Consider the following 127,469-nt stretch of genomic DNA (forward strand, 5'->3'; position numbering starts at 1 on the left):
GTCATTAGTCAGCCAACAAGCGTTTACTGAATGCCTGGACTGTGCTCAGTGCTGAGTTATGTGTCAAGGTCAGTGTCGTAGGATGCCAGCGTGGCGGATGCCAGTCTGGGAGCCAGGAGAGCTGCCAATTACTCGATTCTGGAAAAAACCAAAAACTTCCTCCTCTCAGGGCCTCAGTTTCCTTATGTGTAAAATTAGGAGGTTGTCATGGTTAACCTCAGATTTTGCTGTCTTCCAACTAGAACTGTGGCAGATTCCAAAGCAGGATAACAGTTCCCAGAACTCCTGGATCTCGAGAGGCTTCTAGATAGATGGGGAGATTGAGCACTGGCACCCGAAATCATGTTGTTTCTGAAAGAGCACAGCTTGGCCCACCTGGATGTCTAGGCACCTTCCTCTGAGTTGATGCAAAGGGGCCACTCATGTGGGTCCTCGCTCACCATGCTTCAGCCATACTGGTTTTCTGCCCTTCCGTGAGTGTACCAAGCTAGTCCTGACTCAGGGCCTTTGCACATGCTGGTCTTGCTGACTTGGGCTTCATACAGGAATGGTGGCTTGTCCTGCCCTTCTCCTCCTTCGGGTCTCCTCAGATATCTTCTCGGAGAGGGCCATCTTCTACTATTCTCTCTAAAGGTATTCCTATTACTCTCTTATTTCAGCATTCATTTCCTTCTTTGCACACTCCCAATTTGGAACCATTTTACTTTTTTGTTTGCTTCCCCGTCTGTTAGCTCCGTGTAAGCAGGGGTCCTTTTTATTTTATTCAGAACTGTATACCCAATTCCTAGTCCACAGAGTAGGTCTCAACAAATATTTGTCAAATCGATGACTTGCTGCTCCACAATTCCGAGGAACCAAAGGCATCTAAAGCTGTTTTCCGATAAAGTCCCTTCTTTGGGGTTCCCTGGGTCAGGCTGGGCTTAGGCTGCAGGAACTTCCTTCCCACTGCCTGCTTTCTTTGGATCTAGGCATTTCTTTGCCTTGAGGAAAAGGCTCTTAGGACATCATGGCGCGCACTCCTGTGCCGCAGTGACATCATTACCGCTGGTCACTGCGTCACAAGCCCGTTCCCAGGTTCCTTTCCCTTCCCTTAAGAAGCCCCCTACCTTTCCTCAGAAAACCCCCGCCCCTAACACGCCTCCCGCCAGGTGCCCAGACTGCTACGTCCCGCCCGCCCGCCCGGTGATGACGTCACGCCCCACGGGCTGGCGTCACGTGCCCCCCCGCTGGGGGCGGGCCTTCGGGGCGGTGCTTCCGGTCCGCGGAGCCTGGCGGCCAGAGCAGCGGCGGCGGCGGCGGCGTCTGCAGCCGAAACGCGGGGATGGCGGTTGCCGGGAGCGAAGCCCGGTTCGCCGGGTTGTCGCTGGTGCAGCTCAACGAGCTGCTGGAGGACGAGGGGCAGCTGACAGAGATGGTGCAGAAGATGGAGGAGGTGAGCCGAGCGGGGGCTCGAGGCGGCGGCGGCGGCGGCGGCGGCGGCGGGGCCTCGAGCGGGACGCGCGGAGCCGGGGGCTGGCGGCGGGCTGGAGGTGGCCCAAGGCGGAGGCGGTCGCGGTGCCTCAAGTTGGGTCGAGGGGACTGGGAGGAGAAATGGGGGGTGGTCTTGAGACGGGGTCGGGGGTGAGAGGACCGAGGCTGGGGCGGAGCTGGGAAAAGCGTCCTGGGACGGGGCTTGCGGGGGCTGATGAGGTCCTGAGGCGGGGAGTGAAGCAGGGATTAGAGAGCCTGGAATGAGCATTTGGAGACGTGGACGACTGTGGCCGAGTCCGGTGGGGCGAGGAGGGAATTGGGGGATCGAGACTGGGTTGGAGAGGGTAGAGGGGACGCTAGTTGAGGATTACGGGTACCTGAGACCGGACTGAGGGGGCCTGGGCGGGCGGGGGCGGGCTTGAGAGGTACAGGGGGACTGAGGCAGTTATTGGGGTCTGAGAATAGGTTTTGAGGTGCTGAGTGGGCTAGCTAGATAGAATCTTAGGAAAGGGTTGGGGGTTCCAAGATGAGTTTGGGGGCCGAGGGTCTGTACCTAAGTCTGAGAGGTAGTTCTGAGATGGGGTTTTAGGGTTGGGCCTCCAAGGTTGGGAGACACGAGGCCACGGACTTACCCAGTTAAGATTTGAGGTGTCCATGTATCTGAGGGATCCTGAGTGTCAGAGGGACCCTCCAGGGTCTGACTTCATGTGGAAGCGGCCTTAACAGCGTTATCCCAGGGGGCTCTTCTCCAGCGTTTTGGGGGGGGGGGTCTGAGGGTGGCAGCAGGCTGCCCTTTCTGGTTAAGAGTTGCCCCGTCCGTGGAAGAAGGGAATGTGGTAATTCTAGTAGGGTAGCTTTGCCCCACAGTGTCCTTCCTTGCTGGGGCCAAGGAGGATTCAATCAGAGCTGTTTTGGGGGAGGAGATAAACTGGAGGTCGGGGGCTGACAGCCAAGCCCCACCTCTTTGGTAGTGGAAGGGCTGCCCAGTCTCTGGAAGGCGTGCCACCGCTGTTTCTGGATATCTCACTGCATCCCTTGTGGTGTGGTTTGTTCTCAGGGGTAACTGACTTCACTCCTGCGTTTGCCATGTGTGTTTTCTTTTCTCCTTTTCTCCCAGCCCTTTTGAACTCTTTCCCTGAAAGTCCAGTCCTGTGAGTCTGGGTCTTCTCCAGGCAGGTGGACCCAGGCCGATCCAGCTCTCCCCAGCCCATCTACCACTCCTGCTCCTTTGTCTCTGAAGTCTGAGCCTTCCCACGCCTACAGGGCTGAGCTTCTCACCCAGAAGCCTGTGGGGGGGCTTTTGGCTTTCTTTCCGAAGAGGGAGTGATTGTTCAGCACTGAGCCAGCCCCCTTAAAAGGGGGCTTGTATGGAGGCTGCACATTCAAAATCACTGGAAAACCCTCAACAGGTCATTGTCCCGAGCTACAGAGAGGCCACTGTAGTAAGATGGTATCAGTCTTTCCATTAATCCACCCCTTGTATTCCCGGGCTTTGTAACAACTTGGCACCTACAACTTGCTCTGAGATGCAATTTACCCTATTTATGGTCTCCATGTGGCGCTTTCCTTTTTAGAGAAGAATAAGTGACAAAATCCATCTTTCTTGACTGAATGAGAGTTTCATGTCTCCAAAGAAAGAAAATCTTTGCTTAGTTTCTCTGCTTTTCAGTTGCCAGGGGACCTTTTTGTTGATTGTCAGCAGGCATCTTTCTAGTTTAATAATAAAATGATAGGTATGTTTCTCTACTGGGTAACACTGCCTACAAGTTATTTTATTATATGTGACTATCCAGTTTCAGAACAGAGAACTGTAGTTACATTAGTGGAACATTAATAGAACTAAACTGCTTTTTATTGGAGGGAAGATTGTGGAGTCAGGTCATTCTGCTGACTCCGGCCTCACCTGTTTCCGCTACATGAGAAACTGGAGGTTACTATTTAAAGGGAAAGGCAAATTAATCTAGCAGGATTTTTTTCTTTTTGGGGGGGGGCGGTTAAAGGTGACCTTCATACCAGAGTACCCTATAGAAATACTGAGGACCAACTCCTCTTGTTTAGACCACATGGTTAAGTTCAGTTACTCAGCAGAAGTTTGTTCTTCAGAGTGTACTGCTTTTAAAACAAGGAAACTGAACGTGAAGACGGAAGTACCTTAGCCAGGCAGCTCACCTAGCCACGGTCACCCTTTGCAAGTCCTGTTACCCTGATCGTGTGTGGTGCGTTTCTGAAGGAACTGGTGTAATGTGAACAACCAAAATTCTGACCATGGTAGTTTCACTCAGCTGCTAATCTTGTGTGTTGGCTTATTTGGGGATGGCTGTGAGACACAGAAGAAGATACTTTGTGAACTGTCCACTCTTGACCAAATGGCACATTTATGATCTGGTGTTAAAGAACATTTGGGCTCTGGAATCATACACTCCAGGCCAGACCTGGCCACTGCCCAGCTGTGTGACTGCAGGCAGGTCACCTCACCTCTGTGAGCCTCTGCTGGGGAAGGACATATGAACGTATTTATTTCTTAGAGTTGATGTGGGGATTATGTGAAAGAGTGCATGTTAAGTGCTTAACACGGCATATAGTTAGTGTTCAATAAAGAGTAATTGCAATTAGTAATTTGTAGTTATCTTTTTAGAACGATTACTGACAATCATGCATACAGCTCATCCTGACCAGTTAATAAGGTCTTATCTCAAGAATCTATAAAGTAAATTTTTATTTGGTATTAGCCTAAGAAACATTTACCTTTCTGTGGTCAAAATGATTATGTATCTCAGTCGGAGCAGAACGAGACAGTAAGTGGAACAGCACTTGCACAGCGTAGACTCTCTTAACCCTGAACCAAAGGCTTTTTTTTTTTTTTTTTGGCCGAAGGAAGTGTTTTAAATTGTAGAGTAAGGCTTCTACAAGCCTGAGGGGCTATTTTGTGGCGGCTGGGAAGTGTGGCTAGGTTTTGAAGGCATTCACTGTTAGGTTTAAATACAGCTGTGCATTACGCTTCACTTACATTGTTTTAATTGTGGCATCTGAGTTTAGTCCAGCTCGAGACTAAATTCAAATCTTGCTGGAGCTGCAGACATTCTCTTTTCCCTGCCCGTGGGTTTCTCTTTTCCTGTTCCTCCTGTCTGTATGCAGTTCTCTAAATGTAGTACAGCCCTAGTGATCGTAGGTTCTTTCCATTTGCTCTGGGCTGATGTTTGTTATGTACACGTTTTTATTTTTATTTAAAGTTATTTTTACATGGCGGTGGAATGTGCCTTTCCCTGTCTGTCCACATTAACCCCACTGGACTTGCAGGGCACTCCCTTAAAAGGAACTGTTGCTTAGGGGATTAGGCAGCTAAACCGGACCTCCTGGGTCATTCCTCCCGGTGTGCTTTCTGAGGAAATGCTGATTGGTTGGTGTTAACTAATGATTCACTAAGGATTCAAATTCAGGATCTTTGTTCCTAGGGCAAGTGAAACTGCCCACAGGCAAAAACTCTGAGGGTCTGAAAAATAGATTGTTTAGTGGAAAGTAAAGAGTCTGGTCTGGAAGAAGCTGTTTCCCTAAGGCGTGTTCTGGTGTGATTTGTGTGGGGCTGCAGAGCTACTGCATGAATCACAATGGCTCATTGAAATGTACCGACCAGGGACTGCTTCCTCAAACAAGCTCTCAACACTGGTGGGACTGGTTTTTAGAAGCTAAGATTTAAACCCCTTTTGAGTGTCTGCTACTGGAGGTTGTTTCTGTTCGTGTTGTACAATCATTATTGTATATATAAAGGCTTCAACTTTTATGTTTAAAACTTCTCTTCCATGGACCTATGACTTTACCTCTTGTGTAAAAAATTAGTATGCCCCAGAATATTTTCTGAAATCCGGTATTATCTGACTTTTTCTCTTTAAAGAATCTGAGAGTTTTGTGACTTATTTTAAACTCTGCTTCCACTGTAAAGTGAGGATGGTAATCATGCCTGCCTTCCAAGGTTCTTGTGAGGTGAAGTGGAATAGCAGGTGAAGTCAGTAGAGGCTAGCTCCCTTTCTTTAAAGGGATTTTCAGAATTGTTAGACAGTCTTAGGTGAAATCAATCCCTTATTTCACTTAGTTGTTGTCTCCTTCTTTTGTACTGATCAGAAGTGCAGTGGGGGTGGTATAGTACAGAACTGGCTTTTGATACCTGCAATGTGACCTTTGGCAAGTATTCAGTCTTTCCAATTGCAGTTTCCTCATTGAAAATAAAGGGGATAATAGCAGTAAGCTACTCCATTGGGTTGAGGGTTGTTGGGTGGACTAAGTGAGATAAGCCTTTAACGTGCTTATCATAGGAACTTCCCTGGTGGCGCAGCAGCAGCGGATAAGACTCCAGCTCCCAATGCCGGGGGCCTGGGTTCCATCCCTGGTCAGGGAACTAGATCCCACATATATGCCGCAACTAAGGAGCCCACGTGCCGCAACTGAGACCCAGTGCAACCAACCAGTGAAACAAATAAATAAATGAATCTTTAAAAAAAAAAAGTTTATCATGGTACCTGGCACAGAGTGAACACTCATTAAATTGTTATTATTCAGTAGTATTGACAAAACTAGAAGGCATAGTGTCCTTTCTGCCATTTCAAGAGATTCCATTTCGTTTAAATGCTGTGGAGCCCCTGCTGTGTGCGAGGCCTTATAAAGGATAGAACCATGAATAGCAGATAATCCCTGTATTATAATCTAGGAAAGAAACCAAGTACACAGACATCAATACAAGAGAGAATAAGAGGTAGGGAGCTTCAGTTTGGGGAGATGAAAAAGGTTATGGTGGCGATGATGGCACAGCAATGTGAGTGTATGTAACACCGCAGGAAGTGTGCACGTAAAAATGGCTAAAGGGGTCAATTTCATGTTTTGTATATTTTACCACAGTTTTTTTTTTTTTTTTTGCGGTACGCGGGCCTCTCACTGCTGTGGCCCCTCCCGTTGTGGAGCGCAGGCTCAGCGGCCATGGCTCGCGGGCCCAGCCGCTCCGTGGCATGTGGGATCTTCCCGGACCGGGGCACGAACCCGCGTCCCCTGCATCGGCAGGCGGACTCTCAAACACTGCGCCACCAGGGAAGCCCTACCACAGTTTTTTTGTTTTTTGTTTCTTTAGAGAGAGAGAGGATAAGAAAAAGGCCACATGTGAATTGTAAATGACATTGAGGCTCAGATGAGAGGCTTTCTGGCTAGATTAGGTTCCTACTGCAAGAGATGGACTTTGAGAGGCAGGTAAGATTTAAGAAAATAAATGCTCAAATACAGTAATTCCCATACGAGGGTGTAGAATGATACAAGAAACATCTGTGTACCCGCAGCGGCTTTGGAAGAAAACACGACCGAGCCAGAGAAGAGCCCTCTGTGCTCCATCCGGGACGTGATTCCCCACCCGCCAGGGAGCCACTGTCTTGAACTAGGTATTTATTTCTCTGAGTAGTATTTTGACAGAAGTGGGGGCCCACGAAGGAGTGACAGCCTGAGCACGGCACTGAGCAGGACAGCACGGGGCAGGTTCTGTGACTCGCTGAGTTACCAGATCAGATTTGCTGGTGCTAAGGGAAGTGATAGGAAGTAAAGCTGGCGAGGCGGAGAGCCAGGCCAGAGCTCCGCGGCGGTTCCTTTGGCAGCACGGACTTGCCGTGACTCTTTGGAGCAGAGTGGCAGTGCGGTCAGAAGAGCACCTTAGGGAGACAATTTTGGCAGCAGGGTGTGGGCTGGACTGGCATGGGGAGGTTCAGGAGACCAGGTCAGAGGTGGAAACGGAAGGACAGGGAAGAAGAGGTTAGGATTTGAGCTGGAGTCCTGGGAGGGGGGGGAGATGCAGACCAGCCGGTTGGACCCCTTCACACCATGGTGCCCTGGTGGAGCTGTCCCTCCCCCTCCCCTGCCCACCGAGGGACCCCGTCAGCTTTGCCTTCCAAATGCCCTCCCCGCCTCAGTCCCAGACACACGGTCACTTAGCCTCTTGGTATTGCCTCCTCAGTGGAATTTGAGACACATTTTGTAAGTCCCTTGCTTCCCTGTGTCCCCGACTGGCCTGGGGGGTCCATTTTATCCCGTTTATCTCTGTGTCCTTGGCACCTAGCACATGCCTGGCGCACAGGATGTGCCCAGTTAGTGCTGCTCAGTGGAGGGAGCTGGGCCTTGAGTGGACGTGAGAGGGTGGGCCAGAGGGAGGCTGGAGGAGGGAAGGGGGGGCCCTTGAGACCGCGGCAGCCTGGGTGTGGGGGACAAGCAGGGCAGTCATGTGACATCGTCCGGCAGGCAGCTGAGAGTGCAGTTCTGGAGCTCAGGGGCGTGGTTTGCTTAGAGATACAAATTTGGGGGCTGACTTGGTCCAAGCACTTGTTGAAGCCAAGGAGGATATAAAAGTTCAAAAGGCCATTAGGGGTCACTGGATTGGGAGAAGGAGAGAGGGGCCGTGGAAGGACACGGGTCCCGTGACTTGACTTTACAGACCAGGTGCCGTCCTGTCGCAGTGCCTGTGCCGTACAGATTCGTCAGGAGGAGCCCAGAAACAGGCCGCACCGGTTGAGCCTCAATGTCTTGTGCAGAATTGAGGTGCTCTTGAGCTAAGCCAGCCTCATTGCAGATTTGGCTTTCATCGCAGTATCTGTAGCGGAATGTTGCTGTGGGGATCATGCCAGGTAGCAGTGCAGGGGTGTCTCTAACGACCTGGGCGTCAGCCGCTGCTCACAGACCCGATCGCTGAGGCCCAGAACGTGCCGGGGCAGGAGTTCTAGCTGGTTTCTTTCCTTCCTCAGCTGTGTGGGGTTTTCACCTCCCATCATTATTCAGGAAAAGCATCTCACCCAGCGGTACAAAGACAGGAAAGTTCTTTGTAGAGTTACTTCATAGGGAAGAGTGCAAGTAGAGCAGTAGATGTAGCTTTGCTGTCAGTAGGTTACCTTGCAGTGTGTCAGGGGAAAGCTTTTCAGCGCGTTTCTCAGGGAATTGTGAGCAGCGTTGTTCATCGTTCGAAAGAGTGCATGTGAAGAACAGATGTTTGAATGGTTGTTGTATTACAAGCAGCGTCATAGATAATAAAAGACTTGATTTGAAAGAAACATCATCTCCACGGTTAGCTAATGGCACCTTGAGGTTATATTCATACCCATAGCCCAGGGCTGAGGTTGGCAGAGGCACAGTAAGTGCTAATTGGTGTTTGCCAATTAGCAATTCATTAATGTGAGCACAGCTGAGGTAGGGTAAGTTGATTCATTTACTCAACCTTTATGGAGCACCTTGCGTGTGGGGCGCGGGGCGTGGAACCGCTCAGCCACAGAGTTTTCATCTTTTAGGATCTCGCAGGTATGCAAAAGCCAGTTCCAATGTATGGGTGAGACAGTAGGGGTGAGGACACGCCCCAGTGGGAGGGAGACCTGGTGAACCGTTGCAGGGCGCAGGGAGATCCTTGGGAATGTTTCCTGGAGGAGGTGACTCATGAGCGATGATTGGAAGGGTGAAGTTAACCAGGTAATGAGAGAGAAGGGCTTCCAGGCGTGGGGCTGGGCTGCATGAACAGAGTGAGGCACAGGGGAAAGAAGCAGAGACTGTGTGGGAGGAAGACTGCAGGCCTTGCTGGAGGGGCCGGGGCAGGGCATGGGGGAACGAGGCGGGCAGAAACCAGACAGCCCCATGTTTCCTGAGAAAGCTTGGGCTTCACTCTCCAGTCCGAGGGAGCCACTGGAGGATTTTAAACCAGGGAGTGGAGTGGTCATACTTGGCGAGTTATGCAGATGATTCAGGCAGCCAGGAGAGGATGGATTTGAGGGGGTGAGACCAGAAAGCGGGGAGATCAGTTAGAAGGCTGAAAGAGGATTGAGAAGAAAGATTCTCAGGCAGCCAGACTCTTTGACTTGGAGGCTTACACCAGACTCATTGCACAGCCTGCTGAGTCTTGCTTTGCACACAATTCAGATAACAACACGCTTGGTCCTATGGCTAATCTGTCAGTGGCAGATTTTTTTAAAGGGTGTAGGGAAAAACTAATAGAGCCAATTACACCATCCAGAAATAAATGAAGCTGCACAAAAAATGTAAGATCAGCTGTTAAGCATAGGATTTGGGTTGTTAGAAGACTTCAGACGCGGATTAACCTAAGTATTGGTTTCCTCATCTTTAAAAGGGGAGAATTAAAATACCGTCCTTATGAGACTTTGGAGGATTAAATAAGATATGTTTGTAAACTGTGGAACACAGTGCGTGACCATGATAAATGCCAGTAAATGAAGCCGTGACGGCTGTGAATTGAAGTGGTTGAGGCTGTTTGGTTTAGGGTAGCGCATCCCTAATTCTGTGATTGTTAATGGCGATTACAGAAAGAGGGCTCTGTGGTCAAGAAATCTGGGGAATCTGCTGAAATAAGAGGGGTTTTGTTTTGCTTTGCTTTGTTTGGTTTGGTTCTTACAGCTAGTGTGTGTTGTAGTATTTCCCATACTTACTCCATCGCAGAACTCAGTCTGGTGGGGCTAGTTTCCCTGGGGCACACTTGGGCAAATGCTTATTTAAGGACGTAAATGTATCCATCTGCTTCCATGGCATAGACCCACTGTAGTTACTTGATACTGATGATTCTGTCTCATCAAAGGCTGTCCTTTGTGCTTTCATGTACTCTGTTTAAGAAGGCAAGGAAGGAGACTTCCCTGGTGATGCAGGGGTTAAGAATCCACCTGCCAATGCAGGGGATGCGGGTTTGAGCCCTGGTCTGGGAAGATCCCACATGCCACAGAGCAACTAAGCCCGTGCGCCACAACTACTGAAGCCTGTGCACCTAGAGCCTATGCTCCGCAACAAGAGAAGCCACAGCAATAAGAAGCCCAGGCACCGCAACTAGAGAAAGCCCGTGCGCAGCAACGAAGACTCAGTGCAGCCAAAAATAAATTAATTAATTTTTAAAAAATAAAGCAAGGAAGTATATTTAAGATTTCTTTAAAAAAATGATTTAAGATTTCTGATCCCAATTGATCAAACCTTTAAAAAATGACATTTTAAACATGTTTATTATAGAAAAATTTAAAAATACAGAGCTATAAAGAAGAAAAATATAATCACATGTAATACCACTGCTCAGATGAACACTGTTAAACATTTTATACATTTTCTTTATGTGTTTTCTACCACTAGGATCATTCTGCATGTAGAGTTTTTGACTTGTTTGTTATCTAAATTTATGCTCTGGGCATTTTCTTATTTTTTCTCAGAAGATCCTTACATGACATGATTTTTAGTGGCTTATGATATTTTATCATGTGGGTATGCCACAATTTATGTGACTAGTCCTTTATTACTGGATATTTAGGTACTGGGTTTTTTTCCTTTCATAAATTATATTGCGGTTAACATCTTTGAACATAAATCTGTTAAAATACCAACACTTAATTTTTTTTGAAAATGAGTCAGTCTTAAGTATCTAGGCAATTCTTTTAGTTAGAACATCTTATTCCCTACATCACTTATAATTGCAGTTTTTTTGTTGTGAAATTTAAGTAGAATAATTTAGAGTAACTTAATCTCCTTTGACTAATCCCTTTTTCTACCCACAGACTAAAAATAAAAATCTCGTTATTAGAATAGCATTTTCTCATACTGAATAGAAGATGAATAATTTCAGTCATGTGAGAGTAAACTTTTTTTTTTTTTTTTTTTTTTTTTGCGGTACGCGGGCCTCTCCCGTTGCGGAGCACAGGCTCAGCGGCCATGGCTCACGGAGCCAGCCGCTCCGCGGCATGTGGGATCTTCCCGGAGCGGGGCACGAACCCGTGTCCCCTGCATTGGCAGGCGGACTCCCAACCACTGCGCCACCAGGGAAGCCCGAGAGTAAACTTTTATCAAACTGAATTCTTGAGTCAGGTGTTGGAAAGTTCATGTCATGATGTATTTTAAATGTAAAAGCAAAATTGTCAAAAGATGTAGTCAATATACATCTGGGATCTACCTGGATAGGCATTTTCTTATCTGCACCTGTGTAAAGACTATCCCAGAAAATTCTCATACATGCTTTTCTTGTAGTTTGTGGTGAAGAGGGGAAAACACCAAAGCTCTTACTAAACAAGTGAATGCTTTGGTTGGTTGTCTTGGCAAGAAACTACTAATAAGAAAAGCAGGGCTTCCCTGGTGGCGCAGTGGTTGAGGGTCCGCCTGCCGATGCAGGGGACACGGGTTCGTGCCCCGGTCCGGGAGGATCCCACATGCCGCAGAGTGGCTGGGCCCGTGAGCCATGGCCCCTGAGCCTGCGCGTCCGGAGCCTGTGCTCTGCAACGGGAGAGGCCGCAACTGTGAGAGGCCCACGTACCGCAAAAAAAAAAAAAAAAGAAAAAGAAAAGCAAAGTTTAGAAATTCAGTCTTCTGTAGGCTGCTTTCTTTTGGGGGGGGGATCTGGATTTTTAAATTTCGGTGGAAGCTATTAATTGACCTCCCTCTACTTAACTAAAGTGTTGCAGTAATTGACATTCTCCATGCCCTTCATCAAATATAATGATTGATGCTCCCCCCATCATGATTAGTTCCCCAGGCATTTCTGCTCCCACACCACAGTTGCGTGATTACCGAGAGTCAAGTGTGTTTTCTCTCAGACCTGTTCATTCTGATATATATTTTTTTAATTTTTGAAATTTATTTATGGCTGCATTGGGTCTTTGTTGCTGCGTGCAAGCTTTCTCTAGTTGCAGCGAGTGGGGGCTACTCTTCGTCGTGGTGCGCAGGCTTCTGATTGCGATGGCTTTTCTTGTTGCGGAGCACAGGCTCTAGGCGTGCGGGCTTCAGTAGTTGTGGCGCACAGGCTCAGTAGTTGTGGCTCACGGGCTCTAGAGCGCAGGCTCAGTAGTTGTGGCGTACAGGCTCAGGTGCTCCGCGGCATGTGGGATCTCCCTGGACCGGGGCTCGAACCCATGTCCCCTGCATTGGCAGGCAGATTCTTAACCATTGTGCCACCAGGGAAGTCCCTCATTCTGATTTTGTTACAGTAATTACATGATTTCATTAAGTACTATGGCAACGGAGGAACTGTGCGAAAAAGAGAGAGTGAAAACTGTAAGCTGAGTGCTTTGGAAAGAGTTACTATAAGGTGATTCACTAGAAAAAAAAAAAAAAGCTTGCGAGTATTCCAGAAGGATTCTGCTCTCATCTTGCTTGTCCAGTGTCTTCAGGTTCCCCACATGAGAGGGTGTGGTCTAGGCAAAGAACTTCTGGAAATCGAGCTAGTGGACCCTTTCTCTAAGAAAGGACCTTTGCTTTAAATGAAAAAAACGGTTAGGTCTTTAAAATTCTGCGTGTTTAGTGAGTTACTGCTTTAACCAAACTGCTCAGTTAACCAGCAGCTGACTGGTTCTGAGTGTATGAAGTGAGGGCTTCTCTGTGTTTTCCTGGTTCCCCTGCTGTGAGATCCTGGTTCTGTAGGACTAGGCTGGGGCCAAGTGTGACAAGCCCCTTGCTTTTAGGAGATGAGCGACAGAGGCAGGTAACATTGTGTTCAGTTTGGGTCCCATCCTGCCTTCTGCTCATCCCTTTCTTCTCAGGAATTACAAGGCCAGTGATTCTAGGAAAGTAACATTTAATATCGACACCACTATCCACACACGTCCAGGAAGTGGGGGAGATCTTGGTTTATTTTCTACCCACCCCGCCCCGAATACTAGGAAATACGTCTTCTAGGAAAAAAAGAAAAAGAAAAAACAAAAAAAACAACGGAACACCCTGGTATGTTGTGCCTGCCAGAAGTAGAAAACAATCAAATCCTGTGTAGCTGAGACCACTTCTTCCCTGGGGCTAGTCCGTTTATTTTCAAGCCTAGCTTTTTGCATTTCCTGTGGTCAGTTGCACTTACAGTGAATAACATACTAATTTTTAAGATGCGAGTCAGCTCCATATGGAAGGGATTGGTTGAGTCTATGTCCATTGTCTGCTGCTTTCTGAGGACAGCAAGTTTCTCTCAACAAGGATTTTGATATCTGCAATCAGAAGTAGCAATCTTTATTAATCTAATATGTTCTGTTGAGTGGTTGTTTCAGTGGAACATTTGATAAGCAGCTGGCAAATTTACTTTCCCGAGTAGGCTGTAGCCTTAGAGATGGTTTCACACAGCCCACGAGATTGTTGTATTTTAGAACAGTTTCATAATGTTCTACAGTTCTTTCACTGGATTTTTTGTATTTTCATATCCTTAATTTTTTTAACATGTTAAACAACTCAGCAACTGTTAAGTTTTTTCATAGAAACTCAGGGAACATTTGGATTGAATCAAGCCACATTGGGTTGTGTTTACAGGTCACCTCTGGGATATTATAGGCTTGGATTACAGGCTCCACCTGAAAGCCTGCCTTCAAATGGAAGACTGGTGAAATGAGTGCATCACTGGGGAGGTCTTTCCACTGAATGGAAGATGAATTTGGGTTTTCTGATAACCTAACCTTTAGTATTAAAGCCCAAACTCAAATTGCATGTGACTTTGGTGAAATCTACCGTAAAATTAATTGGTGGACTAGATCAAGTGTAGCACAATAAAAGGAAACCAGGTTGACCTGGCTGAATGCATGCCAACCTTTTTATCACCTAATCCATAAGCCTGCTGTGTTTAAAGTCTGAATGCAACCTGAACTTTTCTAGTGGAAAGTAAAAGGCTAAGATTTCTTTCACTCTATATCTTTGTATTATATATAACTTTCTATTTAATTTTATTTGGAGAGGAAAATATCAAAATCAAAATGAATTTCCCACCAAAAGGAACCAGTGTTTCTTTGAGAAGGACCCACCTGGGTTAGGGGCAGCAACTGTACAGATTGGTCTGGGACATCTTGTTTTACCAGCGAGCAGGGCAGCTGTCAAACCTCTGGGGTGTGCCAGCCTAAGAGCCAGCTCGCAGTGTCTCCCACTGGCCACGGACAATTTGAGCATTAGAAAGATTAATGACTACAGCTGATTAAAAATCTGTTACTTAATAATGATACCTCCAGAAAAAGCTTATTGGTCGTTTTTGGAGGTTGCTTGAGCACTAACTCAGTCTTCTAAACGTTGGCTTTAAAAGTGGAGGGGCGGCGAAATCAAACATTCATCCTGCTTTTCCTATATAAATTATTTCCGATACTCAGACAGATGAGGCAGAATGCTCAGAGGAATTCAAGCTAATACATACGAAAGATGAAATTAAAGAATTTTTAGTAAGTGTAGTTACAGCATTGTAGTTAGAGTTATGAAGTTCTTGCCCACTAAAGATACAGGTTAAAGTTTTTACGGGTGAAATGATATTATGCCGAGATTTGCTTTAAAATACTTCCCCCCCAAAGGTGGGGAGTACAGAAGAAACAGGACTGGCAAATGGCGCTAATTGCTGAACCTGGGAGAAGAGCGCACAGGGATTCATTATTCTTACTTCTGCTTTTGCTTTGTGTTTGAAATATCCTAATAAAAGGGTAAATGAGAGGCATAAATAGAAACGAAATTTAGGTGATTACTGGAACTTGAAAATAGAGAAGTGGTGGTAGACTGGATTTTGTGTAGTAGGGTCGGTTCTGTGGCATAATTCATGGGGTAATCCTGTAGAAAACACACCTGGAGACAAAATACCCTAACTCCTAATGTCATACCTCTGGAGTTACTTCCTGGCACTTGTGACTTTGGTGATCTCTTAAACCTCGCTAAGATTGCATTTCCTTTTTCCTGAGTAAAATGGGGACAAATCTGTCTCATCCTCACTGAGAGGATTAAGGAGATATAATGCTAGAAGGGACGGTGGCACAGTGCCAAGCACACGGTGAGAACTCAAGAAATGTTCACAGATACTGTTGAACTGTGTCAGATGCTGGCGAGACTGAAGCTGTCATGTCACCACCAGTAACTTGTCTTACTTAAATCTTTAAGTTCGCATCTGTTTGATCTTTTTTCCCTTTTTTCTCCCCTGAACCTTTCTTTTTTAAACTTTTTATTTTATATTGGAGTATAGCCGATTAACAATGTTGATAGTTTCAGGTGTACAGCAGAGGGACTCAGCCGTGCATATACATGTGTCTGTTCTCCTCCCCTGAGCCTTTTCTTTGAAGAGCAAATGCAGTCAGGGCTACAGGCTGCAGTACAGGGTGAATGGCGCCCTCTGGAGTTAGGCCCTGTGAGCTGAACACCGCCTGTCTCCATGGCGGTCTTGACGCGGAGACTTATGCTCAGGAGGACAGACTGTGTTCTGGTTGTTGTCCCCCCAGAGCCTGGCACGTAATGGTGCTTCTTAAGTATTTCTTGAATGAATGAATGAAATGCGCAAGCCGCTGTGTTGGAGCATGTTGCGGTGGCTGTTATGGGCCATACATAGTCTAGGTACTGGAGTTCATGAGTGACTTAAAAAAAAAAAAAAAGATGTGTAAAGTATTGTGGCTTCCAGGCCATCACAATCATAAACATTACTCCCACATTCTCGAAGGCTTTCCAAGAGGGCTGAATTTCAGCTCAAGAGAAGGGATTGTGTGATGCTGACCCGCCTCTGATGAGTCTCCACATATGTGTTGCGTGTCTGATGTCTACGCAGTAATGGGTGGTTTTGCTTTAGAGCAATCACTGTCATAATCTTAATTTTTTCCTTTCATGCTTGATCTGTGATCACTCCTGTGGTGAAGTAGGGGTGCAGATAGTTTCACCTGGTTGGTTGTAATAACGAGCATTAATCTGTGATGTTACTGTTTAAAAATTTATTATAAACATTCAAAGAAGCTAATCTTCAGAACAGCTCAGCAAGGTTTTAACAACTGACAGGTCGTGCCCTGAGGCCCAGCAATCAAGAGTTCTCCGGACTGAGTTGAACACATATTTAGCAGTAGGCATGTGTTGGCCTGGGTACTGTGCTGGGTTCTGGGTATCGGGGTATCTGGGTATCGGGGAGTGAACAGGGCTCAGTTTTCCTCTTAAGGGGCCGGATGTTCTCATTGGAAGGGTGAGCATGAGCTCAGACGTTGTTGTATTTCATGGGGAAAGCCATTCCAGTTCTGCCAGTCAGGCCTTTGGCGAGACAGGGCACTCAGCTTGGGGAAGGTGGGTGTAGACTCCCCCAGGGCTGGTGCTGAATGGGCCACAGGTGTGCACTTCTCAGCCTCAGGCCTGAGGGATGGAGCTGGGTGTGGAGAACGAGAGAGGGGGCTGCTTTTGATTGGGGTGGGGGGTTTGGTCACCTACAGCGACCCCAGAGGGAGGGGACCCAGAGAGCCCCCTCCTCATTTCACTCTCGTCCCACCCTCAGTCCCCATCGCTGAATCCAGCTAGAACCAGAAGGCAAGGGGCCTAAGTGGTGGATGTGGTTCAGCCAGTTGGCCCCTGGGGCCCAGAGCAGGATGGAGAGTGGATCTCAAGGAGAGATGAAGATTCCAGCCCTGGATTAGTCCTCTGGATGCCATAACACATTACACAACTTGGTGGCTTAAAACAAGACAAATTTATTCTCTCACAATCCAGGAGACCAGAAGTCCTAAATCAGGGGTGTCCGTGCTCCCTCCAGAGACTCTAGGAGAGAATCCGTTCCTTGCCTCTTCCAGCTTCTGGTGTTGCTGGCCTCCTTGGCTTGTGGCCGTATCACTCCATTCCCTGCCTCTGTCTTCACATGGCTTTCTCCTCTCTATGCGTTCTCCTCTGTGTGTCTTGTATAAATCCACTTGCCATTGGATTTAGGATGACCCAGGTAATCTAGGATGATCGTTGTCTTCTTTAACTTAATTACATCTGCAAAGAGTCTTTCCCCAGATAAGGTCACATTCCCAGGTTCCAGGGGTTAGAATGTGGACGTTTCTTTTGGGGAGCCACCATTCAGCCCACTACAAGCATCCATCACTCGCAGGAGAGTTAAAACGCCATCGTGATACAGTGATAGCTGTTGGTGTGACTTTGTTTAATTTGTCTTCAGTCGAGGGGCGCTCCGCGAGAGCGGGGTCCGGCCTGCCTTGTTCACCCCTGTGTCCATCGCCGGCCCTGCCCAGGGTCAGCGCGTAACAGTGCCTCAGAAAATCCTTTTTTGGATGAATGAATAAACAGATGAACGGACAAGCACCGTGAACTACAATACAGAGTAAAAACCAGGGGTGTGCTCTGCGAGGCCACAAAAAAGAGCTCAGATGTCACTGTGTGCTGAAGGAAGGCCAGTTGAGTTATATCAGTTGGGTCTCTGGCACGACAGGGGGCGCTCAGCTTGGGGGAGTCGAGGGGCGTTTAGTAAAGGTGTTCTTTACAAGGAGAGGGTGGGTGTAGACCCCTCAGGGCTGGTGCAGTTCAGCTTCGAGCCGAACACGTACAGGGATGGATCGAGCGGTGTGTGAGTTGTGCCTCAGCACCCGGCGACCAGGGGGTGAGAGCACGCGTAGCTTTTCGTGCGGCTCTCGGAGTCGAGAAAGGCCCAGAGCCACAGCCAGCGCAGGGCTTTGCGGACGGGCGTTATAGGCTGGGGCAGCGAGCAAAGTTGTTGGTGAGGGATATTTTATCTACTGGACGGGATGTTTACTTCTTAAATAAAATGGGATCCTTGACTTTGTACAAATACTAGGCCTCTGAGCACGGCAGTAGGTGAGAGGGCAAACCTGTGTTTTTTTGTTTGTTTTGTTTTCTGTTTTTGGGCTGCACCTCGTGGCGTGCGGGGATCTAGTTCCCCGAGCTGGGATCGAACCTGTGCCCCCTGCAGTGGAAGTGCAGAGTCTTAACCACTGGACTGCCAGGGACGTCCCCCAAACCCGTGTTTTTCTTAGTTCCCCAGCCCAGATTCTCTGTCCTTACTGGGTTTTGAGCATTTAAAGGACTTTAGTACGATCAAGAATTTCCATCTATTTCATTGAAATTTGCTAACATAATTCAATAATGTCATTTACTTTGTTATGATAAGAATTCTATTATAGTGTAAAGGGGGAATAAGGGACTACTCAGTATTTTTCCATAAAAGATTTAGCTTGGGGCTTCCCTGGTGGCGCAGTGGTTGAGAGTCCGCCTGCCGATGCAGGGGACGCGGGTTCGTGCCCCGGTCCGGGAAGATCCCACATGCCACGGAGCGGCTGGGCCCGCGAGCCATGGCCGCTGAGCCTGCGCTCCACAACGGGAGGGGCCACAGCAGTGAGAGGCCCGCGTACCGCAAAAAAAAAAAAAAAAAAAAAAAAGATTTAGCTTGGAAACATAGGCAGATTTGCCCATTGTAGTGTTTATAGGAAGGCACAGTTATAATTATGGTTGAAGAGGCAGACAGGCCAGCTGAAATCAGAACTTCACATCGTGGAAGCCTCTGGTTTGGAAAACATCCACTGCAGACCCAGACCTTGACCCCCCGTCCTGGCCCCGAGTGCTTCTCAACTGTAACTACTGCATGTGTCATGCAGAGGGGAGTTTATGTCTGTTTTCCTCCTCACTAACTTTATTTTCTACCACACTCCCCCAACCCAAATAAATAATGACCTGTGCATTTGAGGTAGAATGTACATTCTGTGAGAACGTCATATAGTGATGTAAGCCTCCCAGGAGAGAACGATATCTCCACCTTGCCTGGACACGTATATGTAAAAGACCTTGGTTTTTTGTTTGTTTTAAACAAAGGCAGCTTATCTCCCTAGAGCCTCTGCCCTTCTGGTTCTACTAATACCTAACAGGTTTTTTAAAAAATTAAAACATAATTACTTTCTATAAATTTATACACGCTTATTATAAATGATTCAAACGCTATACTCAAGTAGAAAGAGGAAAGTAAAGAAAGTCACACCACTGAGAGGTCGCTGTTAGCTTTGGGTGACCATCCTTTTAGACAGCCGTGCTCACGGATGGACAGATGGGCAGAAATCCCTAAGCGGATCTTACTGTAAATGCTGCTGTCACACGTCTCAGTTGTCTTTGATTCTGAACAGAAAAGGAAACTGAAGTGAAACTGAGCACATTTATAAAAATGTTTCATTACCACAGAGAGTTTATTTCCTGAAAAGATTTCTCTGTGGTTAAGAAAAAGAATCATGAGAAACCATCAAGAGACTGGGACCCAGTTTTCAATTTCAGGGTGTATGGCTCGCACGAAGCCTCCTCTCGCACGGGTCCTCGGATCAGTAGGACAGGGGGTGGGGAGTCAGACCGCACATCCCCCAGGGTGGCTCCCACTTAAGCCTTGCTGAGTGTGGTGTGCATGGTCCCCCCGAGTCCTTGCAAACGATAGAAGAAGTCTGGCTGCTTCCTCCCAGTTTTCCTCAACTGGGACGATGAAAAGGAACGTTGGGGAGGAAGGTCTTTCTCTAATGCAGCATCAAAGGCGTGTTTGGGCGCCGATGCTTGTGCTGGAAGAGCTTTATCCGAGGCTTAAGAAAGAGGCTTTTCCCCCCTTCAGCCTACGCCCTGGCCACCGCTCCCGCCACCACTGTCTCCACTGTCCACCTGGAGAGGGTGCGGGTGTGCCCTGGGTGGCCACTGAGAATTTCCTGATAGTCTTGTAAAAACATCTGAGTACCCGGGGATAGAAAGAGTACAGCCAGCATAACGGTCGTCTCCATTGGTTGGAATTTTATTTTGCCTCTGCGTTCTGTGCATGACATGTAGGAGAAGTGATTCTGACCTGACTTGGACCCCAGGAGAATAAGCTTTATTCGTAGATATATTTTAGGGTGGAACTGTGAGGCAAGGATCACCTGGGGGCTTTGAAGACACTCTCAGGCCTGGGTCCCCTCCTAGAGAATTGGGCTCATCTGGGGCTGGTCTGGGCCTGGGGAACTTATCAGCGCCCCCTTGCTTTCAGGTAGTTCAGCTGATGCTGAGAACCCCCGCGGTAGGCTGGCACTTGGCGGTGCTAGGACGGTGCACTTCCCTCACGAGATGCCTTTCCAGTGGCCCCTCGGGAGCCCTGTGTTTGTGGTCTGCCTGCGCTGAAGACTTGGGGAAACTCCTGATCGGATGGCCCTTAGATCCAGGACGAGTGAGACCCTCCACCACAGTCTCCAAGGGTTCCTCTATTACGGGAGCCCGTCTGTTGCATAAAGGATTTGGGGCATTTGTTGCTTGACAAGCACAGCTCATGGTTTTTTTCTTTTTGACTCTGCATTTTGTTACCCACCTAGTTTGCCAGATCTAGTCTCAAGTGACTGGCTTTTTAGGGGATGAGAGGGTCTCTCTGATTGATTCAGCAGATCCTTGCTGAGTGGCTGCTGTGTGCTGGCTGTTTGGCACACCCCAGATGACAGGATACCCAAAGCGGGTGACAGGGAGCGGACGCACAAGCGTAGTGCTCCCCGGTTGCCGTTGGTGGCAGGAAGGAAACAGGTGCCGTGACAGAGGGCGGCTGCTGGCTTAGCGAGGACGGCCAGGGAGGCCTCTGCGGACAAGGCGCTCAGCTGGGGCCGGGCAGTGAGGCGGAGCCGGGGGCCCGCTCGGGGAGAGCTTGGCTGGTTCTCAGAACCGCCGGGACGGGGCGAGTGAGGGCCAGGGCACCCCAGGGCTCAGAGATCAGGGCCTGACGAGTTCGGTTCCATTTTCGCTGATTCTCAGTTTGAGAATAGGAGGGTGCCTGTTCCTCTCAATTCTCTGGGCCTCACTCAGGGCCTGACAAATAACAGTTGCTCGGTAAGTGTTTATTGAACACAGAACTGATTGAGTCAGGATGATGGCGTGCACGGGGCAGTGGGTCCTGACGGTGGCCTTGAATACCTGCCCCTCCCCGTCCATCAGATGAGACCAGTGGGAGCAAAAGATCTCATCAACAGTCGGTTCTATTTATTTATAATTAAAGTTTAAATTTTGAGATAATTGTAGATTCACATGCAGCTGTAAGAAATAACACAGAGATCCTGTGTAGCCTTCACCCGGGTTCCCCCACGGACAATCTTGCAGAATTCTAGTCCACTCCCAAGCCAGAATTTTGACACAGATATGGTCAGAGCAGGACACCGTGGCCACGAGGAGCCTTCCTGTCGCCTCTTACAGTCACTTCCCTCCCCCACCAACCAGAATCCGTCTCCATTTCTGTAGTTTTGTCCTTTCAAGAATGTTGTATACCCAGAATCTTGGAGTCTGTGACCCTCTGGGCGGGTTTGTTTCTTTCGCTTAGCCTTGTCCCCTGGATCTTCGTCCAAGTTGCACGTGTCTCAGCAGCCCATTCTTTCTTAGGTCTGCGCCCTGCCCATGGTGTGGGTGTAGTACTGCATTTAGCTGTTCACCTGCTGAAGGACACCTGGGTGGCTTCAAGTTTTTGATTACAGGGAAGGCCGTTCTGAACATTCATGTGCAGGTTTTTGTGTGAACATAAATTTTCATTTCTCTGGAATAAATGCCCAGGTGTACAATTTCTGGATGGTATGGTAGTTACCTGTTTTGTTTTAAAAGAAATTGCCGAGCTGTTTTCCAGGGTGGCTGTACAGTGGTTGGTTTGTATGTGCTTTTAAATGACTTAATCGAAGGGAAGACTCCTCTGCAGGCCCTCCGGGTGCGACGTGCCTGGAGGCCGAGCTGCTGTGGGCAGGGGCTGGGGTGGTGCTGGGAGCCCCCAGGACCCCTCCAGAGTCTGCAGGACCAGGAACCCAGTTAAACCAGATCTTTCCAGCCCTCATAGTCCTTGCTGGCAGAAAGCATCAGCAAGAGAGGGGAGAGTATTTCCACTGTACTAGTTTTATAGTATTGAGCTAGAGGCTTAATTTTCTTTTTTAACTTAAATTTTGTTTTACCCTGAGCCTCATCTTGAGGGCCCTGCCCTGTGGTCCGTGCGAGAGATGCAGGTTATGTGTCTGCTGAGGAGAGGAGCCCCCCACTCGGCGGTCAGGGCCTCCTGCTAGAGACCTGCATCCAAGGCTCTTTCTTTGTTCTCACACGTGTGAGTGTGTGTGTATGCGTGCGTGCGTGCGCGCGTGCTGGGAATTGTGCACTAGCGCCAGAGGGTATGGCTGGAGGGGGAGGGGTTGAAGCGGAGGCAGCAAGGCCAGGAATCTACAGCCAGACGAGCAAGAGGAAGGAAGTAGCAGCGAAAATAGCCTGGGTGGGGTGGGGTGTAGAAAATATCAAGGGGAGGGCAGGATGGCTGGTGTGGGGCTGACGGAGAGCTTCAGAGAGAAACGGGGGCAAATAAGACTTCAAGTCCAGAAAGCGAGGTGGCTGCAGGCCGTGGAGGAGCCCCTCAGCAGCAGGTGGAAAGGGGGCTGCACTAGAAGTAAGACGTTGGTATTTTTGCTTTTTTCTTCAGTGTACTTCTGGTTACGTTTCATTAGGACTTCCTCACCTCTTCTCAGACCTCGCATTAACCCTTCTCACCCCTGAGGTCCAGGCGGGCTTCTCCACCCACACGTGACCTGTCACCCCTGGAAGCGCAGGACCCCTGTTGGGCAGATAAATCCCCGCCCCCAGCTTTGGGTCAGCGGTGCTGATGGACCAGCGGTCAGGAGCTGGAGAGGCTCAAGCCTCTGCTCAGACGTGAAGAGCTGGTGTCGGGCACAGGGACAGAGTAGAACAGGGCCCCTGAGTGGATTCCTTCCCAGGGTCTCGGGCTTTCGCGTTTGATCTCAAAGCCTGATGACTAAGCCTGAATTGACACCATGCCAACTGGCCCTCCTCTGATAAAAAGTGATTCTTTCACGTCTCTGGAACAGCAGCAACTCGTTTTGGAAAACTCTAGCTCTAAACCTTCAGAGCCGTTCGCTCCTAAGAGCACAATGGCAGTGGTAAGGAATTCCGGTCACAGCGCAGCTCCTGGGGTAGAAGCTTCAGCAAGTCCTGGGACGAAGCCCGTCCTGCAGGCCTGAAGGAGAGGAAGTGGAAGTGGTCTCGCTCTTTAAGACCGGGAGCAGCGTCCAAACTAGAAATCGGGGCTGGCGTTGGGATGGGGGCAGCTGCCCAGCCAAACGGAAGCTGCTGCGGTGGCCCCGGGGGTGGGGCTCGGCGCTCACACGCCGGTTCTCATCACCCTGTATGGTCTTTGCAGACGCAGAATGTTCAGCTTAACAAAGAAATGACGCTGGCCAGCAACCGGAGCCTGGCAGAAGGAAACCTTCTCTACCAGCCCCAGCTGGACTCTCTGAAAGCACGTTTGACCCAAAAATACCAGGAACTCCAGGTGCTCTTTGAAGCCTATCAGATAAAAAAGACCAAATTAGGTAACTCTTTTAGGGTGATCTTTGAAGAATAAAGAGCTGAGGGGAGGGTGCATTTTCAAGCTGTGGCACGAACCAGGAAAGAAATGTTATTATGGAACAATTTCAGATTAGGACAGTCATTACTGCTGTGAAAAAATAGTTTATATATAGGATTGTGTCAGTAATTTAGAAGAAGAGACTTGACTACTTTTTAAACAAGACTCTACCTTTTCCAAACAGTATAGAAAAAAGGCAATTTTCTGAATTATGATATACAACTAATGTTTTACCCTTGAAGTTAGGCCCTCACAGTTAATGTTGAAAAATATTCGTCACTGGAATACTTTATTTTAATGTCACACTTTACTTTGCAGCCATTATGAAGTGACGCAGGCATTGACTATTGTTGAAGCCTGAGTGCATTGGGGGTAGCTTTCAAGGAAACTGAGATTAAGAGAAGGTTAAAAAGGGAGTTCCCTGGTGGTCCAGTGGTTAGGACTTAGTGCTGTCACTGCCGTGGCCCTGGGTTCAATCCCTGATCAGAGAACTAAGATCTCACAAGCTGAGGGGCACAGCCCCCCCCCAAAAAAAGGAGAGAGAAGGTTAAAAAATCACCCCCTTCAGTGAAGTGTACAGTGACGTCCGATACCATGATTCCTATATCTGTATAACTGCAGTAAAAATGCACTGTAGGGCTTCCCTGGTGGCGCAGTGGTTGAGAGTCCGCCTGCCGATGCAGGGGACGTGGGTTCGTGCCCCGGTCTGGGAAGATCCCACATGCCGCGGAGCGGCTGGGCCCGTGAGCCATGGCCGCTGAGCCTGCACATCTGGAGCCTGTGCTCCGCAACGGGAGAGGCCACAACAGTGAGAGGCCCGCGTACCGCAAAAAAAAAAAAAAAAATGTACTGTAGCACACCCGACCAGAATGAGTAAAGGTGAAAAGCCTGGCAAGACCAGTGCTGGTGGGGATGCGCGGTTCTTCCATTGCTGGGAGGAGTGAGAATTGGAGAAGCTGTTTGTTAGCACCTGCTACAGTGAAAAGGCGGCATGCTCTGTGATTCAGCAGTTCCACTGCTGGGTATCTCCCCAGCAGAAGCGAACGTTCACTCAGGTCTATCAAAAGATGCGCACAAGAATGTTCGTTATAGCTTGCCTTGTGAGAGCCATATTTGGAAACAGTCCGAGTGTCCATCTGCAGAATGATGGGTAAGTTGTGACACTTACACACCTTTCAGTGCCACGAAGCGCTGAAAGAAATGAACTGCCGATTCGTGCAGCAACACGGATGGTCTCAGAGACGTATTGAGCGAGAGGCCGGCACAGGGCACATAGTGTGTGATTCCACGTGTGTGAAGTTCAGAAGCAGGCAGAGCTCTTGGGTAGTGGAGGTCAGCACCTCTGGGAGTGGCCTGGGGAGCCTCTGCAAACATTCTGTATCCCAGTCTGGGTCATGGTGGTTGGGTTTGTATATGTAAAAATTCAGGTGGTGCACTTAAGATGTGTATACTTTATGTATTTATGTAAATTATCACTCAGAACTCCAAAGGAAATAAATTACGGGGTGAATTGCAGGGTTAGGTTGTAAGGTTAGGTCACACGTTCAGTAATCGCCCCTGTATCGTGAGGCGGGCGGGTGACGCTGGCTGCCTTTCCTGTCAGCTTCCTGGAAATTCAGCTCAGTAGGTGTGACTGTCCTGTCGCCTATCCAGCGAAAGTACGCTCTTCTTCGAAAGGGAGGTGGGGAGGAGACTGGGGGAGCGTGTCGTCCCGAGGGGCCGGGGGTCATGGTGGTTTCCGAGGGTGTGCCGCTGCCCCTCACCCTATCGTGCCTCCTGCTGCTTCCAGATAAACAGTCCAGCAGCGCTTCCTTGGAGACCCTGTTAGCACTTCTGCAGGCGGAAGGGGCCAAGATCGAGGAGGACACGGAGGTAAATCCAGCCAGCCCAGCGGGACGCCCCAGGGCAGTTACCTGGGCCTGGGCCCGGTTCCCCCAGGGCCAGGCGTGCCGGCTGCACGGAGTGGGCAGCCCAGCCGGTGGGCTGGGGAGAGCACCAGCCTGGGGGCCAGGGGGGCAGCGGGGGCGCTCTGGTCCTCAGGTGAGGGGTGCACGCTACACTGTGAATCGGTGCCCGTCCCGTGGGTGCCGCTGGCTGAGTTACCATCTGTCTGCGTCAGCTGGCCGGGCAGAGCCTGTGGGCATGGCCAGCTGAGCACCCGAGGCTTGAGCCTCGCCGAGCCATAAGGAAATGAGTCAGGGTCCAAAGTTGTGCAGTTGTAGCCTCGCCAGAGTAGGCCGAGTGCTCTGAGGAGCCCTCGGGCGGGGCGGCCCTCGTGTCCTGCCGACCATGTGGGGCTGGCAGGGCGCAACCAGCGGAGGGAAGGAAACGCTGGTCTCGGCCGGGGGCTTAGCCGCTCGGGCCCCTCACCTTAAGGCGGGCTCTCCCCAGGGCCCGCTGCCTGTCCGGCAGGTGGGACCAGCACCTCTCTTCCCGCTCACTCGGCCCGGGTGGGGCGCCAGGAGCGGCCGGGGACAGGGAAGGGATGGGTGTCCTCATGGCTGACCTGCCCCGTGAACCGGGTTTCTCCTCCTCCTCCAGAACATGGCAGAGAAGTTTCTCGACGGAGAGCTTCCCCTGGACTCCTTCATCGATGTCTATCAGAGCAAGCGGAAACTGGCCCACATGCGAAGGGTTAAAATCGAGAAGCTCCAGGAGATGGTGCTGAAGGGGCAGAGACTTCCGCAGGCCCCGCTGCCCCCCAGGGTGCCCGAGCCGGCGCCCGCTGCCCCCCTGCCCTACCCCTCCCCGGAGGCCAGCGGGCCCCCCTCTGCGGTGCCTCGGCGCATCCCTCCCCCACCGCCCCCGGTGCCTGCGGGACGCTTAGCCACGCCGTTCGCCGCCGCCTTGGGCTCAGGACAGGGCCCCCCGCACCCAGTGGCGCAGTGCCCACCGCTGCCCCCGCGCGGGGGCCTCCCTGCACAGCAGGGCTTCTCCCTGCAGCAGTTTGTGTTGCCACCGTACCCGCCGGCACTGCCCCAGAGACCCCCGCCCCGGCTGCCTCCGCACCAGCCAGGCTTCATCCTCCAGTGAGCGGCCCTCGTCCTCCCCGTGAGACTCCCTCGCTGGCGCCTGCTGGCCGGGTCCACGCACGCAGATGGAGGCCGTGAGCACCGGCTGCTCTGCCAGGGGCTCTGGTGCTCGGGCCAGGGCGTCCCTCTGGTTGTAGAGCCGTAGGTCAGTGGTAAGCACACGTAGAACCCTGGTTGTGGACACCTAGGCGGTTGTGCGCTGGGCCTCAGCCGGGCATCCCGTGGTCGCGCTGGTTTGTGTTCTCGGTATGATTCCTCAGTCTGGTGTTGAATTCGTGAGTTTGGGGAAAAGTCCCCCCCACCCCGCCTCCGTTCCCACATAGGATCGTGGTCCTCCCGTTGTAGCTTTATTTAATAAGCATGGTTCATCATTTCGCTCTATTTTCAAGACAGTTCTGTGTGTCCCAGCCCACCGCAGCCCCAGGTGGGGGTCGGTCGGGTGGGCCAGCCCGCAAGGTGCTTACTGAACCCGTGTGGGGCGGGCAGTCCTCACAGTCCCTCCCTCCCCCAAACCTGGATGCTTCAAAGCCACCCTCGGAGTTTGCACTCGGCCCACTGCCACGTCCAGAGGCCGGGCGAGCTGCGGCCAGGTGAGGAGGTGGCCGGGAGCTGGACTTTGCACAGCAAATGACGGCCCCAGCTCCTCCTCCTCCGCCTCGAGCCAGCCCAAGGCTCTCCATGAGGAAATACTCCTCCAATATTTTTACTATGTGTGTGATTTTCCTGTTTTATATTGGGAAAGAAAACTTTTTTGACACTCATAAGACCATTCAGGGAAACTTTATGAAAAATGCACATACTGTTCTGAGCAGGTTGAGAAGGCAGATGAAGTGAAGGCAGTTTCCTTTCTTGCAAGCAGTGCACGGTCGCCCCGGCGGGGGCCCGTGCTGTGCCTTAGCTTACCTGGTGCCAGGAGTGGCCGGCCAGGCGCTGGGGCGGCGCCACCAGCCGCTGCTGCCCCGGTGGCTCTGCGTTCCGGGAGGGGCTTGTCTGCGTTCCTTGTCGTGTTGCAGGTGGAAGAAAAGCCCACCCAGCCTGAACCAGAATACCCTTAGCCAATATTCTCTGCCTCTGGCTGGGCCTTGGGGCAGGGGTGTGACAGGGATGCCAGCAGCATCTCAGCTCAGTCTGGAGAATGCCTGCCCCTCAGTGTCAGGGAGGCACCAACAAGCTCCGATGCTCTGGCAACACCCCGGGCTCTGCCTGCCCCCTGGGTTCTCATCCGCACGTGCCATGTGTGCTGGATTCCCAGGGCCCCAGGCGGGGCTGGGGGTAGTGTTGCCGCCCACCTGTTGACCAAAAAAGGCCGGTGTGCTCAGTTGTGGAACTCCTGACTCTGGCCTGTGACTCCCCAGCTGGCTGCTGCCCAGGTGACAGAATCCAGGCAGAGCTCAAACGGGGTCTGTCCCGGCAGGCCCTGGGCGAGGCCACCAACCTTTGTCCTCAGTTACTGTACATTTCTGCTCCTGGACTTGAACTCCTGCTGTCTTGTAATTGTTTTTTTAAAGAGAACAGCTGTATAGGACGAATTACTGCCCTGCCAGTCAGGTGGGCCTGTTAATGTCTGTGTATCTCGAGAGTGGTGCCACCCAGCCCGTACCTCTGCCGCCTGCAAGGGGCACAGCCAAACGTGTGAGCTCGGTGTTGATGTGGGGGAGGGGCCACCAGGCTGGCCTTGCCGTCTCCAGGGCCACATCTGAACTGTGCTTGTAAAGCTGTTAAGACCCCTTTTAATAAATAGAGAATTGTTAATAACGGCCCTGTCCTTTATTTGCCTGGGGACCCTCATGACGTGTTTGGTTCTAGAGTATCAGCAATCAGTGTTCCAACAGTGAGGCTGACTGGTGTGGCTCTTGAAGTTACAAAAACTAAAGGCCACGGAGGTGGCTGAAGTGACTGCCTGGCCCAGGGTCCCTGTGGCCCTAACAGCAGGGTTGTTCTTGATCTGAGAATCTCACGTGCGCCAACAGAGGCAGAAGGAAGCGCGCTCCTCCTGTGTCGGGGTGTCTTTGGGGTCTTAGCCCCCCTGCCAGGGTGCCCCCTGGGCTCAGTCCCCCCTGCCGGCTTCTGTCCACGGGTCAGCTGCACAGCTGATGGAAACTCAGAACATTCTCTGCTGATTTCAAGTAAATGATACAATCCTGTGGCTGGCATTCTGCGCTGAGACTCGCCCACAGGTGTTTAAAGGGGACCCGTGGCTCAGTCATGCGCTGCTGGCGACTGGGAGGAGGGACCTCACTGCCTGCTGGCGCCTTTGTGCCCCTGGGAGGGACTCTCCTCAGGGTGTTTGTGGATCACGAGCACGAAGCAGCCCCGTGAAAGCTTCCCTATCGCTGTGTCCTCTAAACGGATGCCATCGCCTTCGTGTCACGGTGCCGGGAGGGTGCTAGGAGACACTGCTATGGCTTTCCTGTAAGAGGGAAGCGTTTCCTGAGAAATCACCTTGCTTTTGTTCATGAGAATGTGTCTGACAGTTTTGTCTTTTCCCAGTGGCTGCTGGGAAGCTTACAGCCAAATCTGCAGTCCACCACCCCCCCGGGGGCGCTGGGCTGGATGGAGCCACGTGTGATTCTCTCCTCCCTCGTCAGGTCCGCTTTGCTCACGGGACATCCAGGGAGGACCGGTGCCTGACCTCAGCCGGACTGGTAGGTGCTGCGCGCACCGCGGGGCTCCACTGCCGCGTGTGCCCACTGAGGACCTAGGTGCAGTCAGCTCACACCACCCTCCACTGGTTTGGGTTTGGTGAGAGAACCACCTGCTTTAGTCTGTTTGCCGAAGCTGTTTTCCTTTCAAACAAGGACCAGACATGGCTCCCTCTCACTGCCCTTCCAGTTCACGGGGGCTGGTTTTCAAAGCCCTTGCTCACCTGACCACACCCGCCCCCTCACAGCCCCACTTCATCCTCTGGGAAACCGAGGCAGGGGGAGTAGCATGCTTGCCACACGGCAGGAGCCACACGAGGTGCCCTTTTCCTCCCCTGACCTGCACCGTCCTTTGGATCCACAAAAGCTGGTGATCTTGGGGGAGGGGCGCGGTTGCTGAGGGCAGCCGGCCACAGGGTGCTTCCAGAGAACGTGGGTGTGCGGTCACAGCCAGCTGCGCTCTCAGGAACCCAGACACCTGGTAAGTTCTCCAGTGTCAAGGCTGGTTTGGCCACTGCAGTCAAGTCCAGCCAGGGGGTCAGGGTCACCACCAAGCTCGGACATGAAATTCAGGTGAAATTCTTCAGGTACGATTTGTAACTGAGGAATCGGCCTCGCCCCTCCCTTCCTGAAAGAGGCGGAGCTTCCAACAGCGCCGGGGGAGGGGATCAAGACCCGAGGGGGCCTCTGGCTGGGAACAGGAGCCTCTCAGAGAAAAGCCCCGGGACTCCCCAGACAAGCGCCCCAGAGTCACAAACCTCCCCGGGAAGCGAGCCGGACACTTCTTGGCAGAACCGGAAGCGGCAAGGTGGCTCCCATGTTCCACTGTTTCCTGCAGAAACTAAGGTGGGGGGGTCCCTCCCCTCCCCAGCGTACTGGCCCCGGAGAAATCAAGAACCAGGCGCAGCCCCTCACTGTGGGGCGACGGTGACAACAGTGAAAGTGCGGTTTATTGCCATCTGACGCTCCAACACGAGGAAACACTACACGCCAAGTGAATCGAGCTGCCTCCTGTGCTCCCCTCCAGACCGAGTTCCTTCCTTCCAGCGGGGCCTCCCTCTTCCCAGGAGGCGGCGGGGGGCTCGAGGAGAGCGCGGTCAGCCCTCCCTGAGGGCAGCCCCCTGCCCCAGGAGCACCAGGTGCCTTTGATCCTGATCTGAAGAGCGGGCAGGCGGCTCCTAGTTTCTGGGCTGTTTCTGGCTGAACGGGAGAGGCCTGCGGGAGGGCTGGCAACCTCCCAGGGATGGGGAGGCAAAGGGAGGAATGAGGTGGCTGGACGTGGGGAGGGGCAGCCAGACCCGGGGAAAGAAAAGCCGGAAGCAGGAGGGTCAGTGCAGGTTCCAGCAGGAACAGACTCCAGGAGGACGGCAGCACCTGGCCTGCCCCCCTTCCCAGGGGAGGCTCTCGTCGTCCTCAGCGCTCGCCATCACTGACGCCCTAGAGCGAGGCCCAGGGACAAGGGGCGATACCCCCAGCCCACCTAAGAGCACCCTGCTTTGCCTGAGGCTGCACCAGGTCCCAAGAAGGCCACGAACAGGTGATGTCTTCCCCATGTCCCCAACAGCCAGCACAGACTGTGTTCTAGTCCCCTCTAACCTCAGACCGCGAGTCCCAGGGGCAAGGGAGGCCCGGCCCAAACAAACACCCCCTCCAATGGCCCTGCTTCCTGGTGTGTTGCACACAAACTCACAAAAGATCTAACTCAGAATATTAGAAATGCTCCATGTATTTCCTGAAGAGCTATGGCTCAGGCCTGCTGGGTCCTGGCTGCTCTGAGAAGTTCCTGTTGCAGGTAACTAGGCTCTCCTCCGGGAAGAACTGCTCCGGTCAGCCCCGGTCAGCCCTGAGCCCTTGCGCTCAGCGAGGGCTGGGCCTTCTCAGAGGCTCCTCAGCCACGAGGCCCGGGTCTGGCCGTCAGCCTCCCCGCTGGACCCCTCGCGGGGGGGGCCTAGTAGTTGACGAGCGGAGCCGCGTAGCTGCCATCCTTTTTGTCAAGCTGCAGGAGTCAAAGGTGAGGCGCTCAGTGGCCACGGCCAAGAGTGCCTGACAGGCCCTGCGCCGGGCGCCAGGCACCCCGCCACTCCTCGGCCCCTGCGCCTTCCCTGGCACGGGCCCTTGGCACCTGCCACGCTCCCCGCGTTGCTGGGGCCGCCTGTCTGTGCCCACCGGTCAGTGGCTTCTGACCGTCCCCAAGGCCCGCTGCCCCACAGGCCAGTGAGCAGAGGCCGGGACAGCACTCCCGGGGCCCCTCCGCTGTCACCTCCCCACCCACACTGACTCCCCGCACCTGCTGGTCCTGCCTGGGGGCCACACTGGGCTTCTGGGCCAGGGGCGGCTTCTTGGAGGTCCCGCCGCGGGGGGCAGCGCTGGGCCGGCCGGGCTCCTCCTCACCGGGCGTCCCCATGGCCCCGGCCAGCACGTAGTGCTGCTTCCGCAACTCGCCCAGCCGCACGCGCTCCACCTCCAGAGTCTTCTCCAGCTCCAGGACCCGCACCTGCAGCCCGGCGTCCAGCCGCTCAGCAGGCCCACGGCCTCGCCCCAGGGGCCCTTCCGCCTTCCCGGAGCTCAGCCGCGGGAGAGGGACAGGGGTAGGAGGGGGGACGGCCGAGGGCGCCCACCTGGGTCTCCATCTCCTGCTTCTTCAGCTTGATGAGGGAGAGGCCGGAGAAGTCCATGGTGTCTGCAGCCAGAGGGGAGTGGGTAAGCGTCTGGGCACCCGCCCCCAGCCCGGCCGCTGCCCCGGGGCCCCAGCACTCGCCTCTGTCCTCGATCTGCTCCTGGCCCGACCTGGTGGAGGCCACCACGCTGGCGGCCATCTCGTTGACAGCGCGCGAGCACTCCTGCAGGCGGCTCAGGTGTGGGCTGTGCTTCTCGGCCTTCACCTGGTGGGGGGGGCAGGATGGCCTGCTGGCTGCACCACGCCCACACCCACGGTCTCCCCGCCACACGTGGGGCCGCCGCCACGGCCGGGAGCCCAGGAGCCCGAGGGGAGGCTCACCTTGGAGGCCGCCACCAGCTGGGCCGTGCTGGCCGCGATCTCGTGGGAGCAGACGATGAGCTCCTCGTACTTGCCCGTGTGAAGCACCACCCTGTCGGCTGCCTCCCTGGGGGCAGAGCCGGGCAGGGCCTGGGTCTCCGACCCCCTGGACGGTGGGCCGCCTCGACACCCCTCCCCAGACCCCGAGCACCACACACCCTGCTGCCCCCCGACCTGGGCCGACATACACCAGCTGCGTGGCTCCCCAGCCCACGGCCTTGGAGGCAGAGATGAGGCCTTCCGTCCACCTCGAATTCTTGGCGTAAAATTCCTGCTGCGTGGCTGCCCCCTAGTGGCGACAGGAGGGCGGGGTGGACCAGTCAAGGACGTCCCGGGTGGCAACAGATCCCCGCGGATGGGCCCTCCTCGCCTCACCCCGGCCACGAGGGTGCATCCCTGGGCCGTGGGGGATTGGGCTGGGATTCCCAGGTACGCTGCATGCACCGGGAGGGCCCGTCAGCACTCTGCACGCTCAGGTGTCTTGTGCCCGAGGGGAGTCCCGTGGTCGGCTTAAGCCACAGGGCAGGTGATCCGGGACGGAGAGGGCTCTGGGGTCAGCCCCCTTTCAGGAACCTGTCCCTCGATGGCCTAGCTGTGCAGCCTGCCCGCTAGGGAGGGGCCCCACCTGGCCCCGCCAGGGAGGCCCCGTGAGACCAGCGGCCCAGCTCACCCTGCCGCTCTCCACGATCTCCTTCTGCAGGCTCGTGGATGTTGTCACCAGGAGCCGGATGGCCTGCCAAGACCAAGATGTGTGTCATTCTCGGGGGCCCGGCCAGGCACAGGGCCCGCCCTGGGTCCCAGCCGGCCACTCACCTTCATCAGGTCTGTGCAGGAGTTGAGGATCCTGAGAGCAGAAGGGTGAGGAAAAGAGAAAAAGAGCTGCAGTGCGGCCCCCGAAGCCACAGGGGCGCCAGGGGGCTCTGCAGGTGGGCCCACAGGGTCGGGCGTGCTCTGAGGTTCCCAGGCCGCCTTTCTGGAGAGCTAAACAGTCAGGAGGGCAGAAGCCCCTCCCCCTCCCCCAATCTGGAAAAACTGGGGAACCCGCCCTGGGGTAACGGGCGGGCAGATAGTAGGTCTCACCTCTCATTCACCTCCAGCTTCACCCCAGAGCTGGCATGGCGGGCCTGGTTCATCACGTCCTACACCCGATGACAGAGCTTTGAGTGGGTCGGGAGGAGGGCAGCGTGCGAGGAAAGGGGACACCCGCACTGGACCAGCCCCGGGATCAGCCGCGGAGCCAGGGAGGGGAGGCCGCGGCCCAGGGCCCGAAAGCCAGGGCCCCCGCCCACCCTCCCACCTCTGACCTGCAGAGGCCGTCTGGCCGTCGCACAGAGGCTGAGTGCGGAGGCGGGTGCAGCCCGCACTCAGCGCAGCGCCCCCCGGGCTCCTGCACCCCGGTCCTCACCTCGATCCTCCGCACCGCATCTTCGATGGCCGCAGACGTGGCCGCCATCTCCTTGTCCACCATAGCCCCAAGCTCCTCCTGACGCACGTCCAGGCTCTTGGGCTTCAGCTCCTGGGGAATGAGGGAATCCAGGAGTCAGAGGGAGTGGATTCCACCTCCCGCCACCCCACAGAGCCTGGGAGCGAGACTGGGGCAGCCGGGCCCTAGAGGGTGGTGCTGTCCCCACCCCATGTCCCACAGCTACAGGTTCTGCACGTGAGTACCTGTTCAGCCCAAACTGGAAGGAGGTGCAGAGAAGCTGGGGACCCCAGCCCAGCCCCACCGCTGGGGTCCCCTCCAGACCCTGGCCCACGCTCAGCATCCCGGCTGCACACCTCACCTGGCCCAGCTGAAGGATGCCCTGCAGGGGCGTCTGCACCAGGCCGGGCTGGGCCTGCAGCAGAGCCCGCTGATCCTGCAGCTGCTTCACGAGCTCCAGAGCCCGGGCTCCACACTCCCTGCAGGTGTCGATCAGGCCTGGCGGGAGAGGGCTGAGGGGAGGCGGCGCCGAGAACCCCGGGAGACCCCAGCCGGGTCTGACGCCAGGACCTATCGGCAGCCACCCCCCTTTCCCGGGTCCGCCGTGAGGAGCACGTGTGACAAGCCCAGGGCGCACTTACGGTCAGCAGGGTCAGTGGGGGCCAGGTGGGAGGTGGCACTGCCGTGGACGATGGTGTCCGCGGCCAGGTGGGAGAACCGGGTCAGGGCTGCCACAAGGGCAGAGGCGTCTGCTCGGGAAGGACAACAACCCTCAACGCTGCTGCTCTGGAACAAGTCCCCGTGGTGCCTCTCCTGCCCGGCAAGCCCACACAGGCACCAGTACCAGTACCCCAGCTCTCGGGGGGAGGGGACCGGGCCAAGGTCACGCAGCTAGAAAGCAGCATCGCAGGAACCACCCCCGGGTCTGTGTGACCCCTGGCCCAAAGGGCTGATCTCTGGAACGGGGCTGGGGCTTCCTGGAGAGGCACCTGTGGTGGAAACCGCCCCGAAAGCAGGAGGCGGCAATGGCCTGTGGACCCGGGTCACCACCCCTGGCGGCCTCTGCCCTGCCCAGGCCCGCCCCGGTTGCACTCACCTGCCCTAGAGATCAGGTACTGGGCGTGACCCTTCTCCAGGGCACTCACGGCATCCAGGGCAGCCTGGGCCCTGCTCACCAGGTAGTCTGCCAGTACAGGGAGAACCGGTGAAGGGCAGAGCCTGGCCTGAGGCCCCGGCGCCCTCCTGCCCGCCTCCCTCAGGGTGGGTGGGAAGTAGGGAAGGGCGATGCCCGAGCGCCTGCCGCCGCGGCCCTACCCGGAGAGCTGGTGCAGCGCAGGTGCAGGGGGTCGTCCAGCTTGCCCACGGCGTCCTGTAGGATGCGCTCGGCCTCGGCGGCGGTGCCCCGCAGCATGGCGAACTGCTCATCCAGCAGCCTGCACTGCAGCTCCTGCTCCTGAGACTCCTGGCGGGAGAGGGCGAGGTGGCGAGCCAGCCAGGCCCCAGCGGAGACCCTCGCTGGGCAGGGGCTTTAGCGAGAGGCTCTGCCGCACCCCCCGCGCCTGGGCTGCTCGTGATAAAAGGGAATTCTGCCCCAAGTCAGCTGTTACACAGGGTGAGAGGGCGGGGCGGGCCGCACCTTGTCCGCCAGCCGCCCCTGCAGCTCGCCCTTCTCCCGGGAGCTGCGCTCTTGCTCCCGGCCCAGCGCTGCCTCCCTCTCCTGCACCAGGCTCTGGGCCGCCACCAGCTCCGCCTGCCGCTTCCGCACGACGCTGCTCAGTGTGTCCTTCTCCGCACTCAGCGCATCCAGCCTCGAGCTCAGCTCCAACCCGCTCTGTGAACACCTGGCCGGTGAGCAGGGCTTCCAGAGGCCCCGCCCACCCGCCCCCACCCAAATCTACAGACCCTCCCTAGGGCCCCAGGAGACTAAAGGCTGGCTGAGGGCCCAGGAGTGGGTCCTGTGCCCTGTGTACACCCCGGGGCTGGGTCAGAGCCACACCCCCAGACCACGGCGAGCCGCTCTGAAGCACGCCGCGCCCCGTGGCCGCCGGGCCTGGGAGGGCCCACACCTGCTCCGCGCGGCTCAGGGCCGCCTGCGCCCACGCCAGCTCTCCCGCCTTGGCCTCCAGCTCCGTCTTGAGCTTCTCCAGCTGGTCACTCTGCTCCTCCAGCTACGACGGGAGGGGGCAGGACGTCACGGGGGCGGTGGAGCTAGGGGCGCGGGGGTCTACGGGGCAGGGCCCGTGCTCACGGGACGCACCTTCATCTCTGACTCCCGTTTCACCTGCGCCACCTGGAAGGCCAGCTGCTCCTTCACCCGTGCCACCTCCTCCTGGCTCTGCTGTGTCACCGTCAGCTGCTTGGCCGTGTCTGCGTTCTGCACCGGCGGGGACCGGGGACAGGCTCGGCTGGGCTGCGCTCGGGGCCCCCTCCTCCCACCGGCCCCCGTCCGCGCCCCCCGGGCCCACCTTCCGGAGCAGCTCGGCGTGCGTGTTGATGAGCTCGCTGTGCTTTTCCTTCAGCTTGTTGTAGCGCGCCTCGGTGGCGCTGGCCTTCTCTGCGGGGGAGGCGGAGGCTGCGGCCGTGACCCCCCGCCCGGCGGCGGACTCCCCCGACCCCGCCGCCCCGCCCGCCCCGCCCCGCCCCGCTCCGCTCACGCACTCTCCGCCTCTTCTCGCAGCCCCTGGTGGCGCTCGCCCTCCAGCTGGGCGGCGCGCAGCCGGGCCACCTCGTGGCGCAGCTGCTCGTTGTCCACCAGGGCCTTCTGTTTCTGCTTCCGCTGCTCCTCCAGCTCGGCCTCCAGCGCGTTCACCTGGCCCTTCAGCTGCGCCATGTACCGCTGCGCCTGGGCGGCAGGAGGGGAGGGGCGGGGTGTAGGTCCCCCGCGCGGGGCAGCCGCCCGCCCGCCCGCCCGCCCGCCCCTGCGCCGCCGCCCTCGCCCCTCACCTCCAGCTGGATCTTGTCCAGCTCCGTGCGGAGCGTCTCCACCTCCCTTTTCAAGGTCTCTATCTGGAGGTCCCTGGGGACAGAGGTCAGGCGTGGTCTTCCCCAGCCCGCGTGGTCCCGGCGTTCAAGTTCACTCAACCGGGACGATCAGGGGACCCGGGCACGGCCACTGGTGCTCTCATCAGCACCCCCTCGGGGTTTGAGCATCTCAGGTCTGTGTCCCCAGCCGAGATCTTTCGGGATCACAGTTCCCGGAAGGCTGTTTCCCACGATGGTGGGCTCCCCAGGCCCTCACCTGTCGTCCTTCATGGAGCCATTGGGGGGTCCAAATGTCTGCTCGAAGAGGTCAGCCACCACCTGCCACGGCAAAGCACGGTGACCTCCGCCCCCACTCCCCCAGGCCAGGAGGGAGCCCCAGCCACCCCCAGTGCCCCCAGCGAGAAGGGGGGCGGCTCACCGCTGGTTCAGTGGCGGGGGGCCCCGTGCCGATCTCGATGAGGTTCTCGGGCTCCTCGTCCTCGGGGGCCTCCTCGGGGATCACCACCACCGGCTTGATGTGCTCGGCCAGCGCCGAGGCCCGCAGGAAGTTGGGGGGTCCCTGAGGGGGCAGCGGGTGAGAGCGACCCAGCGCTCCCCCCAGCAGGAGGCCCTCCCTCGGCCGCTCCCACAGCCCACACGAGGCCCCACGCGGGGCCCAGCCAGGCGGCCGCGGTCCTCAAGCCCAGAGCCCAGGGCAGAACGGGGCTGCAGGCCGGCGGCGGCCTCTGGAGGGCGCAGGTACCTCGGGCAGCCGGGGGATCTGGATGAGCCGCTTGAAGTAGAGCATGTCCGAGGCTCTGCGGAAGAAGTTCCTGAGGCTGCGGGACGGAGGCGGGAGGTCAGAGGAGCCAGGCCCCAGCCCGGTGGCCCCAGCACACGCCGCCCCCCTCCACCCCGCCCAGGCTGGTACCTGTGAAACTGCTCGTGGAACCGGTCCCGGTGGCCTTGCAGGGTGTCCGCCGGGAGGCCTGGGAGCAGGGGGGTGGAACGGGACGCCCTCCTCGCTCACCGCTCTGCGCCCGAGACTTCAGATCCGCTCCCTCCCTTCCCCCTCCCTGCTCCTCCACGTTCTAGAAACCGTCATAGATTAGATTACCTGCCACCTGGCTGCGTCCCACCCATCAGGAGGGCCCAAAGAACCCCCTGGGAGGAGTTCCGCTCTTGACTGAGGGAAGGAACCGGTGAGTGGGACGGGCAGAACCCTGACCACAGCGCACTGCACGTGGGCTCCGCGGGTCCGTCAGGGCGCTCTCACTCGAGTGTGCCCCAGGTTGACACTGGAGCAGCTCACAGACCCCAGCCAGCAGCCCAGACCCTTTCTGAGCACTAAGGAGCCACCACGTGCCTCCCCTGGTCCTCCCCGCCAGCCCAGCGAGCACCCCGCTGCCGCCTCCGAGGCTAGGCGGTTAAGAGAACTGCAAACACGTAAAACTACGTGGCTCTTCCCACTAAATCTTTGTTTTGGAAAATAGTAATTTTTTTAATAACAAGTATGTTATTTATGTTAATGGGTAATGAGTGTATTACTGTTATGTTTAATTAATAAATATCTTAAAGACTGCTTGATTCCCATCCCTGATACAGTCTATCAGCACAGCCCTCTGGGGCTTCGTCTGACCCTCAGGGCCGAGGCCGGCAGGGCTGGGGGCAGTGGGACTCACAGGAGTGCAGCTTGAACATGAGCTTGACGGAGTAGTGGTAGAGGTGGCTGCAGTCCTGGATGACCTGGATGAGGGGGGCCAGGCGGCACTGGCCCGAGGACATCTGGGACACGGCAATGGCCGTGTTGAGCTGCCGGAAAACTGTAAAAAAATGAAAAAGGGGGGGCGGGAGGAGCCTGAGCACGTGGAGCCGGGAGACGCAGGCGCAGACCCCACTCTGCTTACAGGCATAGTGACGGCCACAGTGAGGACAGCGGCTGAGCCCTGGCCCTGACCGTCATCTCACAGCACCGTCACAGCAACCTAGACAGCTGGGTTTGAAGACGGGGCAATGGCCTGCGTAACTGGCTTTACCAGTCTCAGCCAGGCGGTGGGACTCTACCACCCCAGACCCTCGGACACCAGCATGCTCCTCGAGGCGAGGAAGGACCTTGTGCACTGAAGGCCCAGCGCTCCCACAAACTAGGGTGACAGCAAGGTGGGGGGGCAAATGAAATGCAGCTCAGCTTGGCCAGGGTCTCTGGAGAGCTTCCAGGCAGTGGGCCCAGGACGCGGAGCAGGAGACACAGGGTGACTTCAACAGTCCTGTACCCACGGGCTTCCAGCTCACTGAATCTTAGAGAAGGGTGGAGCCCCAAGGCCTCGTTCTGCAGATGTGGACACAGGCCCGGGCTTGGTCAGTCTCACAGCAGCGGGCTCAGGGCGCGGTTCTGCAAACCCCAAGGGACCCCAAAACCTCACTTGCATTCGGGGTCAATCTCCCCTGACCCTGAGAATCAGCCTTTCATCCGATGGACCAAGTAGGAGGGAAAGAGACAGACATACTGCCACCCCCGACGGGCTTGCTCTCTGGGGCGGGGAGAGAAATGAGCACGTGACACCCAGGGCGGCCCACGTGGGACACGGTTCCAGATGGGTGGCCCCCAACCCGGGCCTACTCTCACCTTGCCTGGGGTGGGGCGATCTGCAAACCTCCACAGTGACACAAGGACGCCTGGGAGGGAAGGGATGAGGAGGAAGGCGCTAAGTGCTGTCCCTCACCCGCTTAAAACTTAATTACATGTCACGTCAAGTACATTTTCCTTGTAAATAATTAAAATACACACAGAATACTATTTTGTGTTTTAAAACACAATGCAGCCATTTCTCAGCTGAAGGGCGTTCAGGACATTTCCCATTTGGGGCTGTTACAAACCTCGGGGCGGGGAACGCCCACTCCCCTCATACTCTCAGGGAGACGCTGGCACAGGGGGTGTGGGCACTGGCTGTGGGCTTTCTCCGCCTCCCGTCGTGGCGACTGGGGAGAGGCCCATCTCTGCAGGACAGCTGCACCCAGACTCACCCAGCCTCAGGGTCCAGCCCCCGGCGCCAGGAGGCTGCCCAGGCACCTCTTCCTCATTCCTGGTTTTCCATTAAAAAGGCATTTGCCTCTCACTCTCCCCGTGGAGAGCATCGAGTCACCCACAAGTTGTTCTGAAGCTGCCACTGAAAACAATCACCTCCGCAACCCCAAGAGGGTGAGCCCCCTGAGATTTCCTGTTCAACGGCTGCCGCGTTCCTGGGCTGGAAAATCTGACCTGACTCAGAGGCCTTTTACAGCAGAGAATGGGCAAGAAGGCGGAAACCAACCGCCTCGGGGGCAGGCTCAGCTGGGAGGTGGATCGGGAACCTGAAGAGGTGGCTCCTGGCACCCCCCCGGCAACCCCCCACCCCGCGCCTTGGTGCCAGAGTGGGTTTCCTTCGGCCGAGACTGTTCCCTGGACGTACCGCCTGCCTGGCGTCCTGCAGGGGCGGTAAAGCCCCCTCTTTTCCATGCTCTGGGGGCACCTGGAGGCCCTGTGACCTGCTCCTGGTGGGAGTGTGGTCCCAGGGGGCAGGTGTGTTCAAGAATGGCTGGCCCCCAGAGGCAGCAGCCCCAGGTCAGCCCCTCGGCTGGCTCACCTGATTCAGAGAGCTTCAGTGCACAGTCCATGTAATCGAACATCTCCACGGTAAGCTGGAAGCTACGGGGGAAGGAGGAGGGAGAGATGAGCGGGAGGGGTGTGGGGCATGGCCCTGCGAGAACCCCCAGGCGGAGAGGGAGCACAGTCCACGCACACGCCTTTGCACGGATGCACAGACGGCAGTCCTTCAGCCAAAATGCCCAGCTCCAAGTAAGCCCCATCCCTTTAGCTTTAGCCACAGCTCCTGGGCACGTGACGACCTCCAGCCCCAGACAGAGCACGGCCCCCAGTGGGAACCTGGGTGAGGAACGCCGCAGGAACAGACGGGAAACCGGGGGACTCACACGTTGTTGACGTCGGTCCCAGCAGCCTTCTCCAACACCTCGTCTGTCACCTCCAGGCCCGCAGGGAACTCGGGGTGCTGCGGAGAGGACACCCCCACTCAACCGCAGCCCCTCTCAGCTCTGGCCCAGCACCGCTTCTAGCTTTTGAGGGAGGGGAAGGGGCCGGAGAAGCCCCCTAGCCTGCGGAGCCACCATCTGCCCCGGGCAGTGACTACAGAGACCAAGACATAGAGGATGGGACGTCCATCCGGAGCTGAGGGCAGGGCTGAGCCCACCTCCCACACTGGGAAACGCCTCCGGGCCTTCTCACTTCCCTGCCATCCGTCCCAAGCTCCCCCTTGGGTCAGGTGGGGACAGGATAGATCCCACCCTCTGAGACATCTTGGAGGGAAGAGCCCAGGGTCCCACCAGCCCCACGATTCCCCGGAGGAAACTACCTTGAGGTGGAAGGAGATCTTGGTCAGCAAGAGTTTGGTGTAAATATTCACCAGCTGCCCGTATCGGTCATGCAAATGGCCCTGTGGAGAAAGGGCCCTGGGTAAGGACACACTGCCCACGAGCTCGCCCAGGAACCCCGTGCGGCAAACAAGGAAGGCGAGGCCGGAAGATGCAAGATGATGAGCAGGGTGTCAATCCTTCAGCCTCCCACGCTGTCACTTATTCATTCAACAACCATTGCTCAACCCACCAGAGGTGGCCAACCTCCTTTCCCAAGGGCCTCTGCCAGCCCCCTCTCTGCCTATCGCTCTCTTCTTCTCACTCTTGCCAGAGAGACTCTCGTGACAAGAGAGCTCCTTGTCCAGGGCAAGAGGCCAGTTCTGAGGTGGGACGCTCTACTGAAGTGCTGGTGGCGGCTGGGGAGGTACGTTCCGACGGGCGCGTGAACACATCCTCCCCGCACCCGCCTCCAGACACCATGTCCCCTGCGGCCACGCCCGCTGGGCCCACATCTGCAGATGGCCCCAGGGACGCCACCTTCCTCACTTCAAGGGGCGTCCCCTCTGCAAGCCAGTCAGTTCCCAGAGGCCACCCGGCCCCCGCCCCGGCTGCTGGGGCCCCAGCAGTGCTCCCAGAGGACAGATAAGGCCAGAAGCCCTCTCTCCACCCAGCGGACGCCCCTAGTTCCTGAGGGTCGTGGAGTGGATCTAGAATACAAGCTCCTGGGGCTCTGAGACTTCACTGTGGATGAAACGCTTCTGGAGAGCCTGCTGCAAATGCAGACTTCCAAGATTCAAAAGCTGCCGGTCTTGGGGGCTCAGAGTCTGCACCACTTACCCAGACTCAGGGTGGGGTAGTGAACTCACAGGGACTGAAGGGCTGCTGATTTCTGGAGCCGCAGGGCCCGTTAGGGACGTGTTTGGGACTTCCTGCGCTAGGCCTCAAAAGCAAGGCTCAATTTCATTTACTGATGCTCACCGCCCGCCGCCATGGCCCCACTGAACATGGCTCTAACTGTGCTGGGAGGAGGAGGCGGGGGGCACCACTGCAGGTGCCCTGTCCCCCCCTTGGCCCTGTGTGCCAAGCAGCAAGGCGGTGGACCTTCCGGGTGGTGTTGCTGGCCAGGCGCTAAGGCCACCATGCCCGCTCCCCGCACCTACCCACAAGTCTCCGATCTCCCGGATGTTGCTCCGGTACCGCTGGCAGTCGTGCAGCACCTGCCCGGGGGGGAGACGAGGATGGAGGATGGAGGAGCCAGAGCCTTCATGGGGGGGCGGGCGGTCCCGACACTTGCTCCCATGTACGGGGTGCGGGCAGCGGGCAGGGCGGGCCAGCCCGGAGCTGAGGGACCCAGACGCCGGGACAGCCCTCATTTCAAAGGATGCGGCTCTGTGCCCCCCCGGGGTGTTCAAGAGGCGGCAGACGGAGGGCCCGGGCCCCCGGACCAGCGGCTACTCACGTTGGGGTGCCCGTCTCGAAGGACCTTGTGGAGGACGTGGCAGAACTTCCAGCTGAGGATGGAGCTGCTGGGAAGCGGCAGCCCGATGGCGTAGGACCAGAAGGTGAAGGCCCCCTTCTCGTGGTGAGTGCCCAGGATGATGCCTGCCAGGGTCAAGGCCAAGTGCAGGCAGCAGGGACTCAAGCGTGGGGGAGGTCGGGTGCGCAGCAGGTGCAGCTGAACAGGTGACTGAGCGCAGAGAGGCGGGTGGAAGGCCGTCCTCCCCCTCCCCACACCCCTCCCTCCGCGACGGCCACAGCTCACCAAGAGCTACGGCTCTCAGCCAAGCAAGAGAAAGGGCAAGGTCATGCCCCACGAAGTTAGCTGGGCCCAATGGCCTAAGACAACAGGTGGCCTCCCTGAGATGGGACTCAGAGTCTGGGAGGAGCTGAGCGAGGCTGGCCCAAGGCCGCAGGGGGACGCCCCTCATCAGGCCATCCGGCACGCCCACTGCTCCCCTAATTCATTTCCCCCACGTCCTCCTCACCCTCCCCGCCTCCCCTGGGGCCCAGAGACGGAGGCCGGCCGGCAGCAGGGAGGATACGCCGGGCATGCTTCTCCTTCACGGGGGCCTCCTGGGTGTTGATGGCTTTGCTGATGCTGATGGCCTGGGAGGGAACAGAGGGGGCAGAGGTCAGAAACCCACCGGCAGGCTTCCCGGGACGGACCACCCAAAGGGGGAAGGGGCGACACACAGACGGGACCGATCCTTCCAGCCGGTTAAAGGCGAGAGTAGAGATAAGGGAAAAACAGAAATTCTCTAACCTAAGCAAACCAGACCACTCAAGACTCTTCTTCACGTGACATGTGCAGCTCAAACTACAGCTAATACCCGATGCCACAACCACACAGAGCTTCCAGAGGCCTGGGAGGTAAGGACGAAAGCCGGCTTGTGCTGCAGAAGAGCAACTCTGATCTGAAAGCTGCGTGTGATTCGTCTTCCCCGGAAGGCGTAGCCCCTGGGCCCCAGGGGAGCCGCCAGTCCCCGCAGGACATCCTCCATCGGGTCTCTCCTCTGGGAGAGGCTGCTGTGGCCTGAGCCCTCTTGCATTCCCCCAAAACATGCAGGTCACCCCTACTTTACCACGGGGCACGGCCTGGAGACATGAGGCCTCACAGCCACTTCGTGGAAAACCAGGATAAACCAGGTCCCATCGCCTGTCCACATGCATCCTGGGCGAATCCTGCCTCGGCTCCCACCCCCACCGACGCAAACAGTGGCCGCAGCCCCGCCAGGGGTGGCAGGAGGGGGACCCGCTTAGCACACAGGCTGCCGCCACTCAGGCCCTGAGCACGCGGCAAACTCATCCCTGATGCAGGTCCCCTCCCACCTCCAGCTGCTGGCGTCTTGTCTCGTCCCCCTTAGTTCAACGCCGCCTCTTCCGAGAAGTCTTCCTGGATGTGACTGCTCCCTCACACAGGCTCAGGGCACTTACTGTCACCCCCATCCCACTCACCCAGGAACCACCGCCGGCCCTGGGTTTACTTATGGATATGCTTTAATTCTCTACCTGGCGGCAGGTCTTGTAAGCCTCTGTCCACCCACCCAGCCCCGAGCTGGGGGCATCCGTGCTTGTGGACCGAATGAGAAGAGCTGCCGGTGCCACGGGTGGGAGGGACAGGATGAGGTCCCTGACCAGTGCAGGCTCCTCTCCAGGTCAGCCGATTCTCCCACGTCTCCCACAGGTCCTCCACCCGGGCCCACACTGCCCCAGGCCGTCCAGGGAGCTCGCTGAGCAGGGCAAGCTGTGCGCTCACCCTGCAGCCCGGCCCTGCTGTGGACTTGTCCACAGCAGGCCCAGTAGTGCCGGGAGCGGGACAGGGCGGAGAGGGAGCCCCGAGGGGCAGCAGGAGCTTTCTTTCCTTTTAACCCAGAGGCCACTGTGCTCTCCACCGCTGGCCTGGGAACAACATTAACTGCCCCCGCCGGGCAAGGAGGCGACTTCTTTCATCTGCGGTCTATTGTGACCCTACTGTGGTCCTGCTTTGCAAAGCAGTGAGATTTCCTCTGTAAGAAAAGCAACCTCCTGAGAGCCATGGCCGTGCTTTCTGCTCAGACTCACGGACCTAGGAGCTGCTGGGGGCTGGGCTAGCCCCTCGCAGCCACCCCAGCAAGGCTGGCTGACCTCCTTTCACACACAGCACCCGTTGTGGCCATGGTCTGCAGAGCGGGTCTGCAGCACGCAGCACACCGGGCCCCTGGGACATGGATGACTCTCCCAGCATCAAGGCCGGGCTGGGGGAGTGGCTCTGGCCTCGTGGTACCGGGGTCCTGAGAGGGACGCAGACAGGCTCTGGCACCTCTTACACTCAAAGCCTCAGCGAGCCAGACACGAGGGCTCCCTCACCATCTGTTCTGTGTTTGCCGATCCTCTGCCAACTCGGCCTCCCTGAGGCCCCAGCGCCTGCCTTCCCTCCACAGGCATCACCGTGAGAGAGGCCGGACCCCACGTGGACGGTTCCCGGCCCCGCGAACATCACGCCCCACCAGGCAGAACTCTGCCCACCGCAGCAGCGGTGAGGACAACAATTGACAACCAGCAATTCCCGGGCACTTGCTCCCCTGCGTCAGGCACGGGCAACACGCTCCCAGCAGCAGCCCTGGCAAGTGGGCACGGCCCCACTTTCCTGATGAGGAAACTGAGGCTCGGGGAGTTGGGGTATCTCGTCCGTATAGCTAATAAGGGCAAAGCCAGGTCTGGCTGTGTCCTGAACGGTTCTGCTATCCAGCTCCCAGGCACCTCTCTCCAGTACAGGTACAGAGCTGGGAAGAGACACCAGCCCATAAGCCGGGAGTGCCTGTCTCGGGGGGTGTGTAACCGCATCCCCCAGCTGCCCTGACACCTGAGCGGGCTCTGACGACTGCCACCTGTTCAGAAGATCCCAGGCAAGAACAGAGCAGAGCCAAAGTCCCGCAGGCAGAGCAAGCTGCCCCAGAAGCCAGGGACGCCAAGATGCCGCCTGCATCCCAGCAAGTGCCCTGTCCTCCGCAGATGCCCACGAGGGGCGTGCTGACCCTCCTCCCCCAGGGCCTGCAGCTGGAGAGCAGAAGCAGAGACGCCCTGAAGGGATGGGCTGGTGGGGCCGGCGGCCCAGGGTAAGCATTCCCACCGCGCAGCCTTCCCCAGAGGCCGCTGGGCACCGGCTTTTACTTCACCGTCGGCCCAAATGTATACGGAGCGCCCTCATGGCTGGGCCCTGGACCCCCAGAAAGAGTGCCTGCCCCCCCACCGGGGGAGTCTGCTCACCCGTCCCCTCCCTGCTGCCACGCTATTTACATCTGCCGGTGTATGCTTCTCCGTGTGGTCGGCACCCGACAGTGTCTTCCTTCTTTGTCTAATGTCCTCCCCCCACTCCCAGCCCATGTCTACGCCACGGAGGGGAGTGGTCCCGCCTCTCTGGGGCGGCTGTGGCCCCAGCCCCTAAACAGTGCCTGGCACAAGGAAGGGCTTCAGAGGCAGTGAGGGGGGCTCCTGGGCCCCAGAGAGAAGCGGTGACTCAGGCACACGGGAGTCTGTCTGGCCCCCTCCGCCCAACCGGTGCCGCCCGCTCCCCGCGCCGGCTGTAGGAACAGGGTCCCTGCCGGCGGGAACACGGCCCTGCTGTGTGCAGGCGGCAGATGTGTGGACCGGGAAGCCTCACAAGGAGGCACAGTGCTCACACAGAGGCGGGTCTGTGGACACTGCACAAGCCTGCTTTTCCTGCCAGGCGCAGCAGCCAAGCCCCGTCCCAGGAGGGGACGGCAGGCCCCAGGGATGCCCGTCCCCCCGCCGCCCGTCCCGAGCGGGCCTCAGAGGTGGGGGGAGCACTGGGGCTCCTCTCCTCAGCCCTGGAATCTGTGCTGGGCGATTCCGACGTGGCTTAGCTCCTGGGTTTACAGTCCAGGTGCAGCTCTGACTGCAACATCTGGTTCCTTCTACACAAGCATGGCGTCCTCACGCCAGCCCCACGAGCGACTGTAGGAAGACTGTAGGGGGAGGGGCAGTCAGAGGGGCACCGGGGACCATCGTGTGGGTTCCCTCTAGCGCGCCAGCTTGAAAAGGGCTTCCTTCCGTCCTGGTACAGGGGCAGTTCTGACAGCAACAAGTATAATCATGACAGGCGGGATCCATTGCCATGGGGAGAGCCTTCTAGGGGACAGAAACTCCACGTGGAATGGATTGATTAGGGGCCTGGGTGCTGAGATGGAAGAGCCAGAGCTGGAGAGAGAGGGTCCTGGGGGGGGCGGAGGGGGCAGGTGGCGACCGTCTTGGGAATCTGCTTATCTGACTTCCCACTCGACCTCTGAGTGGCCACGGATGGGGGGCAGGGAGCAGCAAAGCAGGACAAGAGCAGTAACGGTGGGTCTATGACCCCCCCAGATATGCCCGGGGGGCTCTGGGGGAGGGAGCTGGAGGGTTTGCAAAGACAGCGGAGGGCGGGCAGAGGCACGCTTCTCAGACCCGTGAGGGTGGGTGACTACACAGTTTCACGGGCATTCAGACCACTGCTGCTCCTTCTGTGCTGGAAAAATCCCAGCCCAGTCCCAGGGAGCCACCTCACAGCGAGGGGCCTGAGCCTCTGGAGAGCAGCGGGGGACAAGGCCAAGGGGTGGGAAGGCTCCAGCAGGCTCTGGAGACACAGTCAGAATTGCTGGCACTGGGAAGCTTGCAGGAGGCATATCCCATGCCAAAGGCCGGCAAACTGGCCTCAGTAAAAGAATAATAAAATGATTTTTATCGAGTTCAGCCATGTGCCAGGCACCGTGCTGAGCACCTCACCATTATCATCTCATTTAATCTCCTAAGTAACCCTTGAAGCATGTGGATGAGGAAATCACAGCTCAAGGTCACCATGATGAACCCAGGCACCATTCTAGGCACTGTCCCCACACAGACAACCCTCCCCCGTTAAGCCAGGTCCAGCAGTTCCCAAGGTGGCCGCGCAGGAAGGGAACCCAGGCTGCTGGCTCTGTAGACTGTCCCCTCAGCCACCACCGGGTCCCCGGCCGCCTCTCTCACTGGGGGAGGGGGCTGGGCTGAGGGAGCCGTGTGCCAGCACGCACATCCTTCTGGTCCCTCTTTGTCCCACTGCAGGGACCCAGCTCCCGAGGGCCTGGTGTCACTCAGGGAGGGCCTGGCCCAACTCCAAGTCAAAACGCAGGTTCTGGATCCAGGATTCGTTCAAGCCGCGGGTAAGAACAGCAACTGTGTGGCAGCGAGCAGCTCAGGGGGCTCCCCCACGGCTCCCCCATTCCCGCAGGCGAGGCCTTCGGACCCTGGGCCCCCTCTGGGCCTTCAGCTTGGCTCCCTCCAGCTCCCTCCCGGGGCAGCTTCTGTCCTGCAGCCAGGGCGGGGACGTCTGGGAAGCCCTCTTACAAGCGCCCCACTGGGTCCATGGGAGCCAGAGCCTCAGGACACACCTGCCCCTGCTTCCAGGAACAATCTCGTTCTTGTTCGTCACATAAAAACCCCATCTGGTGCCAGCAGAGGCCCTGGGAGTCAAGCCTGAGGAGGCAATCCCCGGACCAGGCCAGACAGAGCCACCAATGGCACTTGCCCCTGGACAGGTGACTCCCAGGGACACACGAGAAAGCATCTCGGTGCTGGTTCAGGAGAGAGGCGACCCGGCCGAGGCAGTGGGGCTGGGGCAGGAGCCCCAGCAGGTGATATTCCCAAGAGCCTCGGTGCCTGCTGCGGACTCGAGACAGAAGCCTTGGGGTGTGGACACCGTCCACGAAGCCGGGCAACCAAGCTGGGATGCTCTGGTCAGCAACTGCACACAGCAAGCCCGTCCCTGCTCCGTCGCCTGTGGGGCTGCATGCCAGGCAAAGGGGCCCCAGGAAGAGCCCCGGGGAGAGGACGGGCACTGAGGACGGGGCAGGAGTGAGGGCGGCGCATGAGGCCACAGCCCGGTGCGCACCAGCACGGGCCACACAACAGCCCGGTGCGCACCAGCACGGGCCACACCACAGCCCGGTGCACAGCAACACGGGCCACACCACAGCCCGGTGCGCAGCAACACGGGCCACACCACAGCCCGGTGCGCAGCAACACGGGCCACACCACAGCCCGGTGTGCACCAGCACGGGCCACACCACAGCCCAGTGTGCAGCAACAGGGGCCACACCACAGCCCGGTGCGCACCCACACGGGCCACACCACAGCCCGGTGCGCACCCACACGGGCCACACCGTTCCAGAAACCCACAGCCCCTGCAGGGGGTCAGAACCAAGTGACCGCAGGGGCTGCAGCCCTGGATGTTCTCTGCGAGATCCGACGTCCTCCAGGCCGTGGGGAACTCTGCACAGCAGAGGAACGTGGACTCAGGGAGACCCCTTCCCCAGGAGCCCACGTGAACGGGGCCAAATACAGGTCTGCTCACCCAGTTCCACCATGGCCAGCCGTGGCACCCCAGCGCACAGACCCCGGTCCCGTCCACTCCGACCCACAGGGGCGCCTTCACTTCAGAAGCTTCCCCTTTCCCGTCTGGGAAGCAGGAGCAAAAAAACCCTTGAAATCTTCGAGAATGCAAACATACACAAAGCGTGTCTGGAACATCTAGCTTTGTTCTAGCCACACCGTCTTCCTTCTGTTCCTCAAACAGGACAGGCCCGGTCCCACCCCCAAGCCTGGCTGTGCTTCTGAGGTCACCCTGCTCTGAGTTAAAACACCCCTCCTGGGGGGGTCTCCCCCAACCACCCTATCTAAAGCAGCCCTCCCTCCACACAGATAGCTTCCTCCTGCTTACTTTCACCCAGGACATTTATTCCCTGAGACTATCTTGTTTACCATGTATTCCGTTTCTACCTCTGACCCCTGAACAGACGCACTTGGTACAACAGATCCTGCTGGTCTCGCTCCCTGCTGTACCTCCCGAAACCCGTGCCTGGAGGTCAATAAATCTTTACTGGATGAAAGGAAGTGTGAATACTTGAATGAATGAAAGCTCTTTCAAATATAAGTACTGGTTAAATTCAAGGCAGTGTGTGTGTCTCTTTCTCTAGCTAATAATTTATCCACTAGAGTTAAATAGTAAAGGCAACTATAAAACAATTTCTATTTTTAAAATCAACCCTGAAATGAATCAGACTCAGTCCTCCTTGTACTGTCATCATGGCGCGCTTCGCGGTGGCACTTGGCAGGGACAAAAAAACATCCTTCAAAGAGCCGGGTCACAGGGGCTGGCAGAGAGGTGGGTTATCCTGCTTTAGTGCTTCCAAAGAGTTGTTTGAAGGACAGAAAGATCTCATTCAAATGCTTTTGCCACCTCAAAGGCCATTGATGGAACCAAACACAGGATTTCTGTAGCCGAGGAGGTGGCTGAATGCGGTCTCAGGCAAAGCGGTGGGGAGCTCTGGGCCAGAGGTCCGCAGCTCGGTCATTTCAGCAGAGGGAAGTCAGTGCAGCAACGCCATCCTGCGATTCAACCGTCTCTTCCCTTTATTCACGTCCCCCAGTGCCCGCTCCGTCCGGGCCTCTCAATCATTCGACCATTTATGAAACTGCAGGGAGGGCCGCACTGCGGCCGCTGCTCCTGTGTGGGAGCCCTGGGCAGGATCCTCCCACCCACCGGATGAGGCTCACTGGGGGACACTGCCACCTCTCCCCCGGGCTCTGCAGGTGACACATGAGGAGGAAGAGACAGTAGAGGAGGACGTGGCCCGAGTCCCGCCTCCAGGATGGACAGGGAGCCAGCCTGGGCGGCTCCTTGCCTGGGCCCTGGTGACACCACTCCATAGACCTGTCTGTCCCACAAGCCAGGGGGCTGAGCCACTTCCTGGCAGGAGAACCTAATGCAGTTGGAAGGTTGTGTTTATTTCAGCAAGAGGAAAAACAAGCCCGCCTCTACTAAACTTTTCTCCAAGAATTCAGTCTTTCCCTGCAGTGGGAGCCATGGCTTTTTAGGCCTCACTGAGTGGCAGCTCAGCCCCCAAAAAAGGGCTACCCACGGGCCCCTGTGGCACCCATTTATTCAGCGCACGCACACCACGCAGGTCCCCCGAGCCGGGCAGTCCTGGGTGCTAGCACACAAGGAGCCGACACTGTCCGTGCCTGAGGATCTTGGGGTTCAGAGGGTAGTGCTTAGGGGCTCGGAGGGGGAGGCAATGCAATCCCTTCTCCGTGACCCTGGATCTAACCACACGCCCGACCTCACGGCCGTCCACTCCTGCAGGTTCGGCTGCAGGGTTTGGGGAGACGGGAAGAGTGGGAATAATATCGTGAGGACTAGGGCAGCCTGGTAAGGCTCGGGCAGGAGGAAAGCGGTTGACGGCTTCGCAAACAAGGTGATATTTGAGTCCACCCTGGAGTCAGGTGGAGCTGGGGGGAGCGGGGTGGGGGGAAGGGTATCGCTGACAGCGCGGCCGGCTGGCAAAGGCTCTTCAGGCCCCAGCTCAGGTTAGCCGGCTGCGTTTCCCTGTCCCCCCGCCAAGCAGGCCTAGACTCGAGTCCAGAGTTTCCACTTCGCAGTGCTGGACTCAGTGCCCAGGCAGGTTTTATTCACAAATGGGATGCTGGCCTGGGGGCAAGGTCAGGAGGGCCTGCGTTTCTGCCAAGAAGTCACAGTGGCCGGCTTCCCCCGACCTCCCCGGGGCACCTCCCTGGGGCTCCCCACCGGAGTCTCTTCCAGAGGCCGGTGTCACCTGGGAGCAGGCCCTGCTGTCCTGGAGGAGGGGGCACCGCAGGGCCGCTCTTCCAGGAACGGGCTGCTCCCCACCACCCCAAGTCCGCCCAACCCCGGTGGCGGATCCACTGCCCTACCCAGCAGCCCCAGCTCCCCATTTACAGAGGCTCAACTAGGGGCTCAGGGACGGAACCACGACGGCATCATTTCCATGTCTTCAGTCCAGCCCGCTTTCCCATACACAACGTAACAGCCAACAGCCGTTCAGGGCAGCATTCACTCCGCACCAGGAGCTGTGTCATCCGGCAAATCCTCCATGACTCGGGCACTACGATTATATCCATATTGCAGATGAGGAGACTGAGGCACAGTCTCGCTCTCAACAGCTCTGCCACGGCACACCTGTTCATCTCCCACCTCCTTCGCCAAGATGAAAACCCTTGGAGGGGATGAGAATGATCTTCATCTTCCCGTAGCACATCCCAGAGCACCAGAAACAAGCCAACACATACACAGTAAGTGGTCCCTCATGAACGTGTCGTGGAACAAACGTACAAAGATGGGGAGGGGAAGGACGAGCAGCCACAACCCCACCCCAGCCTGAACTAAGAGGTCACGAGATACCCGGGGAGCCCAGGGGGACTGTGGCAGGAAACCCCAGGAACCAGGAAGTCAGCAGCTGCCCTGAGCATCACCAAGCTGGCTGATGTGGCAGAAGCAGGTGGAGGGTGTCTGAGGGGCACGCAACAGCAGCGCAGCTGAAAGGAAGGGCACAGCTCACCACCCACCGCAGCTGGCCCACCGCCGGGGGCCTGGGAGGAAGGCAGGTGCTGCCGGGGCAGCTCACTTGAGGCTTTGCAGGCAGCATTCTGGGGGTCGTGAGCCTGGTTCTTTCTCTCCTCCTTTTCAGAAAGCCTCGCTCACCTCTGTTCTTTAGCCATTCGACCAGCCTGCAGTGGGTGCCAGGCCCCTTGCCCCTGCCCTCAGGGAGCTGACCAACGTGGGCGGAGCTGGGGGGTGTTTCTGGCTTTCACCATGTGGTTTAGATTTCCTCCCAAGCTCGGGGGTGGGGGAACTTTTTTAAAATAAACATTTAAATGAGGCCCAGAAAGGGGTTGGTAGCTAACAGTGTGGTAATGCCATAGCATCTATAAGAAATCATGAAGACAGAAAGGGAGCGTGTGTAACTATTCACAATAGCCAAGACACAGAAACAACCTAAATGTCCATCGACAGATAGATGGATAAAAATGTGGTATATATATATCTACAAATATATATATATATATATCTACACACACACACACACACACACACACACACACAATGGAATATTATTCAGCCATTAAAAAGAATGAAATAATGCCATTTGCAGCAAAATGGATGAACCTAGAGATTATCATACTAAGTGAAGCGAGTCAGAAAGAGAAAGATAAACACCATATGATATCACTTATATGTGGAATCTAAAATACGACACAAATGAACCTAAATACGAAACAAAAACAGACTTACAGACTAGAGAACAGACTTGTGGTTGCCAAGGGGGAGGGTGTGGGGGAGGGAAGGATGGAGCTTGGGGTCAGCAGATGTAAACCATGACCTATGGGATGGATAAACAACAAGGTCGTACTGTAGAGCACAGGGAACTCCATTCGATATCCTGTGATGAACCACAATAGAAAAGAATATATATGTATAACTGAGTCACTGTGCTGTACCACAGAAATTAAACACAACATTGTAAATCAAATATACTTCAATAAAATTTTTTTTTAAAGGGAGTGTGCATAAGTCTGCCTGCCTGGCAGAGGGGGTGATGACATATGTGGGAAAGGAAGTCAGGGCAGAGGAAACAGTGTGCAGAGGATGGGAGCCCAAAAGACTATGGCCAACTTGGGAACAGCCTTCAAACCAGAAACTCAAGTTAAGTTCCCAAACACCTGTCTGTGTCCTGTGGCTTGCCTTCAGTAATGAGATTCTACAGAATTCCTGGCTGGGGAATTTTAAGAAAATAGACCTATGCGCCCAGGACTCCAATCCAAGCCAAATCACTCCAAATCTCCAGCATTTAGACACAGAAGAGTTTAAAAGCGCCCCAGGTGATTCTAACACCCTGATGTCCAACCCGGTAGCTGCTGGCCATGTGTGGCTAATGAGTGCCTGAAATGTGAGCCCAAATTGAGATGTGCTATAACAAACACAGAACGGAGTTTGAAGACTTGGTAGGAGGAAAAGAATGTAAAATATCCCATTCATAATTTTTATAGTGATTACGTGTTGGAATGGCTATATTTTGGATACACTGGGCTAAATAAAATATATGATTAATGGGAATTTCACCTGTTTCTGTTTGCGTCTTAGTGTGGCTAAGTTATCTCAAAACGATACACCTGGCTCCTATTCTGTTTCTACTGGACAGCGTTTTTCTAACGTGAGCTGGCCTGAGAAGCCCTGAGTGTCAATAAATGTTCATTTTTACAAGATTGCAGTTCCACAGTTCCTCAGAGGCTGCAGAGGGGACATGTCACTGACCTGGAAAATTGGACCTACGAACAGTTTTCCACCTGCTGCTCCCCACTCCACAGCGACCACCCCACCAGAAAACCCCTAACACCTGCGGAGCTTTACCCCGTATGCTTGTATCTAATGCGCTTCTTCCCCGCCGGGCCTGGTGTACTGAGCAGCATGGCTCCTCTCTCACCCTAACCTTACAGGAAGATTTTGGGCTCTGTTTCCATTTCCTGCAGGGGAAACCGAGGCCCAGATGGCAGAGGCGCACTTAGACAAGGAAGAAGCAAGGTTGGAGTTTAGCATTTCCAGGACTCCAATCTGCTGAGTCCTCACCCATGCTATACCTCAAAGACGCATCTCCTCCCTCATGGAAGGTCTGAAACAGTTCTCAAAGTTTAAAGCTTTTTGGGGGTGGGGAAGGGAGAAAGATGTCTAGCTGAACATCTGCAGGGCACCGTACTGCGTGTTTTGCATCCTGTAGGTATTCGTGGCCTATTGCTGCTACAACAAACGGCCACTATTGGCTCAGTGGTTTAAAACGACACAAATTTATCATCTTACAGTTCTGGAGGTCAGAAGTCCAAAACGGGTCTTCCGGGGCTAAAATCAAGGTGTAAGCAGGGCTGCGTTTCTTTCTAGAGGCTCTGTGGAAGAGTCCGTTTCTTTGCCTTTTCCAGCTTCTAGAGGACGCCCACGCTCCTCCAGCTTCAAAGCCAGCGATGTTCGGCGGCGCTGTCCTCACCTCACACCACCCTGACCTCCTCCCCGGCCTCCCTCTTCCACATTTAAAGGCCTCGTGATTACACTGGGCCCACCTGGATAACCCAGGCTACGCCCCCTATTTTTAAGGTCAGTTGATTAGCATTTTCTTACCCGGGCTGTAATATATTTACAGGTTCCAGGAATTAGGACATGGACATCTTTGAGGGGTCCCTCTTTAGCCCACTCCACCATTTCTATACCTTAAAACAGCCCTAGGAAGTAGATGGAATGATCTCTATTTTTATAGACCGGGAAACAGGAGTTAAGCACCATATGCCCAGGAACACAGGCTAGCACTCAGGTGTTAGTTACCGCTTTCCATGATACCACACCATCTTTTTTTTTTTTTTTTTTTTTGCAGTACGCGGGCCTCTCACTGTTGCGGCCTCTCCCGTTGCGGAGCACAGGCTCTGGACACGCAGGCTCAGCGGCCATGGCTCACGGGCCCAGCTGCTCCGTGGCATGTGGGATCCTCCCGGACCAGGGCACGAACCCGTGTCCCCTGCATTGGCAGGCGGACTCTCAACCACTGCGCCACCAGGGAAGCCCCACACCATCTTTTTAACGAGACAATTTTCAGGTTCAGCACATACAGGTATACTGTATTCCACACTATTCTGCATTCAGAATACTACAACAACAAAAAGCCAATACAATTTTGTCACTTCCATTTTGAAAAGGGGTTTTATCACCAAGGGGACTAAAGTCTTGGGGAAGAATAGACCAGCTTTCTGGACGGTGCCCCTGGGATCACACACACACGCACTCGCATACCCACATCACGCAGCAAACACAAGCACCTGCCTCACGAAGGACGCATGACTGCCCCCTTCCCTTCACACTCCCAACTGGGGCGGGGAAGGAACCTTTTTGCAAAACAGGGTGTGGCCAGTCAAGAAAGCAAATATGGAAGCATTTTTCCTCCTCTTGACCCAGAAACCCAGGAGGAAAAGCGAGGCTGGCAGGACAGTAGGGGACTTAAGTTCTAAGGAAACCAAAGTGCCCCTCTGCTACACAGGACGCTGTGGTCAACGTGAAGCCACAGGCAGTGCAGTTCAAAGGGAAGGTGCGTCAGCGGGGTGGATGTACTATTTGCTGTCCAGAAGGAGACGTGTAAGCAGCAACCTCAGCTCTCCTCGTCCTTTCCACCAATGAAGTCTGGCTGGCAGCTCACTAGATATTCCTGGGAGCGAGCTAATTAAATATTAACCACGCACAAAACCTTATTCCTACATCCCTCAATAAGTCACTCTGAAGACAAGCAAATCTAGACACTGAACCTGAATTCCATCTTTCCAGAAAAGAGCCCTGGAATGGGTAAATCCTATGAGATTCACCTGTTAGAAAGAATTATTCATGATAAGTAACCCTCTCGGCCCCTGAGAAAAACCCAACCAGCAAAAACAAAACACCCTCTTGTTTACCAAACCAACCACCAGAATAAGTTGTCCTGTATCAGAGATGCTTTCTTTCTCTTTGACATTCAGAAAGCTTGCCCTTGATTTATAACAATTTAAGAGTAAGATCAATGAACTTGGCCCTTTAAATTCCATCTCCTCTATGTAGCAATCTGACCTCTTTATAGCTCCTCAAAACCACAGAAAAAACAAAAAATCAGTGAATGAATAGATCTTCTGACAACATCCAGATTCTCTGCCAATTAAAATGTTCTCCCCTTCCGCAAGTTCCTGGCACAATTAATTATGTATTAATGATTTTAAATTAAATGCCACATTTGTTTTTACGACGGGCTATCCGGGCTGAAAATACACCAGGGGCCAGATGATGATGATGATCACAAGGGTAAATTAATAATTTGCGGCCAGGTTGGCTCCGCACTAGTCTTTTATGGAGCCAAGGTTTTATCATTTTCCTTGTTAATCTCAAGCACAAAGGTTAGATGTTTCCCCTGCATTTTTTCTTACTTCAAAACGAAAGTTATTGTAGGCTGCGTGTGCTAACTTGATTTGAAAGACACCGCACAAGTCACTGCTCCTGGCAGGGAGAGGTGGGAAGGACCTTGCTAAAGGCAGACACAAATGTCATCATCCTACTTTAGACAGGAGTGAGTGGGTTCCTTCTGGCTTTTGGTTTTTGTTTTCTGTTTATTTTTTTTTTTTGGTCGCGTCGTGTGGGATCTTAGTTCCCGGACCAGCGATCAAACCCTTGCCCCCTGCACTGGGGGCGTGGGGTCTTACCCACTGGACCGCCAGGGAAGTCCGTGGTTTATTTCTAAACTAAAAATGTTCTGCTGTTTCAGTCCTGGTTGACTTACTTTGGCAAAAAACCCAGTATGCTTCCCCCTTCCCCCAGGCATAAGAATACCTCAGTGTTTGTAAAATAAAAAGGAACAGAAAACCAGAAACAGCAACGCCCTCATCAGTGCGGTCTCAGCAGGAACACATGGACAAATACACACCCCCGTCATTGTTTCATTTTTAAAATAATCCTCCCAGGATAGGCCGCCCTCGGGAAGAGATGCGGGCGCGTGGGAAGTGCAGGAAGGGAGCCCTAGGAAGTTTCTGTCTGTCAGGCGCCGTCATTTAATAAGGGGGTGTGAACCTGTTTATATGTGGGCCAGAGCTCGGGCAAACAAGTCTGGCTACAGAGGTGAAACTTTTCGCCCAGCAGATAATAAGATATTGTGCGGCCCTGAAAAACAGCTCAGGAGAAAAGGAAGCAGGGAATTTCCTTTAAGGAAATGCATTGCTTCTCCGAGGAGGGGGCATTCTTTTAAGGCGTGGGAAAAGTAGACGGAGCCCGGAGAGGCGGCGCGGCCAGGGCGGAGAAATCCAGTCGGGCCGCCCCGGCCGGGCGCACCCGGGCCCCGGACGCACCTTGACCCCACCTGGCCCCCACGCCGCGTCTCGGCTCCCTCCACCTGGCCCCCTCCCGCCCCTCGGCTCCTAGCCACCTCGGTCCCCGGCCGCCTCTCAGTCCCTGGACACCTTGGTCGCCTGGCCACCTGGTCCCCCGGTCGCATCTCAGTCCCCGGCCGCATCCCAGTTCCCGGCCACCCCGGTTCCCCGCCACCTCGGGCCCGGGCGCCGGCTCGCGCTTCCGGTTCACCTGCGCGCGGGGCGGCTCGGGCGGCGAAGGCCGGGGAGCTGGGTGGCCGCGGCCGAGATGCGGCCGGGGGCCCCCAGGTGGCCGGGGAGCAAGGGGTCCGGGGAGCGGCCCGAGCCCCCGGCGCTCTGGAGGCGGGCGCAGGCCGGGCCCCGAGGGACGCGTGTGAGGGGAAGGGGGGACGGAGCCGCCCGCCCGCCCCGCCGCTCGCCTGGGTCTTGTCGAACTGCTCGCGCTCGGCCTCCAGGCTGTGGCCAGGCCTGCGGCTCAGCACCCGCGCCGGCACGTTCTTGATGCTGTTCATCCTGCCGCCGCCTGCGTTCCTGGGCCCGGCTCCGCGGGACTGAGCGATCCACGCCAGCCGCCCGCGCCTAGGCACCGCGCGGCCGCCCGCCGTATGGCGCCGCCCGCCCGCCGGGGGAGGAGCCGCCGCCGCCGCCGCCCCGCCCATGCGCCCCGCCCCTCCCGGCCGCGCCTCTGGCCAGGGTAGGGGCACTGGCCGGAGCGCCCAGGCCCTCGTCGCCTCTCGTGTGCGAGCGGAAACACCCGTCCCTCCTCCGTCCTCGCACACACCCTCCGCCTGGACTCACCAAGTCCTGTCCACACCAGGCCAGGATCTGGTTAACTGGAGAAAACTTGGCCTCGATGAAATCTGACCAATGGAATCACAACTGGACATTTTTTTCTTTCCTTTATAAAAGTCCTATATCACTTTATGTGTCAAAGACATACCATTGAGCTGTCCACTCTGTGTGCATCTCTAATGTAGCTGCAGCTGTTATCAACGCGGGACTGTGTGATGACTTTTCGGAGACTGCGGGCTCTGCACGAGGACACCTTGCAAGAGTTGAGAAACGGTAAGGGGACCAGGAGAGGCAGGGCTGGGACAGCCTGCAGACAGCTCTGGACCAAACGCAGAGCTGGGCCATCAAAGTGTATGGAACAGTAGCCACAGAAGGTGATGTGAGATTTTTGAAAACATTGTATTGCTCGTTTGCTTTTAAAATTACCGGTCACAAAACTGAAGTTTTTCTTTTTTTGTTTTTTTTTTTTTTTTTTTTAAATCACAGTGTATGCTCTCAAATGGTTATTTTGTTTCTGCTATCCTCAGCTTTCCTCTCAGAATATAGGTGTGAAGTCACCCAATACAGGTACTAGGGAAGGTACACCCCCTTTGAAGAGGGAAGGTGATGCCTACATAACCCTGAACGTTGTCTCCCTGAGCCTTTCTGTAACCTCACTGGTTCCTCACTGCCTAGTCCCAGAGCTGACACTGGGAACTTGAAAGATGTATTTAACAAGGCTTTCCTCTCACTCCCCTAAAGAAAGGAAATAACCACGCTTTATCTAATTCCAATCACTGAAAATCTTCTTTACCAGAATAACAATAGAATAACAATAGCTAATGTTTACTGAATGTTTATTACTTGCTAGGCACTGGACAAAACCTTTACTTGTATTATTTCATTTTTAACTCTCAGCACCCTAGTCAATAGCTGTGGTGGAATAAGGCCTGCAGTAAAGGGATTTGCAGGCTCCAGGCCATCTGTTTCTCAGACTCCTTTTTCCACATCCAAAGCGCTTTTCCTGTGATCTTCACACTTAACACAGTGTCTTCTTTTAAAGCAGGCAACACCCCTCTGGGTTTAGAATGTCTGCCACAGGGACTTCATAAGCAACCAACTACCACTCTTTCAATAATAAAGAGTTGATTACTGTGCCAGGTGCTGGGCTCAGTATTGTCGGGGGATCCCAGAGTACTTCACTAAAACATCTCTACTGAATATAATTTATCTGTTTGTAAGAAAGATTTTTGAGCAGCTGGAGGGCAAGGACCACCCTGTCTTACTCAGTTTTGTTTGTTTTGGCCGCACTGCACAGCTTGTGGGATTTTAGTTCCCCAGCCAGGGATTGAACCCCGGCCCTTGTGGAGTCCTAACCTCTGGACCACCAGGGAATTCCCTGTCTTACTCAGTTTTATACCTTCAGTGCCTAGCAGGGTGTCTGGTGCATTAGCAACATCCAGTAAAAAATGCGTGTGAGGGGCTTCCCTGGTGGCGCAGTGGTTGAGAGTCCGCCTGCCGATGCAGGGGACACAGGTTCGTGCCCCGGTCCGGGAAGATCCCACATGCCGTGGAGCGGCTGGGCCCGTGAGCTATGGCCGCTGAGCCTGCGCGTCCAGAGCCTGTGCTCCGCAGCGGGAGAGGCCACAGCAGTGAGAGGCCCGCGTACCACAAAAAAAAAAAAAAAAAAAAGTGTGTGAAATGAAGGAGTTGAAAAAGTGAGTGAACAGCCCCCCATAATTTGGCACTTCAGCATATGGCTTAGTTTTATGAAAGAGCATTCCTGGGGACAAAAGGACACAAGCTTCCCCACTCTCAATTTGTCAGGTTCACCTCTCGGAACACCTTCAGGCAGGAGACCTGGTTCCAGAACTGGCTCTGTCACTGTTTGGCTGAGATTCTCCTTGTTGTGATGTATCTCCAGGGCTGTTTAATGCTTCCCCTGGGCCATTACAAAGGCAAAGCATTTAGGTTACAAATTAGACCTGATTTCAAGGAAAACCCAAGAAGACAAACAATAGAGTTTACATCACTGGGCTTACTAAATGATGGTGCTACAGTCCCCACACTGCCTGCCTCAATGACACGTGTGTCTGATCTGGTCCCAGCGTCTTTCCAGCTTGCTCCATCCTAGTCCATCAGGTCCAAAAATGTGTCATGCTCCTTTCCACCTCAGGGCCTTTGCACATGCTGTTACCATTGTCTGGAATGCTGTTTCTCTTCCTGTTTGCCAGTTAGCATCTACTCATATTTCAGCTTAGTTCAGATGTCACTTCCTCAGGGAAGCCTTCCCTGAGCCCTCCACCCTTGACCTATGCCCCTGTTATATGCTGACACAGTAGCTCAAAGCTTTATTTTATAGCACTTACCAGTTTTTCATGACCTATTTGTCATTATTTGATTAAGATCTGTCTCTTCCACTAGACTGTAAACAAAGATTGAGTCTGCTTCACTCACTGTTGTGTCTCCAGTGGCCAGCAAAGAAAGCAATACTTGATGTGCGCTCAAATTATTTTGTCTTCTTTTGTTAGATCTCTTAAGCATGCATTTGGCTGAGAACCCAGAAATCATCATTTACAGGACTGATTAATGTGCCCTCGTTTGATGAAGTTCTCGCAAAGGCCATTCTGGTTTTTAACCTACCGTGTCAGCTGTGGTTCTGATTAATGTGTCTGGTTTCTTAATCTCATCTTATTCACTATTCTCTATCACGTATGAAGTGGTTGCCAAGATGATTGTTTAAGGTGCAGAATCATGAACGTTTCTGAAATGGACCCCAACAAAATTGTCATCACATGGCTCAAGAGAAACAAAGGTGCATGACTTTGAAACAGTCACCTAGCTACAGGTATCTAACCAGAGAAGGAAAATCTCAGGTCAAGGCCACCAAGAAAAACTGCAGGATCAATTAGCCATGGTATACACAAGGTTTCAAAACTCAGCCACGTTCCTGAAATGAACCAACCTTACCCCTTAGAGGCTCTCAATCTCCTGCATCCTATTAGCACTTTTTAGTTAAAACTGTTAAGTGTTTATGTATTATCTTGATTCAGAGTTTCTTTCTTTGGGGGTATTTCTATTTCTGTTTAATAGAGCTGTTCACAAACTCTAAAAATACACTCACATCAGTCTCTTTTTATGGCTGAGATAATTTCTGGCAGGCAAATTACAGTACAATTTAGTTGCCTCCTTTTTTTTTTTTTCTATTTTTGGCCCTGCGGCCTGCGGGATCCTAGTTCCCTGACTAGGGATCGAACCCGTGCCCTCAGCAGTGAAAGTACAGAGTCCTAACCAGGGAATTCCCGCCTCCCCTTAAGATGAAAGAATGTTGATGACAAAATATAAAGGCTAAAATCTAGTTTCATCTTGCAACTATTTCAACATACTGAGGCTGCCTCTCTTTAACAGAAATTGCTCACATATTTAAATAACTTAGGTTGAGAGAGATAAATTGATAATTTAAGGTTTCCATTTTTGAACTGCATGTGCTGTAATTCACAAGAATGTGGAAGGGTAAGAATAGGTGTTGTAGATACTATAATCCTATGAGCTAAAATACATTTAGTTACAAAATAACTTCTGACTTCTTTCAAATCCTTTAGTTCCCTGAAATTGTTCTTTTTAGCACCTAACCAGTGTTCCTTTTTCACTAGGCAAGTTGACATGCAGCCATAAAACTATCATAAAGAGAAGGAGAAAATTTAATATTTTGTTTCTCAGACAGAAAGTCAGCCTCTCCAGGGACATTTCAGGTTTCTACCTTGGAGGCAATAGTTCAGAATCGACTATACACTACCTTTCTCAGTCTTGCTCTGTACAAACCAGCCTATCCTGGGCAGAAAGCAAGCATTTATAAAGAACATAGCCAAACCTCACCCAATTTCTCTTTTCAGCACCCTAATTAAAAAGGCTAAATGGGGTGGCTCCTTCACTCTCATGAAAATCACCTCTGAAGTAGCACTGAAACCTTTTAACAAAGGGGCATTTATACAGCACAATAGAACTTTGAAATCTGCAATGCTTAAAAAAAATACATTCCCTTTCCTGAGGAAATTAACTTGCCAGGTTTGGTTTCAAGAAACTGACTTTCCTTATTTCACCCCTGTGTCATAAAAAGAAATCCCAGAAAATTATTTTTATTATTAAAAATATTTTTTATTGACTGAAGCTGATGAGTATATTCTTTAAAAAATTACAAGTTAAAACAGAAATGTTTTAGTCTTGAATGATAAAAAAAAAATGCATATAAAACTTGATCTTCCAGCAAGCTTTTGTTTGTATAAGTTGATAGGACTACTCCTGACCCAGACAACAGGGGGCCCTGCTCAGCTTTTGAAACAGAAGGACCTCGACTGTCAGTAACCCAGGAGATATTTTCTGGTTTAAAATATTTTATATCATATCATTTTATGTCTTTACACAGCAAAGTTCTGGGCTAAAAACCACAAGAGAACATATTTCTCATAGATTTGGAGCTGACTCTGATAAGCTACTGGTTATAATTTAAATGTATGCACAGGTTTTTTAAAAAATCAGATAGTTAAAACAGCATTTTATATGCATGGATTCTCTATTTGATGTAAACACTTTTAAAGAGCTTCTCGAGCATTTAACTGTAGTGCGCATCTTTACGGAGAAGGCTTTTTCTCTCTTAGCATAATTCCAAGTTTGTATATTATATATAATACACAATTAGGTCTAATTTCTTACACATGAAAAATATTTCTTACACATGAAAAGTAGTTTACACATGAAAAATGGTTAACCTGAAGACAAACAAAATATAGATGTTTAAAAATTAACTTTCAGTTTCTGCTCCCCTTTGGTATTAAATGTTGCTTACGAAGGATTACAATCCTCTTTTTGTTTTCAAGGTTAAGTACTAGGTATTGATGTCTGCTTCCTGCCTTCCACATGGATGAGAAATCGGCTTCTGTGGGAAGGAAATGGAGTTAAATAAAAATCAATGAGCACTGGATGGTGTGCTGTAAACTCCCAGTCTCTAAAAAATTAACTATATGTCTTGATTCTCATCAACATAAGGTCATGCAAAATATTATAAATATAAAAACTTCTCAGCAAAGAGAAAGAACAGAAGACAGGGAGACAGGGAGAGGGCTACTTACTGCTTTCAGGGTCTTAAAAATGCTCTTATGCTTAAGTGGAAAACCACGGAAATGATTTTACCTTTTAACTAATCAAAATGGATTCTAAAGAAACTTCGCCTATGAAATGAAGGTTTGATAGAAGGAAACACAAATCAAGAAAGTGCTTACTGGGCGAATAAGCCTTTTTATAAGACTTGAAACCCCACGGAAAGATTTCTTTCCAGACAGACATTCAGATGAAATGCTGACATGTGAGTTTACATTCCGATTTTTAAAGCTATATGAATTCACTTCCTTAGGTTTAAAATTCTGGGTACTGAGAACAAGAACTTTCTGATCTGCGTTTCTCTTATAAGTAACTGACATTTTACTCTGATTAAATTTAGAAGGTGTGTATAAATAGGTCAAACAAAAGAGAAAGGATTACAGGTCAAACAAACGCACTGCTGTGACTTCACATTATCAGTGTTCCCAAGTTACTTATTAAATATAGATATAAGGTGAGATAAGGAAAGGTGACTTACCCATGATCACCATGAATACATGAATTTGTTTTCTTCAATTACTGAGAAGGGTATTTCTTTCAGCTGACTCTTCTGAGACTTCCTCATTCTACAAAACAACTCCCAAATTAATAGCCAGGATAGAACAACTAGAAAATACTTAAGAGGACAGTACACAAATATAGCGGAAATGCCTTTAAAAGACCTTAGGGAATTAATGAAATACAATGAAGTAATTTCATATAACCACCTTCATCCACCCAAAAGATGTATTGATTTCCCGCTCATGTGTGGGGTCCCTGTCTCTAAACCGTAGCTGGAATGTTCTGTTTGCTTTACCATACGTGTTATGGCTAAACCATGGCAATTGGCTGATGCCCAAATATAGCTGGCTCTCTGTCAGCCTTTACATAGACTCTGCGGTGAGCCTTTAGTGAAGACAGTGGTCATCAAGAAGAATCAACAAGTCGTAGCGACACTTTAATTCATTACAGCGCCTACTGAGGGTGTAGCATTGTTAGGTTTGGGGGAAATACTAAAAAAGAAGAAGAAGAAAAAGAAGGAAAGAAGAGGAGAAGGAAGCTTGGAAAGACGCCGGTAGCCTCCAGTGGTGAACCTGGGCTCGCTCAGCCTCTGCCTCCTCCCACGGGGCCTACATTTGAACCATGTTGGGATTATTCTCGGTGCTTCCAGACCTCTGTGCTCTTAATCACGCTGCTTCCTCTCTACTGGAAAAGCCTTCCTAGGTATTTTACAACCTGATGTAATTTATTTTATTCATTTAAAAACATCATTCTAGGGACTTCCTGGTGGCTCAGTGGTTGAGAATCCGCCTGCCAATGTAGGGGACATGGGTTTGAGCCCTGGTCCGGGAAGATCCCACATGCCGCGGAGCAACTAAGTCCGTGCGCCACAACTACTGAGCCTGCGCCCTACGGCCCGCGAGCCACAACTACTGAGCCTGCGTGCCACAACTACTGAAGTCCGCACGCCTAGAGCCCAAGCTCCGCAACAAGAGAAGCCACTGCAATGAGAAGCCAGCGCACCACAACGAAGAGCAGCCCCCGCTCGCCGCAACTAGAGAAAGCCCGCGCGCAGCAACGAAGACCCAACGTGGCCAAAAATAAATAAATTAAATAAATAAATTTATTTTAAAAAAAAAAAAGAAAAAAGAAAAGGTTAAGAACCCCGACAGGTCATCCCAACAGTTGCAAACTAGTGATGAGGATGTCCAGTCCCATGTTCTGGTCAAAAGTCCAAATTCGGTTTCAGCCTGTGTCCCCCTGACCCCAGCACCACAGGAAGCCTGCCGTGGGTGAATGAGATGTGGCAGCTGTGCTGTTTTACTCTTTCCTTTTTTCTCTATTTTTAAATTATTGGGGTTTTTTAAATAGTTAATACCTGACCATGGTTTCAAATATATATATATTCTTTAAAATATATATATATATATTAAATATATATATATATATTCTTATTCCCATCCCATATGTAGAATACCACATGAATCTTTCAGCATCCTGCTTCTTTTCACTTAATAGTATATCCTGGAAACATTTCTGCGTCCAAGACCTTCCTATTCTGTCTCAGGGTAATATTCCGTGTGCCACAGCTATTCACTCAGTTCCTTCTTGCTGGACACTTGGATCGTTTCCTAACTCTTGCTGTTATAAAGCAATGCTGCCATGAAAAACTTGTACATATACCATTTTATACACATGCGGCTGTACCTGAACGAGAGATTCCCAAAGTGACGCTGCCACTACAAAGGGTCAGCTCTTCTGCAGTTTTTAGAAAACACTGATAGATTCCTTACCAGAAGGACTGAATCACTTTGTGCTCCCCCAGCAATGTGTGAGAGTGCCTATTTCAGAGAAAGGCTTTGAATTAAGACCCTTGTCTTTGGCGACAGATGGCAAAACCCTGGTGAAGCAGACAGGCTGCTCAGAGCTTACCCTGCTTCCTTACTGCAAAAATTAAGAATTTTTTACAACAGTATTTACTTCTTCTGTTACCAGTTATACCCCAAAGGACCGGAGGGGAGGAGTTTGCAAAGTGCATTGCCAAGTAGACTTCTGTTAGTTAAAATTCTGTTTTCCCAGCATCTTTAGAATCAGTTAATAATCCATGGGAAAATATATTACATCTGAAGACAATGTTTTTTTCCAGCTAAATGATTATCTGATTATAATCACGTGGGATGTGAAGCAAGTGATGTAATCACTTGCCCTCCCCTGTAAAATGAATGGTTGAGACTGGATCTCTCTTTTGGATCTTTCTAGCTCAAAAATTCTCTTAGGGCTTCCCTGGTGGCGCAGTGGTTGGGAGTCCGCCTGCCGATGCAGGGGACACGGGTTCGTGCCCTGGTCCGGGAAGATCCCACATGCCACGGAGCGGCTGGGCCGCTGAGCCATGGCCGCTGAGCCTGCGCGTCTGGAGCCTGTGCTCCGCAACGGGAGAGGCCACAACAGTGAGAGGCCCGCGTACCGCAAAAAAAAAAAAATAATAATAATAATACATATCCTTTTTATTAGTGCATTAAGTAATAAGATCTAGCAGCAGGCCTAATGGTCTGTAATTCTGAGGTACTACTAAGTGTAAATGATATTTCAAGATATCCGTAATAACAGTAATATGGTAGGAAACTCTGTGATCTCTACTAATGACAGGGTCACAGGTAGTATGTACTATGATGGCTTGTTTCCTATATTCATAATTGAAGGAAGTGCTACATTTTAATTAGAGGTTAATAAAAATAACCTTAGTGTAATTTTTATCCCCGTCAAAGTTTATGGATCCCCTGAATTCTATTCAAAAAACTCTGATTAAAAATCTCTGCCCAACAAATCCATAAAGACAGGAAGTGGATGAGTGTCAGCCCGAGGCTGGGGGAGGTGGAGTGGGGAGAAACTGCCAGTGGGTACAAGGTTCTTCTGGAATGATGAAAATGTTCTACAGTCGGGCTATGGTGATGGTTGCACAACTTTGTAAATATACTAAAACCACTGAATTGTACACTTTTACATGGGGGAACCTTATGGTATGTACGTTATCCTTTAATAAAGCTGTTAAAAAATTTAAAAACCATTACCAATACTTAAAAATATGTTCTGCCCCAATGTAAATAAACTATTTCACTAATGCTTCAAAGATTTTGTCAAGAAAAAAATCTTCCTAGAAGACAACACAAAGTCTTATATGGCACACATGGCACAAATATTTTTAAAACTCATGATTCAGGGAGGCCATTATTCTTTTTTTTTTTTTTTTTTTTTTTTCGCGGTACACGGTCCTCTCACTGTTGTGGCCTCTCCCATTGCGGAGCACAGGCTCCGGACGCGCAGGCTCAGCGGCCATGGCTCACGGGCCCAGCCGCTCCACGGCATGTGGGATCTTCCCGGACTGGGGCACAAACCCGTGTCCCCTGCATCGGCAGGCAGACTCTCAACCACTGCGCCACCAGGGAAGCCCGAGCCCATTATTCTTTAAGGTAATCTTTGCAATGACCTGTTGAAGCTAGTGGCAGTGAGCATGTCGATTCTAAAATGGTTAATGTCCTAGTTTCACATCATCTGTCACACAGAAACTGCCCCATGGAACTCTGAGTCTAACAAAATTCCAATGTGAAGAAGAGCTAAGCAAGAAATGCCACCAGAGACAGTATTTCATGGAACAAGGCAAGGATGTTTGCTCTCACTATTTCTATTCAATATCGATCTGGAAGTCTTAGCCAGAGCAATAAGGTAAGAAAAATAATTAAGGCATAAAAATTAGAAAAAGAAATTCTTTATTCACAAATGACATGACTGTGTATGTAGAAAATCCTAAGAAGCTACAGAAAATCTACTAGAATAGGTGGATTTAGCAAAGATGCAATTTTTTTGACATTTATTTATTTTTTCTTATTAGTCATCAATTTTATATATATCAGTGTATACATGTCAATCCCAATCTCCCAATTCAGCACACCACCATCCCCACCACCCTGCGGCGTTCCCCCCTTGGTGTCCATACATTTCTTCTCTACATCTGTGTCTCAACTTCTGTCCTGCAAACTGGATCATCTGTACCATTTTTCTAGGTTCCACATACATGCGTTAATATATGATATTTGTTTCTCTCTTTCTGACTTACTTCACCCTGTATGACAGGCTGTAGATCCATCCACGTCTCAACAAACCACCCAGTTTTATTCCTTTTTATGGCTGAGTAATATTCCACTGTATATATGTACCAAAACTTCTTTATCCATTCATCTGTCAATGGGCATTTAGGTTGTTTCTATGACCTGGCTATTGTAAATAGTGCTGCAATTAACACTGGGGTGCATGTGTCTTTTTGTTTTGTTTTGTTTTTTGCAGTACGCGGGCCTCTCACTGTTGTGGCCTCTTCCGTTGCGGAGCACAGGCTCCGGATGCGCAGGCTCAGCGGCCATGGCTCACGGGCCCAGCCGCTCCGCAGCATGCGGGATCCTCCCGGACCGGGGCACGAATCCGCATCCCCTGCATCAGCAGGCGGACTCTCAACTGCTGCGCCACCAGGGAAGCCCGCATGTGTCTTTTTGAATTATGGTTTTCTCTGGGTATATGCCCAGTAGTGGGATTGCTGGATCATATGGTAATTCTATTTTTAGTTTTTTAAGGAACCTCCATACTGTTCTCCACAGTGGCTGTATCAATTTACATTCCCACCAACAGTGCAAGAGGGTTCCCTTTTCTCCACACCCTCTCCAGCATTTGTTGTTTGTAGATTTTCTGATGATGCCTATTCTAACTGGTGTGAGGTGATACCTCATTGTAGTTTTGATTTGCATTTCTCTAATAATGAGTGATGTTGAGCAGCTTTTCATGTGCTTATTGGCCATCTGTATGTCTTCTTTGGAGAAATGTCTATTTAGGTCTTCTGCCCATTTTTGGATTGGGTTTTTTGTTTTTTTAATATTGAGCTGCATGAGCTGTTTATATATTTTGGAGATTAATCCTTTGTCCTAATCCTTTGTCCGTTGATTCATTTGCAAATATTTTCTCCCATTCTGAGGGTTGTCTTTTCATCTCTATGGTTTCCTTTGCTGTGCAAAAGCTTTTAAGTTTCATTAGGCCCCATTTGTTTATTTTTGTTTCTATTTCCATTACTCTAGGAGGTGGATCAAAAAAGATCTTGCTGTGATTTATGTCAAAGAGTGTTCTTCCTATGTTTTCCTCTAAGAGTTTTATAGTGTCCAGTCTTAACATTTAGTTCTCGAATCCATTTTGAGTTTATTTTTGTGTATGGTGGTAGGGAGTGTTCTAATTTCATTCTTTTACATGTAGCTGTCCAGTTTTCCCAGCACCACTTATTGAAGAGACTGTCTGTTCTCCATTGTATATCTTTGCCTCCTTTGTCATAGATTAGTTGACCGTAAGTGCGTGGGTTTATCTCTGGGCTTTCTATCTTATTCCATTGTTCTATGTTTCTGTTTTTGTGCCAGTATCATATTGTCTTGATTATTGTAGCTTTTTAGTATAGTCCGAAGCCAGGGAGTCTGATTCCTCCAGCTCCATTTTTTTCCCTCAAGACTGCTTTGGCTATTTGGGGTCTTTTGTGTCTCCATACAAATTTTAAGACTTTTTGTTCTAGTTCCATAAAAAATGCCATTGGTAATTTGATAGGGATTGCATTGAATCTGTAGATTGCTTTGGGTAGTATAGTCATTTTCACAGTATTGATTCTTCCAATCCAAGAACATGGTATATCTCTCCATCTGTTGGTATCATCTTTAATTTCTTTCATCAGTGTCTTATAGTTTTCTGCATACAGGTCTTTTGTCTCCCTAGGTAGGTTTATTCCTAGGTATTTTATTCTTTTTGTTGAAATGGTAAATGGGAGTGTTCCCTTAATTTCTCTTTCAGATTTTTCATCATTAGTGTATAGGAATGCAAGAGGTTTCTGTGCATTAATTTTGTATCCTGCAGCTTTACCAAATTCATTGATTAGCTCTAATAGTTTTCTGGGGGCATCTTTAGAATTCTCTATGTATAGTATCATGTCATCTGCAAACAGTGACACTTTTACTTCTTCTTTTCCAATTTGTATTCCTTTTATTTCTTTTTCTTCTCTCACTGCCGTGGCTAGGACTTCCAAAACTATGTTGAATAATAGTGGTGAGAGTGGACATCTTTGTCTTGTTCCTGATCTTAGAGGAAATGCTTTCAGTTTTTCACCATTGAGAATGATGTTTGCTGTGGGTTTGTCGTATATGGCCTTTATTATGTTGAGGTAGGTTCCCTCTATGCCCACTTTCTGGAGAGTTTTTATCATAAATGGGTGTTGAATTTTGTCAAAAGCTTTTTCTGCATCTATTGAGATGATCATATGGTTTTTATTCTTCAATTTGTTAATATGGTGTATCACATGGATTGATTTGCGTATATTGAAGATTCCTTGCATCCCTGGGATAAATCCCACTTGATCATGGTGTACGATCCTTTTAACGTGTTGCTGGTTTCTGTTTGCTAGGATTCTGTTGAGGATTTTTGCATCTATATTCATCAGTGATATTGAGCTGAAAGTTTCTTTTTTTTTTTTTTTTGTGGTACGCGGGCCTCTCACTGTTATGGCCTCTCCCATTGCAGAGCACAGGCTCCGGACGTGCAGGCTCAGTGGCCATAGCTCATGGGCCCAGCCGCTCCGCAGCATGTGGAAACTTCCCAGATCGGGGCATGAACCTGTGTCCCCTGCATCAGCAGGCGGACTCTCAACCACTGCGCCACCAGGGAAGCCCATGTAATTTTCTTTTTTTGTAGTATCTTTGTCTGGTTTTGGTAGCAGGGTGATGGTGGCCTCATAGAATGAGTTTGGGAGTGTTCCTTCCTCTGCAATTTTTTGGAAGAGTTTGAGAAGGATGGGTGTTAGCTCTTCTCTAAATGTTTGATAGAATTCACCTGTGAAGCCATCTGGTCCTGGACTTTTGTTTGTTGGAAGATTTTTGATCACAGTTTCAATTTCATTACTTGTGATTGGTCTGTTCATATTTTCTGTTTCTTCCTGGTTCAGTCTTGGAAGGTTATACCTTTCTAAGAATTTGTCCATTTCTTCCAGGTTGTCCATTTTATTGGCATAGAGTTGCTTGTAGTAGTCTCTTAGGATGCTTTGTATTTCTGCGGTGTCTGTTGTAACTTCTCCTTTTTCATTTCTAATTTTATTGACTTGAGTCCTCTCCCTCTTTTTCTTGATGAGTCTGGCTAATGGTTTATCAATTTTGTTTATCTTCTCAAAGAATCAGCTTTTAGTTTTATTGATCTTTGTTATTGTTTTCTTTGTTTCTATTTCATTTATTTCTGCTCTGATCTTTATGATTTCTTTCCTTCTGCTAACTTTGGGTTTTGTTTGTTCTTCTTTCTCTAGTTCCTTTAGGTGTAAGGTTAGATTGTTTATTTGAGATTTTTCTTGTTGCTTGAGGTAGGATTGTATAGCTATAAACTTCCCTCTTAGAACTGCTTTTGCTGCATCCCATAGGTTTTGGATGGTTGTGTTTTCATTGTCATTTGTCTCTAGGTATTTTTTGATTTCCTCTTTGATTTCTTCAGTGATCTCTTGGTTATTTAGTAACGTATTGTTTAGCCTCCATGTGTTTGTGTTTTTTATGTTTTTTTCCCTGTAATTCATTTCTAATCTCATAGCATTGTAGTCAGAAAAGATGCTTGATATGATTTCAATTTTCTTAAATTTACTGAGGCTTGATTTGTGACCCAAGATGTGATCTATCCTGGAGAGTGTTCCGTGTGCACTTGAGAAGAAAGTGTAATCTGCTGGTTTTGGATGGAATGTCCTATAAATATCAATTAAATCTATGTGGTCTATTGTGTCATTTAAAGCTTCTGTTTCCTTATTTATTTTCATTTTGGATGATCTGTCCATTGGTGTAAGTGAGGTGTTAAAGTCCCCCACTATTATTGTGTTACTGTCGATTTCCTCTTTTATAGCTGTTAGCATTTGCCTTATGTATTGAGGTGCTCCTGTGTTGGGTGCATATATATTTATAATTGTTATATCTTCTTCTTGGATTGATCCCTTGATCATTATGTAATGTCCTTCCTTGTCTCTTGTAACATTCTTTATTTTAAAGTCTATCTTATCTGATATGAGTATTGCTACTCCAGCTTTCTTTTGATTTCCATTTGCATGGAATGTCTTTTTCCATCCCCTCACTAGTCTGTATGTGTCCCTAGGTCTAAAGTGGGTCTCTTGTAGACAGCATACATATGGGTCTTGTTTTTGTATCCATTCAGCAAGCCTGTGTCTTTTGGTTGGAGCATTTAATCCATTCACGTTTAAGGTAATTATAGATATGTATATTGCTATGACCATTTTCTTAATTGTTTTGGGTTTGTTTTTGTAGGTCCTTTTCTTCTCTTGTGTTTCCCACTTAGAGAAGTCCCTTTAGCATTTGTTGTAGAGCTGGTTTGGTGGTGCTGAATACTCTTAGCTTTTGCTTGTCTGTAAAGCTTTTGAGTTCTCCATCGAATCTGAATGAGATCCTTGCCAGGTAGAGTAATCTTGGTTGTAGGTCCTTCCCTTTCATCACTTTAAGTATAACATGCCACTCCCTTCTGGCTTGTAGAATTTCTGCTGAGAAATCAGCTGTTAACCTTATGGGAGTTCCCTTGTATGTTATGTGTCATTTTTCCCTTGCTGCTTTCAATACTTTTTCTTTGTCTTTAATTTTTGCCAATTTGATTACTATATGTCTCAGCCTGTTTCTCCTTGGGTTTACCCTGTATGGGACTCACTGCACTTCCTGGACTTGGGTGGCTATTTCCTTTCCCATGTTAGGGAAGTTTTCGACTCTAATCTCTTCAAATATTTTCTCTGGTCCTTTCCCTCTCTCTTCTCCCTCTGGGACCCCTATAATGCTAATGTTGTTGTGTTTAATGTTGTCCCAGAGGTCTCTTAGTCTGTCTTCATTTCTTTTCATTCTTTTCTCTTTATTCTGTTTCGCAGCAGTGAATTCCACCATTCTGTCTTCCAGGTCACTTATCCGTTCTTCTGCCTCAGTTATTCTGCCATTGATTCCTTCTAGTGTAGTTTTCACTTCAGTTGTTGTATCATTCATTCATCTCTGTTTGTTTGCTCTTTAATTCTTCTAGGTCTTTGTTAAACATTTCTTGCATCTTCTCGATCTTTGCCTCCATTCTTTTACCGAGGTCCTGGATCATCTTCACTATCATTATTCTGAATTCTCTTTCTGGAAGGTTGCCTATCTCCGCTTCATTTAGTTGTTTTTCTGGGGTTTTATCTTGTTCCTTCATCTGGTACATAGCCCTCTGCCTTTTCATCTTGTCTACCTTTCTGTGAATGTGGTTTTTGTTCCACAGGCTGCAGGATTGTAGTTCTTCTTGCTTCTGCTGTCTGCCCTGTAGTGGATGAGGCTATCTAAGAGGCTTGTGCAAGTTTCCTGCTAGTGTTGGAGGGTCTCCTGCAGAGGCGGGCGGTGGCTGTGGCTCACCATGGGGACCAGGACACTGGCAGCAGAAGTTCTGGAAAGTACTCCTTGGCGTGAGCCCTCCCACAGTCTGCCATCAGCCCCACCAAAGAGCCCAGGAAGCAAAGATGCAATTTATAAAAGGCAATTATAGTTCTTTATATCATCAACAAACAATTTGAGAATGAAATTTAAAATACCACATATGATGGCATCAATAAACAAAATGTTAGGAATAAATTTTTAAATAGATGTGTAATGGGGCTTCCCTGGTGGCGCAGTGGTTAAGAATCCACCTGCCAATGCAGGGGACACGGGTTCGAGCCCTGGTCCGGGAAGATCCCACATGCCGCGAAGCAACTAAGCCCGTGCACCACAACTACTGAGCCTGCGCTCCAGAGTCCGTGAGCCGCAACTACTGAGCCCATGTGCCACAGCTACTGAAGCCCACACACCTAGAGCTCGTGCTCCACAACAAGAGACGCCACCGCAAATGAGAAGCCCACGCACTGCAACAAAAGAGTAGTCCCCGCTCGCCACAACTAGAGAAAGGCTGCACGCAGCAGCAAAGACCCAACGCAGCCAAAAAAAAAAAAAAAAAGTTCATAGCAGCTTTATCTATAATACTCCAAAATTGGGGCTTCCCTGGTGGCGCAGTGGTTGAGAGTCCGCCTGCCGATGCAGGGGACACGGGTTCGTGCCCCGGTCCGGGAAGATCCCACATGCCGCGGAGCGGCTGGGCCCGTGAGCCATGGCTGCTGGGCCTGCGCGTCCGGAGTCTGTGCTCCGCAACGGGAGAGGCCACAACAATGAGAGGCCCACGTACCACCAAAAAAAAAAAAAAAAAATACTCCAAAATTGGAAACAACCCAAATATCCCATCAACAGGCGAATAAACAAACCATGGTCTATTCATATACAATGGAATATTAATCAGCAATAAAAAGGAGTGAAATACTGATACACATAGCAACATGGATGAATCTCAAAATAATTCTATTGAAAGAAGCTAGATAAGGAGTATCTTAAGTGTATGATTGCACTTATATGAAGTTCTAGAACAGGCAAAATTATTCTCTGACGATAAAAGTCAAATCAGTAGCTGCCTAGAGTGGCAGTAAGGGAAGATTCACTCCAAAGAGGATGAGGGAACTTTCTGGGGTGATGGAAATGTTCTATACCTTGACTGGGATGTTGGTTACACTGGTACATATGTGTAATGTACACATACATTAATATACATTAGAGCTAAATAAACTTATTGAACTAGTGATCTATACCAGTTCTTCATTAAAGAACAAGTATATAGGCACTAAAGACATTCTTTTACTTACTTACTTACTTACTTATTTATTTAGGCTGCGTTGGGTCTTCATTGCTGCACGTGAGCTTTCTCTAGTTGTGGCAAGTGGGGGCTACTCTTCATTGCGGTGCACAGCCTTCTCATTGTGGTGGCTTCTCTTGTTGTGGAGCACAGGCGCAAGGCACATGGACTTCAGTAGTTGTGGCACACAGGCTCAGTAGTTGTGGCGCAGGGGCTTAGTTACTCCACGGCATGTGGGATCTTCCCGGACCAGGGCTCGAACCTGTGTGCCCTGCACTGGCAGGCAGATTCTTAACCACTGCACCACCAGGGAAGCCCTAAAGACCTTCTTAATAAAATGTCTTTATTGACTGAGATAGTATAAATTACACCTCAATGAAGTTTATTTAAAAAGAAAGGTATTTCAGTGTTTTGCAGACCTTTTTAATTTTAGATTTTTTGGTCAGGGATTCAAAAAAGTTTAACTCAATGGCCTTCAAATACCTTTAACTATGCCCATAGCACATCCAAGTAATGTACCTGGAATCTTAAAGCATCCGTTTCAAGCTCTTATTTTACAGATTAGGAAATTGGGACCCAAGTATTCTGATTTCAAGTTCAACGTTCTTTTCACTATTTATGTTAGGCTATAAAATCTACAAAGCAACTTATATCATTGCTACTGAAAGGTTCCTGTGCTCAGAAAAAGCAGTTAGAGGGACTTCCCTGGTGGTGCAATGGTTAAGAATCCGCCTGCCAATGCAGGGAACACAGGCTCGATCCCTAGTCCAGGAAGATCCCACATGCCGTGGAGCAACTAAGCCCACGCACCATACCTACTGAGCCTGCGCTCTAGGGCCCGCGAGCCACAACTACCAAGCCTGTGTGCTGTAACTACTGAAACCCGTGCGCCTACAGCCCGTGCTCCGCAACAAGAGAAGCCACTGCAATGAGAAGCCCACACACCGCAACGAAGAGTAGCCCCTGCTCACCACAACTAAAGAAAGCCCACACGCGGCAAAGAAGACCCAAACGCAGCCAGAAAGAGAGAGAGAGAGAGAGAGAGAGAGAGGGACGGAGAGAGGGAGAGAGAGAGAGGGAAAGAAAGAAGGAAAGAAAGAAAGAAAGAGTAGTATTAAAAAAAAAAAAAGGCAGTTAGAATTAACGTGTGAAACACTCGCCGAAGAATGATAAATTTAGGAAATTACTGTTTTGCAATTCCTCATGAAATAACAGATCTAAGTCATAAAAATCAAGGAATGCTAAAATCCTTAAGTGAACTTTAGGGAAACTCTATAATAAAAAAGCTCAGGCTGACAACCTCCTGAACTTCCATCAAGCCTGACATCCAAAAGTGGGACAACCAGACACGAGGATCCTCCCGATACAATGCACTAGGCAGTAGACAGCATCGCCCAGGAAGGCGTCGTCCCAAAACAGACAAAAACCCCAAACTGATCCCAAGTCTAATCAAGTTGCCAGATGGAAACACTAGTTTACAGGAATTTGGGGGATAAAACAACAGACAGGATGGAGTCAGCAAGACCCAGAACGTGGGAAATTCTACTGGACAATGACCCAGTGTTTCTTCCACAAATAAATGGCATTAAAAAACAATGAAAGAAGAAGAAAGAGGAGGAAGAAGAAGGAAGGAAGGAAAGAGAAAGGGAGGGAAGGAGAAGGAACTGTTAGTGATTAAGAGAGACCTTAAGGGACTTATCCAAGCGCAAAGTATGGACCTCGGTTGAGTACTGATTTGAATAACCAGTAAAAAGACATTTTTGAGATAAATGGGGAAACCTTGACGTGGTCTAGTCATTAGACGATATTAGACGATGTGAAAAAAGTCCTTATCTGTTAGAGCCACAGAATGAAGTACATATGAGTGAAATGATGTCTAGGATTTGCTTTAAAATGTTTCAGGAGAAAACAGGTACGGATGGGGGAAGACGAAACAAAACAGCAGAAAGCTGATGGTTCCTGAAGCTCTGCGATTGGAAGGATTCTTTCTACATCTGTATTTGAAATTTTCTACAATAAAATATTTTTTAAAAATCCCCCAGAATGTACGTGCATGTGCCCAGGTAACTGGAAGGAGGAAGTCTGGGTGTGGCGACATCTGAGTATGACTTTCTCTTCCTCCTTAAACCCAGCCTGCTACCTCCTCCCCTTTCATTCTAACGGAAAGGGACGTTTGCGCACAACGACTGGAGTGTTTGGATACTACAGATGGGGTCAAAAGAAAAGGAACCACGTACCTTTCTGGCGCTGCTGCTGAGATTCTCAGAGCTGATGGGGAGCAGCGTGCTCAGCTCCAGGTCTGTAACCATCCGACGGGATTCTGCCAGCAAACGCTGAAGCTTGCTGGTGGGAGAAAAATCATCCTGGGAAAACAACACACTTCAAGCATTCAGGAAATCAAGAGGCACTTTTCATTGTTTATGTTTACAAGTACAATGTAACAAACACAAATGTTAACTGTTCATTAACATGGGACTTTAGGTATTACATATCAAAGCAGGGCATTAAACACTAGAAGAACCAAATTCCATTTATTTCTTAGAACGTACTTTGCTAAATAATTTGACTTAAACAGAACTTACTACAACTAATTAAGTAACATCCATGTGATAAAAGAATCCTAGGCATTGTTTACCTCTCTTAGGTCAACTTGCCAAGGCTGTAATTACCAGGTCAAAATACTTAAAAAATGCAACTTTAACACTAAAGCCTTGTTAGCTTTTAAAAATAAGTGGAAATATGCCTTAGTGTGTTTATTCTTACTTAATTTTCAACTTTGTGTAAAAAGTTTTCCACAGTGTACAATCTGTGAGTTTTCCACAGTGGACATACAATTAACTGTACAATTAAGTGTACAGGGGCTTCCCTGGTGGCGCAGTGCTTAAGAATCCACCTGCCAATGCAGGGGACATGGGTTTGATCCCTGGTCTGGGAAGATCCCACATGCCACGGAGCAGCTAAGCCCGTGCGCCACAACTACTGAGCCTGTGCTCAAGAGCCCGCGAGCCACAACTACGGAGCCCACATGCCACAACTACTGAAGCCCACGTGCCTAGAGCCTGTGCTTCTCAACAAGAGAAGCCACCGCAATGAGAAGCCCATGCCCCACAACGAAGAGTAGCCCCTGCTCGACACAACTAGAGAAAGCCTGTGTGCAGCAACAAAGACCCAGCGCAGCCAAAAATAACTAAATTAATTAAGTGTACAATCTGATGAGTTCCTACATACATGTGTACATGAGTACACACCCATGAAGCCATCCCCACAATGAACATGGGTCGCATTCATCATGCCTTTGGCCCTTTGGAATTCCTGCCTCTGTGAGTGCCTCCTCGCCATTCCCAGACAACTACTGATCTGCTTTCAGTCACCAGAGATTAGTTTGCATCTTCTAGAATTTTATATAGATGCATTACATACTTTTGTCTGTCTGGCTTGTTTCACTCAGCATAATTATCTTGAGATTTACCTATGTTGTATGTGTCTAAATAGTTCATTCCTTTTTATTGCTGAGAAGTACTCCATTGTATGGATATACAACAGTTTATCTATTCACCTACTGCAGTATATTTGGGTTGTTTCCAGGTTTTTTAGCTAGTGCAAATAAAGCTGCTTTAATATTTATGTGGACATATGTTTCCATTTCTCTAGAGGTAGAGCAGCTGGGTCATATGGTAGGTGTATATTTAATTTTTTTTTAAGTAGTTTTTTAACAGAAAGTACCCAGGTGTTTTCCAAAGTGGCTCTACCATTTACATTCCCACCATCAGTGAACAAAAGTCCCAGGTGCTCCCGAGTCTATTCAACACTTGGTGCAGTCAATTTTGAACAAAGAGAACTAACACTCATCAAATACCCATTAGGGGCCAGGCCCTACAATATCCCCTTTAAACAAAGCAACTGTGATGTTATAATTGCATATTTGCAGGCGAAGAAACTGAGGCTCAAAGAAATTAAATAACTGTACTAACGTCACTGAGCTAAGACAAAGCAAAACCGGGACTTGAACCCAGATGAGTTTGATTTCAAACCCGGATATCTTCCCAAAATAACACCAAAAATAACTAAGTTTACTTGAACTTATTTTCTTTACGAACCACCTGCAAGGGGGACCCCATTCATGTTGGAAGCACTGGCTTATCCACAATAACGACACTGTAGACACAACCTCACTGCCTGTCTGTAGGGGCGTGGACACACTGAGGTTTATTCAATCACTGGACCGCACATCAAGCAACAATCAAAATGAAGAGGATAGGTCCACAGTGTCAGCACAGATGAAGGTCACAAAACACTGACAAAGCTGGAAAATCACATCAGAAAGGGATATAGACAGCAGTTTACCATTCATGTACATTTTAAACAAAGCAATAGTAATTTTTTAAACACTGTGGTATAGTTGCTTTACAACGTTGTGTCCGTTTCTGCTGTATAACGAAGTGAATCAGCTATGTGTATACATAGATCCCCTCCCTCTTGGACCTCCCCACTCCCTCCCCTCACCGCCCCCGCCCCCCGCATCCAGGTCACCACAGAGCACTGAGCTGAGCTTCCCTGTGCTATACGGCAGGTGCCCACTAGCTATCTGTTTTACACGTGGTAGTGTATATATGTCAATCCCAATCTCCCAATTCATCCCCCTCTTCCCCCGTGCCGTGTACACACGTCTGTTCTCTACGTCTGCGTCTCTATTCCTGCCCTTAAGTATACAGTTTTATGTAAAACATAAAAGCATAAAGCAAGCATGGACGCAACTTCAGGGTAGTGGTTAACTGGTGGGGGTGGAGGGTAGGCACACGCAGAATGGCACATGAACTTACCCTTTATCTGTAACATTTTATTTCTCTAGCAAGTTGAAAAATAAAGCAAACATGGCAAAATGTCAACGTGTAAATCCGAATGTAAGTACATAGTTACTTGTATTTTTCATTTTCTGTGTGTTTAAAATACTTATTAAAAATAGATATATCAATCACCTGGAGGGCCTGAGGGCATTCTACCTGAAGTTATCTATAGGATATTTAAAGAAAAGAGAAGGTAAATAATTATGACTTCAGTTATGTAATATAAATTAAAGTCCTATAATTAAAAAAAAAAAACCTGAAGAATAGCCAAAATTAAGCACACTAACAGTAGTGCTCTAGGAGAATTAGAAGTATGCTGGGGAGAAGTCTTGCTTGAATAAGCTGGGTATTTCTAAGTGAAATACAAACCTTTTCACTGGGCAATGCTGCATCTTTGTTGACTAACAAAATCTTAGATGAGTTCTTTTTATCAGAAGAGGACTCCGTCTCTATCAACTTCTCATCCTCTCTTAAGGCAGATTTTGAAGAACCCAGACAGTGGGACTGCTGGATCAACTCACTGTGAATAATAAAACCAAAACAAAAACAGGCATCTTGAAACAACAGCAAACACGTCACCAATACTGTTATACATGAAAGTATCTCAACAGGACAAAAAAAAAAAGTGTTTTCTTTTCTGATGATGAAGCTCAAGTTTGAATAGAACATTAGAGACTTGAGCAGAATATTTGTGTAGAATATTATAAATGAATGCATACCTTTAGCAGTAAGAATTAAAACCAAATTCTTCGTTAAAGGGTAACTACAGAAGAGAGAATTGCCCTCCTCCCCACACCCACAAAAAAAAGCAAAGAAAAGAAGGTGTGAGAGACGGGATCATCCAAAAGAGGAAAAAACTGAATACAGCACAAGGTTAAACATTTGAAGATTTTAGGTTTTTGGTTTGTGAGGCTGATTTTTGTTAATGGTCTTTTACAAGTCCTTCTGTGAAAGCAGAATGGCACTGTTGTGGGTCCTTGATTCTTCCATAGGGTCTTAGTAGTTAGAGAACAGACACATGTAGCTAAGTTTCTGGTGTGTTGTTAACACCGGGCTCAAAGCAGAGCTGAGAGCAAGAGACCCTGGAAACCTCTTCCTCCCACAGGCCCTGTAAGGCCGGCAGAGCAGGCCGTGGCCCCCTCCACATGTAAACCCCTGCACGGCAAATGGAATGGTGGTATAAACGTGACCATTTTAGTCAGATGATGAAGTAGGTACATAAGCTCGTATAATCTAAGGAAAAACAGGAAAACATCAGTATCTTTTCCACTTAATCACGCGTTTGTCATGCGATGCCTTGGCAAATGCCTCTGCTGGCAGAACAGGGAGTCACTTGAATCATTTCAAGCCACGGAGGTCAAAAGGGCCTTGAGGGCTTCCCTGGTGGCGCAGTGGTTGAGAGTGCGCCTGCCGATGCAGGGGACATGGGTTCGTGCCCCGGTCTGGGAGGATCCCACGTGCCGCGGAGCGGCTGGGCCCGTGAGCCATGGCCGCTGAGCCTGCGCGTCCGGAGCCTGTGCTCCGCAACGGGAGAGGCCACAACAGTGAGAGGCCCGCGTACCGCAAAAACAAACAAACAAAAAAACAACCAGTTGGATAAGGGTGGTCAAAAGGCACAAACTTCCAGTTATGAGATACATAAGAACTAGGGATTTCATGTACAGTAGGATTAATGTAATTAACACTGCTGTCGATTATATATAAAAGTTGAGAAAGTAAATCCTAAGAGTTCTCATCACAAGGAAAAAATATATTTTTTTCTTTTTCTTTTTTTTGTGTCTCTATGAGATGATGGATGTTCACTAAACCTATTGTGGTCATCATTTCCTGATGCACTGGAATCATCATGCCGAACACCTTAAACTTATACAGTGCTGTATGTCAGTTATATCTCAATGAAACTGGGGAAAAAAAACAATAACTGTTACCAGCTTATTAAATAGAAATATTCTTTCTCCTGCATGATTTTTAAAAGTAAGAAAGTTTGGGAAATGTAAAGTGAACACAAAGGCCAAAGCAGTTGGATATGTAAATAAGCCAATGGGGGCAAAAAGAATGTCTTATCTGGGGTCTAGGGAATGTAATCTGGACATGAAAGAAACGGCTTATCGATTCAAAAGGATCCTGGCTGAGGAATGCTCCAGAGCTGCATTCTACCCTGTAAAGTGACCTCCCCGTTTGTTTTAAAATAAAACATGTTTGCTCAGCTCATGACAACTGGCTTTGTTTTTAAGCAAAACTTTTGCCTCAGAAGCTGTCCTAGGCACAAACTTCTCACTGGTCCAATACAGTCTCTGTACAATCAAAACCTCAACAGCCTACCCTGTGATGAAAAGAGGAAACGGTTTGTCAAACGCAATTTCTGTTTCTAAACACTGCTTTCCGTTTCACAGTTGGCATGAAGTGGCTACTGCAGCCCTTTTTTATTTCTCAAAACCGTAAGTAGGCTCCCTGGGTGTTTACAAACATGAAACGAGACTGACCTTGTAGAGGAGTTGTGTTTGGTTCCACTGGCACTTTCCGAACAAGTGCACACCGATTTGTGGCGCACGATTCTCTGCACTTTGGAAGACTTGAAGATGCTCATCCATTCCACTTCAGACATGTGGCCTGGAGCTTCGATTATGAAGTTACTCGGGTGGCAGCACTCGGATGCCCACATGTCACTTTCATCCAGACAGGCTTCGCTTTTATGGCAACATGAGACTCCAGACCTTTCCAGGTGATCTTGACATTTGACATCTAGCTTTTCTGGTTGTCTTGAACCAGAACAGTCGGCCAGGCCCAGGTAAAGGCTGACGTCATGCCACTTTTCATCGGATCCAGATGTTGATGCTTCCGAGAGTTGTTCCTCTTCATTCTGAATCCCAGCTCCATTACCTTTTGGTGATTTTGCGTGGATCTTGCAAAATGTACTTTTGTTTTCGGGTTTAGTCTGGATTTTTCCTCCCAGAGACCAAGACTTTTGTTTCTCCACTAAGTCTTTTGCAAATAGAGATGAGATAGCAATTACACTTTTTCCCCCAAATGAAGGATTAACCTGTAGTTTCTTCTCTTTGCATACATCATAAGAGCTCTCGTCTGACTTATTTTGCTGAACCAACGTGGTCTCAAATTTTTGGTCCTTAACCAGTGACTTCTGATTGTCCTCCCTCTTAAAATCGACTTTTAGGTGGTTATTTTCAAGGTCTGATAAACACATTTCTCTGCTATGGTGGCATTACAAAAAACGGAAGTTATAAGATACACTTGATACTGTCGTTCTAAATATTTCACTCAAACCTCATCAGCTGAGCTAAACCCTAGTAAGACCCATTTGTCTGAGTTGAAAATATGAGGTAGAATTTTTATATTCTTCGGAGCCCAATTTTAGCCCAACCTCCTCCAGGAAGTCTTGCGACCACCACAGCCACTCCCCTCTTCCCATCCTTAATGTCCACTGCACTGACTCTCCATACTGCAAATCATTATCTTACTGTATATATTAATATATATCTAATTAATCAGATAGCACATTTCCTATTATAACTATATCATTCACTGTTTCATACATATAAAAGTTTTGTCAAAAGATTCTTAAGGGGTTCCCTGGTGGCACAGTGGTTGGGAGTCTGCCTGCCAATGCAGGGGACGCAGGTTCGTGCCCTGGTGTGGGAAGATCCCATATGCCGCGGAGCGGCTGGGCCTGTGAACCATGGCCGCTGAGCCTGTGCGTCCGGAGCCTGTGCTCCGCAACGGGAGAGGCCTGCGTACCGCAAAAAAAAAAAAAAAAAAGATTCTTAAGGTTTTTGTTCACATGTAGAAGCATTTTTAATCCTCCTGGAACCTAAGACAGCCTTTAACATACACTAAGTGTTCTGTAAATACTCGTTGACTGATCTGTTATTTCTCTTCCTAATTCACAGTTAAATAGACGTAAAGTCAGGATTGAAAGGCAAGGGAGAGTCAAGGTACAACGATAAGTTGGAAGGTGCCAAATGTGTTCACCATACTGCATTCATGACCATCCCATTTGTCTGCTGGATACTTATGTATCTATATATTGAAAACTGGTCTAAGGTAAAAGTGACACCACATGTGCATAAAATAAAAATCACTGTGATAAACCTTCTAATAAATTGTCAAAGTTTTTCGTGTCACACCTATTCAGGTGTTCTAATCTGTATGATTCTAATCCCTCCTTCTAGAATGGGATAAGCCACTTTATGTTCTTAAAGAATAACCTCAATCATCTAGCCCAGGTACCTCCCAGGGGAAATGCAGTGCAAAAAGGAAAAAGAGCCAATAGGTTAGGGGCTTCTGCCTGCAAGAGGTCGCTGGGTTGGTCTGGTGTTTAGGAGTAGCAGCCACAGCTGGGATACAGAGCAATGGTGCAACAACCCCCAGCAAAAGACCTCGAAGAAGAGTTCAGCAAGTGCAGCAAAGTGTGGGTGAGTCCCCAGTTCTACTGTCTGTAGCAACAGCTGCTCCTTACATCCCTCCCTGCAGCTCTGACCACCCCCATCCTGAACTCCACCCTCCGGGGAAAGGAGCTGCGGTCATCCAGCCCAGCTTCTGCTCCTACATGCCGTGATGGGGAACTCCCCGAATTCCTGTTCCTTTCCATGACTCCCTGTACCATTTCTGCTTGTAAAAGTGGACTCAATTTAACTGTGGGGCAGTTGTATGCTTGTTAAATTAAACCAGACCTCATATATTTATATTTTAATTTGACAGAAACCAATTTAATTCACACACTGCCTTTTACAGGTAAGAGTAGACGTCTCCTCCTATTAACAAGGAAAATGGGAAAATCAAGCTGAGAGCAGAGATCACCCTCAGCTGAACTTCTACTGCAGTTATTTATACCATTCTTTGGCATTATTTTAAGCAAGTACCATGCCCAGTATATCTTCCTTTTCCCTATTCCTAGCCCGTGCCTAAAATACTGAGTGCTGAATGAATGAATAAATGATTCATCTCTGTAATTTCTACTTTAGCTCAAAGCCTTCTACACGACAAACACACAAATAATGTGCTTAATGAATTTAATCAAATGGTTAAATTAAGATCATGCCTAAAATTCTCACTACCACCCAGGATTAGCTCACATATATTTATTCCCTACGACCTACCAAACAGTAATTAAGTACTGGCCCACAGCAGGTACTTAACAAATATTGACTGAATGATGGAATAAAATACAAGATCATATTAATAGCATCATACTAAGATTACCTGGATTCCAGGGCCTTTGATTCCTCCATCTTTGAGTCATATATCTGTATTAATTCCTGAGAATTTTCCACATTGAAATGAAGAAACTGCAGATCACGCTGTTGTTTTATGTAAATCTGCCGTAGATATTGATAAATCAAAATAAAGTGTAACAACAAAGCTAAACTGAGCCAACTACTGGCACTTTCAAATGCCAAAACAGATCAGATAGTGACTAAAGAACTATGCTGAATATGTTTGCTTTTCTTTTTCCTATGTTAGCCCTGAGATTTGTTAATGTAACTAGTCTCGTAACCTTTAATTACCATAAGCAAGACCCTATCTGCTAGGTTAATATGATACACCTTTAATGTAGTCAGGATTCCAAAAGCATCATAAACGAAATCACTGGGCATACACTTTTCCTAATTTGATGTTTGTTTACAAGCGTTTCCCACCTAATAGAGAAGGGTAAGTGGGAACCTACCTGTCTCAGATTATGCAGCTCCGCGCTCAGGCGTTCTTGCTTTGACTTTGCGATATCCAGTAACTCGTCTTTCCTTTTTTCTCTCTCTACTATTTAAGAACAAATATTATTAAAACGTTTTTCACCAGCCCATATCGACACAAACCTCTTCATTTCCAACAATTTTACGCGCGGCTAACTTTTTTTCCCTCCTTCCTGAATTTTAAAATTGCAAAATGGATGGCTGGAAAGAGCTTTAATCAGTGATTCTGACTAGATCCTTCACCAAATTTGAAAACTTTCACAGTATAATTAATGTTAAGTCAAAAAAGTATTCAAAACTGTACCAACTCTCTGCTCAAATGACATGTGCGTGTCTGTATGTAGATATGCATAGAAAAAGGCTGAGAGCAAGCATACTGAAGTATCAAATTAAGTTATTTTTTAGATGGAAGGATTAATGACAATTATTTTCCTCTTTTTTTTCGAGGGGGTGGTTTCTAAATCTCTAAATTTGATACATATTACTTTATTCTTTACTTACTTATTCACATTACACAGGTAACTTAACAAATGCATTTTCCTTGTAAAAATCCAAACAGCATATTACCTTTACCAGCAAAAAAAATACTCACATTACAAGGGGCAAAAAAAAAAAAAAAAAAAAAAAAATCACTATTTTCACCAGTATGTAAGTCAGTCTGATATAATCTCACAATCAGGCCACTTGTTTGTATTCTCACTGAGCAAAAACTGAAGATATGTGGACCTGTGAGGTGACTCCATAGGTAGACAAACTTGTCTTTCCTTTTTTTTTTTTTTTTTTTGCGGTACGCGGGCATCCGGATGCACAGGCTCAGCGGCCATGGCTCACGGGCCCAGCCGCTCCGCAGCATGTGGGATCTTCCCGGACCAGGGCACAAACCCGTGTCCCCTGCATTGGCAGGCGGACCCTCAACCACTGCGCCACCAGGGAAGCACTGTCTTTCCATTTTAGTGAAAGTCCAGCACTCCTTTACAGACTTTCTTTTTCTTGAAAACTCTTTACCTGATGGGTAATTAAGATTCAGAATTTTCTTTAATATACATAGTATTACACTCAATTTTCTAGCACAAAAAGACAGAACAGAGGTTTTTTGTTTTTTGTTTTTAATCTTCATTCTTTTACAAAGACCATAAGCATTCTGCTGAAACGCAGACACTTCACTGTTACTAGAGTTGGGGTATGAGAAATCAGTATTTTAAAAAGTTTCAGAACTTGGCAGATGAGAACCCCCAGAAAGGAAAGATCTAAAGTGCTATACGAAGACTTGTACAGGAAAAAAATATTAATATTATGCTTAAGGGGAAATAATTTCATTCACATAGAAGTGATAGATCAACAATAAATGTCTCACCTAAAAAAACCCACTATCTTTATAAGAAGTTCAAGCTAAATGCATAAAATGACCCTCTAATTATTAATACATGAATCGGTTTTGAGTAAATCAGGTGCAGCCTAAATCAAAATTGACAACTTCTATGGTTTATTAACAAAGCACCTTTTCCACATGTCATTTTTCTCTTGGATGAAAAAGAATACAAATATTTATTATTATCACTTTACATTTGGAGCGTCACAGAAACCATTTAAGGACAAAGGCACGAGCTTTGCTGGAGGCAGCAGCTCTACCTGGACAGCTTTTCTGCAAAGTGTCTGCTGGCGGTCACTGGGGACCAGGCGGAATAAAGCGTGAGCAGGGATCTATGAAAGCCACCACCTCCTAGCCAAACACACTTAATGCTCAGCCCTTCGGATACGGGTCTGCAGCATCATCTTTTTTTTTTTAAGATTTTTTTTGATATGGACCATTAAAAATTTTATTTATTTATTTATTTTGGGCTGCATTGGGTCTTCACTGCTGCACGTGGGTTTTTCTCTGGTTGTGGCGAGAGCGGGCTACTCTTCGTTGCGGTGTGAGGGCTTCTCATTGTGGTGGCTTCTCTTGTTGTGGAGCACGGGCTCTAGGCACGCAGGCTTCAGTAGTTGTGGCACATGGGCTCAGCAGCTGTGGCTTGCAGGCCTAGAGTGCAGGCTCAGTAGCTGTGGCTCACGGGCTTAGTTGCTCCGCGGCATGTGGCATCTTTCCAGACCAGGGATCAAACCCGTGTCCCTTACATTGGCAGGCAGATTCTTAAACACTGTGCCACCAGGGAAGTCCGATGTGGACCATTTTTAAAGTCTTTATTGAATTTGCCACAGTATTGCTTCTGTTCCATGACTTGGCCTTTTGGCCACGAGGCATGTGGGATCCTAGCTTCCCGACCAAGGATCGAACCCTCACCCCCTGCGTTGGAAGGCAAAGTCCTAACCACTGGACTGCCGGGGAAGTCCCGCATCATCTTACTTTTAAAGGTAATCCTCGTGCACAGAATTGAGAACGTGTCACAGTGAAAGCCACGGCGTCGGGTTTAAAACTTACGTCTCTTCAATCCTGAATTTATTTCTTTGCATTAGGTGAGTCAACACCATAACAAAAGCCTATAAAAGTAGTTCACTTGAGGGGCTTCCCTGGTTGCGCAGTGGTTGAGAGTCCGCCTGCCGATGCAGGGGACACGGGTTCGTGCCCCGGTCCGGGAAGATCCCACATGCTGCGGAGCGGCTGGGCCCGTGAGCCGTGGGCGCTGAGCCTGCACGTCCGGAGCCTGTGCTCCACAACAGGAGAGGCCACAACAGTGAGAGGCCTGCGTACCGCAAAAAAAAAAAAAAAAGTAGTGCACTTGCAATGTTTATGTAGAGTCGCATTTAGTTTATGTGAATTCAACTCTATGCACAAAGAAAACAGTAAAACAGTAGCTCTTTCCCGGTGGAAGTGACGCCCTCAGGGCGTCTGGGACTCCGGGCTGCTCTCAGCTCTACCCACCTCTTCCATTAACAGCATGATCACACACTGGGTGCATTCCCGGCACTCAGAGATACTTGTTTTGGACACAGCACGGCCCCTAAACAAAAGCCAGCTACTTTATTTGGCATTCAAGGATAATTTTAAATATATTTCAATACTGCCTTAATCTGACTTTAGAATAATCTACTGTTGCACGAAATAGAATTGTTTCCTTAGATCTGATACTTTCCTACGTGGCTGGGTTATCTGGGGTCAAAGTGGAGTGAGTCCGCCTATTTCACAAGTTGGTCACTGAAGACAAAGAGGTATGGAACCCTGCTGACACCTGTCTGAGCGGGCAGCCTAAGGAAGACAGCACAGAGGAAAGGGTGCTGAAGTCTGGACCTGCCAAAATCTGATCAAGCTTCTGTGCCTTTTACTGCCTGGGAGACCTTCACTCAATCTCACAGGGCCTTGTTTATGGGACTCGCAGGGCCACAGAAATGTAAACTAGTATCATTGTTTTATTTGCAAACTTCTTATAAGCAACACGTACAAATGAAACATGTCTCTAAGCCTATGTGAAGAACTTCATCTTCAACAAGAGGAAAGAGAAGTTTTGAACTTAAAAGTAAATTTTTAAGACATCTTCCAACCTTGAATAAAATGTGTTAATTTTTAGCCATGACACCTGATAGCATATTATGTCAAGCCTTTAAAAATTCTTTTCAGGCTTTAATTCACTTTTATAATTTAAACACACAAAAATTGTTCTGAGACAGTGGTACGAATTGAAAAGATATTTAAGAAATCAGCTTAGGGCTTCCCTGGTGGCGCAGTGGTTGAGAGTCCGCCTGCCGATGCAGGGGACACGGGTTCATGCCCTGGTCCGGGAAGATCCCACATGCCGCGGAGCGGCTGGGCCCGTGAGCCATGGCCGCTGAGCCTGCGCGTGCGCAACGGGAGAGGCCAGAACAGTGAGAGGCCCGCGTACCGCAAAAAAAAAAAAAAAAAAAAGAAATCAGTTTAGAAAAGGATAAAAAAATATTTCACAAAATGGATTTATTAGAGTTTTACCTAACAAATTACATATACTTTACCTAGTAATACATAATAGAATGTATGAGTAAAAACAGATGAGCCAAAAAAAAAAGGAGATTATTAAAATGTTCTGTAAATGTTGTTCCTTCCTCTGACCTCGCACAGCATTTTATTCACAGCATCTGTAGAGCATTAAACTCTCTTTGGGCCTATGAGCTTCTTAGTCACTAGCAGAGTGCCTGGCACACAGATGCCGATCCAAAGATTGCGGGAATTCAACTGTAATGCTACAAACATATGTATATATGTATATCTTTGTGCAGATGTACAAATATATGTATATCTTTATGTAAGTATCTGTAACAACGTAAGACATAATTACTTTGAGACGCAGGAATTCTAGAAATAGTGGACATAGTGACCTCTAGTGGTAGAAAACTGCATGTCCCCAATCTTTAATCACATGAGATTAAAATTAAGAATTTCATTTTATTTGAAAAAAATGTAATATAATACTGTATTCTGCCCTTTAACTTATAGAAATGTAGTCTCTTCCTAGCAGGAAGGACACTGAGGGTAGGTATGAGTACAGACCCAAACATGTTCACTTAGTTAATTAAATTCTTTTTTCTTTTGGCCATACCACACGGCATGCGGGATCTTAGTTCCCTGACCAGGGATCGAACCCTCGCCCCCTGCAGTGGAAGCGCGGAGTCCTAACCACTGGATCTCCAGGGAAGTCCCAGTTCATTTAACTTCTATTTGGAACTTTACCTCCAAACCTATGATTTTCTTCATACAAACCACCAAAATTAAAGTCTAACAAAATCTTCTTGGCTGTCAGGGCCATGTGTGGATAAGCTCTAAATATCAGTGATTCTCAGCTGGGAGCAGAGAAAGGAGAGGCTAGAAACTCTGACATACTGGGGTGCGTTGGGGTTAGCGTGTAGGAGAACATGGCGGTGAGGGAGAGTGGGGAGTGCCACTTTTATGTTTATCAGAAGGGGGCCTAAGTTACACCTTATTGACAAACTTCCTTTTAAGTCATGAAAAATTCATCTCCAACATTATTATTTTGCGGTCGTACTGATGTAACAAAACACGTGAGTCAATAGCCCGGAGCTGGACACAACCTAAGTGTCCATCATCGGATGAATGGATAAAGAAGATGTGGCACATATATACAATGGAATATTACTCAGCCATAAAAAGAAACGAAACTGAGCTATTTGTAATGAGGTGGATAGACCTAGAGTCTGTCATACAGAGTGAAGTAAGTCAGAAAGAGAAAGACAAATACCGTATGCTAACACATATATATGGAATTAAAAAAAAAAAAAATGTCATGAAGAACCTAGGGGTAAAACGGGAATAAAGACACAGACCTACTTGAGAATGGACTTGAGGATATGGGGAAGGGGAAGGGTAAGCTGTGACAAAGCGAGAGAGAGGCATGGACATATATACACTACCAAACGTAAGGTAGATAGATAGTGGGAAGCAGCCGCAGAGCACAGGGAGATCAGCTCGGTGCTTTGTGACCGCCTGGAGGGGTGGGATGGGGAGGGTGGGAGGGAGGGAGATGCATGAGGGAGGGGATGTGGGAACAGATGTATATGTATGACTGATTCACTTTGTTATAAAGCAGAAACTAATAAAAACAAAACAAAACAAAAAAAAAAAACAAAAAAACACGTGAGTATTTTCCAACTGTAATAATTACAGGTGATCTATTTGCAAAATTGAAAAAATGTTGAATTCCTAATTTTTATCTAGTATTTGCAAATACTTGGCTCATAAGATTTTTTCTTATTGAATTTTTAAGCCCAAGTACTATGTTTTTAGTGAGTTAGTATAGTCACGCACTCAAGCTAGAAGGGAGAGCACCTCCTCATTTCACAGAAGAGGAAACAGAGTGAACTGGGAGGCACGATAACAGCTTTAAAATTCCCTGCCTGGTCCCTCCTCGTTTCTCAAAGGGTGTTAAAATAAATTAATTAAATACATAAAGTATTTTGAGAGAGGTACAATTCATTTAGCCCATCATGGTAGTATCGCAGAACATTCAGGTTACTTAAACTAATTATCTATTTTTACCGGTAAAAACCAATTCATCATGCAGGCAACTTTTCTCTTGCTTGAGGCGAAAGATCTCTTCTCGTTGTTCATTATTTTCTGTTGTCTTTTCATTTAGATCCTCTTCACAAATAGAAGGGGAAAAAAAGTCCTCAAATAAATACTAGTTCCTAGAAGAATATACACTGTGAATACCTCTCACGTCCTCAGCACCCGCTTCCAATTAATATGAAGTCCTGTTGGATCTACAGCCAAAATATGTCCCTCATCTAACATCTCACTGCACCCCCAGCAGTGACCCTGGCCAAGGCTTCCAATGTCTCCCTGCTCGAACCCTGCCTCTCCCTCCTCTCCCTTTGCAGTCTCCTGTCCACGGAGCAATCAGGGCCATCTGCTGGCGTCACTTCTCTGTTAAAAGCCCTTGTGCTACACTCAGGAGGAAATCCAAACTCCTTACCTTACGACCTGCACAGCCTGGCCCTGCCCTTTCAATCTGTTCCTTACACTGGCCCCAACCTCAAAACCCACACCAGGGCTTTTGCATTTGCTGTTTCTTCTGCCTGGAAGGTCCTGGCCCAGATCTTTGCACGACTGGTTCTTCCCATCATCCAAGTTTCACCTCTAATGTTCTCTTCAAAGACGCCTCCCCAGTGCACCCAAACTAAATAAGTCTCCTTCCCTTACTCTCTAGTCCACTATCCATGATGCTGCTTTTATTTTTTTAATAAATATTGATTTTATAAAATAAGACATAAAAGTTGACAGAACAGACTTCTTTTTACTTTAAATCTTACCTAGGTAAACACAGCATTCAATAAATACTTATTGAATGACTACAATGTACCCCAGGGGCTGTGCTATTAACTGTGGACCCAAAAAAAGAGAAAACGGAGTCCATCCCTGCTGTCAAGGGGCTTATAGTATGATTATGATTTTAGCTGAAGCTACAAATGGAGACAAAATTATGATTTACCACAAGTCAGGGCATTATAAGAACAAGATTTTAGGAGGTGGAGTTTTTTAAATTAAACCTGCCCCAATAGCCTTTCACAATTTGAACAGCAACTCCCTGCCTCATGAGGGATTTCCCCAGGGACAGAGGTGGAGCAATCGCACCATCGCACGGCTCTGTCATTCTAAGTTTGCTTGTTCCACAGCAGGAGTCAGTCTTCGTGTCTAATGTGATGACCACTTATAAATGGGACAGTCTGGGTTCAGATTTAAGACCTGGTTGGCGCCTCCATCCAACAGCTTCCCCTGCCCCACAGTGGGGAAAGGCCAGAGAAGAGTGGGCCTCCCTCCACATTCTCTGCAGACGAATATAAATTTTTACTCCATCACCTAGATCCATATTCCAGTACATAGCACTAACCTATCTGGCATACCCAGCCCTCGTTTCATTAGAAAACTTCAAGTAGTAGAAAAATAAACTGTGGGGTTACTGTGAGAATGAAAACAGAACAGGAGGACACAAAAGGAATTCCCCCCAAAATAAAACATGCACCAAAAAGCCACTCTGGGAGTTTGTATTGTAGTGGTAAATCCTCACCCCTCCCTGCATTCCTCCCTCGATTTTTTGTAAATCCTCCCACAGGGGATTGCCTGACTCTGGGTTCAGCCATGTGACTCGCTTTGGCCACAGAATGAGGGGGAAGTGATGGTATATACAGGTCCTCCCATCTTTCTGCTTCTCTTAAGCTTCTGCCTTCACCATGGGAAGAAATGCCCAGGCTAGCCTACCGGGGAGGAGAAGATGCCCCAGGGGAGCCACTCAGCTGGGCCCAGCGGAGATCAGCCCAGTCCCGTGTGGCTTCCAGATGCATGAGTTTCTCAAAATGCTCGTGGTTGCATGCCACTGAGATACTGTCATTGGTTGTTACAAAGCTTATAGTAGCAATAGCTAACCGGTACAGCAAAGGCAGGATTATTTTTAAAATAGAACGCATTAGGCAGTTTCCCCCAACTCTGTTATTTATCTTGTAACACAAAAACTTGCAGCATAATTCTATACAAATGAAATGAACATCTCAGGGTAGGACCTAAAGCTAACAACAGACCTATTCTCAGTTATGAGATTAAGTGAACCCAAATGAAGAAATATATTCCCAAGATAAAATGCTTAAATTTATGCCTCTTCCTTACCTTTTAGCTTATTGACTTCCATCTTAAGTACCTTCAATTTCTGCTTATAATCTTGCTTTTCTTTCACAATACAGGTCTCCGCCATCTTAGCATCGCGTAAGGCATGCTCTAACAATTTAAATTTACCTGAACAGTCAGTAATGTGATTGACTGCCTCGATAATATCTTTGTCCTACAAACCAAATTTGAAAACTGTTACATAAGATTTTAAAATTCCAACTAAACAATAAGAAAACACTACACTTAATAAGATCTCATTGTGGGGGCTTCCCTGGTGGCGCAGTGGTTGAGTGTCCACGTGCCAATGCAGGGGACACGGGTTCATGCCCCGGTCCGGAAAGATCCCACATGCCGCGGAGCAGCTGGGCCCATGAGCCATGGCCGCTGAGCCTGCGCATCCGGAGCCTGTGCTCCGCAACGGGAGAGACCACAACAGTGAGAGGCCCACGTACCGCAAAAAAAAAAAAAAAAAAAAAAAAGATCTCATTGTGGGAGAGGAATAAATTGGGACATTGGGATTGACATATACAAACTACTATATATAAAATAGAGAATGAGTAAGAGCCTGCTATAGCACAGGGAACTCTACTCAATACTCTGTAATGACCTGTATGGGAAAAGAATCTAAAAACAAAGAGTAGATATATGTATATGTATAACTGATTCACTTTGCTGCGCACCTGAAACTAACACAACACTGTAAATCAACTATACCCCAAAAAGAATTAAAAAAAAAAAAAAAAAGATCTCCTTGTGTACCCGGTTTCATTCCAAGCACTTTCCACATGTTACCTCATTTAATCCTCACGGTAACTCTCTGAGGTAGGGACTATTGTTACTCCCCACGTGACAGAGGACCCGACAGTAAAGTGGCCACAGTTATACAACTGGTTAGTGATGGAGTTCCGATTTGAACTTAGTCGGCTGCCCCTGAAACCATGCACGAACCACCATACTTTACTGTCTCAGAAAGTTTAGAAGCAAACATTTGATTACCTATGAAACTGTAATAGCAATAGGAAGGCTGGTGGCCCTTGAGGGGGCTTATTCTCTGCATTACAGATAAATCCCATAGGCCCTCCTTCCTCTCCTTCTTTTCAGCTTGTTAAAATGACAGACGCCAAGACCTTATCCCAAACCTACCCAATTCAGAACCCCTTATTGTTGAGATGGTTGTTTTAATTACATAAAAGGTATCTATGTGCTTGTTGAAAAGCAATTCAAGTAACACCTGAAAGTATAAAAATAATATGCAAAAGTACTCCCCCCCCCACTCATGTGGAATAACTATTACTAGCAGGTTTTACCTTTGCTTAAGGACAAAGGTTTCTGCGATAGCATCCTATAAGCGTTCCTAAAATACTTCACAGTCTGCACACCTCACATTAGGACTTATGGGAAAAATAGGGTTTGAGCAGACCATTCAAAAACCGATGGAACTCTGTGATCAGACCAGTAGCAAAGAAACAGTAGTCCTGTTAAGTACAAGAACACAGTTTAGCAAATGCCATTGCTGACACATCAGTCAGGCAATCCTTTTCAGCTTCACCAGGAGTTTGCTATGATGGACACTGTAGGGGTTGCTGAAGCCAGGAAACTGGTCACTACTTGATTAAAGACAATTCTATAGATTTTAATATTTTCTTTTTAATTTTATGAAAGCTTGTCCCTGATCACTCAAAAACATTTATGTGCTGGGAAAAATCACATATGAATTAGCATGAGTGTCCCATTATACCAGAATCACTCCTCTAGTCATGTGCTGTCCAACACATGTGTTACCACATAGAAGAGATTTTATCCATCACTGTTTATGGCATGTTAGTGACTACATCAACTACTTGACTGCTAAGTTTTCTCCTCAATTAAAAACATATTAATGGGCTTCCCTGGTGGCGCAGTGGTTAAGAATCCACCTGCCAATGCAGGGGACACAGGTTCGAGTCCTGGTCTGGGAAGATCCCACATGCTGCGGAGCAACTATGCCTGTGCACCACAACTACTGAGCCCGCACTCTAGAGCCTGAGAGCCACAACTACTGAGCCTGCACGCTGCAACTACTGAAGCCTGCGCACCTAGAGCCCGTGCTCTGCAACAAGAGAAGCCACTGCAATGAGAAGTCTGTGCACCACAACGAAGAGTAGCCCCCGCTTGCCCCAACTAGAGAAAGCCCGTGCGCAGCAATGAAGACCCAACACAGCCAAAAATAAATTAATTAAAAAAAAACATATTAACAAGTAATTTGATTGCTAATGACTTTATGAGACCCAGTAATGGATACCTCAGAAGAAACCAGCTGAATGCAGGCATGCTGGACCCTGGAATGGGCCTTGGAGACAGAGACCCACAGTGCAGTTCTGCCTCCTCAGTGCCTTGGGGGCATCATTTTAAACTTGTTTCCCTCATTGCTAAAACCAGAATTTAAAAAAAGAGAGCAGGGCTTCCCTGGTGGCGCAGTGGTTGGTTGAGAGTCTGCCTGCCGATGCAGGGGACACAGGTTCGTGCCCCGGTCCGGGAAGATCCCACATGCCGCGGAGTGGCTGGGCCCGTGAGGCATGGCCGCTGAGCCTGCGCGTCTGGAGCCTGTGCTCCGCAACGGGAAGGGCCACAGCAGTGAGAGGCCCACATACCATACGTACATACATACATACATACGTAAATAAGTAAGTAAAGTAAATAAATAAGTAAATAAATAAATAGAGCAACATTGATAGCTCAACCTATCTGAGTCGCTGTGGGACTTCAGTAACTTAATGTACATTGCTATACTCTATCAACTACAAAGTGCCTGGCAAGCGAAAGTATCGTGATTCTGAATTACCTTCAGCTTTATCATGGTGGTGAGAGCCTGTTCTCGAGCTTGCAATTGTCCCACTTGAGCAGAAAGTTCCACTAATGTGTTGCTGAGATTTTTGTTTCTAGCCTATGAGGGACAACACAAAATACTAATTGAGTCATTTAAAAGCTTTCATCACTCTCACCAGCCACAATCTGTGCTCATTCTTCTGTTTTGTTTTTTCTCTGCTTAGCTTTTTTAGTAACAAAGTGGGCTAAGTAAGCAGTCATCAAAAAGGAACACAAATATCTATTTCCCCATTATCCCCAGCATCTTCTCAGTACTTGAGTTTTGCCCTACTGAGTTCTATCAGTTACGTTTATAAACATGTCTACTTCCTAATGGTCTTTAATGAATACTTCCAGGTTGGCAAGAATTAGCAAGAGACTTGCTTTGCTGAAATAAAGTAGCATTAATGAACTTTTGTGCATCTTTATGTTGAAATAACTTCATATTGGGGTATTCCCACTTATCAGGGTTTTTTTTTTTTTTTTTACCCAGAGATCTAGATTTGATATAATTATTGTGTACATAATGCGCTTATTGGTTGGGAAAAAAAGAATAATCAGGCTTTTTAAAAGAGATCTTCATGGAGGAACCTTAAATGCATGTTACTAAGTGAAAGAAGCCAATCTGAAAAGGCTACATATCGTATGATTCCAACTCTATGACATTATGGAAAAGGCAAAACTCTGGAGACGGTGAAGAGATCAATGGTTGCCAGGGGTTGTGGCAGAGGAGGAGGGAGCGGAGCAGAGAGGGTTTTCAGGGCAGTGAAACTACTTCTGGACGACATTACAGTGGTGGATGCAGGTCATTATTCGTCAAAACCCACAGAACGTACACCACCAAGAGTGAACCCTAATGTACGCTATGGACTTTGGGTGGCAATGATGTGTCAGTGTAGAGTCACTGATTGCAACAAGTGTACTGCTGTGATGCAGAATGTCCACAGTGAAGGAGGCTGGCTGGGGGAGGGGGCAGGGTCTATGAGAAATCTCTGTACATTCCACCCAATTTTGCTATGCACCTAAAACTGCTCTAAAAAATAAAGTTTATTAATTTAAAAAAAAAAATCTTCCTGCTATGGACTGAATTGCACCCCCCGCCCAAATGCACATGTTGAAGCCCTATGAAGCCCTAACCTCTAATGTGATGGTGTTTGGGGGTGGAGCCTTTGAGAAGTAATTACGTTTAGATGAGGTCATGAGAGTGGGGCCCTCATGATGGGATCAGTGCCCTCATAAGAAAAGACACCGGAGAGCTTGCTCATGTACTGTCTCTCTCCCTGCCACAGGACACAGTAAGAAGGTGACCGTTTACAAGCCAAGAAGAGAGCCCTCACCAGAAACCGACCAGGCCAGCACCTTGATCTTGGACTTCTAACCTACAGAACGGTGAGGAAAGAAATTTCTGCCCAGTCTGTGGTACTTTGTGATGGCAGCCCAAGCTGACTAACACGCTTCCATTTTTTAATTCAACATATCAAGAGATTCCAGAATAGTTTTCACTTATTTTATAGCTAGAAACTGTCTAGAAGAGTAATCTGAAATTTTAGACATAAAATCTATACAATTATTATGAGTTATTAAGACTCACTATATTACCAAGATCTATACTGATATCATATGAAACAAGAATATGAAGGCTGTAAGAACAACAAAAAAGGCTTTCTCACTGCGTCTCTCAAAAAGCATGAGTTCAAAAGATATCTGATGACTCACCAGCTAGAAATGAAAACTGAAAAATCACTTTTACAGATTTTATTCCCAATATGCCACTAACGTGATATAGATATTTGTTTCATCAGATTAGACAGTTATTCAGAAAGCATAATTTGAAGCTACTTGATGATATGGATCTCAGAATCTGAGAAAGGCTTTCTAAAATAACTCATTGTTGATAAAATGATAGATGCTACCAAACAGATGGCTTAACAGTTAGAAAAGGGCTGTAATGAAGCTTCATCTCCAAGACAAGATAGCACTGGCAGCTAACCAAAGCCCCACAATAAACACAAAACTATGATGATGGATGGATGGATATACTTTCATACACACGCACATGCATTTTTAATGGAAATATTTAAATCTAATTTTTCAATAACTGAAACACAAACAGAATTTGGGCTAGGGAAGCTTATCTTAAAACCAACCTCAAGGTCTTCAGAGAGGAGAGTGGAATGAGTTGCCTTTTGGGCCATTTCTTGAAGCTGTAGTTGAGTCTTTTGAAGAGTACTTTGGCATTCAATTTGATTCGATTCAAGGGTTTTTACCTTCTTTGTGAGTGACCTGATTATTTCAGTTCTTTTATGTAGTTCACCTGAGGGAGATTTCATCAATAACTTACTTGTGGTCAGATTTGAAGCTGAAAATGCATTATTTTCAAAACACATGGTTAAAGGTTAATACTTCTTTTAAAAGTTTTTATTACGAAATGCACAATACTGTACCTCAGTCAAGAAACAGAACACCAGCAGCAACCCAGAAGGCCCTGTATGTCACTTCCTGAACACAATCTCTCCAGTTTCCCACCTTCCTAACCACCGTCCTGATCTTACTCATTTCCTTGTTTTTTATTATAGTTTTACTATCTATGACCACATCCCTAAGAATAGTTTAATTTGAACCATATGTAAATGGAATTGTACTCTATGAATTCTTCTGTTTGCTTTTTTTGCTCAAGATTATGATCCTGGCAATTCCCTGGTGGCCCAGTGGTTAGGACTCCACGGTTTCACTGCCAAGGACCTGGGTTCGATCCCTGGTTGGGCAACTAAGATCCCACAAGCTACCTAGCACAGACGAAAAAAAAAAAAGATTATGATCCTGAGATGTATCCATGTGGCTGTAGGTAACTCCTGTTTGTGTACTGTCATTGCTGTATAATATCATTATATGATCATGCCAAAATGTATTTATACATTCTACTACTGGTGGTCATTTGGACTGTTTCCACTTTGCTGCTCTAAATATTCTCCTACAAGCATCTTGGTGCTTTTGCAGGAGTTCCTCTAGAGCCTCGATACTCAAAATGTGGCCCTTGGACCAGCAACAGGGACATCACCGGGGACCTTGTTAGATACACAGACCTATTGTATCACCATCTACATATTAACAAGATCCTTAGGTAATTCATGTGCATATTGAAGGGTGAGTGGATTTCCTAGAAGTGGAAATGCTGGGCCACAGCTATGTATATCTTCAACTTTACCAGAACTGTCAAATGATTTTCCAAAGTAGCTGTACCAGCTGACACGCCCACCAGCAGTGAATGAGCCTTCCCTTGCTCCACACTTTTACCAATACCTGATATTTTTTGCCAGTCTGGTAAGTATAAAAAGGTCTCATTATGGTCTTAATTTACATTTCCCTAATTGCTAATGAGAATGAGAACTTTTTTGTACATTTATTGGCCATGCAGTGTTCCATGAAATGCCTATTCAGGTGTCTTGCTTATACTGATGGTTATCTCCGAGGCAGACCTCAGAGATATTGCAGGTTCAGTTCCAAACCACCGCAATAAAATGAATATCACAATAAAGCAAGTCACACAAATATGTTGGTTTCCCAGTGCATATGAAAGTTATGTTTACAGTATATTGTAGTCTACTAAGTGTGCAATAGGATTATGTCCAAAAAACAATGTGTATACCTCAATTTAAAAATAACTTATTGCTAAGAAATGCTAACCATCATCTGAGCCTTCAGCGAGTCGTAGCAGTAACATCAAAGGTTACTGATCACAGATGACCAAAACAAATATAATTATAATGAAAAAGTTTGAAATATTACAAGAATTACCAAAATATAACACAGGGACACAAAGTGAGCAAACGGTGTTGGAAAAATGGTGCTGATAGACTTGTTCAGTACAGGGTTGCCACAAACCTTCAATTTCTAAAAATCATAATATCTGCAAAGTGCAATAAAATGAGGTATGCTTGTATATAATGTTATCTTTTTCTTTAATATGTTTATATAAAAGATATTAATTATATAAGATATATTGCATCTAACGTACAATCATATTTTTTTAAATAACTTGATTATTAACAATGTGGATTTATTGTTCATTGTATTAACTCAGTGAGTTGGTTTGCTCCCAGAAGGATTCTAAGCAATCTTTTACTCTCAAAATTCTCAGATCTGCTGCTCTAATCTACCTTTGATATTTGTGCCAGAATTTTCTTGTTTTTAAGTAACGTACAATCATATTAAATACTGCATTTATGTGTATCTACATGTGGGTGGGTGTGGTCAGAATAAAATCAGATGGTCATCAACGAAATGGAAAAATTACTCATATTTAGATTGTCACATTTACAGAATCCTTTGTGTAATATACGTAAAAAAGAAGGCCATATATTGTTGTCTTTCTATTAAACAGATCTAGTATTTTCCCCTCTAGCACATTCTAGTATTAATGCAGTGTCAATAGAACATTCAGACTTTAGGGCAGCACGAAAGGGATGATAGTTAAAATATGGTACAAAAGGAAATTTTTGTAAGCCATTTTTGAGATTGTTCTAATTTTAAAAGATGACTATTTTAGGTATTTGAGATCAAGTTCAATACCAAGTTTAAAATCTTTGAGTCAGTTCAAGAGAAATGGCCAGTTCTGTGGCATCTTCATTCATACTTTAACTCAAAACTAATTTCCTTCAGGTTCACTCTTGACACTCAATGTTGACTGAAGCTGCCCAGCCCTCTTTCTACAGTTAAGTACTTCGCTTGCCCTACTTTAATTCACATTGTGTTTGTTCTGCTGTGAGTGTTCATGATGTCTTCCTATCTTCAATTAAAATAAACTCCAGGGACTTCCCTGGTGGTACAGTGGTTAAGAATCCGCCTGCCAATGCAGGGGACACGGGTTCGAGCCCTGGTCCGGGAAGATCCCACATGCCGCGGAGCAACGAAGCCCGTGCGCCACAACTACTGAGCCTGCGCTCTAGAGCCCATGCTCCACAACAAGAGAAGCCACCGCAATGAGAAGCTGGCACACGGCAACCAAGAGTAGCCCCCGCTCGCCGCAACTAGAGACAGCCTGCATGCAGCAACAAAGACCCAACTCAGCCAAAAATAAATAAATAAATAAATAATAAAATAAACTCCAGTGCAGCAGGGATTGTGTTGAGATGTTCCTATCTTTCCCTTGAGCCTTTTTAACGTGTTGGCATGTACAAGTGCATGACAGATGCTGCTGCATATATGTCTGACCTTCTAATTTGCTGCAACGTTCTTCCAAAGTCAACACTTTCTGCTGATCCTCTTCCCATGAAAGAAGTTGTCTTTGATGTACTGCAACCATCTCATTGAGCTCTCTATCTCGATCTTTTAATTCTCCAATGAGCAGCTGTAGCTCTCTCCGTTGTTTCTCGATAGTGGAAATCTCAACTTCTGACCCAATGTTCTAAACACAGAAAGTGGCTTCACGTCAGGATAAAACTAATCAACATAAATCGGCCAAAGCATATTTTCCAAACAATTATATCTTCTTTTGCTGCCAATTCAAGGTAGTTAAATTAATTGCGTTTTATTCACTGATTATAACATGACATCAAAATTATGTATATTTAAAGCAAGTTCACACCTACTGTACTCGGCCTCTCTCACTTTCTGTCGTACCATTTACACCGCTCTTAAAGAGTGGGACCATTTGTAAAACCTCCATTGGTTAATCACAAATAAACCCATTTCTGCGTTTTTTTTCCTTTGCTGTCAACCCCCTCCTTGTATCAATCAACAATATTATCCCTCAGCTTGCCCCAGAAATTCTACGGCAGTCAAGTAAAGGGAAACAGGAAGTAATTACTGTTTAAATGTAACTGATCCAAACTCAACATACCTACTTAAAAACAAATTTTGTAAAGGAAATATTTCAAATATACACAGAAGACAAGAGAATAGTACAATAGACTCCCATTTGCTCAGTACCTAGGTCTTTCTTACCACTATCAAGATTTTGCCACATCTGTTTCAATTTTCCTTTTTCTTTTTGTTGTTGATAAAAAATACTTTTTACTCTTAGATACTTTAGTATGCATCTCTAAAAATGAACGTTTTTATATAACCATGATGCCATTTTCATGCCTAACAAAATTATCTACGATAACTCCTTTTAAGCATACATCATTTTAAAGTCTAGTGCTGTGAAGTTGGTCTGACCTAAGCTGGAATCCAGAATTAGCCACTTAGTGGCTCTAAGACCTTGGGTAAGTTACTTAATGTCCTTAAGCCTTAATTTCTTTGTCTGTAAAATGGTAATAGCAGCATTTTAACTTCTTAGAGTTGTGTGGATTAAGCAAGATAATCTCTGTAAAGCACTTCACAGTACTTGGCACCATTGTAAGTGTCATTAAAAATTAATCAATAGTCAAGCTAAGAAAGAAGTGGAAATTTTTATTTGAGCCAAGCTGAAGATTATAACCTGGGAGACAGTCTTTCAGAAAGCTCTGAGAACTGTTCTACCTGTAAGAGGTCAAAACACAGTCACAAACACTTTCAAGACAAAGGGCTATACATCAAAATAATATATTGACCTTTACACAATGCAGATCTGCGCATACTAGGCAAGTAGTGGGTCATAGTGACCCCTTACAGGATTGAGAAAGGAATGTTAGCTCCTAAGGAGTTCCTTGCTGGCACCGGGAGAAAATAGCCTTTTTTTTTTTTTTGGCAAGCAGGCATTCCTACGTCTTCTAAAAGGATCTAGTTAATGTATAATGCAGATGCACAATACACACCAAAGGGGAGGAAGCAGTGGCTCAGACGACAGAGAAAACTTTATGTTAACTTTTTCTTGTCTTGCCTTAAAATAATTTTGTTCTATCATAAACGACCAACAAACATTAGCTCGTATTATCAATATTTTATTATTAAGATTGTAAGTCACATTCCAAAGTATGGTACTGTCCCCATCTACGAAATAAAGAACTAAAAAACAAAACAAAAAAACCCAAAAACCAAATCACTATGCTGTATACCCGAAACTAACACAATATTGTAAACCAACTATACTTCAATTTAAAAAAAACAAAACTAAAAGTGTTACTTTAAGAATTCTACCTTAAAGACAGTAGTTTAAAGTTCACCAGAGGCCCATGTACATCATTATTGCTTTCTGAAAAATAAGATTTGTAAATAAATAATAATGACGAGTGAGTTACGGTTTCTCACTAAACAGAGAAAAAGGAATTTGGAGTCAAGAGATTCCAAGCCACAAGACTTGAATTCCAGTCTTTGGTAAGCCATTTCACTCACTCACTCATTCAACAAATATTTACCGAGCGCCAAGTTGGCTGGGGACACAGCAGCCGGCAAGGAGCACGTATTCTAATAGGAAACAAGTAACAGGCCAAGCGTGCAAAACACGTTCATCTGATCCTATACCGACAAATCCAAATCTTGGGCAAGTTTACTTTCAAGACTTTTTGGTAAAACGGTTTATTAGAGTGCTGCTCCACTCGCAGGGCACTGTGAAGCAAGTGAAGCGCAGGAAGCGAGGAGGTATATAGAGAAGCAGCTCGACAAATGCCCAACGTTATCGTTAAAAAGTGAGCACCCAGTACTCGCGACTCGACTCTGCGCCTGGGCTGAACAACCCATTTTCATTACGGTAAGGAAACTGATGTGACGCTCCGCTTTCCTTCTGCGTCCTGGGTATTGTTTTAAATTTTAAGCAGAAACGATTCCTGAATAACCCCAACGCACGTCGTCCCCGCGGTCTGCTCTCCTCTCTCCCCGGGACGCGACGGCGGAAACGGGAAGCGCGGAGCAGCGGCCGCTCACCTGGCGCCCGGCCAGGAAGGAGGCCGAAAGGTTCATAGGTGTTTCCTCCGCCCCCGGAGAGAGTCAGTGTGCGCAGCGTCACCCTAGAAACGCCATCGGCGCGCCTATCCGGAGCGGCGGGGGCGAACCCCGACCCCGGAGACGCGCGCCCTCGCTGGCCCAAGCAAACTCGCCCAAACCGCCGGCCCCGCAGAACGCGCCCGGCCCACTCGGCCTACGGCGTAGCCGAGCGGCAGCCCCGGCTCTCGCGACACCTCGGCGGCCGCCAAGACCCCGCAGGAGGCCGGTTCCCACTCGGCCTCGTCGGGCGCGGCCCCCGCCCCCCTCCTGGCGTTTTGTTCTTCCAAATCCGGGCCTGAGGGCTCTCGAATGGTTTACCTGGAGATGTAAAAGCCATTATCCCGGCCTGCAAAGAACCGTTCTTCACCATGACCCTGGGAATGATGGAGCAAATGAAGGGCTGTTTCTGCCCTATCGCCCTGGCGTGTGACCATGTGCTCGCTTACTTATTTCCCTCTTTCCCTCCTAAACTGTGAGCGCGGTTGCTCTGGCTGCTGTGTACATCGGGCAAGAAGAACACTTCCTGGCATTCAAACAACAGATGGAGGCAGACGCCCCCCCTGGTAGTTAATAGTCAGTTGCTGGCCATCCCAGCAGACAGCTCTAAACTGAGAATCACAGTTGAAAAAAGAGAGAAAAAAAATTAAAAAGGTTTTTTTTTTGACTCGATGTAGCTCTTTTGTTAAATGATGGTGATGTACCCCTTGGGGTGGACGTGCACCCATTGGGGTACATCAAATGACGATGATGTACCTTTTGGGGTGGACTGCACCCCTTGCGTGGACGTGCCCCACTTAAGATGGACATGCACCACCTGGCGTACAGCCGGGGAGGGTGCTGTCCCCCTTGGGGGTGTGCCCGAGCTGATTTAATCAGCCCCATGGCTCCCGTGATTCCTATTGTTAAATCGGCCCCATACATCAGGTGACTCCCATTGAGTCAATCAGCACCATTTATCACGTGACTCCCACGTTAACCCAGCCCTCGAATCACGTGACCATCACTGATTAAATCAGTCTCCATGAGTCACGTGGTTCTCGTTGATTAAACCGACTCCCTTAAATATCGTGACCCCCCACTAAATCAATCGTCCTTCATAAATCTCTTGGCGTTCATTAAACCAATCAAACACCTTAGATTTCCTGGCCCCCATTAAATCAATCTGCCTTCTTACGTCTCAGGGCATGCATTAAGAAAGATGATTGATTTAATTAGGGTCACCATATTTACGAAGGCAGATTGACTCAATGGGAGTGCTGTCCCACGTGGGGGAGGTGGACATGCGCCCCGTGGGGCAAGAACCTTGACACTTTATCGTGACAATATTTACCACATTGAGTTGAAGCTAAGCTTTTTTCTCGTGTTGTTTCATAGTCACTCCTTCTTCCCCCTTTTACTCTTCGTTATAGAGGGACTATGAAAAAAATAATGCTTATCGTATTTAACCCCTGGTCACTCACCCGCTACTGCTTAACCCATAAGATGGCATTTCTGGCAAGACAAATTACTAAAGTCTTAATAGTATTTCACCTTTCCTTTTTGGTTGACTGTGAATTAGCAAAACGTGCCCTTGTGTTCATAAAAGACAATCTGAACATGGAAAAACAAATTTAAAATTTCTTACCTTGAAGCTTTACTGATTTGGGTGACACCTCCTTAGGACAGGCTCATGTTCAGGAGAACCAACAAGACAATACCTTATAATTTAAAAATCAAAAGAGCAGGAACTTCCCTGGTGGCGCAGTGGTTAATAATCCACCTGCCAGTGCAGGAGACATGGATTCGACCGCTGGTCTGGGATGATCCCAGGTGCTGTGGAGCAACTAAGCCCGTGTGCCACAACTCTGAGCATGCGCTCTAGAGCCCACGAGCCACAACTACTGAGCCCACATGCCACAACTATGGAAGCCCGTGCACCTAGAGCCCGTGCTCTGCAACAAGAGAAGCCACCACAATGAGAAGCCGTAGCGAAGAGTAGCCCCCGCTCGCTGCAACTAGAGAAAGCCGGGGCACAGCAACGAAGACGAAGACCCAACGCAGCCAAAAATAAAAAAAAATTTTTAAACCCCAAAAACCTAAAAGGTAGAATTCATTTTTTAAAAATTGTAACTTATCTTTAAGAGCGAGAAAGCTACCATGGATTACACCTTAAGTGACAGCTGATTTACTGGGGCTTCTATTTAATAACTAAAAAGGAATTTAAAATCCCATGTTGCCAGCATCTATTTTTTTTAATGAATAAAATACTACATATCAAAACTTTGTCATGTTGAAATAATAATATTTGGGGTATACCGTGTTAAATAAAATCTATTGTTAAAATAAAAAAAAAACCTTTATTTGTATTTGAAGTTGCCAGCTTAATCTTTGCAAATCTCTTACATATTATGATAAGGCTATTTAAAGGTTAGTATTCTTTTGCTAAAAATACTAGATTGTAAAAGCATTTACATAATACATACACAGAATGTATGAATTAAACTCAATCCTTGAATACATATGTATATATATTATATATTTTTTGGCCACGTCACGCAGCTTGTGGGATCTTAGTTCCCCGACAAAGGATTGAACCCGGGCCACAGCAATCAAAGCGCCAAACCCTAACCAGTGGACCACCAGGGAACACCCCCTGAACTACACATTTTAATTAGAGATTAAACTCTTGCATTTTAAATTTCAGGTCAAAGAAAAAGATTCACACATATTATACACAAGGACGATTTTAATCCTGCATTTTCCTGCAGTACCATCCACTGCTGGCTATATATGGACTGAAACTGCATTTGCCAAGAACTGTGAACATTAGGAATCTTTACATGAAGTCACACGTGTTGATACAAGCACAAAGACATCTTCCAGCACCAACAGAATACACACATAACCACATACCAAATGGTTTTGATGGCTAAATTTGCTTCATCAGATAATTTTATTTAGCTAAATTCACAGTTAATGCAGAATTTCATTTTCTTAATTTACATCTTTATTATACATTCTAAGATTTCAACTATTTAAAAACCCACTAATTCATTTAAGATTGCAATTTGCATGGCAATAAACAATGGGTTCTAAGTTTCTTAAAGGTGTCTATAGCAATTTAAAATACCATGAGTCTTCTTTTTAGTTTGTAGCACCTGACATAAGACCTTTATAAAAACAGATTTTAAATTCATTTAATGTACTCATTAAGATTCACTGTCACTGTTTCTCTTGTAAGAAAAACACATTTTAACTGCTATTTCCCAGACTATATTGAGCAATGGTGTGTATTATTTTCAAATGGTTAGGAGAATTTTACATAAATTTATAGCCAGAAAAAGAACTCCGCCTCTCTGGATGCCTCTCCACCCAAAACAATGATGAAAATAATGTATAAAGTGGATTTGGGGGTCTGACCTCCTACTTAACATTATCAAACACCTTTCCAAGTATTCTTAGAAAATAACTTAAAATATATGCAAATATTCTACCATATGACACACCATCATTTCTTTAACCATTTCCCAATTGTTCATCTTTATCATTTGCAATTTTTTTATATTATGAGTAGCACTTTGATGAACACCTTCATCCATAGTTTTAAGCAAGACATTGTATCTTTAGGATAATGTCAAGAAGTGGGTCAAACAGTGCAGATGGTTTTAAGGCTTTTAATATACTTTACCAGATAATCTCCAGAATAGCTTGATCAACTGTTACCAACAATATGTTAATAGGCCCACAAAGTGAACTTGGTTGGTGACAATGAAGCAAATTCAACCACAGATCCATAAGATGCTCAAGCATCTCAAAACTATCACACCAAAGAAGCAAGGAGACAGTTATTACTGGTGATGAAGCCAAATTCAAATTCTTCAAAGTATCACTCAGCTTAACAACCAAAAAAAAAAAAAAAAATCATGATTTGATAAAATCATGATTATTTAAAAATAATCAACAGAAAAGCTTTCCACAGAAAGTCTAATTTTTCCAAAAATAAAAAGTTAAAAAGAAAGAGAAAAGTCAGTACCAAATGACCAAAATTTTTTATTTGACTAAATTCTATTTCATGCATAAGCATGACAGTCTCTCCTGTTTATCAGACTTTGGCAACAACAACAAAAAAAAAACAAGCAGCCCTGTACAGAACAGTGAAAATGCCAAGGGTGAGGGTAGGCTACAGTTTTACTGTAGCATAAATATATATATATATATATATATATATATATATATATATATATATATATATATTTTAAAAGGCCTCTCTCCCTTTGGCCATATCAACAATCAGTTCAGATCTTTAAATACAGACAACTTTTCAAAATCACTTCTTCACTTCTCCAAGATCTTCAATGCTATCATCATCCACCTGTAAAATAAAAATTACATTTCATGAGTTGTGGTTATCAACTAACACAGAAGGAACTTGCTTTAATAACTTATTTCTATAGATGCATATGTTCCAAATACTCACTTCTGGCCATTTTTCCTGAATGACATCAATTATGTCATCTGTAAAGTCTCCCTGAATGATGATTTCATCCTCCCCTGTTACTGAGGCACCACAGGAGAATTTCTGAGCAAAAAACCTTTGTGCTTCTTTAAGATCGATTTCTGTTATTTTAAAAAAAGAAATAGCAAGACTATAATTGGAATCATATGTCAAAGATATTTTTCCATCTTGAAATTTAATCTGCATTCTAAATTCATAGAACAGATTGTGTTAATGGATTTCATGTTCCTTTCAGAACAATAATTACAAACTACCCATAGGCAGTCATCTTAACAATTCAACTTATATTTTTAAGGTCAAATAAAGCCTCAGTACATAAAAATAAGATCATCCACACTATTCCTAACTCATACAGTAAGACCAAAATAAATCCAGGAACACATTAATTCCAACATTACATATACACTTCCAAGTATATGAAGTTCTTTTGGTTATCCCTTTTTACAGAAGAAAAATTTACAGCAGAGAAACAAGCCTAATATTTATGACGTGGTCTAGTAACTGTTTTTCATTCCATGTTGTCAAATGAAGGAACCTAATCACCGTGGTTTCACTATTCATTCAAATCTTCCAGGAACTGAAGGGGCTCTGAAGCAGGACATTCTGCCACTAACCACCTTCCCTCACCCTCTGCTGTCATCCCAGAAGGGATAGGTCATTTTGCAACCATTTGGCTACCGAGACTGCAGGGAACAAGGAGCAGTGCTGGTAGACTTCACAGGGAAACCTATCCAGCCCTCCTCATTCTACATAAAACGAGCCCAAACAGAAATTCTGGAAAGGAAAAAGTTAAACCAGTCCCCTGTGCAAAAGATTTTTAAGTTGCTTCAAAATTTGATTTAGATCCTATAGTTAGAAATGCAAAATCTCATCTTCTATCTTCTTAGCAAAAAACAGAACTGTAAAATTTTCATAATACTAGATTAAAAAGAGAACGAAATGAATGAACGTAGTTCACACATTTTAAACATACTTAAGCTTGGACTCACCAAAAGTTGCAAGGCCACACACTCTTGTTACATATTTCTTCTTTGCTCTGGGAATTTTGGCTATCGTAACCTTTTGTGGTACAGTCTTCTTTTTTTGTTTTATTTGACCCCTTCCACCTTTATTTATTAAGAAAGAGCTCAGGATTAGTTGTTCTGTTCTTATCATAAATAGAGAATACTGTCTCTAAATTTATTAATTTTCAAAAGGTATGAAATACTAATTTCTAAAGTGTCTTTTTCTGGGCTTCCCTGGTGGCGCAGTGGTTGAGAGTCCGCCTGCCGATGCAGGGGACACGGGTTCGTGCCCCGGTCCGGTAAGATCCCACATGCCACGGAGCGACTGGGCCCGTGAGCCATGGCCACTGAGCCTGCGCATCCGGAGCCTGTTCTCCCCAACGGGAGAGGCCACAACAGTGAGAGGCCCGCGTACCGCAAAATAAATAAATAAAGTGTCTTTTTCTAATACAAAATTAATAAACACATGTATGAGTATTCATTCAATCCATAGTTATTAAGTAGTATGTGCCATGCACTGCACTAAGGGCTGAGGACACAAAGATGAACAGAAGAAGAACACAGTCGCTGCCCTCCAGGGTCTCTCAGTCTAGTGCAGGGAAACAAAAAGTTAAATAAGTACAGCAACCTGATATATACTGTAACAGGATCCACGAATATGGCACTACCACAAGCTTTGCAGAGAATGGCTAACTCTGCTTCCAGAGGACAGCACACGTTTCCTAGAGGAAGAGGCATCTAAGTGTTTGCAGAATAAGAAATGGTCCATTTGAAGGGAGAAGGGCTGGGCAGATATAAAAAGGATATTCCAGGAAAGGGAAACAAGTACAGAGTCAAGAAAGGGCATATATTTGAGAACTACACTTGTCGTCGTGTGTGTGTGTGACAGGAAAGTGGGATTTACTGGTGGGCGTGAGGAGGGGACAATGGCGCTCAGGAACGCAGGGCCCGCCATCTGTCCAGGGGCCACGACTAGGCATCTATTTGACCCCCCACAGCCATCCAGGATGGACCGTTTTTCTGCCACCATGTTTTCAAATTCACCCACATTAAACTTAGTAAATCCCCAATTCTTGGAGACGTGGATCTTCTGGCAGCCAGTGAACTTGAACTTGGCCCTGCATAGGGCCTCAATCACATACTCCTTGTTCTGCAACCTGGTGCGGATGGACATCACTTGGCCAATGTGGCCAAAGTGGACCCTGGCCACTGTGCCCTGAGACTTTCCAAAGGCACCACGCGTATCTACCTGGAGCCTAGACTGGGGACAGCATGCCAGACGTGAATGTCCATTGGAAAGGGCTGTCTCCAAGATCCCTTAGGGCAACCCATACAGCCAACAGGCTGCATACACTACCAAGGAGGCTACTGGTTGCAACCACTGCACACCTGGCCCCAACGGGGAAAAGAGCACAGTCGGCTTAACTGGCTGCAAATACACTTGTGTTGATGAAGGAAGCGTATGGATATGTAAGAAAGGAAGCCAGAAAAGCAAAGATTATATACCAGCAATTTAAGGAATAGCACAAGCTCTGTCATTTTATATTGCAAAGAGAAGCCAGTGAACAACTGACTATGCAGGAGTGAAATTACTGATTTATGTTTTGTCAAGATCACCATGCAGTGTGGACGGTGGGTCTGTGAAGAGCAATGGTAGAGAGGCCACTGATGAGGCTCCTACATTAGTTCAGGCAGAACTTAATCAAAATCTGAATAAAGCAGTGGCAACAGTAATGGCCACTAGGCACAGGATAAACAGAGGAAGGAGAAGAAATGACAGAATTTAGAACTGATTAAGAGGGTCAAAAAGAAAGAATCTAAGACGGGTCTCAGGTTTCTGGCTCAGATGACTGGATAAACCGTGCCGTTAATAACCAAAGTGAAGAAAACAGAAGATGCAGATTTGGGACTTAGTAAGTTTACTTTGGAAGTGCTGTGTTTGAAGCACCTGTGAGACCATATGCGCATTTCTAGTGTAGAGCCATGGGCCAGGACTAGAGACATAAATGTGGGTACTGTAAGCGTAGAGCGGTGGCAGAAGGATGTGGAAGAATCATCCAGGGAGGACAGGCAGAATGAGAAGGCAAGTGGGCCCAGGACAGAATCCTGGGAAACACCAAGTTTTAAGGGACACAAGGGAGAAGAGAAGTCTGCACAGAAGGCTGAGGAGCAGTGAAAGGAGAACAAGGGAGGAAGCACAACACTTCAAGCAGGGAGGGCTCAGGTGAGATGCTCTTACCACTGGGCAGTCACCTAGCCAGTCGTGACCCTTGTCAGAGGAGTTTCAGTGGCATGAAAGTCAGGTTAGGATGGACTGAGGAGCAAAGACTCAATGGCCGAACTGAAAGGGGGATAGTAAGTCTAGTCTTATTAAGGAAGTCTGGCTAAGAAGGGAAGGGGGAGGAGAATAGGGCAAAGAAAGATATGAGCTCTTGGGGGAATTTTTTTTTTTTTTAATGCGAAGTCCTAAAATATATTTATAAGCTCATTTTAGTCACAGGGGAGAATTAACTCAGGAAGAAGAAACAGGTGGGGACACGATCCAGGGCACGAGGAATTCACGTGAGAAGGAGGAGCGGTAAACAGGTATGCCTACCTGCTGTAAAAAGAAAAATTCAACCGGGCTGACAGAAGTAATGAGAGAGCAAAATCCTTTTTAAGTGTCCTCACTCTAATTAAATAGAATACACAGGTCTTTTAATAAGGTAACAAAGTTGTTAAGTCATAAACAAGCTGGCTGGATGTTTTTTATGTATATATATGGCAAATGAAGCATATTTTCTTAGATCCAATTTACTGATAAAGCCCGATTCATACGAAATCCAGTCACCCTGAGAACATGGTCCTGTATCCCTCTGTGTGGTATTCACACAGAATTGCAGTAACAGGCAGATGTTATTCACTTTGGGAATGCTTTCCTTTCTTATTTCTTCAAGCAGAGGGAGGGTATGTTTGTGTAAATCAAATCATGGATTCACGTCTCACCTCTCTTTTGTTTTTTCTTCTCTTCCTCTTCCCCTGCTGTTCCTTGACCCTCACTAATTCCAGCTTCTTGTTTGGGTGAATTTTCTAGATGTAAAAACAAAATCCAAAAGCATTAACATCACTTCATTATGTTAAAAAATTACCCTTGAGGAACCTCACACACATATAAGGTATTTTACCAACAAATGAGTGTAACATTTATAAAGCAAGCGATTATATTGCTAGATTCCTATCAAGCCTAATTCTGAAGTCATTATGATAAGTATATGGTGATAGAAGACAAAACAAAGTCTTTGATATGTGAGGATCACAATTTTTTAAGCCACATTAAAGGAGCATAGAACACTTAAGACTCCACAGGAATATTTAGCATCTAAGCGTACTAGTTCTGTTAACAGGAAGTCTGGTCATGAATACAAAGATATGTCCTAGGCAAGTCATGTTCAGGGCCCACCATGTAGACTGTTACATCAGATTTGAGGGTTCTTATCCAATCACGGACAGCGACTATGTTGAATCAGGGGGCTGTGTCTCATGCAAACTATCTGAAAATCAAAGCAGCAAATAGTGGGATAACACTGGGTATACGTGACAGGACTGTTTCCAGCCCAGGATTTCCCTTCTCCCTGCTACTGCCTTCATTTTTAACCATCTTGTAAGAGAGGCCGTGAATTTTAGCTAATTGAGGAAATCTGTTCCTCTGCAGTTTCCTTACCTCTGGCAACAGCAACTTCATTCTTCTAGTTGCTTCGGTCAAAAATTTAGCTGCCCCTTTTTCTCACATCCCACATTCAACACATCAGGAGACCCTGTCAGCTCTACCTTCAAAACGTATCTAGAATCTGACCACTTTTCACATCTCCACTGCTACCATTCTATTCATCATCATCCTGACCAGATTAGTGCAGGAGCCACCTATTTGGTCTCCCTGCTTTGCTGCCTAAGCCTCTCTTCAGCCTATTCGTAACATAGCAGCCAGAGACACTGCTGAAACAGAAGTCAGACCATATCACTCTTCTGCTCAAACTGCTCCAATAGCTCATCTCACTCAGAGTGAAAGCTGAGACCTGCTGTTTAAGCCATGGTCCTTCACTACTTCTCCCACTTCATCTCCCACCCTTCTCCCCTTCCAGAAACAAAGGCCTCCTTCCTGTTTTTTAAATATGCTGTAAGCGGTAAGTGTTTGCCTCAGGGCCTTTGCACTGGCTGCACCATCTGCTTGGAATGTTGTTCTCCCAGATATCCAAAGGACTCTCTCCCTCACTTATTTTAGGTCTTTGTTCAAATGCCATCTTTTCAGCAAAATCTTTCAGGGCTACCACCTAAAATTTCAAATTCCCTCCCCAACAATTCTTATCTCTCCATTCCCTGCTTATCCTAATTTAATGTACTTATTTCATTTGTCTTGTTTTACTTATTTTGTCTCTCCCTCTAGAATATAATTTCCAAAGAGTAGGTCTTTTGTTTACTGCTTTATTCTCAGCATCCAATAAGAGTGTATAGCATATAGTATGCTTACAAGAAGTAATTTGTTGGACTTCCCTGGTGGCAATGGTTAAGAATCCGCCTGCTAATGCAGGGGACACGGCTTCGAGCCCTGGTCCAGGAAGATCCCACATGCTGAGGAGCAGCTAAGCCTGTGTGCCACAACTACTGAGCCTGCACTCTAGAGCCAGCGAGCCACAACTATTGAGCCCGTGTGCCACAACTACTGAAGTCCGCGCACCTAGAGCCCGTGCTCCGCAACAAGAGAAGCCACCGCAATGAGAAGGCCATGAGCCACAACGAAGAGTAGCCCTGCTCACTACAACTAGAGAAAGCCTGTGCACAGCAAAGACCCAATGAAGCCAAAAATAAAAATAAATTAAAAAAAAAGAATTTGTTAAATGAATGAAAGAAAATATATGCCCCTAAATCATTTACTCTTCTTTATATAAGAAAGTTAATACTTTGACCTATCCTGTCTCTGAGATAAGACACATGAAGCAGTCTGTGATTTTTTTTTTTAAGTTTATTTATTTTTGGTTGTGATGGGTCTTAGTTGGGGCTGGTGGGCTCCTTAGTTGTAGCCGACAGGCTCCTTGATTGTGGCATGCGAACTCTTAGTTGCAGCATGCATGTGAGATCTAGTTCCCTGACCAGGGATCAAACCCGAGTCTCCTGCATTGGGAGGTGAATTCTTAACCACTGCACCACCAGAGAAGTCCCACAGTCCGTGATTTTATGTAAGGAATTTTAACCCAAGAACTTAAAACAGTTTTAAAGTTAACAGACATAGATAGCTATAATTCTGTAATATCCTACTAAACAAATGCACGTTGCATTTGTTTCAGGTATATAGGCTTTGATGAAAGAGGGAAAAAATGTTCATACCTACAGTAAGTTTTGCAAACTCATTTGGAAAATTCTTCTCTAACCATTGTCTACATTTAGCAACATCAGGCATATATTCACAGTACTGGAGAGGGAAAAAGAAGAAACTGAGTCACAACAGTACATTTTTAATCATTTTAATTAAAAATCATTCCCTGTGCTTGCTATATATAGAATCATAAAACCAACTACTCCCACCTGACATCTTATCCACAGGAAATCTGTATTCAACCAGGAAATGTCCCATAAGAAATTAAAAATTAAAAGACACCTCCTCACTGTAGCAATTTATTTCCTCTCCAACAAACAGAAAGGCCATTAGAAAAAGGAGGAAACAGACAAAAACAAGCAGGTGTTTTTCTTGCTTTGGACACATAGGTGTCTCATTTTCATGACCTGCCCCCAGAGCCTGACTTAGAAGCTTACCAACAGAAAGTCTTACACATAATTTATGCTTTCTCTTCTCTGTTTGGATGTTAAATTTTGGCTTTAAGGTTACTCTTGTTTTATTAGCTGACTATTCATGAGTTCCACGCAAAAATCCAAACTATGTATAGCCAAGTGCAAAAGACACACACATATAACTCAAAGTCTAAAGAAAAATTTGTAGGACCATAAAATTATTCTAAACCAAAGTTCCCTATAAAAGGTTGAAACTCAAAAAAAAAAAAAAACAAAAAAACAAAACAAGGTTGAAACTCTGCCATCAAATAATGAAAAGTAAGAAGTTCCCAAGCTAGCTCTACAATCAATGACCTCAAATGCAGAAGTTAAAAAAGAAAAAAAGAATTTTAGAAGGACTTACCTCTGTTGGTAACGAACAGACTGGGGATAGAGAGAAAAAAAGATTTGAAAATGTAAATAAATAAATAAATAAGTACACCCGTACACATGTATACATACACACACACGGCTCATAACAACTTTTATTTTTAATCTGACAAAATGCTTCATTTGTTTTTTCCTATAACTTTCCTGTACCACTTTTCAAATACTACCCCATCATGCACTTTTTTCTTTTTTTGAGGTAAGTGGCACATGATTAATAGAGATATTATCTTAATTTTTTTTTTTTTGATCTAAAGAACAATGTCTCCTTCAGTTGGTAGAACATCAAACTATACTATCTGGCATGTCTTAAGGTTTTACCACAATAACCTCAACGGGTCTGAAACTAAGCTAGGATGGGAACAACTCCCCATACAACAAAGGTTGAATGGAGCTGGTTATTTCTTTTGATAACTTCACCAAAACAGCTGCTACTTTTTATTCATACTAACACATTTACAGACTTCAGTAGCACTTTTGCTACCATTTCTTTGCAATATACTTTTCCTTTTCTTTTTTCGTATTATGCTACATAAGACCATGACACTGTGAATTTCCTTCCTTAGAAGGAAGGTTGGTTCAATCCTGTCACTGTATAGCCTGCAAAGGCTAAAGGACTAGAAAAACTCAAAGGGTTTCCCAATTTTAACTAAAACTCTATTACTGGGTCAACTGCTTATTTTATTTTTATTTTTAAGGTGAGGAATGGAATAGTTCAGTGTGACAACACCTTGAGATTTGTGAGGGAGAGGAGGGGTGGTACACTGTTAATAATAACAGCACTTACCATATACTGGGCACATGCCAGGCACTTTGCTATGCTTTATATTATTACGTTCAATCGTCACAAGCTTATAAGGTAAGAACTACCATACGCGTATTATGAATGAGAAAAATGAGACTCAGAACAAGTAACTCATTTGTATCTGGTTAGAACAGGATTTGAACCCTGCTGTTTCTGAAGGTCATGCTCTTAACCACTAAATTAGACCACACAACATATAAAAGCAGTGCAGCTGTGTGCCAGCCCATCATCACTCTTTTACAGATGAAGCCGAAGAAGGTTAAATAGCTTATCCAAGGCCAAAGGTGGCACAGGGCAGAAAACTAGAATCTACCATCTCTATTTCAGTTTAGAGTTCTCTCTACTAAAGCTCTCCTGGTTAACCAGAAGCTCTCTAATCCTCACAGTTCAAGTTCAAATACTAGTAGGTACAGATATTCAGCTACACTTTCAGGATATAATTATAGGTTAAATACCATTACAGCAAATACTAAAACCATAACACTTAGTGCACCATTTCAAATAATATTTGGTTCAGCAAAATTCTAATACGTTGAAAAAAGTTGGACAAATATTCCAAATTCCACATTATTTGTTTTTACACTCTATTTCCCTCCACAAATGATTTACTATTTGTAAACTGTAGCTTTTCAAGGAAAAGACCGAGCAGTCACCAGCTTCACATCACTAACAGTGGAACAACCTGACATTATGTATCTGCTGACATGATGAGATATGATGAACAAAGCCACATCATCCATGAGACCTTCTGCTATGGTCTGAATGTTTGTGTCCCCTCAAAATTCACATGTTGAAATCCTAATGCCCAATGTGATGATATTAGGAGATGGAGCCTTTGGGAGTAATATTTCATTTATTCTTCTCAACAGCCCTCTGAAGTAGGCTGTTATCCATTTTATGGATGAGGGAACTGACCAAGGTCACCAGTGAGTAAATGGCTAAGCCAGGATTCAAACCCAGACTGAATTCAGATTCTGAAGTCTCAACCCTGCAGACATATATCTCCCCGGAAATGACCCCATCCTGCTTACCCTTGTTTCTCACTATACTTCAACCAGCATTCTGCTCCAATCAGCCCCTGCTTTTCCCTCTACCCCCTATCTTTTCCCTCGATCTTTAATATGAAGATACCATATAAAACCATGCCCCCATATTTTTCTTATGAATTCATCCACCTTTCCTTGCAAATTCTGCCCATTACCTAAGGCTTCTCACTTCCTCACTTTGCTTTCCCAGCTTCCCTCTGAACAAAGATCCCTCCCTTTCCTGAAACCCTAATTCATAGCTATGGTCAGTACCACTGAATTTAGCATTTAATATTCCCTAAGTGCTTCTCCTACAACTAGACCTTAAACTCTTTGAGAAAAAGGTAATCCTGTCTCCAACCTAGTGCCTGGAATATCAATACAAACTAGGGAGGGAAATAAAAATAAACTTTTCTCAAAAAGGTTAGGTACCTCTGGTCAACACAAAGTATCACTGGGGTGGACTGCATACTTAGTGCAGTTGTTCAAAGCCATCTTAGGAGTGACATAAGCACTTGAACAGGATGGCTTTCATATACTGTATTTCATTAATTCTAATTTTTTTCATTTTTATAGGGATGCATTCCATAATTATGGCATGTCAATCTAACAATTTCTTCTTTCTTAGTGGAACCTAAAATAATGGTGCATCTTATAACATATGGAGTCTTAGATTTGGTGAATTAGGATACAAAGAACAATAGCTCCTAACTATATCTGACAAACAAGGAGGAATAGACTAAACTAGTATACTTTCCTAATAACAGTAATAACAGCACTTATCGTATTATGTTCTGATGTTAGTTGCTGAACCAGCTTTATAGGAATCAGCTGACTTCAGATGTAATCATCACTTTCATTCAGACCTTAAGAAACAGACCTCTAACCCTTAGTGAAATCAGGTAACTTGCCCAAGGTCACACAGCTAAAATAAAGCAGGAGCAGCTGGTAATGCCCAAGGTAAGGATGCAAACCCTGGCCCGTGACTCCAAAGGCAAACAATATAACCAAGTAAGACGAATATCATTAACAAATCTCAATCAACCCTACAAAAAGTTCCCCTGCCTACTCTCTGGGATATTTTACACTCCTTTTATTTTATCATCAAAGGTAGTCAATAAATGATGAGTTGATACAATTTTTTTAACTCAGTGACATCACCTCTCCTGTAAGTACTGTAAGAACTTAAATTCCAGAAGAAATCCCTATCACACTCACAGAATGTAAGGTCCCTGAGCACAAAGACCTTTCCTGACTTATTCATTATTCAGTCCCCAGCATCTAAAACTCTGCTAGGCACACAGTAAGTGGCCAAAAATATTTACTAAAAAAATTAATATTTACTTGCCCTTTTACTTTACTGTCTTATGTCTTCAGATTTTTCTAAACCTTTCCAAGATGCTAGTACAATTAGAGTATTTCCAATTCACAAATATTTCTGGATTGAAAATGAGGAAAAGCACTCAAAGGGAAAAAAATCTTGACTTACATTTTATTAATCAAACCAAGAACACTTTCCCAAGACTGTCCTACTACCCATCGCTCCAACCTCAAAATCTTCCACTCATTATTGACACCATTCCTATACTACACACTATACTAATAAAAAGCTGCTTATTTCTCCGCAGACAAGCTTTTTCTTGCACAGCTGTTCACTTCATCCGGGCTGCCTTTCCCCACTCCCTCAACCAATCCTTCTCATCCCTTAAGATTCAATATCTTCCAAGAAGCCCACCTTTAATAGCCAGACTAGCAAGTAACATTAGGCTGGAATAATCTATTTACACATCTCTATCCCAAGTGGACTGTAAACTTCTCCAGGCCAAGTAACAAGACACAAGTCACACAGGTTGGGGAAGGTCTGTTAATCCATGCCTCCTCTTCCCCAACTCCCAATTAAAGATTCACCAAGTGACAAAGATGAGAAAACTACTAGGACCAAACGTGAAACCATTTACCACAATGCATAAAAATACAGTGAGTAAAAGCCATTTTCTGCCTCCCAACACTTGCCTCCGCAGTAAAGGACTCGAAGTGGGTAATCTGCATCTAACTTGGTATTGCTCCTCGGGTCTCCTTTGCAATCATGCCCACCGGATTCAGAATTGTCAGCAGCCATTTCAAAACCTGTAAGCAAGGAAAATAACACATCTTCACTATTTTGGACCAAGACGCCCAGAGAAGCAGTGTTCAGGTGTAGTCCGGCCTCCTCCTGCTAGAAATCCCCACACCCCGAATCTGTTTCAATTCTTTGCTGAATGAGAGATACAAGCTGCATTAGGATTCGTAAAATATGAGTAATTCTGGGCACACCATTTTCCAGGTCTACAGGGAAGCAAGTGACAACAGTGAGACTCACAGCAAATGGACCATGACAACGAGGGGGAGGAGGGCACTAGGGGAAGAGGAAGCAATGGGGAAAAAGATGGGGAGGGTGAACTCGGTAGGGACAGGGCAAAAGGTCTGGGGGATGATCTGTAAAGGATGCAACAAACTGCAGCAACAGGGAAAGGCCACAAAGCAGCTGAAGAGGTTGGAAACGCCTACGAAGAAGGGGTGGGTCGCCGGAGGTGCCCGGAGGGCTGGGTGTGGGGTGGGCTAGAGGCCAAGGGAGGGACGCGTTAGAGTCACGGAAGGGAAAGGGAGTGGGAGGGGGCGGGGAGACCAGAGTCTGAGGAGAGAAAATGCGGGCAAAAGAACCAGGAAGGGGCAGAATGGAAAAGCAACGAGGGGACGACAAGGGCGGCCAGGTGTGAGGGCGCGACCTGAGGCGAAGGGGCAACCCCGGGGCCACCAGAGCGGCCCATGTGGGCGGGTGTGTGGAGACGCCCGGCCCGGCCCCCTTCCGCCGGGGAGCACCTCAGCTTCTCCCACGCTCTCTACGAGCTTCCTGGAAGAGTGAGAGGCACGAGGGGTCATTACCCAGGCGGTCGTACAGCCTCCGCCGCCTCCGCGCCCGCCACTACCGCCAGCTGAAACGACACATGCGACTCGTCTTCCCCGGCCAGAGCCGCCCAAGAGCCCGTCTGCCAGCCGCGGTCCCGCGAGACAATAAACCTTTATCGCGAGATTCAGTCTCCGCTGGGCGGCTGTCGCGAGAAGCTCGAAGGCGGGGGCGGAGAGCAATTGGGAAGCATGCGCGTTCCGCTCAGGGGCGGAGCCAAGCATCCTAGAGGCTGACAGCCAGTAGGCGGTGCTAGTTACCTATGGGAGAGGATGGGTGGTCCATGGTCGGCGCCCGGAAGGGGACGCTGTTTAGAGAGCGGAGACATGCATCTAAATCAGCAGTGACTCATTATTTTGAGTCGGAGAACGTGGCCCCCAGGGTCTGGGGTGCATCCTGGAGACTTGACTAACCTCCAGCCTGTTGGATAAGTCTTTCCTTCACGGGGAGATTGCAGCTGGAAAAGGCGTTTGGTTTCATTTCAACACAGTACCCTACACTGGCGGAATTCTTTTTAAAAAGACAATATCAACGCAATTTACATTTTTCTCATCGCCCCACAGTCTCACCACCCTAACAACTGCTTTCACAGCTTCCTAGTGTTTATCGATCTTTATATGTGTTGTAAATTGGAATTAATCTCTCCCATGTGAGTGCTGACTAAAAAACTATGCACAACCTAAAAGTTGAGATTTATGTTTTATTCGGCAGGAATTTTTAGGACTTCAAGCCCGGGAGGCATCATCTCAAGTACCCCTGAGAGAACTGCTGCCAGGAGGAAAGGGGGCAAGCCAGCATATATAGGAGTTTTACAACCAAGGGCAGGTAGTCTGAACATCAAAAGATTATTGTTAATTAAAGAAAACCAGATATGTCAAGTTTAGGAATTTAGGGCTTTTCTCTGTATGAGAAGATGCAAGGGTCTGGGCTCACTGGAATCATTCCTTTGAGATGCACCTCAGCTATCTGGGGCCAGTATCCTGTGTTTTCACATCCTGAGTTTCCTCAGGGCTCACTGTAGGGAGTGGCTGCAGTCTGATAGCCGCTAGACAGCAGGTAGGCAGGTGTCCTTTTTCTTCCTGAGTTCCCTCAGGGTTCACCAGCTCACCGTCTGGTGGTGGCTGCAATCGCTGATGACTGTGACAGCCTTTGTTTAAATATTCCATTTATCAAAGACTTCAGAGAAGAGGCCACAGTCTCCAGTGCAGATTATGCCGGATGGCTTCGTGTGCAGTTTTGAGCAGAAAATTTAAGGGTGGTAGTGGTGGTGGCAGAGAAGTTTGCAAAGGAAGGAGGGGAATGAGGCAGATATGAGTGGAGGATAAAGCAAACTAGAAAAGAACAACCTCCACCTTCTACAAAGCTCTTTTTGGTCACCGTTTCCCTAACTCTCCTAGCTCTGCAAGTGTTGTAGTGTTATTCCCATTTCACAAATGGGACTCAGGCTGAGGATGGATATGAAGGGTTTTTCCCAAAATGAAACGACTAAGTGGAAGCAAAGCTAAGACACACCATGTGTGAAAACCTGATGATAAATGAAATATTGCTTGTCACATCGGTAAAGAAGGGCTGTCACAGTCATCAGCGATTGCAGCCACCACCAGATGGTGAGTTGGTGAACTCTGAGGGAACTCAGGAAGCAAAAGGACACCTGCCTACCTGCTGTCTAGCTGCTATCAGACTGCAGCCACTCCCTAGGTGAGCCCTGAGGAAACTCAGGATGTGAAAACACAGGATACTGGCCCCAGATAGCTGAGGTGCATCTCAAAGGAATGATTCCAGTGAGCCCAGAACCCTTGCATCTTCCCATACAGAGAAAAGCGCTAAGTTCCCAAACTTGACATATCTGGTTTTCTTTAATTAACAGTAATCTTTTGATGTTCAGACTATCTGCCCTTTGTTACAAAACCTCTGTATAACCTGGCTCCCCCTGTCACCTTCTCGGAGCAGTTTCTCAGAGCTATCTGAAACGCTGTCTCCTGCTGCAGTCCTCATTTTGCCCCAAATAAAACTAAACTCGCAACTCTCACATTGTGCACTTTTTTAAGTCAACATCTTTCTTGAATAAAAGAGGGGGTTTCCCCCCCTCACAAAAGAGAGTCAATTCGAAATGACATTCGTGAAAGAAGATCTTCTTCCAGAGCCCATTTGATTCCAGTAATAATATCTTCCATTTTTTGTTACTCACCTCCCACTATGTGTCAAGAACCTGCTCATTTGGGGATAGGGTCCAGGTGGATTCATTTCACAACTTTCTTGGGTTCTTACTATGTGCCACGTACTGTGCTAGGCACTGGGGAATACAGTGAACAAGAAACAAAACCCCCAATCTCACTGAACTTACCGGTCTTAGTTACAAAACCCCTTCAAAGTAAGGATTGTCTCTAATTCCCAGGTGGATGGTAAAATGGAAGCTCAAAGATGGGATGAATTAAGTTCACCTATTCCTAAGATCACACAGTTAATAGCATGTTATTGATCTTAAGACACACATTTTTCACATTTTCACATCTCTCATATTGTCACTGAGTCCAAGCTCGCTCCGCTCGCCACACGACAGGCCAATAAATCGGAGACGAGGTGTTGAGGCAAGGAATACGACTTTATCCCTAAAGCCGGCAGACCGAGAAGACAGCAGACTACGGTCTCAAAATAACCGTCTTATCGGGGTTTGGATGCCAGTTTCTTTTATAGAACAGAGAGGGGGGAGGAGATGAGGAAGTAAAGTGAAAAGGCCATAAGATTTGCAAATGTCCCCTGGAATGGCCAGCCTGAGGAGGGGATGTGTTCATTTCTTCTTTCTTGCAGCCATCCCCAGGTGGACCGGGCCGGATGTTTCCCTGAACAAAGGCACTTTGGTTTAACATTCATGCATAGGGGCAGGGTTCCCTGAGGCAGGCCATTGTGTATAGACAGTATCCTTTTAGTGAACAAAAGCAGTGGAAAGCAAAGGTTAAAGTAAAAGAAACAGGTCCAACATGTAGTCACATTTGGCTCTTCCCTGTTACAATATCAAGATGCTTTGCAATGGATGGAGTCTTAGCATTGTGGCATAGTTTAATTTGGCAGCATTTTTCTCTCTTAGTAATGCATAAAATAATGCTGCATCTTACAGCCAATGGCATCTTAGATGTGATGAAATATGGTTAAGTGGCCAGTCCTGTGGAGTAGACCCAATGTCCTCAGTTCTTTTCCTCACCCTTTTCCTGCTCTGCTTTGTAGGGAAGGGGTTGCTGATCCCTACGACTGAATGCCCAGGCTTTCCTGTTCCTGAGCTTCCATCTAGGTTAAGCCAATAGGAAACAGCAGTGAGACCACCCCCACCCCCTGGAGCAGCCTCTCTGGCAGTAGCTAGCTGGTTCTCCCCCTGCATCGTTTAGGGATCCCAGCCCCTGGGCTCCTGTAACATAGCGCCCTCCCTGGATTTAGTCTCTAGCCTAGCAGTGGTGATTGATGGCTTCTTGCTACTGCTAATCTCCGAGTTGCCTCACCACCTCTGTTTAGCTTTTCAACAGTTCTATTCCCCGTGTTACCAATCCCCTGAATGAAATTCTCCTCTGCTTTAAATACTTAGATGGGGTTCTGTTTTCTCAGTGGACTCTGCCTGACATTGCTGGCATTCAAACCCAGAGCTACACTCCCACGTCACACTAGCGCACACGTCACAGCCTGTCAGCAATCAGGTACTAAAAGGAGGAATGACCCATTAAATAAAGAAACATGGCCTCTTGCCTTCCAAGATGGCCCACACTCTGTCTATGGAGTGTGTATCTCCCTGAATAAACCTTCTTTCACTTTACTATGTCTTGCTCTTGAATTCTTGCCTGAACAAAGCCAAGAACCCACACTTGGCGGCCATCCCAGGGACTCAGACATGACTTGGGATGTGACCATCCTCTCGCACCCCACTCTCTTTCCTGCAACAACTTTTCTGCCACCCAATGTGGGGCCTCAAAGGCCATAATCTCAATCCGCCTATTGGGCTATGGCTCCCCTCTGAAGGGTGGCTGGGGCTTATCCTGAGCCATGTAGATTCAAGTAGCCCGTTAAGTGGCAGCTGACGTCGCCTGCAGGATCTGGCAGAGACCAGTTCTCTGGCCGTGAAGAAGCGCACTGAGGCCAAGGCTTTCCCCCCTCAGTCTTTCTCATTCTCCTATTGCTCTATCTCTTTGGACTTGAGAAGGTCCACCCAGACGACCACCAAACATCCAAATTAAGACTGCGCGGCAAGTAATTGACCACTTGGTTGGGTCTAAAGAACTCCTGCCAGGGGCTTCCCTGGTGGCGCAGCGGTTGAGAATCTGCCTGCCAATGCAGCGGACATGGGTTCGAGCCCTGGTCTGGGAGGATCCCACATGCCACTGAGCAACTAGGCCCGTGAGCCACAACTACTGAGCCTGCGCGTCTGGAGCCTGTGCTCCACAACAGGAGAGGCCGCGATAGTCAGAGGCCCGCGCACCGCGATGAAGAGTGGCCCCCGCTTGCTACAACTAGAGAAAGCCCTCGCAGAGAAGCAAAGACCCAGCACAACAAAAAATTTTAAAACTTAAAAAAAAAAAAAGAACTCCTAAAAAAAAAACAAAAAAAGAAACATAACAGTGGTTTCTCAGAATTATTGCAAAGAATACAGGAATCCAGTTGAGGACCAAGGACTGTCAGGAAATTGACTAAATATCTTTCAGGCTTAAGCATTACTATTTTTCTAGAGTAAGTTACAGTTTTGTTCCAATGAAAGTCCAAAAGTTGAATCTGATTGGCTTCTTTCCAATCGTGTCCATTCCTAAATCAATCACCATAACTAGACAAGCCCTGAGTTAAGTGTCCATTTTTGGAGCTGGGTTTGGAGAGTGGAGACATCCCAAAGGAAATTTGAGGCACTATAACCAGAAGAGGGAACGATGCTGAAGTATCAAAACCAACAGATGTTTACTCCAGCCATCCTCATACACGTGCTAAAAATTATCTTAAAATCTACTGCCCTAGGGACTTCCCTGGTGGCACAGTGGTTAAGAATCCGCCTGCCAATGCAGGGGACACAGGTTTGAGCCCTGGTCTGGGAAGTTCCCACATGCCGCAGAGCAACTAAGCCAGTGTGCCACAACTACTGAGCCTGTGCTCTAGAGCCCGCGCGCCACAACTACTGAAGCCCGCGCACAGGCTCTAAGCCTGTGCTCTGCGACAAGAGAAGCCACCACAATGAGAAGCCTGCGCACTGCAACAAAGAGTAGCCCCCGCTCGCCGTAACTAGAGAAAGCCTGCGTGCAGCAACAAAGACCCAATGCAGCCAAAAAAAACTAGTGCCCTTGACACATCAAGTGGGTGTATAGGTGAGGCAGACTTCCTTACTAACAGAATCCTGTTTTGCTTGAGATAGCAGTGTGTCCAGCTAAAGATACTTGATTTCCCAGCCTCGCATGCAGTGAAGGAGGCTATGTGATGCAGTTCTGGTCAATGAGATGTAGGTGGATGCTGAGATAGGGCATCCCTTCTCTTGGGAAACATTGTGAAAGATTTTTAAATGGACAAAAAAGAATACTGGGTGTCCCAATTATCATTCTGTTTAGTGTTAACTTTCATTGTCTTTGAGCTATTTTACAATTTTGTAAGTTGTAGAAAACTGATAGTAATGCAGTTTGCTCTTGTCCATAGAGATGCAAATGACTTGTGTCTGGTGGAGCTGTAATTGATTATTTCTCTGTTGACTAGTTTTCCATCTACTTGTAAATTCATTTCAGCATTTCTTTTTTTCTTTAAAAAAAAAATATATTTATTTATTTATGGCTGCGTTGGGTTTTCGTTGCGATGCGCAGGCTTCTCATTGTGGTGGCTTCCCTTGTTGCAGAGCATGGGCTCTAGGCGCGCAGGCTTCAGTAGTTGTGGCTTGTGGGCTCTAGAGTGCAGGCTCAATAGTTGGGGCACACGGGCTTGGTTGCTCCACGACATGTGGAATCTTCCCAGACCAGGGCTTGAACCCGTGTCCCCTGCATTGGCAGGTGGATTCTTAACCACTGCACCACCAGGGAAGTCCCCATTTCAACATTTCTGATTGCTTATGTATGTGTACATGATTGCCTATGTGTGTATGTTTTTTAAAATTCTTTGAATTGGTTTTCACATCTACTAATTCCCTTATTAATTAAGAAGTGAAATAAAACCTTTGACACATGTTTATTTATAATTGGATTACAGTCATGCTTTTTTTTTTTTTCTACGCCACGCAGCTTACAGGATCTTAGCTCCCCAACCAGGGATTGTACCCAGGCCCCCAGTGAAAGTGCAAGTCCTGACCGCTGGACTGCCAGGGAATTCCCTATTTAAAAAAAAAAAAAATCACTTAATACTTCTCAAATAAAAAGGCAAGGCCTCATTTAAAAACAAAAGAAAACAAACAAAAAAACCCTTGACTTTTCTGTCTTCTTTCCAACTGAAACATGAACATAAGCCATCTTGCAACCATGAGGATGGATTACAACCATCTTGCAAGCCTGAGAATGCAGGTGCATATGCTAAGAACCTTGGACTAGAAACATAAATAGCCTGTGTTCTGGATAGCATTGTTGACTGACCATATCAGCTGTTGACTATCCTCCTTCCAGAGCTTCCTACTGTGAAAGACAAACACTCTCCACCCATACCCCCGCCCCCCCCACCCCCAGACTGTTTAAACTAATACACTAGGGTTTTCTATTATATCAATACTACAGAATGCATTCCTAAATGATACTATCAGGAAGCCAGGTATTTCTGAGACAGGCCTGGGACCCGGGACTCTTTGCTGCAGTGCTGCAATGCTTGCACCTGGACACACCTCTCCTCCAGCAACAAAATACAAAGAAACTATAAGGGAGGGGCTTCCCTGCTGGCCCAGTGGTTAAGAATCCGCCTGCCAATGGAGGGGACACGGGTCTACGGGGGTAGACCTATTCTACCCAATGTTTCCTAACATTTTCCCCCCACTGCGATATATACCCAATGGATTTTATGCCCTTGCAGAGCACAATCTCATAAACAAATTTACATTTTGATGACATCTCCAAATGACTGCAAGGATGTAAATCATTATAATAATTTGTGATTTTCACAACTAATTACAATACACACATAAGGTAGATGGCCATGGACTATGGCAGATTAAATGGGTTGTTGATTGATTCCTTTCCTTCCCCCTCAAGAAGGCATTTTGGAGTCCTTAGAACAAGGCCCAGTCCAAAGAGAAACATAGGGCTAACCTTCAATCTGT

General features: G+C 48.1%; 4 protein-coding genes across 5 annotated transcripts; 1 reads left to right on the forward strand and 3 right to left on the reverse strand.

Moving 5' to 3' along the window:
* Positions 1-1,321: 1,321 nt before the first annotated feature.
* Positions 1,322-26,584, forward strand: VPS37B (VPS37B subunit of ESCRT-I; the record flags this gene model as incomplete). Its single annotated transcript, XM_079717107.1, has 4 exons — positions 1,322-1,432; positions 23,345-23,516; positions 25,341-25,423; positions 26,093-26,584. The coding sequence occupies 4 exons, from the start codon at positions 1,322-1,324 to the stop codon at positions 26,582-26,584; spliced, it is 858 nt and encodes a 285-aa protein (XP_079573233.1).
* A 3,569-nt stretch (positions 26,585-30,153) lies between these two features.
* HIP1R (huntingtin interacting protein 1 related) lies at positions 30,154-57,801 on the reverse strand (the record flags this gene model as incomplete). Its single annotated transcript, XM_079717719.1, is given in 32 exon segments — positions 30,154-31,221; positions 31,513-31,830; positions 31,832-31,905; positions 31,984-32,107; positions 32,224-32,329; positions 32,451-32,551; positions 32,933-32,995; positions 33,076-33,106; positions 33,343-33,401; positions 33,668-33,778; positions 34,047-34,183; positions 34,327-34,434; positions 34,782-34,868; positions 35,000-35,147; positions 35,322-35,516; positions 35,752-35,853; positions 35,943-36,059; positions 36,151-36,239; positions 36,344-36,527; positions 36,629-36,701; positions 36,924-36,985; positions 37,086-37,226; positions 37,410-37,485; positions 37,578-37,635; positions 38,329-38,469; positions 40,270-40,331; positions 40,616-40,692; positions 41,053-41,133; positions 42,214-42,270; positions 42,513-42,655; positions 43,096-43,159; positions 57,709-57,801. Coding segments are annotated over 32 exon segments (3,330 nt in total). The 3' UTR covers positions 30,154-31,173.
* A 5,141-nt stretch (positions 57,802-62,942) lies between these two features.
* Positions 62,943-103,746, reverse strand: CCDC62 (coiled-coil domain containing 62; the record flags this gene model as incomplete). Of its 2 annotated transcripts, none has more annotated exons than XM_079717170.1 (12): positions 62,943-62,993; positions 76,693-76,818; positions 79,669-79,819; positions 81,783-82,508; positions 84,517-84,632; positions 84,983-85,071; positions 90,964-91,065; positions 93,085-93,256; positions 95,906-96,007; positions 98,076-98,242; positions 101,140-101,332; positions 103,711-103,746. In XM_079717170.1, 12 exons carry the CDS (start codon positions 103,744-103,746, stop codon positions 62,943-62,945), a joined length of 2,031 nt encoding a protein of 676 aa, XP_079573296.1. The 2 variants fall into 2 exon arrangements, with proteins under 2 accessions (XP_079573296.1, XP_079573295.1); XM_079717169.1 differs by lacking the exon at positions 62,943-62,993 and adding an exon at positions 63,727-63,780.
* A 4,036-nt stretch (positions 103,747-107,782) lies between these two features.
* On the reverse strand, positions 107,783-120,314 carry DENR (density regulated re-initiation and release factor). The gene is made up of 8 exons (XM_079717407.1): positions 120,208-120,314; positions 119,299-119,412; positions 115,433-115,452; positions 114,628-114,712; positions 112,255-112,338; positions 109,255-109,371; positions 108,227-108,366; positions 107,783-108,121 (listed from the first exon to the last, which is right to left on the reverse strand). Exons 2-8 carry the CDS (start codon positions 119,402-119,404, stop codon positions 108,077-108,079), a joined length of 597 nt encoding a protein of 198 aa, XP_079573533.1. The 5' UTR covers positions 119,405-119,412; positions 120,208-120,314; the 3' UTR covers positions 107,783-108,076.
* Between the last annotated feature and the right edge of the window lie 7,155 nt (positions 120,315-127,469).

This window comes from Hyperoodon ampullatus (genome assembly GCF_949752795.1).
Source record: "Hyperoodon ampullatus genome assembly, chromosome: 13".
Lineage (NCBI taxonomy): Eukaryota > Metazoa > Chordata > Mammalia > Artiodactyla > Ziphiidae > Hyperoodon > Hyperoodon ampullatus.

Coding starts and splice junctions, on each gene's coding strand:
- DENR (XM_079717407.1), bottom strand. CDS start 119,404: ATGGCTGCTGACAATTCTGAATCCGGTGGGCATGATTGCAAAGGAGAC. Junction 115,453..119,298: donor TCGAGTCCTTTACTGCGGAG/GCAAGTGTTGGG, acceptor CTCTATCCCCAG/TCTGTTCGTTACCAACAGAG. Junction 108,122..108,226: donor TTCAGGAAAAATGGCCAGAA/GTGAGTATTTGG, acceptor TTTATTTTACAG/GTGGATGATGATAGCATTGA.